General features: G+C 43.4%; 3 protein-coding genes, 1 long non-coding RNA gene and 11 other non-coding genes across 15 annotated transcripts; 6 read left to right on the forward strand and 9 right to left on the reverse strand.

The window, feature by feature from the left end:
* The first annotated feature begins 6,087 nt into the window (after window positions 1–6,087).
* Window positions 6,088–7,035, forward strand: LOC110200746 (olfactory receptor 4D9-like). The gene has a single exon (XM_020976160.1). It carries the CDS (start codon window positions 6,088–6,090, stop codon window positions 7,033–7,035), a length of 948 nt encoding a protein of 315 aa, XP_020831819.1.
* Window positions 7,036–12,079: 5,044 nt separating this feature from the next.
* TRNAV-UAC (transfer RNA valine (anticodon UAC)) lies at window positions 12,080–12,152 on the reverse strand. The gene has a single exon. It is a non-coding gene; the product is annotated as a tRNA-Val (tRNA).
* A 498-nt stretch (window positions 12,153–12,650) lies between these two features.
* Window positions 12,651–12,738, forward strand: TRNAR-UCU (transfer RNA arginine (anticodon UCU)). Its single transcript is given in 2 exon segments — window positions 12,651–12,687; window positions 12,703–12,738. It is a non-coding gene; the product is annotated as a tRNA-Arg (tRNA).
* Window positions 12,739–14,203: 1,465 nt separating this feature from the next.
* On the forward strand, window positions 14,204–14,286 carry TRNAL-UAA (transfer RNA leucine (anticodon UAA)). The gene has a single exon. It is a non-coding gene; the product is annotated as a tRNA-Leu (tRNA).
* Window positions 14,287–15,066: 780 nt separating this feature from the next.
* On the reverse strand, window positions 15,067–15,139 carry TRNAV-UAC (transfer RNA valine (anticodon UAC)). Its single transcript has one exon. It is a non-coding gene; the product is annotated as a tRNA-Val (tRNA).
* A 368-nt stretch (window positions 15,140–15,507) lies between these two features.
* On the reverse strand, window positions 15,508–15,580 carry TRNAF-GAA (transfer RNA phenylalanine (anticodon GAA)). Its single transcript has one exon. It is a non-coding gene; the product is annotated as a tRNA-Phe (tRNA).
* Window positions 15,581–19,619: 4,039 nt separating this feature from the next.
* Window positions 19,620–19,692, reverse strand: TRNAK-UUU (transfer RNA lysine (anticodon UUU)). The gene has a single exon. It is a non-coding gene; the product is annotated as a tRNA-Lys (tRNA).
* A 2,406-nt stretch (window positions 19,693–22,098) lies between these two features.
* Window positions 22,099–22,170, reverse strand: TRNAK-UUU (transfer RNA lysine (anticodon UUU)). Its single transcript has one exon. It is a non-coding gene; the product is annotated as a tRNA-Lys (tRNA).
* A 2,660-nt stretch (window positions 22,171–24,830) lies between these two features.
* Window positions 24,831–24,919, forward strand: TRNAR-UCU (transfer RNA arginine (anticodon UCU)). Its single transcript is given in 2 exon segments — window positions 24,831–24,867; window positions 24,884–24,919. It is a non-coding gene; the product is annotated as a tRNA-Arg (tRNA).
* Window positions 24,920–26,124: 1,205 nt separating this feature from the next.
* TRNAF-GAA (transfer RNA phenylalanine (anticodon GAA)) lies at window positions 26,125–26,197 on the reverse strand. Its single transcript has one exon. It is a non-coding gene; the product is annotated as a tRNA-Phe (tRNA).
* Window positions 26,198–26,690: 493 nt separating this feature from the next.
* Window positions 26,691–26,763, forward strand: TRNAK-UUU (transfer RNA lysine (anticodon UUU)). Its single transcript has one exon. It is a non-coding gene; the product is annotated as a tRNA-Lys (tRNA).
* Window positions 26,764–26,957: 194 nt separating this feature from the next.
* TRNAK-UUU (transfer RNA lysine (anticodon UUU)) lies at window positions 26,958–27,030 on the reverse strand. The gene has a single exon. It is a non-coding gene; the product is annotated as a tRNA-Lys (tRNA).
* An 11,940-nt stretch (window positions 27,031–38,970) lies between these two features.
* OSBP (oxysterol binding protein) lies at window positions 38,971–71,454 on the reverse strand. The gene is made up of 14 exons (XM_020976064.2): window positions 69,969–71,454; window positions 64,503–64,711; window positions 62,832–63,082; window positions 58,589–58,787; window positions 58,212–58,314; window positions 57,825–57,879; window positions 57,476–57,607; window positions 55,146–55,391; window positions 53,661–53,781; window positions 47,960–48,063; window positions 46,718–46,813; window positions 42,435–42,616; window positions 41,425–41,645; window positions 38,971–41,338 (listed from the first exon to the last, which is right to left on the reverse strand). Exons 1-14 carry the CDS (start codon window positions 70,595–70,597, stop codon window positions 41,196–41,198), a joined length of 2,691 nt encoding a protein of 896 aa, XP_020831723.1. The 5' UTR covers window positions 70,598–71,454; the 3' UTR covers window positions 38,971–41,195.
* Window positions 71,455–90,183: 18,729 nt separating this feature from the next.
* PATL1 (PAT1 homolog 1, processing body mRNA decay factor) lies at window positions 90,184–130,151 on the reverse strand. Its single transcript, XM_020976085.2, has 19 exons — window positions 130,045–130,151; window positions 126,199–126,310; window positions 117,273–117,487; window positions 116,867–116,941; window positions 116,280–116,474; window positions 115,277–115,378; window positions 114,703–114,792; window positions 114,173–114,387; window positions 113,654–113,743; window positions 105,903–106,086; window positions 101,608–101,731; window positions 101,164–101,261; window positions 100,585–100,644; window positions 99,884–100,032; window positions 98,822–98,981; window positions 96,488–96,643; window positions 92,779–92,870; window positions 92,452–92,601; window positions 90,184–91,958 (listed from the first exon to the last, which is right to left on the reverse strand). Exons 1-19 carry the CDS (start codon window positions 130,057–130,059, stop codon window positions 91,937–91,939), a joined length of 2,304 nt encoding a protein of 767 aa, XP_020831744.1. The 5' UTR covers window positions 130,060–130,151; the 3' UTR covers window positions 90,184–91,936.
* Window positions 130,152–130,312: 161 nt separating this feature from the next.
* LOC144455395 (uncharacterized) lies at window positions 130,313–132,611 on the forward strand. Its single transcript, XR_013484135.1, has 2 exons — window positions 130,313–130,397; window positions 132,284–132,611. It is a non-coding gene; the product is annotated as an uncharacterized LOC144455395 (long non-coding RNA).
* Window positions 132,612–143,132: the final 10,521 nt, after the last annotated feature.

Here is a 143,132-nt window from a genome sequence, read left to right on the forward strand (position 1 = left end):
AGGAAAAATCAAACCTTCACTGAAATCCAAGCAACTTGACTAATCACAAAATAAATCCCACCATTGACTATTGAGCAGAATTTCTTGGCACTAATTTACCTATTTCTAAAAAGTCATTAAAAAGTGTCCCTCGTTCAGTCCCCTGTGTGTTAAGCCCTAAGAGCCTGCCTATCAGGCCTACGCCCCATCCCAGCTCTGCCCAATGACCCACTAGGGATGCTCCCTACATCCTCTAATTGCTTAGTGGCCTTACTTACATCATGGGACTGTGCTCTGTGGAAGTCCTCTTGCCTTGGCTCAGAAGAACTGAACAGCAGAAGGGTTAGCAGCTTCCTACCAATCTGGGAAGAGTGTCAGCGTGGCAGCCAACTGTGAGTAGTTTCCAGGGCTGGGATCCCTGAAAATTGTTATCTGAATGACTAAAAGACTTGTTGAAAGAATCTGAAATACACGTATAGTTATATATGTGTAACCGCACACACACACACACACACACACACACACACACACACACACACACACACCACAAACATTGTTTTTGTTGTTCAGTCATTCCCAACTTTTCATGACCCTGTACGGGACTTTCTTGGAAAAGATACTGGAGTAGTTTGCCATTTCCTTCTCCAGTTCATTTTACTAGATCAGGAAACTGAGGCAAACAAGATTAAGTGACTTACCCAGCGTCATACTAGTGAGTGTCTGAGACCAAATTTGAACTAGTCTTCCTGATTCCTAGGTGGCACAATACCTAGAATGCCAGGTCTGGAGTCAGAAAGACTCGCCCTCATCACTTAACCCTGTTTGCCTCAGTTTCCTCATCTGTAAAATGAGCTAGAGAAGGAAATGGCAAATCTCTCCAGTATCTTTGCCAAGAGAACGCCAAATGGGGTCACAAAGAGTCAGACATGACTGAAACAACTGAACACAGCTTCCTGACACTAAGCCATCCAGCTGCCTCATATGAACACATTCAAACATAAAGACACACACATGCTTCAGTAATTCAAGTATCTCTAAATGCATTGGTGTGATTATTCCCTCCATGGAAATGACAACCCCTCTGTGAGCTGGCAAATAGTCTGTGAAAGTTGCTACAGCCATAAGATGAATTGCCTACAGCCAGGAAGGTAACCAACTTAGCTAGGCTGGTTCTATGGGAGATTGGGGGTGGGGGGAAGACACAATCTGTCAACAAGACCTCACTAGAAGTCCTTCTACTTGGAAGGATGGGCCAGGAACTGTATATTGTGGGGACATAATATGAATGGAATGGAATCCAGGAACTTAACTAGAGAATATTAGCACACGCACAGAATAGGCCCTGATCTTTCCATCTATTAACCCTGATCCAGACAGCTAAAAGCTCGAGTATATACTAATGTGTCTGTATTGTATAAAACAAAGTTGTGCAGCTGGTCATGGGGGAGTAAAGCCTCCTCCACATTCTTCCAGAGAGGGCTTCATTCTTCTGTTTTTGTGAGTCTGACCCCCAACATATAGTCTGGAAATGAGGCACAGGGAAAGGACCCGTGAATCAAGCACCGAGGTTTCTGGGTTCTGCTCTTGGTTTAGTCAATAAGAAGCTATTTAACCCTTGAGTAAATGGGTGCCTTTTCTTCACGCCGGCTGAGAGAAAGTCCCTCAATACCTATCATCTCAGTGTCCTCATTTGTAAAGATGAGTGCATCAATACTCATTATAGTCTCCTTTACTGGGTTGTTGTGAAGGTGAAATCAATATGGAAACTTGGAAATGTCAGACAGATGTGAAAAGTAGAAGAGGAGAATGAGAAGGATGAAAGAAGGGAAAGAAAAAGATAATGGAAGATGAAGAAGAAAGTGTCGGCAAGAATACCAATTATGATGACAGAGGTGAAGAGGAGGGAGGGAGGAAAGGGGAGGAACAAGGAAGAAGAGGAAGGAGATAGAAGAAAGAACAAGAGGGAGTGAGAAAATGGAGAGAGGAAGAGCAAAATAAGGAAAAGGAAGGAGAAAACAAGAAAAGAAAGGAAAGAGTGGGGAGGAGAAGACAGAGGAAATGAGAACAAGAATAGCCAGCTACAATGGAGGATTGGATTAGCCTGGGAAAAGAAAGGCTGAGTGATTTGTCCAACGTCAAGAACAAAGCCACAAATAGAACTGTCTCCACCCCTAGCCTGGATGTAATGAGCCAAGAGCACACTAGAGATCTTACAAAGGTGCTGTCAGACCCAATCCCAGGATAGGTTTGACACAAAGGAAAGCTCGCTCCGAGTAGTGGAATGGTCTCCTAAATGTCTGGGTTTGGGAAAGGGAGCTAACGCTCTCTAAATACCAAGGACAGCGGCCCTTAGCGCTCTGCAGACCTCTGGTGGTCCTCAAAGGCGCTAGCTGTTGCAGAGAAACAAAGACAAAAGGAAGAGGAGAGATATTTTGCTCCTTGTAACTGGACACATGCAGGAAAACTCAGCAGAATGTCCATGATTCTGCTACTAACAGCTTGAGGAAAAAGTCTCCTAATCTCTGAATGCTAGCTATGAAAGGGAGGTCACTGAATACCCCACATTTTGTGCTCTAGGCACTCAGTAAATCCCTATTGAATTGAATTAAATTGAATCCCTGTGCTTGAGGGTACAAGCCAGGGGAAGAACAGGTTGGAGAAAGAAAGCCTGGGGAGCAAGAGGAGAAAGCCTTTCAGAGCTCCCATAGCAATCCTTGCTTTTACTCCTTTGTTCTCAGTCCCAATGCCACTTTCACCCAAAGCCCTCATCCCACAGCCTCACTCCAACCTTCTCTAAGTCTCTTCAAATGAAAATACAAAATGGTATCAGTCAGAAACTGAGACTAGAGAAGATTACGGGCACTATCCTCAAGGAGAATGTGCCGTGTCTGTATGTGAGTGTGTGTCTGTGTGTGTGTGTGTGTGTGCATGTGTGTGTGTGTGTGCACGTGACTGTGTGTTTGTGTGGTTTCTTTGGGGATGGGGAATGGGGTGGGGTAATAGGCTAAATTCCTTGGGTAACCCAGAGTGAGTCCCAAAATTATTCTAATTGGCATTCTTTCTAAAACCCACCTGTCTAAGTGCAGCCCACTGAACAGAACTGATTCTTGTGATGGACAGTCAGGGCAACATAACACTTCTGGGGCATGGTCATCAACATCTGCCTTTACCATACAAGACAGGAAATGAAGGATAGAATGGGAAAGAGTTTGGACCAGAAGTGTTCTCATCCCAGGAGATCCTGCTCAGTTCTATTTTTAACTAATTGGTTAATCCATCATGGAGCATTTGTTAAGCTCCTACTGTATGTCATGTGTTGGGGACACAAAGTCCAAATTGAGCCAGTCCATGTCCCCAAGAAATTTGCAAACTAAATCTAAAACCAACTGCTGGCTGTCACTTCTGGAAAAAATACAAAATCCTTTTTTTGGCAAGTAACGCCCTTCACAGTCTCGTGTACTCTGCAGGGCAGCAAGCTGGTCCACTGGATAGAGTGCCTGCCCTGGAGCCTGGAGGACCTGAGTTCAAATTCTGCCTCAGATACTTACTAGCTGTGTTGCCCTGGTTAAGTCACTTAACGCTGTTTGCCTCAGTTTTCTCACCTGCCAAATGAGCTGGAGAAGGAAATGGCAAATCACTCCAGTGTCTTTGCCAAGAAAACCCCAAATGGGGTTACACAGAGTCAGACATGGCTGAAACAACTCAACACATGTGCTAGGAAAACTGGCCAGTGGGCTGCTGTTCCCCCATACACAACATTTCAACCCCACCTCCGTGCCTTCATACAGTCTGCCATGCTTGGAAAAGTTTCTCTCCTCACCTCCAGCTCTGATAATCCCCAGCTTCCTTCCAGGCTCAGCTCAAGAGCCGTGGGGCATTCATTAACTCCCCTCGATTATTAGTGTCCCTCAAAAAATTAGTTTGGATTTACTTTATTTGTATATGTATATAGATATAATTTTTTATTATTTATATTATTTGTCATTTTCCACTATTGTATATTGTTTATATATTCTATATTTAAAATTTCCATTTATATACATTATATATATTCTATATTTAAAATTTCTAATTAAAGTTAAAAATTCTATTTTTCAATTCAGCTTGTTCACTGGCATTCATGTTTTCCCCCAAGAGGATGTCACTTACTTCAGAACATCTTTGTATCCCTAGTGCCTAATACGAAGTCAGACATAATGCCTGGCACACTGTAGGAGCTTAATAATATGATTGTTCAATGAAGGAATGAATACCCCCAAATAATTTTGATTAATAAAACTTCACGGTTCAATTAAACTATTGCCTGCTTTCCGAATGTAAACTGCACTCAACTTCCTCTGTCCTTTGTCCCAAGTTGTTCTACATGATTAGAATAAACTACTTCCACCTCTTCAGCTGTGGAATCTTCTTCCTTTAAAGTCTTTGACAGATGAATGAAGGGTGGATTGGAGTAGGGAGAGACTTGAAAAAGGCAGACTCTCTAGAAGGTTATTGCAACAGTCTGGAACTGAGGTGATGATGCCACACAAGGGTGGTGGCAATGGCAGAGAAGAAAAGGAGATATATATATATATATATATATATATATATATATATATATACATACATACATACATACATACATAAACATAGACATATACAAGAGATGTTGCAAAGCTAAAATCAATAGGATTTAGCAGAAGAATCATTTTATGGTATGAGAAAGTAAGGTATTGAGGATGACCCTCACCTTGAGAACCTCAGTGCCTGGTACATTGGTAAAACCCTCAACAGTAATAAGGAAATTGAGAAGAGGGGAAGGTTTGGGGGAAAAGAATGAGTTCATTTTAGGGCATTTTGAATTCAAAATGTTTATGGGATACCTAATTTGACCTACCCAGTAGGCAGTTGGAGATGTAAGATTAAAGGTTAGGATAGATGTTAGGGTTCGGTAAATAAATCTGACAATTATTTGCAGAAGGATGATCACTGAATCCAGGGTAGCTGATGAAATCACCAAGACACATACTCTAGAGAAAGAAGAAAGAAGGGCCCAAGACAGAGCCTTAAGGGACACCCGTCATTAGTGGGCAATACCCAGATGAAGACCCAAGAAAGGAGAATGAGAAGCAGCAGCTAGGGAGGAGGAGAATCAGGAGAGAACAGCACCACAAAAACCTAAGAAAAGACAGTAACAAGAAGAAGAGAGTGATTGACTGGAGCAAAGGCTGCAGAGAAGTTATGAAGAAAGGCCATCCGATTTGGCGATGAAGAGATCACCGGTAACTTTGAAAAGAGCAGCTTCAGTTGAATGAGGTTGAAAACGAGACAGTAGAGAGTTAAGAAGCAAACATGAGGAAAACAAGTAGAGGAGCCTATTGCAGATTGCCTTCTCAGTGAGTTTAGCCAAAAACAAGGAGAGGCATAGGATAACATAGTAAGGATGGCTGGAGCAAGTGAGGATTTTCTGAGAATGAGGGAGACATGTATGTCACAACTGGACTGGGAAATCTCATCCTGTTTTTAGGCACTAGAGAAGTAGACAGTAGATGGAGAGATTGAAGATAAGTGAGAGTGGGGATGATGGAGAGGACAATTTGGTGGAAGTCATGGTGCAATGGGTTACTTGAGCATGTACAAGAGTCTGCCTTGTCAAGGAGAAGATCCACTTCATTATATGAAATAGGGATTAAGGAGGCATCTGAATGATGTGAGATGAGGAAGAGGGAAGAGAACTCTTGGTGAATGGCATCATGTTTAAAAGTGAAAGATGAGGCAAGATTTTCACCTGAGAGAGTGGAGGGAGGAAAACTGTGGGAGGTTTGAGGAGATATACAAAGGTTTGGAAAAACTGATGTGGTTGGGAGGACAGTGAATCAATTAGGGAGGTTTATATAGGATCGTTTTGCCTCCATGAGAGTCCAATTAGATTATGTCATATAAATTTATAGTAGGCCCCGCCAGCATTGTTTTGCGATTTCCTCAAGCTTCACTCAGCAGCACATGAATAGGAGTGAGAGCAGCAGCTGGTGGGTGTAATTGAAGGAGAGAGATATCTGAGTAAGTGTATATTGTTTATTATTTAATTCTTTCTTCCCAAGGTGGCCAAGGAAGAGGAAACATGAGCTAATGGAACTAGGAAATCACACCAGGGTGAAGGAATTTGTTTTTATGGGGCTCACCCAGTCTCCAAGGCTGAGCATCATCTTATTTCTTTTATTATTTCTGGTGTATGTAACAACTCTGCTGGGAAATCTTCTTATCATGCTCACTGTGACCTGTGAGTCTCACCTCCACACACCTATGTACTTCCTGCTCCGAAATCTATCCATTGTGGACATTTGCTTCTCCTCCATCACTTCTCCAAAGGTTTTGCTAGATCTTTTAGCTGAAAGAAAGACTATTTCTTTCAATGGTTGCATGACACAGATGTTCTTCTTCCACCTCCTTGGTGGGGTTGATGTTTTTTCTCTCTCCGTGATGGCTTTTGATCGTTACTTGGCCATCTCAAAGCCCCTTCACTATGTGACCCTCATGAGTAAAGGAAGGTGCTTTGGGCTCCTGGTAGCCTCCTGGGTGGGGGGCTTCATACACTCCATAGTACAGATCTCTCTGTTGCTCCCACTCCCTTTCTCCGGGCCCAATATCATTGATAGTTTTTATTGTGATGTCCCCCAAGTCCTCAAACTTGCCAGCACTGATACCTTTGTGCTAGAGATCCTTATGATCTCCAACAATGGTCTAGTTGCCACATTTTGGTTCTTTCTACTCATTGTGTCCTACACAGGCATCATGGTGATGTTGAGGTCTCATACAGGAGAGGGCAGGAGGAAAGCCATCTCCACCTGCTCCTCCCACATCACTGTGGTCACCTTGCATTTTGTACCCTGTATCTATGTATATGCTAGGCCCTTCACTGCCCTTCCCTCTGACCGGGTCATCTCTGTCACCTTTACTGTCATTTCCCCTCTCTTAAATCCCCTGATTTACACCTTGAGAAACCAAGAGATGAAGTCAGCCATGAAGAGATTACAGAGACGACTTGCACCTTCTGCAAAGGAATTGTCTCTATGCTAACAGGGAACTGAGAAAGGTTAACTTGAACTTTATGCCCATTATTTGCAGGGGGCAAGATAGCATGAGAAGTATATTCTTGCAGATATCTGTGTTCTGTAGAATAGTGATGGGAGTTGCCTAAGTGACCAGTGAAGGCAATGGGTTTGGGTTATTCCAAGAATGAAGAAAGCAAGGCACATAACAAAATGCACAGACACACTAGACCCTCCTCCATTCAAAGAATATCTATATTAAAGACTACATATAAAAATGGAAAAGACAATGGCCTGGGAACCAGGAGACCTGAACCCACCACAGACTCACCATGTGACCGAAGGTAAATGATGCAACCTCTCTCCATGTTACGCCTGTGGGAAATGGACAAAATGTTCTCTAAGGTACCTTCCACATCTAACATTCTGTGTTCTCAAGTCCCTTCAGCTTCTAGTTTTTTACATTAATACAACTGCTTACATTTATGTAACGGGGAGTTAAGCAGAAGAGCCCCTGATTTATTTGACAATCACCCTGAAGACAGCCAATCAGAGAAGGGAACAATCAGAGGACTTCCTTGTGTCTTCTCCATAGAGGTGGAGGAGGAATTATTGACTTCCCTAGAAGGTGTCTCTTTCAACCAAAGACTACACTCTACAGTCTTATTGAGTTGATCACTTGGATAGAGGGCTCTCTGCATCAATCCATCATTATAATATAGCACTATAAAGTTTACCAAGCATTTAAACACTGTCTCATTTGACAACAATCCTATGAGGTAAGCACTACAGTTATTATCACTCTCTTTTAAAATTGAGAAAACTTACTCTCAGAGAAGTTGAACAACTTCCTAAGTATGGGATAATAGAAATTTCAAAGTTGGATAGGACCCTAAAGCTCATCTAATACAACCAATACTCAAACCAGAATCCCCTCAACAGTATACCTATATATCCAGCCTTTGCCTGAAGACTTCCAAGAGGAAGAAGCATCAGCCCCCTAAGCGGATCAGTCCTCTATCAGACATCTCTAATTCAGAATTCTTAACTATTTTTTGTGTCCTGGACCTCTTTGGCAGGCTGATGAAACCTTTAGACCCCTGTTTACAAAGGCATTAAATAAAAAAAACATAGGATTACAAAGGAAACCAATTATATTGAAATACAATTATCAAGACATCAAATAAATTGAGATCCAAATTTACCTCCTCTCCCCCAATCTTTTTCAGATGAATTGATATCTAGCTTTCTCCCTCACCTTAACTTGTGAAGTTATTTTCACCCTATCTTTTCTTGTGTTCTGAATGGTCAATATCTTTTCGGATAGTGTCTGTCAGCCAGTATCTGGGCCTGGAGTCAGGAAGACCTGAGTTCAAATCCAACCTCAGACACTTACTAGCTATGTGAATCTGAGCAAGTCACTCAACCCCCATTTGCATGTTTCTTCATCTGTAAAATGGGGGTAATAATAGCACCTACTTCCCAAGATTGTTGTATAGATTAAATGAGATGATAATTAGCAAGCATTTAGCATAGTGTCTACTGGCACATAGGAAGCACTATCTAAATGTTAGCTGCTGCTGCTGCTGCTACTACTACTACTATTACTACTACAACCACCACCACTACCACTGCTACTACTACTACTACTACATCTGAACTGTCCCTCCTAGCCTTGTGTCATCTGCAAATGGGATAAGTCAAAACAGAAGGAGTTACATTAGGTCTCTAAAATCTCCTGTAATGTGGCAGCTAGGTGGCACAGTGGATAGAGTACCAGCCCTGGAGTCAGGACAACCTGAGCTCAAGTCTGATCTCAGACACTTGAAGTCTCACTAGACACTTAGTATACCCTAGGCAAGTCACTTAACCCCCATTGCCTCACCAAAAAGCAAAAAGTAGTAAAATAAAAAGAAATCTCCTCTACTTCTATTTTAAGTCATCATTAGCCCGCTTCGGTTTGAAAGGGACACTTCAGATTAAATTTTAAAGTACTGTGAGTCTTTTGTTTTTCTTCAGAGAACCAGATGCTAAATATTTACCGGCACATCCCACTGCTTTTAATGTTCTATGATATTATAAAGGATGGAGCACTGGACTTGGAGTCAGGAAGACCCGGATTCAAATCCTCTCTCAGACACTTATTAGCTGTGTGACCCTGAGCAAGTCACTCAACCTCGATTGGCCTCTGAGCCTTTGTCAAGCAAAAGGTTAGACAAGGTTGCATCCAGTTCCAAGTTAAGGCTCCTATGATCCTATCCTATATTCTAAGGTTCCTTTCAGCTGTTACATTCTACAGTTCTCTTTGCTAAGATCCTTTCTGGTTCTAACATTCTATGTTCTAAAATTCCTCTAAGATCTAGAACTCTGGTCCATGTCCTCTTCCAATTCTAACATTCCACAGTCTAAGACTTGCCTATCCTCAGCCAGGACCATAGGATGACAGATGCAGAGATGGAAGGGAACCCTAGAAACCATCCAGTCCAACCCCCTCATTTTATAAATGAGGAGACTGAAGCCTAGAGAGGTTAAAGTTGACTTGGCCAAATCAGAATTTGAACCCAGGACCTCTGTCTGACTCCAACTTTAAGGCTCCAGCTGCATGAGCACCAGCTGGCCCTTTCCAGTTCTACCATTCTTGTTCTAACATGACATGAGTGTCCTTCAGTTCTTTAGCACAGACAAGTTACTCAAATGCATAGCAAAAACAGTAACTACAAGCATTTCCCCCAACACCAGGGACATACACTTTCACAAACACACCCAGCATCCAGAAAAGGAAAAGATTGGACACTGACTCAAAGTACAACTGACTGAGTAGGTCATTCGATGTCTTTGCTGGGTTCTCAACAACTTGGCTGATACTGGACTGGCCCTAATACTGGACAATTCTAAGTGGGCTCTGTCTTTTAGCCCTGGACAACCTCAGGCTTTTGTTGGCCTCACTACAGCACACTCTCTCCCTTAGACTATAGAGTGGAAATGAGGCCCCGGTTCCCAGGTCTGGCTTTGATGACTAACAGGCTCAGTTCTCTCTAGATCCATAAGAAAGGTCAATAACTTTCACCAGCATTGTCTAGTGTTGTCAGAACATTAGAAGGAAGATGAGGGTTCAAAAGGATGGGGAACCTTCAGCTTTGAGGCTACATGTGGCTCTCTAGGTCCTTGAGTGTGGCCCTTTGACTGAATCCAAACTTCACAGAACAAATACCCAAAGGGGATTCTTTTGCAGGTTCCTCACCCTTGCGAGTGTTTCCTCAAATATTACTAGCAATGTGACTCTGTTAACAATTTCCTTGTCTTCTTTTGACCTCAATTTCCTCACCTGTAAAATGGGAATAACCCTTGCACAATCTATCTCACAGAAGAGTCTTGTAAACTTCAAAATGCTAGGGGAAGCTGCATTGTTAACTAAGTTCTAGCATAGCCCCATTCTCCTGTACTTGTGGATAGGAGAAGAATGCCTTAAGGGGCATGCAGTGGAGTCTTTTCCTGGGTCTGATGTTTCTGGAACAGACGGGTGGATAGAAGATTCCTTGACCAGACTGACACCCCCCCCCCAAAATCAGTAGCCAACAAACCCAGCCTTATTGCACTGGTTCTAACTGTTTGGACTCACTTCTTCCTAGGAACTGAAGTTGCTGTGAAGGTAAGAGAAAAGGAAAGACTGAAAAAAGAGATGGGCAGCTGGAAGGGAATCTTCGGCAAATGGCCATATCTCTTGGTGGTGTCTTGCTGAAGTCTCACTGGCGGTGGTAGCATCGGCTGATCGTGGCAGCATCAGTGGTGGAGGCATCTCTGGTGGCTGTGGCCTGGTAGTAGGAGCAGAAGGTGTGTAGTATTTTAAAGTCTCCCAAACTGCTTCCTTCCTGCCCTCCAAGAGCACTGCTCGGCAGGTAATACGTGTATGATTAGTCCCATCTGATAGATTCCAAGAGACGGAGAGTGTCTTTTCCAAGATGACAGAGCACAGCTGGCGGAGGGGGAATGTTGTCCTCCCTCTGGCCTGGAGTCCTTCTGTTCCTTTAAGGCTCAGACCAAGCACCAAATTCTTCTTGAATGCCTTTCCCTGAACCCTTTGTGCCTTTCTTCCTAAACCCCTTCATTTGGCTTACTTGGTCTATATTAACTTTAGATTTATGATGTGTGTGCATACGTATATGTATGTACATTTACCTATGCATGCACGTATGTATGTATATGTGCTGTAGTGTGTATTGTATATATAAATGTAACATGTATTTGTGTAAGTATATATACATACATATGCTTATTGTTGCCCCCTCCCCACAGTAGAATACAGGCTCTTTACAAATACGTATCACTTATTATTCTTCGTCATTCTGTCCCCTAACCTAGCTTTGTGCCTGACACAAAGCGGCGCTCACTTACTGACTGCGTGATCCCTCAAAACCTCCAAATATAGCTTCACCCTGGCACACGCTTAGACCCAGACCTCTTCGTTTTATTAGCCACCAGAGCACCCCTGCCGCCCCTGCACCCGCCCGGCTCTCCTTCTGGGTCCTCCGAATACTTTAGCGTTCGTGACTCCAAGGCGAAGGTGATGACAAAGTTCTATCTCTACAAGGCTCGGATGCCCAGACAACGTCCTCCGAGCTTGGGGATTAAGGGAACTCGGGCTGCATACCCAACTCCCCCAAGGTGGGACACCTCCAGCAATGGCCTTGCTTGAAGGGAGAGTTTTCTGTCCAAAGATAATAGGACTTAGAACTGGAAGAGAAACTCCTTTGGGAGCATCCGTTAGCCCTGCCCCTCTCCTTCCAAACACAGACCCATTTTGCAGATGAAGAAAGTGAAAAGGATGGGTTCATCTTGGGCCATCGCTGAATGTGGAGCTGAGATAGACCTTAGCGATCACAGGTCAATTCTCCCTACCTTTCCAGTTTGAGGTATCGGATCGTTTAAAGGGTGTGGAGCCCGAAAGATGCTCCTCCTGTGTCTGTGTGTCTGTAAAGGAAATTGAATAGGACAGGATTCGGATTTTGCTTGTTTCCAGGAGATGAGAATTTTTCTGGGATCGCCAGCTAAAAGTTAAAAGCTTCTCTTTCGCATGGTTCCACTGGGGCTCGAACCCAGGACCTTCTGCGTGTAAAGCAGACGTGATAACCGCTACACTATGGAACCTTCGAGTTACCGCTCATTAAGAATCTTTGGAGGAAAATTTCTTTCCCTTACCTGGTCCCCTCCTCCCTCCTCAATTTTTTTTCTTCTTTTTACTTTCCCCGAACTGAGAGATAAATGTTGTTCTAAGCACAAGGGAAAGTCTCACTGGACCTCATCAATCTGTACCCACAAATCCCGCTTGTCCTATCGGGAGCTAGGCGCTAACCCTATCTGTGAGGGGTCGTGGGCTAATGGATCGGACAAGCACTGCCTCGCCAGATTCCCCAGCCCCAAACACCAAACCACGCCCTACGAGTATGCGCGCACTCGGTGGGGTGCAAGTGTCCCAACTGTGCTTTCCACGAGGAACGAGGGGGATGAAGAAATGATCCCCAAAGCCTCTACCAACTGTAAACTCCAGTATCCCTTCCTATGCTCTAGAAAGTATACCCTTCCCCAGGAGGCACGCTGCCTTTTGCGTATAGATGTGACGATGAAGGCAGACCTCTTTGGACGAATGGCTCTGTGGCGCAATGGATAGCGCATTGGACTTCTAGTTAGAGCTAAAGGAATTCAAAGGTTGTGGGTTCGAGTCCCACCAGAGTCGTGTTTTTAGAAATGAAAATCAAGGAGAACTAGCATCCTGGAACTCATTTCCTACCATTCCCAAGAAAATGTGGAGAAGTCCGCTGCCAGGTTCCGTACTCCCATAACCTACCCGAGAGCTGGGGCAGTGTGACTTTGCAGGCTCTGCTTCCGTAGCTCCTGGTACCAAAAGGGAGGAAAAGAGAGAGGTGTTTTGTGGAATGGTTGTGAGCTCCTGGAGAGCAGTGTCTATTCATTGTGGCCTCAGTGCCTGGCTCTTGGAAGGTGCTTAACAAATACCTGTGAACTGGTGCGTTTCTTCCACTAGACATTCCATCTCAGTCTAACACAGTGATATGTCATTTTGGTCTTCTTCGAGAACGAAGGACAATCAACCAACAAACCATCTCGGTCACGTACATAAGCACCTGTGGAGCACTTACCACGTACCAGGCTCGGTGCTAAGCTCTGAGGATACAAAGAAAGGCAAAAATGAACAATCCCTTCCTCTCAAGGGGTTTGCATTCTAATGGCAGCGGCAGCAGGTAAACGAGAACGCCCGAACAGGACATAGCCAGGATGAATTGGAGATACTCTCAGAGGAAAGGCACGACCTTATCAAGGGGGATGAGAACGGGCGTCTTACAGAAGGTGGGACTTCAGATGAGACTTGAAAGGAAGCCAGAGAAGCTAGAAAGAGGAGACCAGGAGAGAGAGCAAGCATTCAAATGAGAGCATGAGGGCCAGCCAAGGGAAGTGTCCGCAGTTGAGAGGGGGAAGGGTTTGTTCCAGCGACAGCGCGGAGATCAGTGTCCCTGCATCTGCGCGCGGGAGGCAGAGGAGGTGTAAGAAGACCGAAGGGATGCGGGGAAGGAGGGACAGTCTGGAAAGGGGTTCCAGACCACTTCCTTCCCCTCCTTCCCCCATTACCTACTTATTTACGTTGTATAGATATCTTGTATACTCATTCGTATACTTGCAGGATCCCTGGATAGACTGTAGACTCTTTGAAGACAGGAATACTTGCATTTCTGGATGCCCAGAGCTTTGTGGAGAATTCCCGGCACATTTAAGCAAGCTACTAGTAAATGCTTATTCAACACAGGCTCCGGGTCCAGGATCCCTGGATAGACTGTAAACTCTTTGAAGACAGGAATACTTGCATTTCTGGATGCCCAGAGCTTTGTGGAGAATTCCCGGCACATTTAAGCAAGCTGCTAGTAAATGCTTATTCAACACAGGCTCCGGGTCCCAAAGATCACCTAGCTTTTGCGTCTTGTGTCAGTACCTCCTGGGCCTGAAGGACGAGACAAAGAACGTTTTAGGTGGCCAAAGAGTAACCCAAGGTCTCCTTGCCTCTCCTCTTTAAAGTTGGGTTTTCTTCCCCAATTCGGCACGGGCCACCAAGATGGTCACCAGGAGAGCAATTGAGAGGCTCGGGGAGATAAGACCTCCTCTCAGGAGGGGGTAAAGCCGTTTAGTCGTCGACCAGAATGGCCGAGTGGTTAAGGCGTTGGACTTAAGATCCAATGGACAAGTGTCCGCGTGGGTTCGAACCCCACTTCTGGTAGGAAGATTTGATTTTTGCCTCTAACCCTAAATACATTCTCTAGTCACTGTCCACGTAAGGTGGGAGGCGCGAAATAAAACCTGGAAAATCCACTTCCCATATGAATACAGACTCAACCCACCTCTTATCTCCGGGAGTTGAGAAAAACCCGGAAGGGAACTTTGAACGACGCAGCCCTGCTAAGCCGGGTGATTACTTTTTCTGCACCAAGAAAAATCTAGGTCATTTAATAGTAATAAAAGTGATCATTGGGATAAATAGCAATGGTTGTATCTATTTTCCATAATCTTTTCATTGATGACTCCTTTGTGCAAGGCCTACTTGCATTATCTCAACTGATCCAATGCTTAACACAGTGCCTGGCATTTAGTAGGCGTTTAACAAATATTCATCTTCACGAGAAGCCACAATAGGACCAGATCGGGATATGCGGAGCTGTCCGAACTCCGTGCTCTATTTCGTGTTTAGTACCCTAAAACCTCAGACGTGGAAGGAGCCTCAGAGCTCATGAAGTCCACTCTTCCACGTGGCTAGATGACACGTCTACAAACATCTCCAATGAAATCGTCTAGCCTATGCTTGCACACCTCCAGCAATGGGGAATTCAGTGTCGTTACCTCCGTGAAGGAGCAAAATGGGAGCAAGAGCTCTCGTAAGAAAGTTAATGCTCCTTTAAAACAAGCGCGCACGGTCATACGCATACACAAATACACAGACAGACACACACACCTCGGATCCTAGAAAAAGCAACCGATTGTGCACAGACGAACGTCAGCTTCCTAGTTCCACTGGGGTTCGAACCCCAGACCTTCTGCGTGTAAAGCAGACGTGATAACCACTGCACCATAGAGCCCAGGCGTTATGTGGCGTTTCGTCTCGGGTCCTTAAGAGGGCATGCAGATTAGTTCCATATTTTTTATTGTTTTATTAAATTAATTAAGTGTAGCCTGAGTAAGCGGCAGCCGGACCTGAGGAACACAGGGCCGGTCCGAAGTGCGCAAGCCCTGCGTCCACGTCCGGTTTCGGAGCCCTCCATATGCACCGGACCCTTCTCTGAATCTTTCAGCGCTCCATGCTGAACCAGAGAGCGGTCTGTGAGGATCCCTGAAAGCGGATGTGAGGGAAGGGGGATAGAACTGTATCTTTATTGACACAGACCTCTTCAATTGAGATCGAGCATTTCCCTCGATTAAGAGTGGGGAAAGAAAAAAAAAAGCCTAATGCCGAAACCCGGGATCGAACCAGGGACCTTTAGATCTTCAGTCTAACGCTCTCCCAACTGAGCTATTTCGGCAACCACACGCTCAATGTCAAACTGTGTTGGCCGCCAAGTCTGAGCTGACTTTTTTGGTGCTTTCTGAATGTTTCTATTTCGTAATCAAAAGTCAGAAAAAGATACATTAAATCATCACGTTAGAACAGGAAAATATTTCAGAGAGACCACAGACCAAACCGAGGGGCGTCCAGTAGTGACGTGTCTAAGGATGCATTGAGGCACAAGGAATCCTAAATGAATGTTGGATGGATGGATGGATGGATGAACAGATGGATGAACAGACTGACGGCCAGACGGATAGATGAGGGGTTGAAATAATTAGTTCATCTATTACTTGGTTTAACTTGTTGCTTTAAATAGATTTATGATCCTATAAAAAAAAAGTGATGGCTTGAGAGGAAAAAAAAAATCATTACAGGCTGACACCCATTAAAGATACAAGTCAGTGCCTAAGACATTGGTCACAGTCATCCTTTTTTTTTTTTGTCATCCAAAGGATTTTCGTCGTTTCAAACTGCTTTGCCCCCAAGGTACAACGTCATCCTATTTTTCCAACCTAATTTCCTGTCACTTTTTTCCACTTACTAATACACTCCAGACAAACTAAACCACTCACTGTCAGAAACCTCCGCCCCCAACCTCCACAACACACACACACACACACACATACTTCTTGCATGCCTTTGATTCCAATATCATACCCCCAGACACGCATTGAATGACTTCTAATACTTTTTTACACTAGAACTGAAATCAGTTATATACTTTACATTGCTTAGATTTTCCCTTCTCTCTGTCCCCATCTCCCTCCAAGAGGGATTTTTTTAAAGAAAAAAATGAAAAGGGCAAAAAGGAAAAGGTTTTGTCAAAATTGAGGTGTGTGTGTAAAAATCTAGCATCATATGCCATGTTCCACATCCCTGAACTTCTCATGCCACCCCCCAAGCCCCATCCCCATGAAGGATCTGGGGTGAAGTGTCTTCTCATAGCTCTTCTTTGGGGCCGTTTCCTCTTTGTACATTTTCAACATTTCTTTTCTACTGCTTAAAATGTATGCCAATGATCATAGCGCTAGCTCTTTGTTTGGCTCTTTTTTCTTTTTCACTCTGAAGGGTTCGTATTAGTTTAACCTCTAGCTTGACCTTCAAGGACTCCCGTAGTTCATTGCCACCCTGGTTTTTTTTTTATTAGTTTTTGTTGCTATCTTTTGTTTTTATATTGCCTGGATTTCCACCCCCACCCCCATTCCTCTCCACACACTCCCAGAGAACCAAAACTCTTCAATGAAAACTTCTCTATTACTGTTAAGATAGCCACCATGCTCCCAATCAACCAGGCTTTCCGACTAGGTGTCATGCTTGACTTCTCACTCTCACTCAACCTCCCATAGCCAATCTGTTGTCAAGTCCTTTATTCTACCTTTGCAACATCTCAGATGTAGATGCCCTTTTCTACTCTAACACTGGCATGGTCTCCCTTTCTCAACTCCCACTCCACTCCAGTACATCCTCTACTGAGTTGTCAACGACCTTCCTAAAGCAGATCCCCCTACTCAATACATTTCTATGGCTCCCCATATGGCTTTTAAAGCCCTTCATAACTTGGCCCCTCCTACTTTCTAGTTCTTTTTACCTTATTCTCCTTCACAGAGTCTACAATCCCACGATGCCAGCCTTCTCCATCTCCCCCACTCCATTCTTATTTACTGGCTTATCTCTCATGTCTGCAATGCCCTTGGCTTCCTTCTCACTCTACCTTTTCCAAGAAGCCTTTCCCACTAATCCCCCACCTCCTCTCTCAATTTCCACAAAGCTAATGCCTATTCTTGGAGATTATCTGTAATTTATCAAGCTTTTGTTTTGTTTTGTTTTTTAGGCACATAGTTATTTGCCGGTCATCTCCTGCCTTAGAATGTGAGCTTCTTGAGGGCAGGAACTGTTTTTTCCTTTCTTTGTATCTCAGGCACTTGACACAGTGGCTGTCATGCAGTAAGAGTTTACAAAATGTTGACTTTCTCTTGGAACTAAAAAAGTGGGGGGGGGGGAGTTGTTTGTTTGTGGGAGAGGGAATGCAGTCCTGCACAGTTGGCAATTGCCCTATTGGAGGGTGAGATCACCCTGGGAGGGGGGGAGCTTAGGACAAAGGGATCTGGGGGTAGTATCCTAAGCTAGGGTACCCTTCTGTGGTATCTGCCTTCATCAGGCCTACAAAGGAACCTAAAAAGCAACGAATGATGAGTGAAAACAGTAGTTGCCTAGGAAGTCACCTCCCCATCCCTCAAGTTTGTGTCAGATGCCAAATCTCCATTTGCCCAGTGGTCTTTAAGATCTGATTTTAAACCTACCTGTTCTCAAGATTGGAGGTTCCAAATTTTTGCTTCATTCAAACAAGTCTTCAAGAGAGTTCAGCTGAGTACAACCTTCTGTGAATTTCAATTGTCCATTTGCATTCTGGTGGATAGCTTCATTAACTCAGACTGAAACTTGGGTGGCTCAGATAGACCCACCAATCTCCCCACCCCTTGGACGCCTGCTCCTTTCCTGATTCCCGTGGGTTGGTAGTGCTCTCCAGTCCTTAAAATTACTCTGCGTTATGTTTCATGTAATTAAGCGCATGCGCATATAATTATTTCTGTATGATCTTGCATCCTCACCCTCTAGAAGAGATTCTTAACTTTTCTTTGTGCCACGAATCCCTTGGGCAGCAGAACCTAAGGAGCCCTTCTCAGAATCATGTTTTAAAATAAATCTTTGATCTTTTTGTAGTGGCAAAGAATTGGAAATTGAGAGGGGAATGGCTGAATAAGTTGTAGTATATGAATGCAATGGAGTCCTACTGTGCTATAATAAATGATGAACAGGCTGACTTCAGAAAAACCTGGAAAGACTTGCACGGTCTGATGCTGAGTGAAGTGAGCAGAACCAAGAGAACATTGTACATAATAACAGCCATGTTGTGCGATGACTAATATTGATAAACTCAACCCTTCCCAGCAATGCAAGGAGCTAAGATATCTCCAAAGGCCTCGTGATGGAAAATGCTATCCACATCCAAAGAAAGAACTATGGAATTTGAAAGCAGATCGAAGCATACCATATTGGCTATTTTTTTTTCTCTTCTGTTGAGTTTTGTTTCCTCTTTCCAGTGGTTCCTCCTATTGGTTCTAATTCTTACAACATCACTAATGTGAAAACATGTTCAATAGGAATGTATATGTATAGCCTATATCAGAAGGGGGAGAAAAATTTTAAACTCAAAAGCATATGGAAGTGATTGTTGATAAATCAAAACAAATTAATAAAAAATAAAATAAAAATAAATCCTTGAAAGAAATGCTACATTTTAGTTAGAAGTTAAGGAAAATAAAGAAGCATTTTTCCATTCAAATTCACGGACCCCTTTAAATTTATCCGTGAATTCAGGGATTCCTGCCCTAGAATAAAAGGTTCTTGGGGCAGATTGTGTTCTTTTCACCTATATCTACTCTGGGCTGTGTTCCAGCTCGCTGCCCCGGCTTGGCACATACTAAGAGCTTACTTCATGCATGGGCCCTGCCTGCCTATTCTCTCCTCGGCCGTTCGTTCTACCTCCAGGGGATACCCGGCGCCGGGATAGTAAGTCAAGAGTCGGGTACAAGCTCTGATTCTCCTATCCTCTATATGACTGGAAAATCATTCCCCTTCTCCGTGCCTCAGTTTCGTCACCTGTAGAATAAAGAGATTGGGATGATAACGATAACAACTAATATTTATGTTGCGCTTTAAAGTTTGCAATGTTCTGAAAATATTCTCTTATTTGAGTTGTTTCAACAAGCTTTTCCTAACGTTCCTTCCACATCTCAAAAGCTCTGATGACCAAAACAGAGCTCAGAGACTCTGTTCTGCCCTTTCCCGGATCTTTGAGCTCCAGAGCTTCAGGTCGGGAAACAGTTTTCCCCTCTACCTTTCCCAGGAAATACCACGGTAACAAATCCCGCTCCACTGATCAGTCCTCCCTGGAGATAGGGGACACTATTCTTAAAGTTTTAGTGTTTTTCTTCCATAAAACGTGAGTTGCTCGCCCGAACAGGGACTTGAACCCTGGACCCTCAGATTAAAAGTCTGATGCTCTACCGACTGAGCTATCCGGGCTCTCGAGTCAAAAAGCGAGCTTGGGTAAGTGAACATCTTAATTTGCTTTTTCCATGGTTCATCTTGTGGGTTTTTTCCTTTATCCCACCTCTTTTTTACGTTCTAAAACTTTATCCCGTCTGCATATTTGAGGGCTGAAGGAGAAAAGTCTCTCTCCACCCCACCCACCGCCCCCACCTCGTCTTGCGAGAGGCCAAAACACTCTTTGCAGAGCTGGGATCTTCGGGCCACCTCGGGACATCAACACTCGCTAAGTCTCCTGTACCAGGTTTGAGACCGCAGAAAGAAAGGAAGGGAAGCCTGGAGGGGTAGAAAGCCACGGACTTGGAGAAGTGAGACCCTCTGGGGCCGATGGGAAGAACTTTGCTCTTTCCGCCCTTTTGCTGAAAGGTTAGGTTAGTCACGGAGATTTGTCCCTACTTGCCCTTCCTAGTGTTTAAGAATAGAAGAGGAACGGGAAACACAGCACGCCAATCTCTCCCCAAGCCGCCCACCATCCCCCAGGGTGGGGTGGCTTTGCAGCCTGCATTTGGGAACCTGTTCCTTAAAACGCTAGTTCCTGTTTGTTTATGCCAATTTGTGCTACAGGTAAGCCAGGACCACTTGTCCAACCGCGTTTAAGGGGAGAGGAGAGCAATCGAGCCGATTTTCGGTCGCTGTTTGTTTCTCCTACACATGTATAAACACTGTTCTGGGGTATATGTATATGTATACACACACACACACACACACACACACACACACACACACACATATATATATATAGAGGTGTGTATATAATGTATATATGTGTGTATAAACTGTACCTCCAATAAAGAGACAGCACGCTAATTAAGACATTGAAAGAAAGTTCCTTTATAAAGCATAAATACGTTTGGCCAAAAAGCCATGGAGAGCCATCTCAGCTTTATTAATTTTAGTGAGATCTCCCCAGCCATGTCTCATCTTCAGTATGCTCTTCCTATAGCATGGAAGGAGCAATTAAAAAAAATGTTTTTTAATAATTTTTTTTAAAAGAAACAAAAAAAAAGTCTTAATGAAGCAGGAGATGATTCTGCCCCTTCACTTCTCTCCATCTCCCTCCCTAACAGGGGATGGAGGCCAGAGCTCAGAGAGAGCCTGCTATTTTTTCAGACGAATCCTACTCTAGATCCACAGATACATTCTGGCTGAAGAAAAGTCAAAGCAGTCTAGGGAGTAGGCTACGCGGCCAAGGGCACCAAGGAGGCCTGAGCTGCTGGGGTTCGTTGTGTGCAGAAGTCTGCTAGACGATGGGAAACATCAGCAAGCATTTATTATTATGTACCTATTTGAGGCCAGGCACTGTGGGATACAGAAGCAAAAGTGAGACAGACACCCTCAAGGAGCTTATATCCTTTACCTGTCCTCATGGAGCTCACAGTCAACTAGGAGATAAGGAGAAGAAACAAAAACAAAGAAGGCTGTAATCGCCCTGTATTACCAGCTAAATGTTGTTAGGGAAATGCAGAACACCATGATATGTGAGGTCTGAAGGAGGTGGTCCTATTCCAAAACGGGAATCTGAGAAGGATTCCTAGGGATGATTCTATTTCACAGAAGCAGAGCAGAACATTCTAACCCTCTAAAACTTGACCCCACAGTCTTTAAATCCTTTTCATTTTACTTGAAATCTAGGGAACACTCTGAGGTCATCAGCTCATTCCTAAGAAAGTGTCAAAGATGATAGAAGATGGAAAAAGTCATTGTTGGAAAGGCTATGGGAAGACAAGTGTACCCATATTCTGTGGATGGCGCTATACAGCCGTCTGATTGTTCTTCAGAGCAGATTTAAAGGATGGGAGAAAACAGTTAATGTCCTTTGACCCGCTGGTCTCTACTATATATATAAAATCAATTAATTAACAGATATTGTAATCAAATGCTATGTGCGAAACACTGCTCTAGCACCTGGAGACTATACAAAGATACAAAAGAAATAGTTGCTGCCTTCAAGGAGCTTATGTACTCCTCAGAATGTCAACAGGAAAAAGAAAGATCTCATACAGAGCAAAATATTTTATAGTAAAAAAAAAAGTGGGGAAAAGCAGATGCTCACAGATGCGGAAATGACTGAGCAAAATGAGATAAATAAATGTTATAGAATATGATTGCACTTTAAGAAATGATGACTGAGGAATTTAGAAAACAAAGGATGACCTGTATTAATCGATTAAGAGCAAAGATCTCAGAACCAAAAAAAACAATATTCATAACGACAGTAATGAACTAAATCTTACCTTCTTTTTAGGCTTCCATTTGCTGTAGGGGAAATCTTACCTGCCACTTTAATCAAATCCTGACAAAAATGAAGTGAAATTGGACTGTGTCGTAGGCGCAACTTCATAAATCCTCTCTAATAATCTGGGCTAAAAACGCAGGCAACATCGCCCAAACAGGGACTTGAACCTGGACCCTCAGATTAAAAGTCTGATGCTCTACCGACTGAGCTATCCGGGCCCCTTAAAATCGTGTTTTTCGTTCGAAAGCTGAAAAGGGCAAAAGGAACTGACATACTATGAATGTGTAATCATAGAAATACGCATGAATGGAAGAGAATGGCCCCTGGGGGTGGGTTGGGGCGGAGGTCGAGGAGAATGGCTCATAAAGAATCAGCCTGAAGGCTAAATCCACGCCGCAACATGTAAGGATGTGTGAGAACAGAGCGGACCCGGGGATGATCAAACATGATGTTCTGAGCTCACTTCTTCCTGGCGGCCTCAAGATAGAGAGAGACGCCTCCTTGAGACCCTTTCCAACACCTTCCCGTCCTCTCCCTATACATCGCTGTGACATCGGACAGCTCAGGCAAGGGTCCCAGAAGCTGCGGACCCAGCCAAGATCTGGCCAGGGGCACTTGGCCGCTAGAGGCTGCAAGAGCTTCCCTCTAACCAGAGCAAAGACAAAGCGCTTTTCGTGGAACTGAAATGGCTCAGTTGGGAGAGCGTTAGACCTAGCTTTAGAAAAATCATCTTGCCAGCTGAGTGGTGGATGAACTGTGGTGGGAAGAGATTTGAGTCTGGGAGAGAAGTTAAAATTGGTTCATCAATGCTTTCTGATTCATTCATTCATCAGGGTTCTAGAGGTGTGGTGGAAATAGAATGAATAAGATTTTGTAACTGTTCAGATGTAAGATGGGAAATGTTGTCACAGGGAGCCCCAAGGCTGTGAGCTAGGGAGACAAAATGAATAATGGTGACAAAAAATAGAGGAGGCAGAAAGAGGGGCAGAACTTAGCCTTTTAGGACTGATGCCATTTACTAAAGGACTGGGTTTGTTGAAAGAGTTTTCTTCTCCACTTCCATAGCAGTAGGTTCTATTCTGGGAATGAACCATTCAGTGAGGGGAAAGGGATTCATGGAAAGTAAAGTTAGACAGGCAGTGGAAGGCCTTGAATGTCAGGCCGTGGAGAATGACTTTATCCATTAAGCCATGAGGAGCCACTGATCGTTTTCTAGCAGCCTGTGTGTATATATATAGGATGGCTCTGAGAAGAGACAGACAGACAACAGCACCAGTTAGGAAGTCACTTCAGGGGCTGAATCAGAGTGATAGCAATGAAAAAGAGAGACTTTTCAGCCTGGCATTTGGGGGGAGGGGGGAACAACTTTCAAATTCTTCATCCAGGCTGAGAGGTCCACTGGATTCCAAGCAAATAGCACACTGCCCTTCTAGTCTGGGAGTGCATGCCTTTGGGCAGGACCCACTCACCAAGGCCTAAAGGAAGGACACAATTTAGAAGGACATATCTGGACACAAGCCTGGACATCTAATCTCTGGTCTTGTCCCCGTGACAGCCATAATTGTGCCTCAGTTTACCCAACCATGTAGTACTTCTGGTATCTGCTTTGTGGAGAGGTAACTTCGTTGGAGACACTCTCTACTCCCACTTCCTTAATTTGCAGCCTCTAGAGGGGGCTAACTTTCTAAAATGTTCACTGAAGTAAGTAGTGGTAGGGAAGCCAAGCTTACTGAGCATGTGTGCAGCCTTTCCAGGTCTGGTGGGGCTGTTCTGAGGGCCTTAGAGCCATATACTAGGACTGGGTCATTGGACATTTGTCTCAGGATTCCAACTACCATGAGCAACATGCCATTCATTCATATTTATGTGATTACGTATTCATAGTATGTCAATTCCTTTTGCCCTTTTCACCTTTTGAACAAAAAGCTAGACTCCTAAGTAACACGGATAGCTCGGTCGGCAGAGTATCAAATCTTTAATCTGACAGTCCAGGGTTCAAGTCCCTGTTCTGGTGGTCCCTTGCGCTTTTAGAGCACATCCTTAGCGAGGATTTATGAAGTTTCTGCTGCCTTCCAAGTCAGTGCTACCTGGGAGGATTACAAACATAAGTGAAACAGATCCCACTCTAAATATAGGTGTCTACGATAAAGGCCAATATCATTTTATTTTTTCGCAGGAAAGGCATGAGTATCTGCCGGTGCGCATGAGTCTCAACGGATTCCTGAGGTTGTCGATTCGAGTTAATTCTATTCAAAAGGCATTTATTAAGCACTCACTGTATGCTAGGGACTATCATAGAAGCTGATAATACGAAGACAGAGAGGAAAACAGTCCTTGTGTTTCCCGAGCACTAATAATTAGGAAGATGTGGAGTGGCTTTGTGTAGGACGTAGGACGTGAGCTGAGCCTTGGATGGAGCTAGAGTCTATGAAATTGGGGGAAGAGGAGGGCCGGGAAGGAAAGAGAGTGCATTTCAGGACCAGGTAACAAACAGCCTATGCAAAGTCCCAGAGACAGGAGATAGAGAGTAGTAAGCAAGTTGGGCTCGGAACACAGACTGCCTGAGGGAGAAGAAAAGGTAATCAGTCTAGAATGGATAGCTTGAAGCCTGTTTATGAGTATAGAAGAATTTATATTTGAGCCTAGAGGTAATAGGGAGCCATTAAAACTACTTGAGCAGGAATCAAGTATGAATTTAAGAAATTTCCTACTTCTAGACAGATAATGCCATCCATAGCTTTGGAGTCCTGCCAGCCTCGTACTTTAGAGAACCGTGTGGAGCAGTGAACAGTGTATTGGACTTCAGGACTATTAAAACGATACTTTACTTAACTACTCCTCGTTTATCTACTCCTTTAAAAAGAGACAGTTTCTATGTGGCTCTGTGGCGCAATGGATAGCGCATTGGACTTCTAGCTGCGTGGGAGAGGCATTCAAAGGTTGTGGGTTCGAGTCCCACCAGAGTCGCGTTTTCGTTTACTGTTGGGTATCTTTGTCTGATTTGTTTTTAGAGTAGTAACTGAAAAGATTGAGCACAGTTCCTGGGCTTTGGGTTTCACTTTCTGCTATGTCCGATTAAGTGATCCTGTAAAACTCATAGTGGGGGGGGAGAGAGGGAGGGGTTGCCTTTTTGTCTTGCTGTCCTCAGTGCCTGGCAGAGAGGAGGTACTTAAACAAAACCTATTGAGTTGAATGGCATGGATAGGACATTGGGCAAAGGGGATTTTCAGAGAACATCACCATTGGAAATGGATCCAGTACGGACCCTGAGCCATCTTTCTTAACTGGAGACGATCCAATTATCGCATCTTTAACGGAAGACCCCCTGCGACCCTGGTAACTTCAGTAGTTCATTTTAATAACATCCCCCCACCCCCAAACTCCCTCACTCCAGATGCAGTATGAATGCCCTTACTCTCTCGCCTAACCGAGGACTAACCCGGAAGGTCCCATCTATACCACCTCCTCTCCCCAACTGCTGCTATGACCCCACCCACCCCAGGGTTGAGGGAGCCTAGATAACTATACTCCCAGAAAATCGAGCCAAATCTCTACTGTGAGGGACCTTTCCGTTGAGTTTCCTTCTTTTCTGGGGATAGGGTGGGGTGTCATGAGGGGTGCAGCTAGGGTTGCTACTAGATGTACATTAGGAGAGAGGAGGAAGAAGGAAGGAAGGAAGGAAGGAAGGAAGGAAGGAAGGAAGGAAGGAAGGAAGGAAGGAAGGAAGGAAGGAAGGAAGGAAGGAAGGAAGGAAGGAAGGAAGGAAGGGAAGGAGGGAGGGAAGGAGGGAAGGAGGGAGGGAAGGAGGGAGGAAAGGAAGGAAGGAAGGAAGGGAGAGAGATGGATTAGAAGGACGTACTGAGGTGGCAAGAGGGAAGAAATGAGAGAAAAGGGATAAAATAAGGGACAGAAGGAAAGCAGATCTTCACCCCCAGTTCCGTCCTCCTTGAGGCCGCATAGAGGCGAAATAGCGGTATACTGGGAACCAGTGGGAGGAAGAGTGGTTGAGGGGGTGCCTCATCAGCTTTTGCAACCGCATCCCTGACAGGGCAGAGCCGCCCACCCTTCCCCCGATCCCATTCTGTTTCCTCGCCTCCCGGGCTCCAGTATTCCCGAAAGCCAAGTACTCAGGATAAAACCCGAGGGGGTCTGAAAGCACAATTTAAAACTTATGCCGAAACCCGGGATCGAACCAGGGACCTTTAGATCTTCAGTCTAACGCTCTCCCAACTGAGCTATTTCGGCTGCGCGAAAAGCGGTTCCTCTTTGCTCTGGCTAGAGAAAAGTTCTTGCAGCCTCTAGCGGCCAAGTGCCCCTGGCCAGAGCTTGCCTGGGTCCGCAGCTTCTAGGACCCTTGCCTGAGCTGTCCGATGTCACAGTGATGGGTGGGGCGGGGGCGGGGGCGGGAAGGTATTGGAAAGAGTCCCAAGGAGGAGTCTCTCTCCGTCCTGCGGCCACTAGGAATAAGTGAGGGAGAAACATCACGTCCCATTATCTCCGGCCCTGCTGTATCCTCACAAAATAGTGTGGATTAAGCCTTCAAGCCTATTCTTTAAGAGCTATTCTCCCCGACCTCCGCGCCCAGCCACCACCTGGGGCCATTCTCTGTCACATTAATAAAGTTCTCGCTTACGGTAACTTCCATTCATTTCCTTCACATTTGGCGCCAAATATAGTCATAGTATGTCAATTCCTTTTGCCCTTTTCACCTTTGGAACGAAAAATAAGAGCTCAAGGAGCCCGGGTAGCTCAGTCGGCAGAGAATCAGACTTTTAATCTGAGGGTCCAGGGTTCAAGTCCTTGTTCGGGCGCTTGTGCCTGCGTTTTTAGCCTGCTATTACGAACATAGAAGTGAAACTCTCCAAATGAGTCGCGCCAGAGCCCAATTCCATTTCATTTTTTGCAGGAAATGCCATAAAACCTCACACATTTTTTAGGTAGTCGGTTCGACTTAATTAATTAAATAGGTTTTCACTACGTGCATGTATGCAATCTAAAAGCTTTTCGCCCGAACGGGGACTTGAACCCTGGACCCTCAGATTAAAAGTCTGATGCTCTACCGACTGAGCTATCCGGGCTCTTGAGTAGTGTTTTTCGCAGGAGTCTGTGTAGTTTACTCTTAACTACTCTAACTTCTGTGAGATTTTTGGGAAAGTTTTGTCGTATGCCAGAAAGACCGCGAAAGTTAATCCAAAAACCTGGATTGAAACCATCGCTCGGTCTCTTCTTTTTTCTGGAAATTGTGCGACGCTTCATTTTCTGTTTCCTCAACAGTAAAATGAAAAAGGGACTGAAGGTCACAGAAAGAAATAGGTCTCATAGCCACCAAGCTATTCATAAAAGCGCCTTCTGCTAGAGAAAGTAACCAGAAACATTGTGGGTATGCATTGATTGGATTATGGAAGCTGTTAAGAAATATTCTTGCAGATATAGAAAAAGAAATTCCATTTACAGTTACTGTATACATTACGAAATATTTAGGAGCCTATCTACAGAAACAAACCCAGAAACTATACGAACACAATTACAAAACACTTTTCACACAAATTAAGTCATATCTAAATAATTGGAAAAACATCAGTGCTCATGGGTAGGCCGAGCTAATACAATAAAAATGACAATTCTCCCTAAATTAATTTACTTATTCAGTGCCATACCAATCAAACTACCAAAAAATTATTTTATAGAGCTAGAAAAAATATAACAAGATTCATCTGGAAAAACAAAAGGTCCAGAATATCAAGGGAATTAATGAAAAGAAAAGAAATGCAGGGGAAGGTGGCTTAGCCATACCAGACTTTAAATTGTATTATGAAGCAGCAATCATCAAAACTACTTGGTACTGGCTAAGAAATAGAGTGGTGGATGAGTGGAATAGGTTAGTTTTGCAAAACATAGTAGTCAATGACTATAGTAATCTACTGTTTGATAAGCCCAAAGACCCCAGCTTCTGGGATAAAAAACTCACTATTTGATAGAAACAGTTGGGAAAACTGGAAAACAGTATGGCAGAAATTAGGCATAGACCAACATCTTACATCATATACCAAAATAAAGTCAAAATGGGTACACAATTTAGATATAAAGGCTGATACTATAAGCAAACTGGAAGAGCAAGGAATAGTTTCCCTCTCAGATTTATGGAGAACAGAAGAATTTATGGCCAAACAAGAAATAGAGAACAATATGAAATGCAAAATGGATAATTTTGATTACCTTAAATTGAAAAGATTTTGCACAAATAAAGCCAATGCAATCAAGATTATGAGAGAAGCAGAAAACTGGGAAAGAATTTTTACAACCAGTATCTCTGATAAGGGCCTCACTTCTAAAATATATAGAGAACTGAGTCAAATTTATAAGAACACAAGTCATTCCCCAATTGATAAATGGTCAAAGGGTATGAACGGGTAGTTTTCAGATGAAGAAATTAAAGCTATCTATAGTCATGTGAAACAATGCTCTAAATCGCTATTGATTAGAGAAATGCAAATCAAAACAACTCTGAGGTACCACATCACACCTATCAAACTGGCTAACATGACAAATCAGGAAAGTGATAAATGTGGGAGAAGATGTGGGAAAATTGGAACATTAATGCATTCTTGGTGAAGTTGTGAACTGATCCAATTTGGAGGGTAATTAGGAACTATGCCCAAAGGGCTATAAACTTTGACCCAGCAATAGTACTTCTAGGGCTCTATCCCAAAGAGATCATAAAAATAGAGAAAGGACCCACATACACAAAAAGATTTATAGCAGCTCTATTTCTGGTGGCAAAGAATTGGAAATTGAGGGGATGCCCATCAAGTGGGGAATGACTGAACAAATTGTGCTATGTGAATGTAACGGAATACTATTGTGCTATAAGAAATGATGAGCAGGTAGACTTCAGAAAAACCTAGAAAAATTTTTATGAACTGATGCCGAGTGAAGTGAGTAGAACCAGAAGAACATTGTACACATAACAGCCACATTGTTCAATGACTAACTTTGATAGAGTCATCTCAGCAATGCAAGGATCTAGGACAACTCCAAAAGTCTCATGATGGAAAATGCTATGCAGGTGCAGCGAAAGAACTATAGAACTGGAATGTCGAGGTCTGAGAGGCTGTGACCCCTCAAAGACTAGAGTATACAATGGGGTCATCTGGAATGAATTCACAGATTCAAGCATTCTTTAAGTCAAGATGGCAAAAAGTTTATTGCTATGCTTTTCAGCGGGCAAGGATTCTTAAGGAACCTGTGATCTTAAAGGGGTACGGTTAAAGTTTATATAGGATAAAACATAATAAAACGTGTCAAATATGCTAACTAGGTGATTCAGGGTGGGATTAGGGAGTGGTTAAGGAGTGGTAGGTTCTTAAAAGAACATGCACTTCTTGTACCTACTTCACAGGCATTTTACCCAGAGTTCACTAGGAAAAGCCCACAAGGGGGGCCACATGGAGGTGTGATAAGTTAACTAGAGTTCAGGGGTAACTGAGAGTTGTCCAGTCTGCCACCAGGCAATGTCTTGTTTGACAAGATAGATGTAGGGAGTATACATATGTGTTAGGTCTAGAATACAGATAATGAAGAGTCCAGGATTTAGATAATGAGGTAGGGTGGTAGTATAGATAGTCTAGTGAGTAAGAATATCTTGATGATCCAGTGCAAAGCCAGTTCAAACTAATAATTCCTTCAGGTGCTGTTTGTAACTGTAAGATAATGGTCTTACTGGGGCCCACTCATGAGCACAGTGTCCTTGGGCTGAGGAGAAACTGTCAGAGACAGTGTTTCTGAGACTAGGGAGAAATTGGGGTCCAAGCACAAGCACCCAAGCGCCCCATCAGGAATGCAGATGGAAGCACAGTATTTGCTTTTTTTCCCCCCTCTTCTGTTTGCTGTGTTTCTTTTTTCTTGTGGTCCCTCCTATTGGTTCCAATTCTTCTTTACAACATGACTAATGTGAAAATGTTTAATAGGAATGTACATGTAGAGTCTATATCAGATTGCATGCCATCTTGGGGAGGGAGGCAGGGAGAGAAGTGGGGAGAGACAGGGGAAAATTTAAAACTCAAAAGCTTATACTGAATGGTGAAAACTAAAAATAAATTAATTTGAAAAAAAAAGAAATATTCTTGTACCCTAAGAAACGATGAATTGGAGGAAACCAGAAAAATGGAGATCTTTCCTGATTCTTGCTTATGCCTCCCCCATTGTCTTCTGTTAGTTTCATATACACTCTATATCTGTACTTGTTTATATGTCTTAAGTGTTGTTTCCCAGATAGAATATAAAATCCTTAGGGACATGAGCTGTTGCATTTCTGTCTGTTTCCTCCTAGATTAGTACAATGCCTGATAAACAGTAGGTGCTTAATAAAAGCTTAATGTAATTATTGTGATCAATCTGCCTAGAAAAGAAATAAAAATATGCTTCTCCCTCTTTTCCTTGGGAGCAGCTATGTGGCACCATAGTGCACAACGATCTGGGCTTGGAGTCCGGAAGACCTGAGTCCATATCTGGCCTCAGACCTTACTAGCTGTGGGACCCTGGGTAAGTCATTTAACCCTGTTTGCCTCAGTTTCCTCATCCGTAAAATGAGCTGCAGAATGACAAACCACTCCATTATCTTTGCCAAGAAAACCCCAAATGGGGTCACAAAGAGTTGGACGTGACTGAACAACTTTTCCTTGGAAAGATGGTGGATGCAAGATGTTGCATGTGCTTTTGGACATGGTTTGGTTTTTGTTTTTGCTCCATTTTGCTTATCCATTTTTCTTTGTTACAGGTGGGCTGGTGGGATGAGGTGGGATAAGGGAACACATCAGGAAGTGACTGTTATATTAAAGTTATCCTTTCCTTTGAAGGTATCCATCAAATTCCCAATAACCTCATCATCCTACCAGATTGCATCAGCCTTGGTATTCACACACCTAAATTCTTCAACTATCTGCCCCTTGGCTTGGAGGGAGGGGCATACTTCTTTTTAAGGAGGGCATCCAGGCCAGCTCTCTCTACATTTCCTCCTCCTCGGGGACTTGGCCACTTTCCTCAGTTTCTCTTTGTGTGTAGTCTTCCTCCATTAGATTAGAATATCCTTGAGGGCAGATACTGTCTTTCATATTCATATTTGTATCCCCAGTACTTGGCCCTGTGCCTAGGGCACAGTAGATACCTGGTAGCTGTGTCACTTCAGCCATGTGCTCTCATTTGGGATTTTCCTTGGCTAAGACACTGGAGTGGTTTGCCATTTCCTTTTCCAGCTCATTTTACACAGGAGGGTGAAGTGAACTGCCCAGGATCACAGAGCTAATTAAGTGTCTGAGGCCACATTTGAACTCAGGTCCTACCTGACTCTAGGACTGAACCACCTAAGTGCTCCAGTAGGGTTTAATAAATGTTTATTGAATGGCAATAAAACAATAATAATAACAAATAATAAAAAGAGAAGATTGGGCTATATGACTTCTTTCTAAAATTTAGTGAAACCTTTTCTTTTTACATTGCCTTCATTTCCCAATATCTCTCTCTAACCACCAAATATAACCAATCCTTAAAGAATGAAAAAGCAGTAAAATAACAAGAAGAGTTTTGCAAAACACCTTAAATGAGTCTGATATTATATACAGTGCTCAACATCAGCAGTCTCCCCTCTGCAAAGAAGAGAAGGAGGTACATTTTCATACCTCTTTCAAAGCCAAAGTCAGGGCAGCTAGGTGGCACAGTGGATAGAGCACCAGCCCTGGAGTCAGGAAGACCCGAGGTCAAATCCAACCTCAGGTACATAACACTTACTAGCTGTGTGACCCTGGGCAAGTCACTTAACCCCATGGCCTAGCCCCCCCCCAAAAAAAAGAGCCAAAGTCATTATAATTTCACAAGGTTCAAATTTTTGTTTTTCCATTTATGTTGCTGTAATCATTGCTTCTGAACACTTTGTATCCATTCATATTTTCCTAAAAGTAAGAGTATCCTGGCCAAAGTTCCTTATATATCTTGGAAATTAGACCTTGTTATCAGAGAAACTTGCTGAAGAGATTCCCCCCACCTCAGTTACCCATTTCCTTTCTAATTTTAAGTATATTAGTTATGTTTGTGCAAAAACCTTAATTTTAGATAAACAGATTTGTCCATTTTTGTCTTCTTTGATCCTCTCTCTCATTGTTTGGTCATGAACTCTTCCCCTTTCTATAGATCTGTGTGGAGGGATCTGAGGGAGAACATAACTGACTCTATCTTGTTCTGTATCAGCTATTTTGCTGCTTGTGATCCCCCAAGAACTTGCAAAACCAGTTGCAGTAGCTGGTGTCCCTTAGTGGCGTGTTCCTCCTCTTACGGGTACAAAATGACTCAGTTCCTAAAGGTGGAGGATTCCAGAGTCCCTAGGAAGATCCTCTTCCCTTGTCTGGCCTGATCTAAGTGCTCATTGATTTAGTCAAACTCCTTCTACTATGAAGATACCTCCCTTTTTCTGTCTTCCATTAACAAGTATACTATTTTTTCTTTGTATGGCCACCAGCCATATTATTTAACCTTCTATTTATTTACATTATTTATTATTATATATTCATATTGAATGAATAACTGTTTTTCTTCTTCTTTGCTCCACATATTGTAAACATACTGTTGACGAATTGTGAATGACACATTCCCCATCAACTGCTAGCAGGGCCTGCCACATTCTTAGAGTACTAAAACCTATTTCTAATTCATTCTGGTTGATTAGTGTTAGCTAGTTAAATTGATAGAAAATTCATGTGACCTCTAAAAGGTAATTTCTTTCTTGCCCATCTAATTTGCTTATGATATCTTTTTGTCTATGTCGTGCATCCATTTGGAGTTTATCTTGGTATTCAGTTTGAGATGTTGAGACCACCGATATTCCAAGACTTTACTTTCTATAGCATCACTAGATGAATTTCGCTGTCGTTCAGTCATGTCCAGTTCTTCATGACCCTATTTGGAGTTTTCTTGAAAAAGATATTGGAATGGTCTGCCATTTTCTTCTCCAGCTCATTTTACAGATAAGGAAATTGAGGCATATAGGGTTAAGTGACTCACCCAAGGTCACACAACTTGTATCTGAGAGTGGATTTGAATTTAGGAATATGAGTCTTCTTGATTCCAAGCCCAGTTCTCCATCTACTGTGCCACCCACCGGCCCTACTGGTTGAATATTAATATTAAAAAGCTGGGTCCTTGTTTTGGGAAGAAGATTGGGCTTTTTAAAAAGCAGAACAAAATTTACTAGCGGCCATCCTGCCTGCTTTCCTCCTTCTGTCTGACTCTTAGCTCAGTTCATTTTCTATGGACAGTATCTGTTCAAGATCTTCATGCTAGAGGGCTGGTCATCATAGTCTAGAAAACCAACATTTTCTACCCACTCAGTTTTTCAAGTGTAGATGATTAGTGCAAACTCTTTTGAGTAAATTCTGAACCACATTTAGGAGACTGCAACATCTTTGGGGCTTCATACAATCAGCCCATTGGCACCTGCACACAGAAGCATCTGGAAAACTTCACCATTTCTAGGGTATCCCTTTCAATTCTAATGCTGGAATTCTGTAAACATGGTTCACAAACATTTGAGTACTATAGAAAGACAAATTATTAATTGATATAAGGCGGTATCTATGAGTTTTTAAACTTGTGACTTTTCCAATTATTAGAGTTCAAATTATTTTGAGGGCTAAATGATCATTTGTACCTCTTTTAAGAACTGCCCCTTCATATTCTTTGATCTCATATCTACAGAGGAATCTTCACACATATTGAATGTCACATTTACATCAAGTATAAAGAAGAAAAAGTTCCTCTGGGGATGTTCTGCTAATCCTTAAAATTATGACTCAGTCAGTAGTCTGACATGTCCACCTTCGGGACAGGGACCAGCAATGGATACTGGTTTCCCAGACTTTGCAGCCCATATATGGGACACAGCCCCTTCTAAGAAATGAGGAATAAGGGAAGGAAAAGGAATAAGCATTTATACAACATCTATTATATTGGCAACCAGGTCATACAGTACATAGAGTGTTGGGCCTGGAGTCAGGATAGACCCAAGTTCAAGGCTGGCCCTAGACAATTACTAGCTGTGTGGCTGTGGACAAGTCATTTAACCTCAGTTTCCCCATCTGCAAAATGGGGATGATAATAAAAGTGCCTAAATCCCAGGGTTAACGTAAGCATCAAATGAGGTATTCGTAGGAGCTTAATCATGCTTATTCCCTCCCCTAAGAAGAGAACACAGGTTTGCCTATTTATCTAGTGCCTGACACATAGTAGGCACTTAATAATAAATAACTGCTATGTGCTGACAGGCATTGTGCTAAGAGCTTTTATCAATGTTATCTCGACAATATCTTTCTCCAGCCCGTCCTTCTCTCATGAGAACTATATGCCCAATATTCTACCTGACAGCCCTTGACCCAAACTGTGACTGCAAGATTGTGGAGCTTGCACCGCTCAAGTTCCAGCAAATGCAAAGCCTGCAGCTGTGCCTCCTGCAAGAAAAGCTGCTGTTCCTACTGCCCAGTACCAACTGTGCCTAGGGCTGTGTCTACAAAGCCCCCAGAGGGTTGCAGCTGTTGCCACGGATGCTCCTAGGTCTGTGATGTCTCCCTGTGCCTGTAAATAGAGGAATGCGTACATATCTGGCTTTTACATACCACGCACATATTTCCTACTCTTTTTCCCTCTGAAATGTGTGAATGGATACCAAATCTTTAAAAATGCGTTATCTCATCTCTAATCCTAATTCTAAGGACCAGGAAGAGTAGAAACTGGGATCGTTCCCTGGGGGCAGCCTCAATCTCAGGCTCCTAGCAGGAAGCTGACTGAAGGCAGAAAAGTGAAGAAATAACCACCTCCTCCATCTATCAGGGTTGGAAAACTGGAAAGATGGTGTCAAACCTTCGGTTATAGTCCATGTCAGCATACCAGCTCTTCTTCCAGGTCAAGGCAAAGTGCTATAAGAAATGAAGCAGGAGAGAGATCTTTCGCCTGAGGGGGTCCAGGAATGCTTCCTGGAAGAGATACCTGAATTGGACCTCATGGGACTTCAACAGATTTAGAAAGAGGAGGGGTAGATGCCTCCACTGCAGGTATGGGGTGGAGATACCGTGACCAAAGGCATGAAGAAGGTATCAAGTAGGATGGGAGGCAGGGAGAGAAAAACAGGCGGCAGTGAGTGATCTAGCTTGGCCAGAGACAAGGTGAAGAGCAACAGCATGAGAGCTGAACAGATCAGTTGGAGTCAGACTGTAAAGACCTTTGAATCCTGGGATTAAGAGTTTGCATTTTATTCACTGGCAATGGGAAGGGCACTTCAAGTTTTCTTAGTAGAGTAATGACATTATTGTTATCTTTTATGATTTGAACTGCAACGTAGAGAGGAAATAGACTAGATCCAGAAAGCTTTTACAATGAAAGAGAAGAGGGCTTAAATTGGGGTGGAGACGAGGGACAAGACACAAAAGATGTTTCAGAAGTCTCTATAAGCAGATTTGGGCACTGAAAGGATGTGAGGGGAGTGGGGGGAAGAGTTAAAAATGATCATAAGGTGATGAACTTGGGAGACTGGTGAAGCTAGGGGAAGAGGCAGATTTAGGAGGAATATAAGTTTTGTGAATTTAATAAATGTTAACCTCAAAAATGACTGCACAATGATCTGATTAGCTTAATTGCCAAGGAGGGCATAAAACAGGAAGACACACCAGTCTTAGAAGAAATCATGTGTAAGGTTCAGAGAGAAGAGGATTTAGAGTTGTTTTGTTTGGGTCAAGGGCAGAACTAGTAGAAACACAGGACTAGTAGTAACAGGTGTAAGTTAGAGAGAGACAAATTTCCTTTTAGAGCGGTCCAACAACAAAAAGGGCCATTTCAGGGGGTAGTTGGCTCCCCTTCAGAAGTCTTCAAGCAAAAGCTGGCTATTTATTGGGTATACTGCTCTGGGAATTTTTTTTTTTTCTGTTGAACTAGATGACCACCCAGAGCCCAATGGAAATTCTGTGAACCTATGATTCTCTGAAGGAAAATAGCTCTTCCAGATGCTAGTATGCAGATGATACTGTGTCAACTACATTAAATCCAAGTCCCTCAATGAGATCTGTGATTATTGCAGAGATTCAGCCTAACAACCTATGCAAAAAAAAACCCCTAAATGTATGAAAAAGCCCTATTGCTGTTGCATGACCAGCCCATTGAATTATGCATTTATGCATACATGTCAGTGCATTTATTTATGCATATGATTTATATGACAAAGGCCCTAAGGATGGACTATGAACTGGGCCCAGATTTGAATAGGAGGAAGAATTTTGAGATTGCATTTGGAAAATTACATAATGCTTTTGATGACAAGCTGCTCCCCAGTACAAAGACCTATTTATCCGAGAGAGAGAGAGAGAGAGAGAGAGAGAGAGAGAGAGAGAGAGAGAGTGAGAGAGAGAGAGTGAGAGAGAGAGAGTGTTATCTTTTGTTTTTACTTCACCATCATTTTTCAATCTGTCCCACTCCCTGCCCCATCTTAGAATCATCCTTTATAACAGAACTCTATTAGGGGTGCAGGGTTGTGGGCAGAATTCAACAAAACTAAGTAGTACAATGAAAAGATCTGACATTATGTGTAATGCTCCACACCCTCAGTCTCCCATTGCCAAGAAACGTGGAGAGTGGCTTTCTAATATATCTCGTCTTTGGGGTGAAGCTCGGTCATTATAATTTTGCAACATTATTTCAATTATTTGGTTGCTGTGGGCCTTTCCTTTTACTTTGTTGTGGTCATTACGTAATTGCTGTGGTCTGCTTACTTCTCTTTGCATCCATTCACGTCTTCCCGTGCTTTTCTGTGTTCATCGACCATTGTTTCTTATAGCAGAATAATAATATATTGTATTTATTTACCACACTGTACTTAGACACTCTCCAATCAATGGGCATCGACTTTGTTTGAAGAGACCTATCTTTCCCATGGAAGCACTCCCCTGGTGATGCTATATGGTCACAAATCCTGGAATGCCACAGAAGTTGCCACTGACTTGAAGAGCAGTGGAGGCAGAAAAGCTTGCCTCCAAAGATAGCCTGTGTGCCCAAAGTGGTATGATGGAGATCGTCAAGGACACATGACCAAAAAAGGATGTGAACCAGTCAGGGGCTAAAAGCAGAGTATTAACAGGCAGAAAATTTGAATTCTCCCTTGGTACCCAAGAAATAAAAAAAAGGCCTTAAGGCCTCCACACATTGGATGGATCCTATGTGGAGGATTTATGGAAGAACAGACACAAAACCTGCAGAGAATAAGAATTACCTGTTAGACGTAACAATTTGGGAGCCATTTGCTTGGAGGCAGTAATTGAAACCATGAATGGAAGAGATCACCAAAGGGAGAAGTACAGAGAAGGCCCACAGTAAGAACTTGTGGGAACACCATTTTTTTTTATTGTTCATCCTTCATTCTCAAAGAGGACCAATGACATCATGAGGGTAATGTCCTGACTTGCTAGTGAATTAAGTCTGAGGGAGAGCTGTGCAAAGTAATCATCCTCATTCTCTCCTCCAGTCATGGGAGCCCAGTGGCAAGACAAGAGCTAAGATGACTGATGATGGTCCTGGATGCAGTGGATGACACCGGTCTTTTAAAATTCAGGTCTTTCCCAGGTCTGTTTGTCTGAGGTAAAGCCCCTTCGATGACCAAGGTCTAAGTAAGAATTCTGGAAACACCCACATTTCAGGGGCAACAATACAGAGATCCACTTAGAGGACAAGTCTTAAAGGTAGACAACTGCACGAGTGCGTGTAGCTCATGGAAACAAAGGAGGACTGAATGGTCACCAAGCCACTAAGGAGTCAAGGATAAAGGCAGAAAGGCTAACAGATTAAGCAATGGGGCAATGGATGAATTGTTTTCAAATGAGTAATGAGGACACAAGTCTGACGGCAAACAAGGCTCTGTCCCATTTTCTCAAATATCCTAAAGTTATCCTAAAGATAATCATCTCAACCTGCTTCCCACATATTTCCACATTCTCTGTGCAACTTGATATTTTTAGAAATCTACATTAAGAATTAGTTTGGAATAACTCAACAAAATCTGAGCTAGGAAGGTTCTCAAAAATCATCTACTCCACATATTTCTAGTTTCAATGTGTCAAGATCTATCAAGCAGATTCCTTGTAACAACCTTGTAAGGCAGGGAATGTGTGTGTTATAGTCCCCATTTGGCAGATGGGGAAATTAAGTTTCACAGAGGTTGCGACTTCCCCAGGGTCACAGAGCTACTCGGTGTTAAGACTAGCAGGGACTCAAACCAGTCCTATTTGAAGTCCCATGATTTTCCCACATCATCAGACTACCTTAACCTCGATTCCTGGGAAAACAACAAAAGCAGTGGTAATATGAGGCTCTCTTCATCTAAAAATTAGGGTTCTTTCCCTCCTTCCATCATGACTTCAGTTTAGACCAAGCAGAACTCCACGACCATAAGAAATGAAAAGTTCTCAAGAGAACTTAAAAGAAAAGCACTGGTCCCAGAACTCTTGAATTTGTTTTGCCCAAATTTCGTATGTATCATCTCCTGGCCTCAGACAATAATGATGATCACAATGAGACTGGCAGCTAAGAGCCAGGCAAGGGCGTGCCAAAGGAGGCATCAGGCTCAGGCTGGCCTGCTTCGAAGCCTCTAGCACCATCAGACAGACGGAGCTAAGGAGAAGCCAGTCAGCGTTACTGGACACATGTCCTCTGACTGGCGTTCTCTATAGACTTCACAGGCAATTCAGCTGTCTTCCCTGAACTGCCAAGTGGGACTTAAAGGAACAGGCGCCGTCCATACTTTTACTATAGAAAACAAACATCTCAGGTTGCTGCTGCTCCTGCCCTTCTTCGTTCTCCACCATTTCAAACAGCTTCTGTGCATTTCTCACATAGTCATTCTGTGGATCCCATATTCCCAAGAATTAAAGAATGAGGTCCAGGTCTTCCCTCATCTCTCCTATTTATATATGAATGGAAGAGAAACAGACAGACAATGGGACTTTTTAAAAATTATTTAATTTAGTTGTTTTCTTGGAAAAAAGCAATAATGCAAAAAACCCAAAAATATAATTATAGTTTTGTTTTGTTTTCAATCTGCCTTTATTCCACCTCTAGGACTTGAAGCCTCTCCCACTGGCAGGAATCGGATTCTGATTCGGTACCAAACCTAGAAATAGAACGTAGGCAGTAAGGGAAGAGAAGGTAGGCCACGGGGCTGATGGAGCTGAGGACTGCCCACTCTGAAGCCTTTTGCCTAATTCACTTACTTGATCCATCGCCTATATATTAGCCTTTCCCTGTTCTGGGAATGGGGCATGTTGGAGGAAGTCCCCCAATCATCCTTGTGTCATGCCCGTCAAAGCTGGGAAGGAAGCACGGGAAATCCTTGAGCCGGCATGAATTCCATTTCAATGGAGTGGTGGTTTCCTCTGGAACGACCCAGACCTACACCACACACCGTTCTCCCCAGCCCTCCCCAGCCAATACCCCCGCTGGCTGAGGCTCATTTGTTAAGGAACAAAATCAAAAACACCAACAAAAGCATACAAGGAAGGCACCTCAGTGTGACCCTCAACCAGAGGTGGGTGGTGTTGGGTGGGGGAGGGATGAGAAAGGCTGTGGAAGGTTTTCTGGGGGAGACTAAGGACACAAAATAAACCAGCAGGGAAGGAAGGCAAGAGAAAACAGTGGCAGATCTCTCACACCCCCATGGAGCAATTTGGGGAGCGACTAGAAGTCGCTCTTGGGGCCTCACAGCTGCAGAACTCCCAAGCAAGGGAAGGAGGGGTGAAGGATTTCAATTTTGAGAGCAGGGCAATAAGGGTATTTACCAGTGTTCAGAGATTATGGATACCTCATGAGATGAGCCATGAGAACCTTCCTCTGTTCCCTAACAGCCCACACATGATCCTGACCAGCTTTGAAATCTTCCTGCCTCATCTGAGGTGTAAAAATAGAACATGAAATCTACATCAATATATGCTCAATGCAAAGAGTCCCAGAGTGGGGTGGATTAAAAAAAAAAGATTCTTAATGAAAGGGAGGAAAATCAAAACAGAAAAATTAGATTTTTCTCTACATATATATAATATACACATATTCAACAAATTATTCAAGAGGTGGCTCCAGTCCATGGGGCTTGAGACAGATGGTGGAAAGACTTATTCCAGAGATCATTTACTCCCTGTCTCTCTCATTCCAAAATATGTCAGAAAAGAGGCAGAGTTCTGCTCCACACCGGAACACAGACCCCGTGGCGACCTAGCGCCAGGAGAGAAAGCTGAAGCACAGAAGGCAATTGGGGTAGGGGTGAGGAGTGATACAGAGAGCCGAATGGCTGGAAGTCTTGCTCTGGCCCTTCTTATCTTCTCAGGAAAAGTTCTCAGCTGCAGAAGTCCAAGCAGCCCCCAAAGTTACAAGTACTATCATCCTTGAGGATCAGCCCCCTCCTACCGATGGCTGAAGTGGCAGCCAGCTGCTATGTAGCCCAAAAGACGGAGAGCAGTCAAGGGGAGTTCTACGTGGATGAAGACAAACTCCCAACAATAAAAGGAGCTTTGGTGGCTGCCCCCATCCTACATAGAAGTAAACTCTTCCACTAGGTAATTTCATCTGACAGCAGTCAGCTCCTGGGTATGCACGGCATGCCCCCTGGCCCTCTAAAACTTAGCCTGCCTTGGAGAACTCTTATTAAAAAGAGGCACCAGAGCCCCAAGTACAGTCATTACAGATGTCGCCCACAGAGATTCTCACTTGCATTTTTTAAAAAAGAAGCTTCTAATATCAGAGCTTGCTCTTGGCAGCACCAAGATACCTCTAATCCGCGCCCTCACCTCACATGTCTCTTGGCTGAGTGAGATACTGTTGCTAGGATGGGACTAGAGGTGGCATAATCTTAAATGGGGTAAGAGGGAGGAGGAAGAGTCTAAGACAGAGACACCTGCAGGTACGAATAATGCTAACCCCCAGCTCCCCAACCTCTCCCTTACAAACACAGGGCTCTAGTATGTCAATGCCGGGTTCAATCAGGTAAGGCATCGAAGCCAATCAATCACCACCCCCAGGGCTTCTGCTCCTGGTGATTGCTTTGGAACAAATGATTGGTGAAGAAAGACGACCTTGAGGAAAGCACTAGGTAAGGAAGTCAGAGCGGCTGGCTTTCTCTCCCAACCTTCGTCCTCCTCTGATCCCTCTGCTCCTCCTCCCTCTTGTTCCTGTAGTTTCAGAAAATGTCTGGGCATGAGCTCCAGTCCTGTTTTTCTTTACTTTCCCAGTATCCTCCTCTATAAATATGGGTTAACTCCTTGGTAACAGGGTCCTTTTTCCTCTCAAACCACAGGGCCTTGTAAGGGTCATATGGAGTGCCTACAAAGAGAGAGAACGAGAAGGAATCAGTGGGGCACTGAGCCGCGCTATCTCCGCTGCAGAGATGCAGTGGCAGCTCTTCTCACCGTCCTCAGTGGCTTTCGCAGCCTCGGCTTCCCTCCTCTTTCTGGAAAGACGCTGCTTCTCCTCCAGACGCTGCTTCTCCGCGTTGGCCTCATCCCAGCGTCCATTCTCCATCAGTCTCTGGTCGGGCCTCAGGCGGCTGTCCGTGGGGGCCGTGCCACTCTCCCATGCATTGAGAGTTAGGGCAAGTTCAGAGAAGTAGTACATGTTCTCTGCATTCTTCCTAGAGTGAAAGACCAGGGGACATCAGAGGCAAGACTCCATCAGAGAGAGGTAAGGGCACTGCAGAAAGGCCAAGCGAGCAAGGTGAAAGATTCCAGGACTGAGTCATGCCCTTCCAAAGATGAGAATACAAGTGTCGCCTGGCCTAGTCTCTCTGAGTCATACCGGACTCTTCAAGGCTTCTGTGGGAAGCTCTGCTGAGGCACCCAAACTTCCAGGAGTCTATCATGAGATGACTTTCTCCACAGCCCTTCTCTATAATTCCAACCCCAAAATAACACTCAATGTTTACAGGACTTAAGACTGGTGGCACATTTGTCCTGAACTGTCTCCAGTTTTCCTGGTTAGAGCCACTGTCTTAAAATTTGACCAGCTGTGCTCATAACCTCACCCTAGACTACCGAGGCAATTCTGGCTCTCAAGTCTTCTCTGCCCGGGGGCAATCATGGACCAGGTGTTAGGTGACTCCCTCCTAGAGATGGCTTTGAAAATTCTGTCCCCACACCATCACACAGTGCTTTTCCCCTCCCCAAACCAGCACAGCCTCTGAACTGATTTCAGAAAGCATCAACCTTATATGAGTAGTAAAGGTAGCCAAGAGATTATGAGGAGATTTTGTTTTCTTTTAGACAAATTCAAATAAAATGAAAACTTTTTTTGTAATCTCCCATTTGACTTGCTCAGCCCCTTTCCTTTGACAATGAAGGGGGAAAGTAGGCCAGAAAGCTGTGCCTATTCCTCTCAGCTCAGTGCCTCATCGGCCAGGATAGCACTTAGGTAGCATACTCACGGCAGTGGGTTCCTCTTCCAGAGCATGACCCTGCTTTCCTCCAATTCGTGGCTTCTTTGCCGACTGTCACCCCCATTATCCCCATTACTGGGGAGAACTTTGAAATAATCCATTTTCTCATCCCAGGTTCCCAGAAGGGCAAAGTGTACTTTTCCTGATGGGTCCGTGACTTCCCCTGTAACCTACCAGGATGCAAAATAGGGGCACAGAGTAGTCACTTTTGGGTTCAATTACTGATTTTTTTCTAAATTCATATGGAAGAACAGCCACAGGACCATTATAATAAATTGCACAGACCCATCCAAGTTATTCTATAACACAGAATATGACTAGAAATCACTGGGCCACAACCACCTCAGTTACAATCAAATTAAATGTGGCTTGGCAAATTTTTTATCATACAAAGATCTTTCACTATAATGGTATTTAATTCAACAAACATCAAATTAAGCACCTACCATATACTGCAAAGATTTTTCTCCCCATGTGACTATTCCTCTGAGTTTACAGCTACCCTGATTTTGTTTGTGCGAAAGCTTTTCAATTTCACAGAGTAAAAATTACCTTTAACTTTCTGTGACCACTGCATTTGACTCTTAACCATAATTGAAAAAAGTAACTGATCTGCTTCTCTTATTTATTTTTATGCTATGACTTTTGGGCTCAAGTCCATAAGCTCATTTTGAGCTTATTCAGTAGAAGATGTTAGTATAGCCTAATTTCTACCCAACTGTTTTCCGGTTTTCTCAGCTCTTGTTCAAAAGGGAGGTTCTTTGCCAAGTGATTTACGTTTTCAGGTTGATCCAACCCTGTTATTGAGTTCAACTATATCTGATTCCTCCCCATCTAGTCTGTTCCACAGATTATCTACTTTTTCATTTTTCCACCAGTACCAAACAGTTTTGATGATTATTGCTTTATAGTACTAAAACGTGGAAAAGTCACTGCTCTTTCATTCCAATTCTCCCCTCCTCTCCTACCATTTCTCTTTAAATTCTAGACCAGGGAATTCTCCCCTTTTTTGTGCTTTGTTTGGACCCCTTAGGCATCTTGGGAAGCTTATGGACCTGCTCTCAGAATCATGCTGTTATGCATAAAATAATATATATAGGATTACAAAGGAAACCAATTATACTGGAAAACAGTTATTAAAACAAATTTAAGTTCATACATCCTAGGTTAAGAATTCCTTGCTTTTGATCCTCCAAATGAAATTTTGTATCACTTAATGTAGCTCAGATCTACCATATGTGAAATATTCTGGCTAGCTGCCAAGGATATAAAGATAAATAGAGCCCAGACCTCACAAAGACTTCACCCCAGATCTCACAAACTTGCACTGTTGGGGATTGGACTGTCAATATGATCTATGCATGGGATAGGTCAGTGCAGCATGACAGACTGAGAAGGGGGGGAATCACTTCAGTGGGGAGGGGGGGAAGGGCAGATCGTGTGCAAGGGAGTTAGAGCAGGTATCACGGAAGAAGAACAAACATTTCATCAGTATATATGGCACAGCGGACTGAGGAAAAGGGGAGAATTCTGTTTCAGTTCAGCCCTGAGGGCAGGTGTGCAGAAAAGCACCAACCACGAGCGAAGGCAACACACAAGCCAAGCCAAGGAGCACTGATTAAGCACAGGGCCCGGAGGTAAGTGCGAAAGCTAACCAAAACACACACGCACAAAGTCCCTTCCCTCCAGCTTACATCCGAATAAGACAAGCAAGCAGAAAGTCCTGCTTTGCTGGAGTGCAGACAGCGGAAAGCGGAGCACCACAAAACACATTTGGAGACGCATGCTGAAATTTCAGCCAGACTGTGCGGGAATGAAAACAGAAGGTTAAGGAGTCTGCATTTTCTTCCACAGTCAGTGGGAAGCAACAGAAACGTTTTCAACAAAGAGCACCAACACTGGGCCTGCACATTAGGAAGATTAATCTGACAGCTGTGCAGAGGATGGATTGGAGACAGGTAACACTGGAGACCAAGTCATTCCAAACATTTGGGGGGAGTCAGGAAGGGCAGAGAGCAGATGTCTGAAAGAGGTATTTAAGAAGTGAAATGACAGAACTCAAGTGACTGGATGTGAGGCGGGAGAGAAAAGAGCCAAAGAGGACCAAGGTTCTGACTCTGGATGACTGGGAAGAACATGCCCTCTAAAGAAACAGGTAACCTGGGCTGGAGGGCTCAAGGGGACCTCCTGGTGGAGTTATTCAGCAGACATTTAGAAACAGGGAGACATTAAATCAGAGCAAGAAAGAAGAAATTACCTGTCAGACTGATGGATACAGAAAGAGCTCATGACCAGACGAGGACAGAGAGATCATAGGAGGTGAAACAAACAACTGTGACTACATGAAATTTTAAAACTTTTGCACAAATGAATCCCATGCAACTGAGAAGGGAAGAAGTTAATTGAGAAAAATCTTTGCAACAAGTTTCTCTGATAGAGGTCTCAATATACAAGGAACTGATTTTAGATATTTCCTTTTTTTTAAAGGCAATTGGGGTTAAGTGACTAGCCCAGGGTCATACGGCTAGTAAGTGTTAAGTGTTTGGTCTGAGGCTGGCTTTGAACTCACGTCCTCTTGACTTCAGGGACAGTGCTTTATCCACTGCACCACCCAGCTGCCCCTGGAACTGATTTTAATTTAGTCAATTAGTCACTTAGTAAGCATTTATTAAGCACCTGCTATGGGCCAGGCACTGTGCTAAGTGCTAGGGTAAGAATAAAAGCCATCCTCCAACTGATAAGTGGTGAAAGGATATGAATAGGCAGTTTAGAGAGAAGAAATCCAAGCTAATAAAAGTCATACAAAAATGCTCTAAATCACTAACAACTAGAGAAACGGAAATTAAAACAACTCGGAAGTGCCTACCACTTTACAAACCCATCAGACTGACAAAGCTGACAAAACAGGAAAACAACAAACGTTGCAGATATGGGAAAATCGGTACACCCATGCACCATTAATGGAGCTGTGAAGTGGTCCAGCCATTCTAGAAAGCAATTTGGAATTCTTTCCAAAAAGCTATTCAACTGTGCATACTCTTTTACCCAGCAATACTACTACCCTAAAGAGATCAAAGAAAGAGGGAAAAGTCCCATATGCACAAAAATATTTAGAGCAGTTCTTTCTGTGTTGGCAAGAATCAAAAATTAAAGGGGTATCCATCAACTGGGAATGGCTGAATAAATTATGGTATATGAAGACATGACCTCAGAGAAAACTAGAAAGACTTGTATGAACTGATATAGAGTGAAGTGAGTAAAACCAGGACAATTTATACTATAACAACACCATTGTAAATATAAGCAATTACGAAGAACTCAAGAATTCCAGTGGACACAATCATGATTCCAGAGGTCCAGTGATTAAGAAATCTACCCAACTGCAGATACTGGTAATGGACTATTATGTAGAATGAGATGCACGCTATCAGACATAGTCTATTTCAGAATTTGTTTTGCCTGTCACAAAGATTTTGTTTTTCTTTTTTTTCTTTTGCCCTTCATGTGGGGCTGTGGAGGGTAAAAATGAGAAAAAAAATGCTTGATAAATGAAAATAAAATTTAATTGAAAAAGAAAAAATGGGGAACAGTAGTTCAGGAGAGGAAATCAGGGCCCAAGATGTTGTTAGGGCCAGCCAGATATACACATACGGAGGTCATTATCTATACAGACATGCTGCCTGAGACCAGAGGACTGGACAAGCTTTCTAAGAGACCGAGAATTCAGAAATATAAGAGTCAGTCAACTAGTACTTGGTAAGTGCCTACTACGTGCCAGGCATTGCGTTAAGTGCTGGGGATACAAATATCGGGAGGAAAAAGTCCCTGCCCACCATACAGAAAAGGAAGCTGAAAGGGGAAGGAGATGAGAAGGCACCCAGGAGAGCACCCAAGTAGGTAACGGAGTGACGGCTGGCCTGGGAGCACTCTTCAAATGGAAGCTTTGGGAGTTCTCTGCTCTGTCCTCTAGCCCTCCAATCTGAGGGCCAAAGGCAAATCCCAAAAGAAACAAGGATCAGTAACGTCAAGTCCTACAAATAAAAACTGAGAAGAAGCTATTGGCTTTGTCAAATTAAGAGGCCAACGGTGACCTTGAAAAGAACAGTTTCAGTACAGAAAGAACACCTGGTTGGGGAGAAAGACATGGAAGGGTAAATGATCAATTCAGAAGCTTCCAGAAGAGACAGGAAGACAAGAGATCAAAGGCACAGCTGAAAAGGCTATCCACACACAGGAGCTCATGGAATACTTCAGATTCTCACTTCTCTTACCTTCCGGGCCACATCTCGGGAAAAGTAGCTGTAAGGAACAAACTTGAGATTGCACTTGTCTCCTGTCTTGTGATTCACAATGTCGATCTCGCCAGACTATGAAGGGGGAGAAATAAGGGTTGGTTTTACTGAGATTCAGGTACTTGGGACACATGTCAAATATCAAATTTGATTACCACTCATTCTTCAACCTGCACATTCCATAACGAATCAGCTACCGTTTCCCACTTAAGTCACTTTAGAGATAAGACCTTTATACAGCAGGGATATATGGGAAACACACATCCTATAATGGCTAGCCATAGCTTACAGGTGACATAATGTAGCCTGTAGCAAAATTTCCAGATTAAAGTGGTAACTGAGGTTTCTAAGCTTGTTTTCCCAACAACGACACTTCATAGCCTCCCCTGCCACACATACTCCCCATTCTCCTTCCCCTCCAGCCCTGTCCTGCTAGATTCTTTACTGATCCCAGCAGACATCTTATTCATTTACCACCTTCATAGACTGTGCTCACTCAGACCCTATCAACTCACCCAAATCCTACCCATTTCAGGCCAAGCTTGAGGAAACTGCTCTTTCTTCCAAGAAGCCTTCCCTAACCATTCCAACCCACAATAAAGTCTCTCTCTTTTGGACTTTCCACATGGCCCCGAATCACATATTGCCTCATAGCATTTCTTGTACAGATAGCTTACATTTTCATTTAACTTTCATGCCTATGTAGCTTGTCTCAGCCAAACTATACACTTACCAAGAAGAAGACTCATGTTTCATATACCTTTGCACTCCTGGTCTGTGTCTAGCACACTGTATACTTTCAATAAATATTTGCTTAATGAATGAATTTTATAACAGAGTTCTAATGTAGTCTTCAGCATGCACATACTAGGGTTAGACCTGAAAGGACTTTAAAGATCATGCTAGTCTGAACCTCTTGTTTTTACAGAGAAGTAAACAAGAGACTGAGAAGGGTCAAGTGATTTGTCCAAGGTCACACAGCTAGTTAGTGATGGAATCAAAATTCAAACCCAGGGTTTCTCCCTCCTAATTCTGAGGTGTGTTCCATTTATTACCCATGTCAGTAGTAAGCAATGCTTTTTATTTATTTTGCCAGTTATGAGAGGTTAACTAATAGAAACCGTGTAGGCCAATTCCATTTACCTTTCATATTTCTCTGCAAAGCTGCACCTAAGTAGAAGGCCTCTAAACATTAGAGACCCTGTGGGCACCTTAGCTTACCTGATCTATCCACAATTTGCCCACAATAATGTTGTGCACTGTTGTGGTGACTTTTTTCCAAGTGTAGTGATGACCAGTGGCATGGAAGATACAATGGATGCTACCTGGAGGGAGGCGGAGGCACAGATTACTATCCAAATATTAGACAATTGGCATGATACTGTCATACATAGGTAATCTGATCATTTTCCAGCCTTCGACAAGTTAATTTGTGCTTATTTGTTCTTTAAGAGAGTGCTATTGTCTTGTGGGCACCTATGATGAATTTTGTCTAGCAACCATGCAAATAGGAGCTCCATGAGAAATGCATAGTAGATACTGGTTAACTGAATGAAATGCAATCTGCTGAAATATCTTTTGATAATCTATATATCTTGACCGAAAGCTATTCGCAAGAGCAAAAATAGAAATTAAAGAAAGGATCCTAACTTTTTTAAAACAACCTTGCCTCTAGATAGACATTTCTGCTCTTGAATGTCAAAGGTACCAAAAAGGGTCAGATGAAATCTAACAGATCAAGAAGTCAGTGTATAACAACAGAAAGAGCAGAAGACTGCTAGACAACAGATTTCTAATTCTAGCCCTGCCACAATTAGTGGTGTTATGACCACGAACACATCATGTCATCCCTTTATCACCATCTCCTCCTTCTCCTCCTCTTCTGGACTTCATAACGCGTAGCTTTTCTAGCCAAGAGGGACCTTTGAGATACTCTGATCCACCTTTCACCAAATAACACACAGAACCCCAGAGGGAAAAGGGATTGCTCTGGTCACACAACCAGTTAATGGAAGGCACAGATCTAAAACCAAAGTTGTCTGACTTCCTTAGAAATTTATTTTGGAATGTTACAAAAAGTTGGGAGCTGGACAGAGCCATGAACAGTGAAGACTTCGGACTTAGACTTGCTGGCTTTGGCACACTACTGCCATCTGGCGGCAACGTAGCTAAATTACAGGGGCAGCTCTAGGGTGGTGGTGTTTATTGTTCAGTCATTTTCAGTTGTGTCTGACTCTTCCTGACCCCATTTGGGGTTTTCTTTGCCAAGATACTGGAGAGGTTTGCCATTTCCTTCTCCATCTCATTTTACAGATGAGGAACTAAGGCAAACAGGGTTAAGTGACTTGCCCAAAGATCACACAGCTAATAAGTATCTGAGGCCAGATTTGAACTCAAGAAGATGAGCCTTCCTGCCTCCAGGCCTGGTACTCTATCCACTGTGCCAATTAGCTGCCCCAGTCCTAAAGTACAAGGTCTCAAAACTAAATTCATAGTTTGATAGATTTAAGAGTTGAAGGGGACCTTTGGTATCCTCTACTTCAACCCCCTCATTTTATTGACATTCATTTTTTAAAAATTTTGAGTTCCAAATTTCTCTCCCACCCTGCCTACCCCTCCACCACCCAGTAAGGGATGGCAAGAAGGCAAGGGATATAAAATCAATTCTACGTGTGAGATCATGCAAAACATTTCCATATCACTGTTTCAAAAAAAAAAAGCAAGAAAAATAAGGCAAAAAATGTTTCAATCTGCACTTATAGTTCATTTCTCACTATGGAGGTAGATACCATTTTTAATCATGGGTCCTTTGGAATTGTCTTCAGTGACTGTCTTGATCAGAGTAGCTAAGTCTTTCCCATCATTATAGTATTTGTTATGATGTACAATATTTTCCTGGTTCTGCTCACTTTACTTTGCATCAGTTCGTATTAAGTCTTCCCTAGTGTTTCCAAAACCACCCCCCTCGTCAGTTCTTACAGAGCAACAGTATTCCATCACAATCATATACTACTTGTTCAGCCATTCTCCAACTGATGGGCATACTTCCAATTTCCAATTCTTTGCAACCACTAAAAGAGCTTCTATAGATATTTTTGCACAAACAGGTTCTTTTCTTTTTTTTGATCCTTTGGGGTACAGACCTAGTAGTGGTATTGCTGGGTCAAATGGTACACACACATTCATAGCCCTTTGGGCACAGTTCCAAATTGTTGGATGAGAATGGTTGAATGAGCTTACAACCCCACATTACTGTCCCTATTTTTCCACATCACTTCCAGAATTTATCATTTTCTTGTTCTGTCACATTCGCCAATCTGATAGTTGTAAGGGTACCTCGAAGTTGCTTTAATTTGCATTTCGCTAATCAATAGTGATTTATAGCACTTTTTCATGTGACCATAGATAGCTTTGATTTCTTTATTGGAGAACTGCCTGTTCACATCCCTTGACTACTTATCAGTTGGGAATAGCTCTTCTTTTTATAATTTGACTCAGTTCTCTATATATTTGGGAAATGAGATCTTTATCAGAGAAACTTGCTATAAATCCTCTCCCCCTCCCCCATTTCCTATTTTCCTTCTAATTTCGACTACATTGGTTTTGTTTGTGCAATAACTTTTTAATTTCATGTAATCAAAATTATTCATTTTACTTCCCATGATCTTCACTATCTCTTGTTTGGTCCCAAATTCTTCCTTATCCATAGGTCTAAAAGGTAAAATTGTCAATGCTCCCTGATTTGCTTATTTTATTTCATCCTTTATTTCTAAATCATTTACCCATGTTAGCCTTACTTTGGCATACCAACCCTTCATTTTAAACATGAGGAAAATGAGGCCTAGAGATGGTGAGTGGTTTGCCCAAGGCCACATGGATATTAAATTATGAAGTGATAGAGCTGGGATCTGAATGCAGGTTCTCTGACTCCAATTTGGGGAAGTGAAAACTTTATCACAACAATTGTCCTCTTGAAATGTCACAGTCGATAAGTATTTATTAAGCACCTACTATGTGCCAGGCACTGTGCTAAATTGTGGGGACACAAAGAAAGGTAAAAGACAGTCCCCATTTTCAACAAACTCACAATCTAATAGACATGGGAAAGAGAATCCTCATTTGAATCCAGATTCTCATTAGAAAATAAAATAAAATTTAGTTTAAAAAACAAAACAAAACAAAACGAAAGATATACATCTTGATCTCCAGGTTCGTGCATCTCAACTCCCAAATACCTTCATTCTACCCTAGCTACATGTAAAGAGCTGTTTTCATCAGTTTCCATGAGATTAATGATCATTTCTATTCAAATTATTCCCAAATCAATACATCCGGCCCTCAACTCACTCCTGATCTAGAGACCCATACCAACAACTCCCTGCTGGGCATTTCCACTTGGAGATTCCATATTCAACTCAAGTTCAACATGTCCAAAACCAGCCCTCCTTATCACCCTCTCTAAAACTGCCCCTTCTCCAAACATCCCTCTTCCTCCCAAAGGCACCAACCAGCTTTCTAGTCACCCAGAAACACAACCTCAGAATATTTTGGTACCTTCCTTCTCCTCTACCCCTGACATCCAGTCATTTGCCAGGCATCATAAATTCAACATCCATAACACCTTTTGTATCCATCTCATTATCTCCAACTTCACTGCCATCATTCCAGTTCAGACACTTACCATCTCTTGCATGGACTATTGTGAAAACCTCCTAATGAGTCTTCCTTTGTCCTACACACAGCTGCCAAAACGAGCTTCCTAAAGCACAGATCTAGACTCCCCTCCTCAAAAATCTTCACTGGTTTCCTACTGCTCCTCAGGTAAAATGTAAACTCCTCACCCTGGCCTGTAAAGCCCTTCACAATCTGGCACCTGCCTATCTTGTGGAGTTTAATTCATAGCCTCACTTCCACACACTCCATGGCCCACCAAACATGCTTGCTTCTGGTCCTGCAAACTCACCCCTCAAGTTCTGTGCCAGTGCCCAAGCTAATCTGTCCCCCCTATTTGGGATGCTGTTCCCTCCTGAACCATAGGGCCTCGGAGAATCCTGGCCTTAGCTAGTCCCAGATTCAAGAGACCTTTTCTGGGCAACCATGTTAGTACTCTTTCTCTACTCCCTCTTACCTTCCATTTTTCATCTATTTACATGTAATACCCTGAAGTAGAATGTAAACTCCTTGGGGGCAGGAGCAATTGTTTTTCTTTTCTTTCTATTCTTGGTACCTAGCACAAGTATCTTGCATACAGCAAGCACATAATACATTTTTGGTTAATTTTAATGAAATGGTAACCTTGGAAATCTACTATTAAGTCTATGGAAAAGGAAATTTGGAGACAACAACAGCCAACCCTGCCACCATCCTCCAAGTGAAAGAATCCCAGAAGCAGACAGCAACTCTCTGAGATGGAGGAACAGGGGCTGTGGTGAGGCAGTTGCTTTCAAGTGGGCCAGGGCCTATGCCTTCTTTTCACGGTCCCTAGTAGAGAAGGGGAAGGGGTGAGGAGGAGATGTGGCTGGGTGACTAGAAAGCTGGTTGGTGCCCTTGGGAGGAAGAGGGATGTTTGGAGAAGGGGCAGTTTTAGAGAGGGTGATAAGGAGGGCTGGTTTTGGACATGTTGAACTTGAGTTGAATATGGAATCTCCAAGTAGAAATGCCCACCTTGAAGAAAAGAGAGATAAAAATATGGAGGAAGAAACGAATGGGAAAAAACTTCCCTTTATGAATAGAATTGTTGTGCTGTTAGGATCTTAGAGCCTGGGCTCTAATTAATTCTTCCAGGAACCTGGCTACATGCTACTTTATTAATTTCATAAAACTGAGCGAGCAGAGACAGCATATGCTTCCAAAAGTCCTTCTGTGGAACTCTCATGAGTAGAACAGTACTCTTAAAAATTCAGGAAGTAGTAGTGTGTAAAAAAACCCAATCATGTAGAACAACAGGGTTTTAAAAAACCTTTTTTCCATTTTCCTGAAGCATACTACAACAAGAAGAATCGCTGAAGAGACCGAAAGAAAGGAACTAAGCCTGCCTATGTATTGCAAACAACGAGCAAACTCATCTCATCTCAGAAAACAAACAGATGCCAAAGGCCAATTGTTAAGGATCCTGCTCAAGCTCATTTGGCCCTGAATCCAGAAGGTACCTATCCCTGGTTAAGCATTCAGGAAAGACCCCTATGTGGAGGCCCCCAGTAGGGAGTCATCAACTTAAAGAAGGGGTTAGGAACTCTATCAGCTTAAAGAGAAATTTTTTGCTGCTCTTTACTTTTAGGTTCAGAGCAAAGAATAGAAGGTTAGCTACCAATAAGCATTTCTAAGAAAACCCTCCATAATTTGGAAGATGCTGAGCAAAACTGAAGAGACTTAACACATTACCAAAAGAAGAAATAAAATGCATGAATTTTGGAAAATAAAAATGACCATAATATAAAAGTACTGACTGTCCTAATAATAAAAGTTGTTGTCTTTACCTAAGAAGTGGTTATATTTGGGGCAGATAAAGAATTGGCTCTCCCGGGGCAGCTAGGTGGTTCAGTGGATAGAACACCAGCCTTTGGAATCAGGAGGACCTGAGTTCAAATCTGGCCTCAGACACTTGACACTTACTAGCTGCGTGACCCTGGGCAAGTCAGTTAACCCCACTGCCTAGCAAAATTTAAATAAAATATAACATAAAATAGATTAATAATATTAAACAAAATACAAATAAATAAAATATAAAAATATTTTTATATTTATATATAAGTAAGTAACATAATAAAAACTGACTTGAGGCTTGGAGTTTAAGGTTTCTAATCTAACTTGTAACAAGCATTCTAGAGTCATTCTAGAAGCAATTATAGAGCACTTTACGATCTACAAAGTGTTTTCCATATGCTCTCTCATTTGACATGCCCCCAGAAGCAGTGTGCCTTACCAAGGGGCATGATGGACAGATATTTGCCACGGAACTTGCTGGTAATTTTGATTTCCTGTCGTAATGTCCAGCCATTTTTGGATTCAGCATGGTGTGCAGCAGCAGGAGGATGGTGGCTCACCTTGAAGAAAAGAGAGATAAAAATATGGAGGAAGAAATGAATGGGAAAAAACTTCCCCTTATGAATAGAATTGTTGTGCTGTTAGGATCTTAGAGAACATCTAATCCAACTATCATTTTACAGATGAAGGTGACACTGTGCACAGAGAGGGCAAGTACTTTGTCCAAGTTTGCACAGCTAGTTGGTAGCAGTCAAGGTAGAACCTGGGTCTCCTAATTTCTGGTCCAAGGTTCTTTGAATGAATGAAGCATTTATTAAGTTCCTTCAGTGTGCCAAGTCTGGGGATACAAACAGAAAAAATAAGACGGTCCCTGCTCTCTAGGAGCTCTGGTTCTACCAGGGGAAACAGCACACAGGGAAAGTTTCAACTGCCAGTCAGATGGAAAGGGCCCATGGTCCTTAGCATGCAGCAGCAAAGATGATAAGGACTCTTCTTTAAGGTCGGTTCTACTGATCCAATCCTATCAGTTTCTGATGTTAAACCATTTGACAGAGCCAAAGATCTTGGCGACAAGAATATCCTTTTCTGGGTCATCAGCAGTTGTGACTGCAGAACCAGCAAGAACAGCTTCCAGCCTGACAGCTGAAGGCACTGGGCTGGCAGCACTGCCACTACCGAAGCTCTGGGGCACAGGGTCCAAGGGCACATGCCACTGTCCATTCTCTCTCTCTCTCAGGGTGTTCTGCCGCCTCAGCTACGTTGCCCTACTTGCCCTGAGGTCACAGCCAGCTGGCAGTTAGCAGAGCTGGACACAGGCCTGTCCATGGGGGGTGAGGAGGGGGCTGCCACCCCCAGGGTTCCTGCACCCATCTGCTGTAGCTGGTGGCTTTCTAGCAGTAGTTGCTTGTACTGATGAAGAAGGTGGCCTCTTCTCAACAGGGATTTCTACCTTCAATGTTGCCTGCTGGAGGGATAAGAGGGAGACTGGACTGGAAGCAAGTCCAGTGGGCTGAAGGGTACTGACTCTTGGTTTCATGGTCTGGGAGGTTTAGATGGCAGACAAGGCAGCGGTGGCCATTTGAATTGACCAGCAATGCTGTTCCCTGTCTCCCTCAGGGGACCTTGCTGCCCCAGCTAGGAGGGTCTGCCTGGCCTGCCCAGGGACACTCTATCAGGTTGCCAAAAGGCAATACTCAAAACTATTCTGGATGCTTATAAGCCCAGGAGAGCAAATAGACCCACGAGACAGTCAATGATCACATCTTAAAGGGAAGAATAAAATACCAGGATACAACGGGTATTTCTGAAAGTCTGGGACACAAGAAGGCAAGCCATTCCACTACCCATGAAGGTTTTCTCCTCCACGTAAAGAGGCTTCCATAAGGGCCCCAACATCCTGCACCATCTCTGGAAGGGCCCTTACCTGTTCACAGAGGGAGCGATAACCATTCTCCTCAAGTCGGTCCAGCTCAAAGGTCTCCCCCAGGAGTGGGTTGAATGGCTTGCTAGTACGGAAGACAGTAGTGGAGTAGGAGGACACGGTGAAAGCCGCCACATAACACAGCTGTTCAAGGGAGTTCTCACATTTTGCAGCTCGGTCTAACAGTTCATGATACTCTAAATCTTCAGTGAGGCGCTGGAGCATGGACAGAGGCTCATTAAAGTTCACCTGACAGGAAAAGAAGAAAAATGCCAAATGTGTTCAACACATTCACAACAGCCTATTCCTAAGGCAATAAAATACATCTACTGGGAAGTTACTCCTTCCTAAACTAGGAAATGGAGATACCAAGAGGTGCAGAGCTTTGGTCAAAGTGACAGAGCACATTAGTGGAGGAGCACAGGCCTTTCAGCTGGAGCTTCATTTCCAAGATCAGCCTCCCAAATCAATGCCTCCCCTCTCCTGGGGAGGGAACCAGAACTCACAGCAGGTGGGTAGTGAAGAATACTTTGACATGAACACACCTGCAGAGCTTGGGAAGAAGGTGGCTTTTTTCAAGCACCTAAATGTAAAGGAGACTTAGTTTTAGCTACAGGAAGTTCCCAACTTACAAAGGGACCTCTGAAATTGTTTCTGCAGCTTTAAAATAGCTGGCTATTTTTTCATAGAAACAATATTAGAAATGGTGCTTAGGTTTCCAGGATGGCCCACTGAAGTCTATTTAGCTCATGTGACTAAGCTATATAGTACCAGCCTAAGCTCCGAGTGCTAGAAATAAGTGATGACATGGTACACAAAGTACAAGGAAGAAGATGGTTTCTGGCCAAGGCCAGCTCTGGGCAAAACTTCAAAGTGGGATTTCCCTTGGATACCCTCCCATTTTTTTTTCTGCACTTGCTCTCTCTACAGATGGCCCTCTTTCCCAGCCTCCAGCCCTTGGGCTGTACCCTACCACTCTCCTTCAGGGAGTCAAAGCTCCCACCTACTCCATGCCCCCAGTCCCCTTCTCCTTCCTCTGTTCCCTCCCCAATTCAGATTCCCTCACTGGAGATGATCTCAACCAGAAAGGTATAAATAAATTAATGCTAAAGTATGACTCACTGATGGCCCAATAACCCTTTTAGAATATTTGAACTTCTCAAGGTAAATGATGAACCCCAAACTCTAATTCATTGAATTCTATAAGCATTAGCAAAGCCCAGAATTTCAGGCACTGTGGATAGGGAATGGCATTTTTTTGTAGGTGGCCACTAAGCAGGTCAGTTCTGCCTGGACTCTTCTGCAGTCACAGCTTCTTCCTGTCTCCTGTCGCAGAATCCAGTCTCTAAACCTCCAAGTTTTCTCCTCTGCTTTCATGGCTATGGCACCAGAGGTTCTGGGAGTAAGGGGGGAGGAGCAAAACCAACTATTCCTAAGGAGAAATCATTTCAAAATCAAAAAAATTCCTCCATTTTCAAGGAAGGATTGTCCTTATTTTAGGTGATGTCACAATCTGCCCCGTTGACACTCTCTGCTGTATCATGCTTATCTGCAGAATATTGTACTTTCCCTTTTTTCCTCCCCCAAGGTAGAATGTAAGCCCTGAGGGAAAGAACCATGAGTTTCATCTCTGTATCCTCTGCATCTCACACAGTACTTGGCAGAAAGTATTCATTGAGTTGAATCGAACTGAATTACAACCAAAACAACAGTAGTCAACTTCTGATACCTCACCTTTCCGGGAGAGAATGAAAGAAGAATTCAAGTGGAGTCAAAGGCCCTGGGCTCTCACCCTCGCTCTGCTCCTTCCTACCCCATCTGTGCCAGCCAGAGGCTCACGTGGAGGAGAGAGAGGAGGTGAGAAGGTGATGTCCAGCAGCCCCTCAAGCTCTGACTCCACGATGCTGCCCGTGCAAAGGGAGCCACGCCGGGGCTGCCCGTAAGTCCAGCCTTCGTACTAGTAGACAGGAACCCCTCAGAGCTGCACCTGGCTGACAGTCACAACTACTCATATTTCTATAGCCCTGTCAACTTTACAAAGTGCTTTCTTTACACCATCCTGGTCATGTAGGTAGCACAAACATTCCTATTCCACTTTCTAGAGGAAGGAACTGAGGCTTGGAGAAATCAAGAGACTTAGCCAAGGTCACAGAGCTAGTACATGCTGCAGCTGGGATTGGCAGAGAGGTCTCTCCCAATCTCAAGTCTGAAGTCTTTCCACTGGGCCATCCGCCTGTTTAACCAGATACTGACTGACATGGGTCAAATCCCTCCCTACAAAGGCCTGTGCAAATTGCCATGATTCCAGTCTACCCACCCAATCAGAGCCTCACCGGCATTGGGATCTTGGAGAGTTCCTTTCCAATACAGTTCTTCATTATACTCCATAAATTGAGGCTGTAGTTTGGCTTATAGGGAATTCGTGTTCTTTTTTCCTTCTTTGTCTCTTCCTGCGGATGTTTATACTGAGGGCAAGATAAGATTGAGGCAATTACCCCCAAGAAACAAACAAACAAAAAGCAACCTTCTTCCCTAGCCTGGGGGGAAAAAAAAGGGGAAGTCTGTGTTCCTTCTAGCTCTTTTCAAGTGAATTGCAATGAGGAGCTCCCCTTGAAGAGCCCCACCAACAATCTTGTCCCTTCCCAAGATCTGCTAACAGCCCTTCTCACAGTGGAGAACTACCTGTTCATCCAGGCTGATGTCGCTGCTGGCCCCACTGATATTGCTGCCAGTCCGCCTAAATGAGTGGAAAAAGCACGAGAATCAGGCCAAGATTAAAACTGTCAAGTTCTCATTCTAGGCATCAGCTGTCAAAAGGAAAATGGCTGCTGGACTGCAGAGATGGGTCTGAACAAATAAGTAATAGAAATGATAGCCCTGGGCAGAGAACGGGCAGCAGCAATGCGCTTCTGTGCACAAAGCTGGCAGACAGCCCACCACTTACTGAAGGACCCGGCCCAGATCCTGGTAGCAAACATCAAGAAAAACCTCACTGCCACTGAAGCCTCTGACCTCCTGGAGGTCACATGCTCTGGAGCCCGTAGGGGTGGAGAGCCAAAATGAACTTACTTGTGGCCCAAGCTCTCAGGCATGGTGATGATCTCAGGAGCATCAAAGAATTCATTGTCATCGTCTTCGTCACTCATATCTCCTTTGCCAGAACAGATCTGATCTGCAAGGGGAAGGCCAGGCTGACACTCTTTATCTTCATTTTCCCAATATCCCGAGCATTCTTAAATGCCAACTATACACACCAAGCAGGGACAGAGAAAAATAAGGCAAAGGTAGAGGCCAGCCTGCTGGAGATCACTTCAATTCTATGTGGAGTAGAGAAACAAAGGGAATGGGGCAGCGGCACTGGACCCAAAGGGTTAGATGCTCCGTGTCCTGGTAGCAACAGATAGCCTCCAAGTGATACAAGAGGCCACCAGAGCCCTACTGCTTACCTTTCACAGAACCGGCACTGCCAGGGACACTTGCTGGCAGCACCGTGGCACCTCGGAAAGCCCTTTCCAGGTGGTTATGCTGTTTGGCCAGCTGTTCCAAGGTCTCCTCCAGGCGGATACGCTGGTCTCTTTCATACTGCAGAGACTTCTGCCACTTCTTGCTATGCGTCTGGGCCAACATCAGGAAATCCCTGCAAGCCTGGATGGCAACAGAAGGGACGCAGGTCATTGATCTGATCCCCTAAGAGCCCCACTGAGTAAATGACTCCCATGCCGAGAAACTTTACCCTGGCCAGTCATGGTGAGTGACTATTCCCTAGGATCAATGACAGCCACTTTCCCATTACAACTGAGGTCAAATCCAGGAGAAAAAAACGTTTCTGCAGGAGATTCTATTTGTTAATGCTCTTGTGGTCACAAAGACCGAAGAAATGCCAAGTGAGGAGCAAGCCTGGCCATGGGACTTCTGACATCACAAATGATGACATCTATCCCTGCAGATGGGACCTTGTGGCAAAACGGAGAAATGAAAAGATGACAAGAGTAATTCACCGAGAGAGCTGAAGGGCTAAGGCTGAAGAAGCCTGCCCCAAGCAGGGGAGAATATCTAATCAAATTCAATGAAACTGGGCAAATGGGCCCAGAGCAGATGATGCTTTGGGGCTTGCTTTAAGGAGATACTTCATTAGTTCTAGACTTGAGGGTGACCTAGATGGAGAGCTCAGTGTAAAATTCTTCATTCTCTAGCCTTCTCACTTAATACAGGGGTGAGAATCAAGTCTGAAAGTACAACTGAGAGAAAAAGAAAAGTGTGATGCTTCAAATTTCAGGATCATGAAAGGCCATCTCTTGAGATCAGGTCACCTTCACCTTGGTTAGACCAATCTGGAAGAAGAAAATGAGAGCTGAAAGGGACGTCGGAAATCAGTTAATCCAGGTCCGTTATTTTACAAAGAAACAAAATGCAAAGATTCAGAAACCTAGAAAACAGTTCTAAAGATGCAGCAAACCTATTCCTCCTCGTGATGATGTTTCTCGGTTCAATATATTTTCCCAGTTTCATTGCTACAGATATGGACATCTTAATATATAGACTAATTTATCATTAAGTAGGAAATTAAGGGCATACAGACAAGAAGCCCAATGCATTTTACAGAGCACTAAAATGAGAAGAGGTTGAGGGCAGACCAGGGAGAGAGAATAACAAGCAAAGCAGACTAGCAATGGCTACGTTCTCCCTTTCAGGCTCAACTTGGATGCCTCCACCCTCAGGAAGTCTTCCCCAACAACTTCCCTCACCCTCAACTCAAAGGAAATTTCCTCAAAATTTCCCTCCAGCCTTTTTCTGGACCTCTCCACTGACCAAACCAATCCCCACCTTGTATGATACTGGTCTGTGTCCATGTCTTGGCCCCCCTTCCCTACAATGGAACACAGAGCAAGACTGGACAGTTGTTCATCTCTGCGGTCCTAAGGCTTGGCGCAACACTTTGCTACACTGCTACTGAATGGGATGTACAAGCGCCTAACTAGGAGAGCTTAAAAATATGAATAATCATCCCCACAGAATCCAATATACAAACGGGAATGTTATTGAGAGAAAATATGAAAATTAAAGGAGGATGCTGAGCAAATTTTAAAATAAGGGAGTGCTTTCATTTCATTTAGATTTTGAATAACGTCTATGTATAGAGTAGATTTTCTCCCCTTTTACAATAATCTAACATGTAAACAACATTTTGGGGTTCATAAAGCATTTTATATATACTATTCACATGATTATGCGATGAATTAAGCTCCTACTGTACATGCAACACTGTGTTATAAATTGGGGGAGATAGAACATTCAACAACACTAAGTCCACACTCTGATGGCACTGACACACATGTCTACTGTCAGTATGGCCTAAGAGAGCGAATGCTGGCCCTGCAGCCAAGAGAAGACCTGAATTAAAATACCACCTCTGACACTAACAATGACAGGTGGCATCATTCCCATTTTATAGACGAGGAAACAGAAGCTCAGAGCTTTGGGGACTTGCCCATGATCACACAACCAATAAACATGAGAGGCAGGAAGCAACCCTCCCTCCTGTCTGACACCAAGCCTGGCACTAGGGGTGCTACCCCCCCACTGCCATGTCACTGGCACTGCTTTCTTATCATTCCTTTTAGGAAAAGCTCCAAGTGAGCTTACCTCCCATTGACCTAATCACCTACCTTTTTTATATGGGGAGACTTTGCCACAAAAGAACTAAAGGAGTCAGAGGATACCTTTCAAAAGACAGGCTGTTTTGGGGAAAGACAATGGGCCTGGGAGTCAGAAAGACTGGTTCGATAGTGGAGCCTTGCAGAAATCACCAAGGTCACCCATCTTTCTACGTTCCTTTCTCCTGAGCAGATGGCTCAAACAAATTGTTTTCTTGCTACTTTCTGAGGTTTAGAGAATTCCTACCTCGAGTTGAACAGTTATCAAACTCCTACTGTATGCACAGAAGAGTGCTAGGGACTGGGGGAAATACCAAGTCTCTGGCCTCATGGTATTTATAGTCTTGTAATCCAGAATGACAGCAGAGGGGCAGCAAAGAGAAAGGAGTTCTGGGTTTAGAGCTCCGATTCCAAATGCTGCCTCTGACACTGAGTGACCGTGGACTAAATCACTGAGCTTCTCTGAGCCCCAGTTTTCTCATCTACCTCACAGGGCTGTCATGAGGATCAGATGAACTCATGTCTGGAAAGCCCTTGTGCCCACTCTTACTATATTTATACAGTATAAAAGTATAACCAAAATGTTATGGGAGAAGGAGAAAGCCATTACTGACTAGAGATATCAAAAAAGGTTTCCTGGAGGAGGTGGCTAAGAATTGGTCTTTTAACAAGAAATTCACCAGGCCAGAAGCAAGTGGGGCGGAGGCATTCTAGCTATAAGGCTATCTAGAGTATCTGTTGGACATTTTAGAAAAAATAATATGAAAACATAAGTTACCAGCACTGTCTATTTAGTCATAAAGGGAATAACTGAAACCATTTACAGTTGCCCTACTAATAAGAAAAATTCAGGTATTTAGAAGCTAAGTTGAATAAAACTAGTTTCAAGCACATTCTTAAGAACACTCCCAAAACTGGACACAGAGACCCCATGAAATAAATGGACACACAGAATTTAGAAATGGAAGGGAACCTTGCAGTCTTTTCATCCAACTCTCCCCTTTTACAGATGAAGAAACCAAGACCTGGAGAAGGGAAGTAACTTGTGCAGTCATAGAGGTAGTAAGGAGCAGAGTGAGGATTCAGACCCAGGTCCTCTAACTGCAAATCTAGTAGTTTTTCACTATATCTCACCACATCTTCATTTCATTTAATAGGAAAAAACTCCCCAAATATTTTTCTCAAGAATGTTCCTCCTCGGGGCAGCTAGGTGGCGCAGTGGATAGAGCAACGGCCCTGGATTCAGGAGGACCTGAGTTCAAATCCGGCCACAGACACATAACACTTACTAGCTGTGTGACCCTGGGCAAGTCACTTAACCCCATTGCCTAGCCAAAACAAACAAACAAAAAAGAATGTTCCTCCTCTCCATAATCCTTCGAACACTTAAGGGAGACCGGAACAAGATATCTTCTCAGGCTGGTCGCCCTGTTTTATCTCCACGCTCATGCTGCACTTACCACGCCGTGTCTGGAGGTCCGAAAGGGATCACAGAGCTGTTCTGTTTTTGCCTAGCATTTGTCATCTAACAAAGCAGAGGAAGCATTTTCCCAACATTCCTGATCCTCCCAACAAGATCCACCTGTGACAGAAAACACTCCAACACTGCCCTCTCCCCACCTACAGAAGGGTCCCCAAAGTAGAAAAGATTTTCTTTGTAATTCTGAATTAGCTCTGAAAGCAAGTGGTGACGCCAGACAGCATCCTCAAGCCTCCTAAGGTTTCCTCTCACACTATATCTGCCAAACCAGTTCACCCCACTCTGGGCCAATATACACAAGCAAGGCAAGACCCAGGCTTTACTTGAGGGCCCCAGAGAGCCCTTCTGTCTACCTGAGCAGGACACAAAGGGTCATTTCATCTGGGCACCCTGTTCCCCTTTCAGCAACAAGCCTAGTAATTCTAGTTTCAGGAGCAGTGAAGCGAAGCCTGATGTTCTATGCCAGAGAGGCTCCAATTTCAGCGTATATACAGGAGTGTATATTCTAGTCAGGAAAAGGACCAAGGGGCCACACAGCATAAGGTTTTCACTTACATTAATCATGGCATTCGATGTGATCCTGAAGAGCGTGGCACGTTCATTGACCTGCTTGATCTTTTCGTTACTCTCAGCAGGCAATTTCAGGGATTCTAGCTCACTGAGGGATCGCTGGAGAGCCGTGCCGTGCTTGGCGATCAGGTCGTTGCAGGTGCTCAAATCCTCCACTTTGCTGGAGAGGGTCCGGAGGGTATTCTGCAGCTCTGTCTTATCAGTTTGAGAGACTGACTCTTCATCTCCTGATTCGTCTGTGGGAGAAACAAAACAGAAGAAGTGATTCCGAGCTGGGGTATGTTTTCCAGGGAACCAGCCAGGAGTACACCAACTCTGGACACAGCTAAACCTGGTGCTTATCACGTCCGGAGCTCTTACCAACTTGGAGGCCCTAGTGAGACTAGATGAGTCCCTGATTACAGGACAGGGTTGAGGAAGGGAAAGCTCAATGGCTCCTGGGCTCAGGAGTGGGTTATTAGAGCCTTTTACCTCTAGTTTGCCGGTTCCAATCCAGCCCAAGCTGACTGTTACTGAAAATCCACTACCATCTGTTGGCTGTTCGGTGGGCCCTGTATGAAATGAGTTGAGAATCTCAGTCTAATTCCTTGTGGACAAGAGTCCACATCACAAAATCCAGAAGTGGAACTAAATTACCACTCGCAAAGGCAGGCTCAGGGTCAGATATTTCAAAGGATATTCACCTGAGGTCTGGGAAACTGCATAAGGCAGTACTATGCTGACTAATTCTCTAGTATATAGGACTAGATAACGAAGTTTACTTCTAAAAGTCACTAGCCCTATTGATTATTAGCCCTAGGTGTATAACAGCTGACTTAAGTTAGCATTAAAAAGTGACGAAATCCCTCCCCAATGAGGGAGAAAGGCCCAAGTTCAAATGGAATCTTAAACATGAATTTACAACAATGTGTTGTCTTTGCTATGTGAACCCTAAAAATGGCACGGCAGTGAGGAGAAAACAGTCCTATAAACGACCACCCTAACTCAGCCTACAAGCAACCATTCAATACAGCTTGTCTAAAATCACTAATGTCCAAGTGGGGTACTTTGCCAATTTCCCTGGAGGACTGTTTAGATGGAAAATCCAGAGCATACAAATGCAATGCACCTTACAGAAACCAAGGTAGCAATGGGGCTTTCAGGCGTGGAAGTCTGCAACTACTGTTTTAAGGAAACTGCCCAGATCTGTATTATGTCCAATAATTTCAAGACTCAAATGGAGAGTCAAGTCAGAGATGCCATCAAGCCTGGGCTATGAGACTTAGGATGCAATGAATAATTAACAAATTCAGAAATCAAATCCTACAACACTGAAGTGAGAAGTGAAAATGCTACTGGATCCAGACTGTGGGTTTGTGGTAACCCAAAGATTAAGCCATTAGTCAAAGGTGTTTCTTGAACCTGTAAAGTCATATTAAAGCATCAGGTAGGCAGTATGCGTGAAAAAGAGAAAGGTTCTCGATAGAATACATCTATAAGAATATTGCTATGGGGTGATAGAAACTTGGGGGAACTGTACCTAAAAGACACAAGGGAACAGCAGGTCAACTTTAAGGTCCAATCAGCAGAGCACGATGGGGCCAAAGATGGTTCCTGTTAAACACTAACAAAGAAGTTCACCGTGTGCATCTCTCCTCCCTTTCTGCCCCCACTTACCTGACTCTGCCAGCATCTTCACAGCCTTTGCCTTAGCAAGTTCCAAGGCTGTCACCCAGCGCTGGCGCTCTACTTCTGAGCTGGCCTTCAGGTGGTAGGTCTGAGCCCCACCATTAGAGATGATGAAGTTGCAGGAGTCCTCTACGGTGATATTGGCAGTGGCCAGGTTGATGGTTCCTCGGCAGGTGTGACGCATTTCTGCCTTTGATCTACACCAATGAAACGAAAGAAAAGCCAGGTAGAATGCAGGGCTGAAAATTTATCCCTCAACACATTCCATTCCCTTTCAATACCCTAAGACATTTGAAAAGACAGCAGACCTACACATCTGCAAATTCTAGTTAGTGCTTTTTTGTTTGACTGTAAAATGCAAGGCAGCCTACGTGGGGTTGTCTTCCAAGCCTGTAAATGAGCACACTCTGCTCTTCCATACCTCTTGCTGTCAGTAGAATTACTTTTTATTGAAGTTATAATGGCTAAGTAACTTTAGTTCCTTTTCGCACTGTCCTGCAAGGCTAAGTTTAAAATGGAGCACCTTCACAAGGTGTTTTAGGAAACATTTGCTACTTATAATATGCTAGGCTTAGGAATCCACTCCCCTAGCCCATCTCTGCAACAGTTTCAATAAGGTAAGGATGAGAAAAGAAAAATTCTCACCCTGGGTTCTAATACTAGGCTCAATTCAATGATTGTTTTAGAAGGGTGTGGAAGCCTCTCAGACCTTTTGGAAATGAAGCTCAGCAAATGCAGTGTGGGGTTGCTTCTTAGCCTCAAGTAAACTTTATTTTTGGTGGTGGTAAGAAAAGAACAACCAGTCATGGTCTTCCTGGTATAGGTTCCTTCCTAAGACCCACTGACTCTCTTGATGAGAAGCCCCACAGGTCACACTATTCCTTCCTAGCTAGGTGAGATTCAGCAGACCTGCTTCTGATCATTGGTGTAAAAGTTCCCCTGAGCTCCCTGACTGGCAGGTCTATTAATAGCACTAACTTCTGGAGCTTTAAGGCACTGCTCAGCAACACAACAACCAGCAAGAGAGTGTTCACTAAATAACGAGCCTCGGTTAAATCTGTATGTTTGCAAGAGAAGCAGAAATGTGCAAGGCTCTGGAGCCCTCCCAATGCCAACTTCCCCATTCTACAGATATCCATTGATCAGGCCCTACCAATGAAAAGCAGCCTGGTTGCTAAGACTGTGCTCTGCTCTGGAGCCCTCCCAATGCCAACTTCCCCATTCTACAGATATCCATTGATCAGGCCCTACCAATGAAAAGCAGCCTGGTTGCTAAGACTGTGCTCTGTCCAACCCAGGAACACAAAGAGATCAAAATCCCTTGCAACCCCCAACTAAGTGCCCAAGCACACCTGAGCTGTCCTGAATTCCTACATACCAAAAAAGGGCACAGGGTGCACCCCTTTGCCAAGAAGGTTCTGAGGTGCTGAAAAAAGTTAGCTTACTCTGCTCAGGAGAATCCAGGTTTTTCTGACCACTCACTGCCTCCCCCTCCCACCTCCAACTATGAAAAAAAGTGAGGCTTCTCAACACACCATGCATTTCCCTTCCCTTCCCTCTACCTGATACACGAGTAACATGAACCCATGCCGCAAGCTATTTGCACTACCCCCCCCCAACCAGGCTTCAGTTACTCTATGAATAATACAGGCCAAATTCCACGCACACACAGCTGACACACAGGCTCACCCTTCCAAGGGCACCACCTGGCCCCTTCATCACATTCCTTCTTGTTGGCAATTTCCACAAGCTACTTCATGGTAATCTCTTGTACCCAGTGTGATAACCCTAAACTAACCACTTAGTATTTAGAGGACTGTGGTTTTCAAGAGCCAACCGTGAGGCCTGCTTCCATTCACTAATTCACTGGTGGGTTCAAGTGCCTGCTCCTAAATGCCTAGTGAGTAAGGAGAGACATGATGCCCATGAGATTGGGGAGTTCTTAAGGGCATATGGTATTAAGTGGTATTTCCTAACCTGAAAGCCTTTCACTTAAAAAAATATAGTTAAGATGATGGAACCCTGGGCAGAGGATTTATACCTGAGGGTCTAGAAGACTGGGCAGGTGCTTCATTTCTAAGACCTAGAATGCTGTATATAAAGACCCATTATAGTGGCTGGTGACGCAGGGGCACAAGACACAAGGGCTGAGAACCAGACTTGTAAGAACAAGGAAGGACAACACTTTAATAAGTATGGGTATAGAGAAAGTACAACTAGCCTCAAAGGGATTGCTTTAGAAGGGGCGGATGTAATTAAAAGGCAGCTTAGACACTGGCTTTAGGATTTACAAAGCACTTTCCTTACTGCTACCCTAGGAGGGAGGCAGTACAAATTTTATCATCGCCATTTTAGAGATGAGGAAACTAAAAGCTGAGGGGTTAAATGACTTGTCAAATGACCCACAGCCGATGGCTAATGGAGCTGGGATTTGAAGTCAGGTCTGTTGATTCCAAGCCCATTGGCCTCGGACCTCCACCACACTGCACAATCTGTAGGTATATATAAAGGGAAAGTAGGCATTGTGGGCATGAAAATCATAAGCCTGGCTAGAAAGCAATATTGTGATGCTGCCCCATATGTGTCTCTTGGTGCTAACTTCAGAGACTGTTGCCTGGTTGGCATGTAAGCAGAATTCTCCAGGGGACAAGGTAAATCTGTAGTATCAGTTTTCAAATGTTTTGGTCTCAGGATACCTTACTTACACTTTTGTTTAAGTGGATATCTACTCATGGTTACAGTATTAGAAATGAAAACATTTGAGTAATATTCTATTCATAGTTTTCATCTCCTGGATCCCCTGAAAGAGACTCAGAGATCCTCAATGGTCCCCACACCATTTGAGAACCACTGATCTACATCTGTATCTCAATGTGTCTTGGGTTACATTTTATCTGCTGTCAGAGTCTGCTTAGAGAATCGACGGACTTCTCTGGGACTGTGACAATAAGGCTAGTGGGATGTCCAAGACCCTAACGGACTGAATGGATTTGGCAGGAATCTGGGTCAGGAAAAAAAAATCACCACAAAAGTCAAAGCTTCCTTGTTTACATGCCATTTTTTGGAGAGAAAGGAACCGGATGAGGTGAGGCAAAATTTAAGTAAGTCTAAATTCTGCCCTCCAATCAGGCTGATATAAGAGAGAATGCAGGAAAATCTGACTGCTAGCCAGGGACTAGAAAGAAGGAGCAGAAATGCAGAGTCGGCCAGCCAGTGCTACACTTCCAACACTATAGTGTGAGCCATGAGTTTCCTGAATCCTGAAGTTGATAGTGTTTTGGAAAAGGCCCTAATTCAATTCAACAAACATTTGTTAAGCATCTCATGTGAGCCATCCTACACTAAAGAACACCTAATACCCAAGATCTGTTAATGTAATTATTACAGGCCAATAACCCATTGTCTTCTACTCAATACTTCTGTCCAATTAAACTAGCACCCAAACCTGGCCTTGGGCGGAGCTAGCTAGATTATCTGGACCCCTGCTTTTTACTAGGTTGCACTGAATATAACCAACATCAGAAAGGGGGACGTTGGGGGGAGTACTGTTAGGGATTAACTAGCCAGATTACGCATCTATATGGCAAGTACATATTTTCTGGTCTGGGGTTTGTCTGTTTGTTTTTTAGGGTAATCAGGGCCATGACTTGCTCAGGGTCACACAGCTAGTATCTGAAGTCACATTTGAACTCAGGTCCTCCTGACTCCAGGGCCAGTGCTACCTAGCTGCCCCTGGATGTGTATTGTTGGTGACCTTAATTTGTTGTGCAGGACTGCAGTGTTAGGTTTGGATTTTTAGGACTGTGGAAAAGACAAGAGTACTCTGTAAGAGAACCATCATTACTACTGGAGTACCCCCACTTAACCCTAGAACTACATAATAGAACCGATCATAAGAGAGCTTAGAGCATAAGCATTAAGAGAGCTTAGAAGACTATTGAGAACGTTGTAGAGAAGACTCCTGCTTCAAGTACTGGTTAAACTGCATGCATCTGAGGTCCCCTTGGACCCAAAGATTCTATAACTCTGACAGTTGAAGAAAAGAGTAGAGGTGAACAGGGCCCACCTTCTTGGGCTAATCATAAACCCCAAAGGAGGGGAGGTAAAATTCAAGCAAATCTTAGGAAGACAAGGAAGTCGAGGGGCAGTACTGAGGGCAGTAAGAACGTCATTTCTGATAGGAAAGGTGTTTTGTTTAAGGTGAGGTAGAGGACACATTAAAGGCTAACACAACTGAAATGAAAAGGCTGGAAAAACTAAAGTCTGAACCCTGAAGTGGGAAGGGAAGATATATGTCTACAGCCCTTTCTAGCTCTGATACTCTGCTGTTTTCTAAAGTTGTGGAGAATGTCTGAGTTTCCATAGGGTAATATTTATTGAGTTGATAAAGCTGGACTGGGTTTTAAAGAAAGAACTATGTGTTGATTATTCCTGGAAGGTCATGTGTATTTATCTGTGTGTCTGGAGCTATACAGGCAGTATGTAGTGTAAAGTGGACTGGCCTAAACGAAGTTGGGCTTTATAGAATAACAACTGCTGAATCAAACATAAGGTGAACCTGTATGTCTTCTGGGCAAGACGGATCTCCAAATGTGTATGTGTGGTGATAACTTGTTCGTGTCGATCACTCTTGTGCTTTATTTATACCCTATCCAGGGGTGTACTGGGGGTGGGACACACGATACGGGCAATAACATCTGCCTGAAGGGACCCACCTCCAGGGCAGATTTCTGTGTTCTGCAGATAAGCTGGTGCCTGTGATTACTCGTGTGATTGCCTTATTGGATGTGAGGGTATTGGAAAGAGAACACACGTCCGAGCAGAAAGTTTGGGGAATTAACATTTGCTGAGTTGACCTGAATTGAGGGCATGCTTGTGTGTTTGGCAGCTCAGCCGGTGACCGTGCTGACTGGTGCTGCTTGGCTGTCTTTTTCTGTGTCTGGCTAGGTATGAGCACTGCATCGGGTAAGGAGGGCACGGGCCAAACCCCGACCGGAAGAGTTTGTTTGGGTTTCTATAGGGCACGAGTTGAGACCAACACAGGGCACTCCCGTGTGTTCTGCTGATAAGCACCGGTGCCTCTGCCTGGGTTGATTAGTCCCGTGTGACTCCGGAGTGCGTGCGTGTGAGAGAGAGACAGAGAGAGAGAGAGAGACAGAGAGAGAGAGAGAGAGACAGACAGAGAGAGAGAGAGAGAGAGAGAGAGACAGAGACAGAGACAGTGTGTGTTGTGTGTGTGTGTCCGTGTCAAAGTCAATACAGCGGTTATAAGGACTGGGGACAGGCGCCAGGGATGCGTATCTCACCTCGGCCACCTATTTACTGCCTGCATGACCTTGGTTGGGCCAGGGCCTCAGTTTCCCTCCCCCTCCTTGTAAAGCGGGGGCGGGGTAAAGGAGAGGGGTTGGGCCCGAGGCGGGGGCCCTGAACGCCGCGCTGAGGCACGGGACTAACCTGTAGTAGCTGAGGAGCCCGTTGCTCAGTACGAACCAGCGCCGTTGGTAGCCCTTGATGTAATTGGTCCACTTGAAGAGCCAGCCCTCCCGGGCCGAACCGGAGCCCGAGCCCCCGGCCCCGCCGCCCGAGCCCCCCGTGGGCGGAGCCGGGGCGGGGCCGGCCGCCGACCCTCCCCCAGCCGTGGCCGCGGGACCCGGCCCTGGCCCGGAGCCTCCTCCCGAGGCGGCCGCCGCGGGGCCCGGAGCTACTCCGGGCCCGGGCCCAGAGTCGCCGCGTCCTCCTCCTCCAGCTGCTGCCGGCCCCGAACCTCCGCCGCCCGGCGCAGCACCCATCGCCGGGCCGGGCCCCACCACTCCCCGCAGCTCTGTCGCCGCCATCGCCCCCAGACACCGGCCCCGGCGGCCCCGCAGCAGGCAGCGGCAGCGGCAGCGACAGCGACAGCACCCGGACTCTCTCACACACACACACACACACACACACACACACACACAGAGCGAGCGCAGCAGCGGCCGCCGCGCAACGTCCACGCCCCGCCCGTCCAGCGGCCGGGAGGCGGGACCTGCCGCCGCGTCGGAGGTCTCCCATTGGTGTCTGCAGCCGCCATTCGGCCAGTGGCTCCTCGCCATTGGCGCTCCTCCCAGGCTGGTCAGCTAGCCCCACCCCAAAGTACACGTGGGTGGGACACTTCCGCCAGAGATTCCGCGGATTGGGTGGCAGGGAGGCCAATCACATCCGGACCCTGGTTCATTGGTCCTGGGGGTTGGAAGTCGTCAACACTCACATAGGAAGAGGGAACCGGCCCAACCCTCTGCGTAGTTGATTGGCCCGGGCTTCCGCCACTGGTTTTAGTTTATGTCTCCGTCACCGCCACGTCACCCCGTTCCCTCACTCCTTCCTCATACCCTCTTCCGCCCTCACCGATTGGTTGTTGGGCACCTGCTGCTCTGGCTTACTCTAACATTTGCTGAGCCAATCGAGGTCCTAGGGAGTAGGAGCTTTTCGGCCTCCTCACTTTCTACTGGTGGATGCCGGTGCCACTTACTAAGCGGCGAAGAGGCGTTTCGGAGGCCAAGCGCTGATGGGAACCCTTGCAGAGGGGGAGGAGGCAGGACCTCGGAACCCAGGTAGATTACTGGCTCCGGGGTCCTGACACATTAGGCCTGTTGATGCTGACCAATGGCGACTCTGGGTTCCAGAGCAGCCAATCCAAGCTGGGAATAGGGCTGTGGGCGTGGTCTCCTTCGGACCGGGTGGGGGCGAAGCATAGATGAGAGAAGAGGACGAGCCTGGGTTAGCGCAGGCGCAGTGCAGGCGGGGCCTTCTCTCGCTGGCTACGTCTCCTTAACCCAGGAGGTGTCCGTGCCTCCTCCGGGCTGCAGAATCCTCTGATACAGGCTGGGGCTTCTCAACACCTGGTTTTCGGGAGTCGACGCAAGCTTACAGGGCCCATGGCGGTGCAGCTATGGGCAAAGGTTCCGTCCTGCTCGCTCCCACCTCCCTGAGCTCCTGCGCGCCCCGCCCCAACCCCTCCCCCCTCCTCCATTTCGCCTCCCCCTCTCCTTCGGTCTCCGAAGCCCGGCCTTCTCTCCTCCTCCTTGACGCCCCCGCCCCGGATCCGTTCTGTTTAACTGGGCGGTGGATTACGAGGCGGAGCCTGCTCTTTGTGATTGTCCTTTCTTCCTCGGTTCCACCAAAGATTGTGGTGAAAGGGACGGTTTCGGAGACACTGGAGAAGTCTTGTATGAACTGACCCATAGCGGAGTTCAGAACCGGGAGGACAATTGAAACAGTGACAGCAAGTGCGCTGTGTGTAGACACAAGCAACTTGGAAAGTCTTCGGAGCCCTGGTGGATGCGGAGACCACGATCGGGTCTGCCGTCCCCTCCCGACCCGGAGGTGGGGGCTTGGGGCAAAGAGGAAACTTGGCTGGACGTGGACAATGCAGAAATGTGTTTTGCTTGTTTTTCCATTGATGGGAAGGAGATGAGAGGGAGAGAAAATAGATATGTGTTCACTGGTGGAAATTTAAAAATAAAAGCAAAGGCTTTCACTGTAAGCACTAAAGGCAGGCTGTTGGGTTATATTCTGGAGTAGTAGAAGGGCCTTGACCTGGGTGCAGGACCATAACTAGGGCAGGGTGACTGGTGCTTTGCCCTCGGTTGCCAATTTGGCATCCTTCTGCCCCCCTCCAGCTGGCCCCAGGAATCTTGTCCCTTTACAAGGGCCTAAGTTGTGTAATGAGGGGACTTCCCCCTTCTACCTCCTTGCTCTGCCCATTCTCACCTCTCTACTTCTAGGGGTTTTCTGGTGGAGCTGTATGTACATACCTAACCTCCTTTGGGACTCCCCAGTCCTCCCAACTGAATTTCCCTGATTGTAAGTTAGAGTGTGATTTGTTATCAGAAGACCTGTTTGCCATGTCCTGCTCTTCATGTGCAGACTGTATGTAACCAAGTCAATTAACCTTGCCCAAACTTGAGTTTGCCCATCTAACAAATGAGGATAAAAGTGTTGATACTTCCTGCCTCATCATAATGTAAGTCCTTTATAAACTTTAAAGCCTTATGGAAATGTGAGTTATTGTGATTAGAAAGATGAAATCAGACAGAGTAACTACCACCTTCAAAGGTGTTACCATCTTGTAAATTCTGATGGGGTACATGTGCTTTGGAACACCACACTGTCCATAATTATGGGTCAGACTTACACAACTCCATTGGGAAGCCAGGAATGAAACCCAGCTCAGTGCCTTCTGTGTCTCCCTATGCTGCCCAGATTCCTCAGACACTTACTAGTGTGCACCTTAGGCAGCTCTCTTAATCACTGTCTGCCTCAGTTTCCTCATCACTAAAATGAGGATAGTGATAATACCTAACTCACAAGGTTGTTGTGAGGATCAAGCATACCTTAAAATGCTATACAAATGCTAGCTGTTATTATTATCGTTATTATTACTATTCTTTCATAAAATCTCTCCCATTCATCTCCTGCTCTCCACTTACACAACTACCACCCAGGTTCTGGCCCGCATCACCTCATACCTAGACTATTGCACTGGCCTTCTAATTGGTCTCCCTTCCTCAAGTGTCTCTTCATTCCAGTCCATCCTCTAGCCATAGTGACCTTCCCAAACTGTAGGTCTGATCCCTTCCTCTCTGCTCAATGAATGCCAGTGGTTCCCTGTTACTTCCAGGATCAAATATCAAGTCTGTTTGGCTTCCAAAGTCCCTCACAACCTGGCCTCTTTCCACCCTTCCTGTTGTCTTACACTTGCTCTACTCCCTGTACTCTGCATTCTTTAAACACCACATTCCATTTCTGGCATCTGGGCATTTTCCCTGTCTGTCTTCCATACTCTTACCTCCTGAGGGCCTTCTCCAATCATCCTGACTGATGTTTGGCCACTAGACCCAGATGGTTCTGGAGGAGAAAGTGGGGCTGGTGACTCTGCACAGCCCTCCCTCACTTACATCCAGTTTACTTGCATGTCCTGGCATCACCTCCCTGATGTCATGGTCCTCTTGGAGAATGAAGAAAAATAACAACCACCATAGGAAGGTCAAAGGCTTTGTTTGCTTAGCACCGTCTCTGGCACAGAGCAGGTGCTCAATAAATGTTTATTGACTCAGCGTCCACCTCTCAGTGTCCCAGACAACTACACTTCTTATACTCCACTGCTAAACCTCTCCTCTTTCTGACTTCACTAATTCTGGCACTGTCCTTCACCAGCCTCCTGTGTGATAAACCTGAGGATTGTCTTTGATTTTTCCTGATCTCTTATTTTATATCTGGCTGATTGTCTATCCTATCACTTCTATTTCTCTGTTCCTGTCTGTTCTTACTACTGCTCTTGAAAAGGACCCCATCGCGTGCACACACACACACACACACACACCTCCCACCCTACTGCAATAGAATCTACTGCAATAGATTCTGAAAGGTCTTCCTGCTTCCTAGAAAAAGCCCTTCTTCTGGCCATCTTTCATTGTGTTGCCAGAATAATCTTCCATTATGTGGTCATGTCATTCATTCCTCTGCTCAAAAATCTGCTGTTTCCCTATTGTCTCCAGAATAAACCAACTCTTTTCTCTTCTCTCTATAACCTAGAGCCACACATGCTTTGTCTTTCTAACTGTATCCTGCCCTCAGCCCCCTCTGTGCTCCAGCCAAACTGGTCTGACAGACACACACTGTGCCTTCAGACTTTGGCTCACACTCTTCTATGTGCCTTTAATACTCTCTCTTCACCTGTTGAATTCTGACCAGTCTTTTAAAGTCCACCTCAGATATGGTGTCATATCTTACAAGTGTCTCCCAGACATACATCCATGCAAAAAGATCCTTCAAGATTCCTTAGAAGACATCAAAACAGAAATAACCCTGCTGGTTGGCCCTCTTATCATGACTGGTAGGAGAGGCACAGCATGATGTGTATGCACGTCAAAGGCTTTCACTACTGTGATGGCAAAGATCCGGTACGGAGTCCAAGTTGAAGACGTACGTGCTCTGTGCGTGGTGAGGTTATCCGGCTGCTCTTGGTGATGCATGATATCGTGCTGTGATATGTACCCTATAATACTGCGGAGTTTCCTCAAATAGACTAATTAGTATACATTTATTAAGCACCTTCTATGTGCCAGGCACTGTGCTAAGTGCTCGGGTTACAAAAAGAGGTGAAAGACAGTCCCTGATCTCAAGGACCTCACAATCTAATAGGGGAGACAATATTCAAACAATTATATACAAACAAGCTAGCTAAAGAATAAATAGCAAATAACAGAAGGAGGTAGCTAGGTGGCACAGTGGATAGAGCACCAGCCCTGGAGTCAAGAGGACCTGAGTTCGAGTCCGGCCTCAGACATGTAACACACACTAGCTGTGTGACTCTGAAGAGGTCACTTAACTCCAATTGCCTCACATTAAAAAAAAAAAAAGAAAAAAGGAAATAAGAGGGAAAGGTACTAGAATTAATTAAGAGGGATTGGGAAGGACTTCCTGCAAAAGATAGAATTTTAGTTGAGACTTAAGCCAGGGAAATCGGGGGAAGTTGAGAAGGGATAGTTTTTCAGGCATGGGGGAAGGGGGGGCTAGCCAGAGAAAATGTCTAGATCCAAGAAATGGAGTGTCTTATTTGTAGATTAGCCAGTAAGCTGATGTCTCTGGATCAGAGTACATGGTGAGCACTAAAGTATAAGAAGACTGGAGAGATAGGAGGGGTCTAGATTATGAAGGGTTTTGAATGCCAAATAGTATTTTGCATTTTTTATGTTGGTAGTGATTGGGAACCATAAATTACTCAAAATAATTTTGTCCACTACTAAACTTATACATCAAAGAGGCCACTGATAAGAAGAAAGTCCTTATATGTGTAAAAATATTTATGGCAATGATTTCTGTGAAAGTAAAGAATGTGGAACAAAGTAGATGTCCATTGAATGGGGAATGGCTAAACGAGTCATGGCACATGAATGTAAAGGAATTTCACTGAGCTATAAGACATGACCAATATGATGAAGACAGAAAACATGGAAAATCGATGCAGAGTAAATTCAATAGAGCCAAGAAAACAGTATACCCTATGAAGACAAGCATGCCAACAGAAAAAACAACCACACAAGAAAAATCGAGCGAATGCTGCCAAATTACAGAGAACAAACACGGCTCAAAAGAAGAGCCATAAGACACCCCAACTCACTCCTTTGCTGAGGTGGGAGGGCCACGAGGGTGTTATACTTGACATGTTTTCAGACTTTTTTGATGTGTGTTCAGTGTTGCTGTTTTTCTCTTGTTTTCTTTAAAAATATTTGTTTTAAATGTACATGTGTATGTATGTATATACACATACCCATGTATTATGGTTCTCTGGGAGGGGGTAGAGGGGAGATACTGGGGAAAATTTTGGTGATATAAAAAAACAGAAAGACATCAATAAAATTTATTTCTTAGAAAAGAAAGGACGTGACTCTGGTGTCCTTGTGTGTAACATAGAGTAAAATGGACTAGAACAGAGGTGTGGAACATGCAACCCACAACAATCCTGAGGACCTTCCAAACCAGATTAAAATGTAATTTGGAAATATTTAACAGATGAACAAAAATACAGTAAAACTTAGATAATAGAACATTTTAAAACTAAGTCAGTACATGGCCTGCAGGGATTCCTGTTTGGATTACTGACCCTGTTTCTGTTTGCCTCTGTTGACAACAGCATTCCAGAAGACATCACAGTTAGAATATATACTCCCTGAAGGCAGGGACTAGTTTATTTTTGTCTCTGTGTCTGCAACCCCTAGCAAAGGGACTGGCATATTATAGGTGCTGAATAAATGCCTTTTCGTTGGCTGATTGATTAGGAGGATTTGAGACTGAAGGTGTCCAACAAATAGTCATGAATGGGTCCATGCTAATTCAGAAAGTGCCCCAGGTCTTTGGCCCTGTGCTTATCAACATTTTTATCAGCTGACTTACATAAAAGCAGAAATTCCATGCTTATTAAATTTATGGATACAAATGTGGGACGTGAATTCAATTCAACAAACATTCATTATGCATCTACTCTGTGTTTGGGGCATAAAGAAAAAAGAAACCAATGCATTCCCCTTCCTTAACTAGCTTACATTTCACTGACAGGAAGCTGGGAATAACTAACACATTAGATAACAGACTCTTATCCAAAAAGATCTCTATAGGCTAGAATAATGGGCTGAACCCAATCAAATGAAATTAGGTAGGTATAACAGGAGACTGTTGTGTCCATGAGGACCCAGTTCTGGGAACATACAAATTGGTGAGCCTGTATCTGGAAGTGCCTGAAGACATAGGTCAGAGGGACATTGCTCTCTTCTTCAAAGTATGCATAAATTGGCCAAATCAGTCTCTTCCCCTGTGGGAAAGCAGGCATTGCTGCAGGCCTCCAGAGAAGGGAAAGTCTCAGGTTCTCCCCAGCCAGGCTGCTGCCACGTGGCCTGTGAATGCATGGCTCTGCTGTTGCTTCCTTCGCTGTTGTATCTGGTCTTTCCTGTTCTCAGGTAAAGGATTATCGGAGACAGAATGACCTAAGGAGATACTAATGGACCCCAGAGGTCCAGTGGTAGGAGTGCATGGTGGAGACTGTTGTACCTGCCACAGTGAATCCAGGTGAGGCACCAAGGAAGTCCTGAGAAGCAACCTTCAAGGTGCAGCCCAGCAGCTGAGACACCATGCCCTGCAATAAGGGACAGATTCGGGAACTTGGTGGGATCGAGGCTTGGTATCAACCTTTAAGTTTGAGCATTGTCTTGGGGATACCAAGGGGCTATACTTGCCCTCAGGCAGGGGAAATGTTGGTAACTTCTGTGCTTGCTACATCTTCTCAGTAAATATTCCTTTGTAAAACTTAAACAATGTTACCTAGTTGTCAGTGATACAAAGGAAACACCAGTTGGTTAGAAGACATTTTGATGCTAATACTGGACTAATCAGGGACAGAAGGGTGATGACAAATGGCACTGGCAATTGATATCGTGGGGAAATACACCAGAATGGGGTCTCAAGCTGATTGCATTATAATGATAACACAGCCTCTCACAGGTACTCCTAGCACACCAAGGGGAAGACGTACCTGCCCAATGTGGACGCAACTTGCTCTCCAGATGTGTGCTGGGAGAGTAAGCCCAGAGCCGTTGTCTGTGAACTACATGGGCATAAATATATAAAGTCTTGCATTTGGGTTAAAATAAATCAGCTGCAACATGATAGGAGGGAAGTTATAGCTAAATTAGAAGTATCAGATAGGTGGGAGCCATTGCAGCTCACAACACTCCCTTATTTTAAAAGTGGGAAATATTTAACCAAATGAATAAAAATACAATAAAACACAGATAATGTTAATATGTGATTATCTCAGTCAATATGTTGCCAGCTTAGTGGCCACCATTTTTATTTGAGTTTGATACCACAGACCTAGACCAAAGTTCTCATTATAGGGAGGAATTGAACAATGAAGTACCCCAATCAACTTGATGAGCCTGTCTTTAGGATAAATGTAAACATGGCCATTAGCCTCTTGTTAGCAATGGAGAAGGGACCTGTGATTTTATTGGCATAGGGAGTTCCCAGTAAGGAACTTTCTCTACCAAAGCAGGTCTCTTTCAACTTCAGTCTTAGAGACTTGCCTGAAGCACCAAGAAAGTAAATTAACTTGACCAGGTTCACTACAGCTGGTATGTGGCAAGGGCAGCATTGGAACCCAGAGATACCTGTGTCCAATGTTAGCTCTTTAACCTCTCTAAGAGGGCTTTGAGGTACCTCGTTCAGACTAAAGGATAACCCCTAATTATGTCTCCAAGACTGAGGCTACCCTAAGACAAATTGGCTACCTGGGAACTGTTCTTTGGCACCTCTTAGTGTTAGGTTTCAACGACTGGGGCGGCTCCATAATGATTTGGTTGGTTCTGATCTTGTTGCAGGAGCCATGCTTCTGTGCTGCTCTACAAGAAAGCCAGCAGAAGCCCCTTTTTGCCTTTTTCCATTTCAGAGACCAAAGGAGACCTGGGTTTGGGGGTCGTGGAAGAATCTGTGGGTGTATGAATTCTCCTGTCCAGGAACCCTTAATGGCTGCATTGAGGCAGAACTTGCCCATTGTTTTCTCATCCTTTCTGTTCAAGTGAGAAGTCTGTAAGAGTGGATTTTCCCAGACCAAGGTATGGCAGCAGTTGGCAAAACATACCAGAGAAACATATAGAAGCTACATGGGCTAATACACATAGCCTGAGAGGAGAGTTTGAGGACAATGTTATGCTTGAACCCTTGCCTACCACTATACTTAGAGGAGGGCAATTTCATATGCAACACGATCCTGGAATCTACAGTCATCTTCTAGCAAAGAACAAAGATTTCTTGGGCAGTACCAGATATGGCCTGACAGGTGAAATCAAGTGAAGTCAACGAGCATTTATTAAGCAGCTACTAAGGGCTAGGTACTCTAAGTGCTGGGGGGGAGGCAAAGAAAGGCAAAAACAGGTGAAAATGAGAGAGCGATTGTGGAGTCCTCAGGAGGGGAGCATCTTTTCTTTTATGAGTCTCATGGCCTACACAGAACTGGAGCAACAGAAAGCATTAGAGTTGATGATGAAAGCAGAATGCTCACATTTGTCTATTGTAGATTAGCTGAATCAGAAGCAGCCTCCCATATTTCCTGGTATTTGTCGAGAGGAACAAGATTGCCCAAGGAAGCAAGGGGGTAGCCTGACAATTGGGGTTCTAGGGCATGATGCAGTTAGCATAATGCCATCCATAAGCAGAAGCATTTGGAAGACCTCACTGTCTGTGGCAGGAAGCCACATCTCTTGACGTACATATCCAATGAGTCATTTTATTTTATTTGACTGAATTTTGTGGTTACAAGAGATGGTAGGGGGAGGAGTAGGGAAAATGGGAAGTGCAAGACATTTTTAAAAATCTTCAATTACATTTCAAAAAGAAAAGAACGTGACCACCTTTAAGCAATCCTTCTTCTATCTGGAATTTTGTACAGGACATCATCAATGATGGGCATCCTATGGTTGGTAGACTTGGGTTCAAATCCCTCATCAGACTTGTACTGACTGTGTAATCATGAGCAAATCACTTAAAAATGTCAGAGCCTCAGTTTTGTCATCTGTAAAATGGGAATAATAATACGTGTTCTATCTACTCATGTCGCTATGAAGAAAGTGCTTTGTAAGTCTTAAAAGTGCCTCAGAAATAGGAGTTACCATTGATTTTTACTTTTTATGCTTTCCTTGATAAGAGGGTCATCAAGCAAAGTTAACTCCAGGTTTACTTTTAGCAAAGACTCTTGTTGAGCTTAGTCCGCTACTGGTGTGTGAGTCTTTAGTGCCTTAGCACAACACCTTGCGCACAATAGGTACTTTTCATAATAATTAATAATAATAGTAGCTAGCACTTTTATAGTGTCTTAAGGTTTGCAAAGTGTTTTACAAATATTATTTCATTTGAGTCTCACAGCAGCCTTAGGAAGCAGGTGCTATTATTTCCCTCATTTTACAGATGAGGAAACTGAGGCAGACAGAGGTTAAATGACTGCTATGGGTCATAAAGCTAGTGTCTGGGATGGATTTGAACTTTCCAGATCTAGCATGCTAATAAACTTAAACATTTACTTCATTGAATTGTGGTGATGAAAATTGAATTGTTTTGAGCTTGAACTTGGAGGATAAATGTGGTTTGGGAGTGTAGAGAGGGGACAATATTCCAGGTGGGGGGGAGGGTAATGTAAGTGAAGACAAAGAAGCGGAAAGAAACATGGTGTATTCAGGAAACTGGTTTTGGCTACAGCAGAGATCTGAGTATGAAGCCTAGCCTGGTAGAAAGAGTGCTGGGCTTAAGATTCAAAAGATTTGGCAGTTGTAAAGCCTCAGCAATAGTTATTTGCTATTGCTGCCTATATTCCAGGCAGAGAGACAGCATGATATAAGATATATGCCAGCCTCAGAGAAAGAAAGACTTAGGTTCAAGACCTACTTCTGATACATATCGGCTGTGGATCACTTAACCTCTCCAATATTCAGTTTCCTCACCTGTAAAATGGGTATAATAACAGCACCTCCCTCACAGGATTCTCAAATGAGCTAACACATGTGCTTTGCAAACCTTAAAGTGCTATATAAATACCAGCTGGTGTTAGTATTATTGTCAGATTGGCATCAGAGTTGAAGTCCGGCTTTCTTCACTTCCTACCTGTGTGACATTGGGTGAGCCGCTTGACTTCTCTCAGCCAGTTTCCACACCTATAAACTGAGGATAACCACACCTCCTCTGCTTACCTTGTGGAGGTTTTGCAATTCAATGATGTTTCTATAGCAGGGCTGCTCAGGGCATCCTCTGCTCAATCTGTCCCTAAGCAGCTCAGTGAGATGACAGAGCACGAACTGTTATGTGAAGGAGATTTTGAGAGGTGTAGATAAGGAGGGAGTAGTCATTTGCTGTTGAGTTATTGGTCTTCAGTGACTGGAGCTGCCTCTAAAATAGTTGGTTACTGAGGGGTAGCTAGGTGGTGCAGTGGATAGAGACTGGTCCTGGAGTCAGGAGGACCTGAATTCAAATTCAGCCTCAGACACTTAATATCTATGTGACTGTGGGCAAGTCACAACCCTGAGTGCTTCCCCCTCCCCACCCCCGCCAAAAGGTAATTGGTGACTGAGAGTCAGGGAGCACAGATCCTGATCAGGAATAGCCCCTCCTTTGCAAGAGTAAATTGTGAGATGCCTTATTCCTTCCTCCTCTCCCAGTCACTCCTTTCTTTTCCTGAGTTTTGTCTTTCTTAGACTTTTAGACTGGAGTGTAGCAAAGGGCTAGGGGGAGGGAACCCCTCATTCCCTCTTGCTGCTGCGCCCCCATGACAACTTATAACTTATATGAGAAACATGAGATGAGTGGCCTGGGTTTGCCTCAGTGAGCCTGAAAGAGAGAATTTATGATTTTCCATTTCCATTCTGCCTTTCTGTTTCCCCCTTTTTTTGGGGGGGCAGACAGATCACAGATTAATGATCCTGAAAATGGGTGTTTCCAATCTTGTAGAAATTACTTGCTCAATACCATAAGCTCAAGAGTCATGCATAGGCCCCACACAGGGAGATTTCCTTAATAACATCCTTCTCAGAGAAAGAAGAATACTGCTCTGGCAGGGAAGGAGATCAAAAGATCAGAGATTTAGAACTTGGAAGGCCTAGAAAGACAAGATAATTTCCCTAGGGTCTCTCAAGTACTAAGTACCAGAGGAAAAACACCATCTCTGTACCACAGTCCCTTTCCTCACCAGCACTGCTGTGAATTGCTCTGATGATGCAAGTTTAAAGTGGACAGAGTATTTGTTCAGTGCTGGCTCTCCAACCCTATCCCATGTCTTTACTTTCTAGGTGGAGTCTAATGAGTGTAACAGATTAAATGTTTCATGTTACCTACATTTGTTCATGTGTGCCTGTGAATCCTTTGTGTCTTACACATCTGTGATGGGCGAAGCCCCAGTTTGATATCTGTATTGTATATTTGTAGGAGGGGATCCTGTTGCCCACATACCTAAACTTTATTCAGAAGATTTCCTCAGAGCTTGGTGGAAGGGAAGGGGAAGGGGAGAGGGGTGAGGGGGGGAAGCATGAACCAAAGAGAGAACTTGGACCTCTTGGTTCTGGGCCCCCCAGATTGAGCCTAGTCCTTGTAAACCTAGAGATTCGGGGACCATGGGCATAAATGCTTTTATTCATCTATCCATCTATCTGTCTGTCTATCTATCTGTCTATCTGTCTATCCATTCATTCACTTATCTTTAGAGATATTAAAGTTCTTATAAAGTATATAGTATTATAAAGTATTTTAAAGTACAAAGTTTTACGATGCTTAAAAAGTATCATATATATATATGAAATTACTTTGTAAACTGTGACACGTCTTCCAACATATTGTTGTGTTGAGGAGTAGTGGGAAATGATAATATGCTAGGGAGGACCAAATTATGAAAGATCTTGAAAACCAGTCAGTTTAAGTAAAACATGGCAGAGAGTAGAGAACCAGTAAAGATTGTTGAGCAGAGGTGACATGAGAGTTTTTAAGGGAGATGATAATACTTTGTTATTCAATTGTGTCCCACTCTTCACATCCCCATTTGGCATTTTCTTGGCAAAGATACTGGTAGGGTTTGCCATTTCCTTCTGTAGTGCATCCCTATTTTATAGATGGGGAACTGAGGCAAATAGGGGTTAAGTAACTTGACCAGGGTCACAAAACTAATAAGCATCTTCCTGACTCCAGGCTCAGTATTCTGTCCACTGCACCACCTAGTTGCTTCACTAGGAAGGGAGGGAAATGTTACTTTATCCTCTCACTCTGAGGAAGACCAAGGTTAAAGCAGCTTGCCCAGGATCATACAGCTAGTAGGGGTCTGAGGTCAAATTTGAACTCAGGTTTTCTTGATTCTAGGTGTAGCTCTATCCACTCTTCCCTGGTGCCCCTTAGCTACCTCAGGGTAAGACTGATGATGATATTTAGGGTATAGGAATAACAATGGCTGGCATTTATAAAGAACTTTTAAAAGTGTTTGCAAAGCGCATTAGAAATGAAGTCAGGAAAGCTACCCTGGATGCTGTTACAGTAATTCAGGCAGAGAGGGCCTTGACTAGGGTGGTAACAGTGGGAATAGAGAGATGGGACATTTAATAGGAAAATCAGACAAGCATTGGTGCCCTGTGCCATTGATTGAATATGGAGATAAAAGAGAGGGAGGCATCAAAGGTGACTCCCAGTCTGTGTGACAGGAAGAAGTAGTGCCAGGGACAAAAACATCAATTAACAGGCAATTGATGCAATTGGCTTAGTTGAACTTTCTGAAGAGAAGTGATAAGCGACACCTGTAATCCTTCCAAGGCCCTCACTTGCCTTTTCCCTGGTTTTCTGGCCAGGTCTTACCATGGTGAACGTCCTTTAACCTTGCTCTTTTGTTCCAGTTTATGCGATAGGCTGAAACACTAAGGTGGAATGGGAGGATACAGAAAAGGTGAGACCTGCCTTCAGAACAGGCTTTTTAACAGAGTTCCAAGTGAAGTAAATCCATGTTCCTTCAGTTACTAAAATGCATTAGTAAAATGTAAGATCCTGGAGGGCAGGGGTCATGCCTTCTCTGTGTTTTGATGGTTATTATGGAAAATTAGAGCTCTAAGGGACCCCAGAAAACATCTAGCTCCATGAGGACAGGGACCATTTCATGTTTGTCTTTGTACCCACAATGCCTGGCACACAGGGACAGGATAATGCCAAGATTATGAACTGGAGACACTGGAAAGATAGTGGTACCTTTGACCAAAATAGGGAAATTTGGAAGAGAAAAGGAATTAGGGGGAAGATAGTTCAGTTTTAGACATTTGAATTTAGGAGGTCTCTGGGATGCTCTTCTAATGAGGAAAAATTATATGTAACAGGGAAACTAGGGGGAGCATTTTTTCTTGGCCATAAAACCTGGAGATGGTCAGGAAGTAAAGTGGAGGCATGGATAAGGGCAAGATAAGGAGAAAGCTCATCAGTCAAAGTCCAGGGTGGCACTAGGGGTGAATTCCATGGTTCCAGAAGAGAGGAAGTAAAGCTAATAGCCTGAGTGGAGACTGCATGGCATGGAGATGACTGGATTCAACTGAATTCCTCCTTCGGCCAGGGTTCATGTGGTTCAGAGTTCAAATTGATAGTCCAAACAAGATCCACTGAAAAAGTTTCAAGATACTTCAAAGAACAAGCTTGGGGATGATACCAAGGTCAGAGATAGGTGAAAGGTACTAGAAAACTGGAGAAGAGCAAATGTTTTTGCAATGATCAAAACAAAAGGAAAGAACATTTTCCAAACTATAGGCTAGTGATTTGATTTCAATTCCGGGGAAAAGTCTAGCAGGGATCCTTAAAGAAAATGGGCGGCAAACACCTAGAAAGAAAAGAGGTGACTTGCAAAGAGCTAGCAGAGGCTTCTTGAAGGACAGGCAGTCCAGATTAACCTTAATTAATCTTCTGATCAGGATTATTAAACTAGTAGATGAGGGGAGTGCCTTAGGCATAGACTACCTAGGTTGTAGCAAAGTTTTGGATTAAATATCATATATTGTTCTCATGGGGAAGACAAAGAGATAGGGATTAGGCGATAACACTATCAGATGGATTCAGAACTGGTTGGCTGGCTGGACTCAAAGAGTAGACGTTAATGAATGGTTTGGAGTCAGTACAGCAGGAAGGTACCTGGGAGGCTCCCAGGGAGCTGTTCTTGGCCCTGTGCCATTTAACATTTTTATCAATGATATGGATAAAAGTGCACATGGTATGCTCGTCACATATGCCTCTCCTACTTAACCAATTCCCAGTCTCCTATTGCCTCTAGGACAAAATACGAATTCCTGTGTTTAGCTTTGAAATCTTACACAATCTGGCCTGAGCTTATCACTTTTGACTCATTGGCCATTATACCCCCTGCGGCACTCACTCCGGACACTCCATCTCTTATCTCCATTCCTTTTGGGCTGGCTATCTCCCATGCCTGGAATGTACTCTCTCTTCTCACAGAATTCCTCTTTTCCTTCAAGACAGATCAGGCAACTATCTTCTGTATGAAGCCTTTCCTAATCCCCTCAAAGACTTTCCTCTCAAACTACCATGTATGTATTTACATTTATTCATTTTATATCATTGCTGTATATATTTTTATATGTCCTTGCTGTCTCCATTGGAATTTAATCTCATTAAGATTAAGGCTTGTTTCATTGTGCTTTTTATCCCCAATACCTGGGACCTGGTAGGTGCCTAATAACTATCTGTTGATTGATTTTAGAGCAAATCTTTCTCACAACTTTTGCAAAGTGGCCTGGGTAGAGACTGCACGGCAGTCTAACTGCACCTTAGTTGGTGCAGTAGATAGAGTGCTGGGACTGGAGTCAGGAAGACCTGAGTTCAAATTCAGCCTCAGACACCATGTGACCCTGGGCAAGTCACTTAACCACTGTCTGCTTCAGTTTCCTGAACTGTAAAATGGAAAAAATACTCACGCCTACCTCCCACAGTTGTTGTGAGGGTCAAATGAGCTAATATGTGTAAAAAGCAGTTCGCCCTCTGTCTGGCACATAGCAGCTGCTTAGTCAATGCTTATTTCCTTCCTTCCTTCCTTTCTCCCACAACTGTCAGGAGTCAACTATCTCTTCGTCAGTGGGACCAGGGGTGCTTTGACTTTGAGGGAATCACATTTCCACTGAGCTTTCTCCATCAGAGACATTGTGATGGGGCAGCTAGGCGTAACAATGGATGGAGCACTGGACCCGGGGTCAGAAGGAATAGAGCTCAGATCTGGCTCCAGACATTTACTGGCTGTGTTGATGCTGGGCAAGTTTGCCTCAGTTTCTCCATCTGTCAAATGGAAATTACAATAGCACTTACCTCCCAGGGTTGTTGTGAGGATCAAAGGAGATAATAATTATAAAGCACTTAGCACAGCGCCTGGCACTTAGTAAGTGCTGTATATATGTTGGCTCTTATTATTATTATTACTTACTGCCAGGCATTTTCTTTTCTTTTCTTTTTTCTTTTTGCTTTTTGGTGAGGTAATGGGGGTTAAGTGACTTGCCCAGGGTCACACAGCTGGTACGTGTTAAGTGTTGCCAGTCATTTTCAAGATAATTTAATGCGCAGATGAAAATGTCCTGTCTAAAAACACACGACATTTCTGAAAGGATCCATAGTTCATTGACTTACAGTAATCGTGTTAGGGCGAGGGAACTGGCAAGACTCTTTTCTTCTTGCTTCCCTGCCCAACCGAGTTGTCACTACTGACTCCAGCGCAGCGACACATTCAGCTAAGTATATCTTTGTGTCCAAAGCTGAAAACATCTTGGCCTTCTTAGTGCTTGACAGGATGATTTGGGTGGTAGCCAGTTGGCTGAGGCTTGAGCCTGCTAGGATGAAACACGTGTTTCTGGGGAAGGATATTGTTTAGGGGGGTTCTTCAGGAAGGCTTATTTCAATCACTCAATCAATAGACGTTTAATTAAATGCTTACTATATTCCAAATACTGTTTTAGTCACTGGGGAACCAATACAAACCTGTGCCAGTCTCTGACTGCAAGAAGCTTATTACATCCTATTCGGGAGGATACAACATCTTCATAGCTAAGTAAATACAGATTGTGTACAAAATAAAAACACAGTGATTTGGGAGGGTGAGTTATCAGCAACTGGGGGAATCGGGAATGACATCCTGAAGAAGCTATCTCTTGAGGAAGCTAGGGATTCCAAGAGACAGGTGAGAAGGAAGAAAGTTCCAGAGATGAGGGACAATCTGTGCAAAGGCATGGGGGATATAAAATATCATCTATGAAAAAGTTTGGTTGGAGTGTAGAAAGCCTGAGGGGGAGGGGAGGGCACGTGTAGTTAACCTGATTTTAAATGCTAAGCAAAGGGGTTTGTATTTTATCCTCAATGCAATAGGGAGCCATTGAAGCTTTTTGGGCGGAAGAGTGATACAATTAGAGAACTTTGGGAATGTCAATTTGGCAGCTGTGTGGAGGAAGAAGCAGAAAGGTCAGAGACTGGAAGCTGGGAGATCTATTTGGCAGCTAGTACAAAAGTCTAGGAGAGAGGTGATGAAGGCCTTGACAAGAGTGGTTGTGGTGTGAGTAGAAAGAAGGGGACAGATGCAAAAGATGTTGAGTAAGTAGAATAGATGAGATTTGGCATATGACTAGATATGGGGGTGAGGGCGAGGGAAGAATCAGAAAGATTCTGATCATCTCAGAACAGAAAGCTACAAATAAGAATCAATGTTCTTCATAATCTACCTATTTTGGGGCTTCTAAGTGGTGTAAAGTAACAGATTTTGCTGGTTGGGATAGGTAGAAGGTGCTAAGAGGTGAATTCAAGTGTAATGAAAGGAAAAATTTCCTAGCCTTTAGTACTATGTGTGACGGTGAAATGGTAGGGAATGGGAGTGGAGGGACATAGAAGGGATTTCTGGGCAGGTCAAGGTTGAGCTAGATGACTTGCCTCTAAAGTCCTTTCTAAGGTCTGTGATCTTATATATAGAACTGCTTTTTACATATCTATATAATTACATGTGAGTGGGCTTATAGCTGAATGAATGGATTAACTGATGCTGTGTAGACATGAGATTGCCATGCTTTGCGGGCAGCACTACCACAAGTGCCCCTCTGACTCAGGTTTGGGCACCTCTAAGTATTAACTAAATAAATACTTACTCTCTCTGCCGGAGCACAAAGATCACAAGTTAATTTCACCCAGTCTCTAATTCTAGTAACCAGCCACATTACTAACTGGAATATTATGAGCAGTTTAGATTGATATAATTTAAAAACATGGAAATAGGGGCAGCTAGGTGGCACAGTGGATAGAGCTCTGGCATTGGAGTCAGGAGGACCCGAGTTCAAATCCAGCCTCAGACACTTGATACTTACTAGCTGTGTGACGCTGGGCAAATCACTTAACCCCATTTGCCTCACCAAAAAGAGCAAAAAATAAACAAACAAACAAATAAATGAATGAATGAATAAATAAATAAATAAAAAGAAACAGAAATGATTCAGAAAACAACAGATGAAAAAGATGAAAAGTTAGGACCTATGAGGAAAAGTGGAAATGGGATTTATCTAGAGAGTAACTGATTTCATGACTGAACAGAAGCATGACCCAAGATAAAAGGGTCCTCCAAATAGCCTTGGGCAGGACTCCATGCATGTGCTTTGGATCTAAGAGTCAGCCCCCCTATTTAAGAGCCTGGTTAAATGTTCAGTTTCAATGGAAAACTGGCTTCGGTTTTCTCAGACTCAGACTACATCCTTATTAGGATTACTGAGGTTACTACCAAAGGTTTCAAAGGGAGAATTGAGCATCCATTTAGCCAGGTTACTTTCTGGGCCATGAGCCCTGGTTGACAGTGTCTCTCCTGCTTTACCCATCCTCACGTCCCTGCATATGGGAAGTGACATCCAGAGGGGGATTCAGAGCAGTGGTAGTTAAAAAGGATCAAGAAACCTCTAAGTGTTGTCCAAATGGAGTGCTGCTGTTTGAAGTTTCAGACTTTTGAGATGTTGGCCCCGTCAATCACTAAGCCTTAGCCAGACACTAAAGGGAGAATGTGAAGACTGCTGCCGTTCTTTATCCCTCTGTATGCATGGATATTCAGTTCCTAAAGTTTCATACATATAATTGACACTTAATGTTTGCTGAAGTTAGGGGCTTGGGAAGGGTCTAGTCATAGAGCCAGACTCAAGGGTTAGAAAGACCTGCAGATTTCTCTTCATTTTATACATAAGGAAACTGAGGCCTAAAGAAATAAAGTGAGGGCAGCTAGGTGATGCAGCGGATAAAGCTCTGGCCTTGGAGTCAGGAGGACCTGAGTTCAAATCCAGCCTCAGAGACTTGACACTAGCTGTGTGACCCTGGGCAAGTCACTTAATTTTGACTGCCTCACTGAAAAGAAAAAAGAAATAAAGTGATTGGTTCAGGTTCATACAGGGAGGAAGTAAAGGTTGGATTTGAATTTGGGTCTTGGGGATCTAAACTTAGTGCTCTTTACACTGTACCATACGAGCGACTTGTTTATGGTCGTACAGGTTGTTAGCAATGAGGCCAGAATTGAAACTCAGGTCTTTTCGTACTACATATAAAGTCGGTCATAATCAGAGGTAGGATATGCGTCAGAAAACGGTAAACGGGCTAACAGTGTATGCTATTAGCCTTAATGGAGGCCGAGCAGCTTTCCCCAGTCTCTTTTGGGGAGCTGCTATAAGAGAATTGAAGTAAAAGGTTTGGGCACATTTATCCAAAACAAGAGCTGCTAAACCCTCCAATGTGTAATACAGACTTACTTTTTCTAAAGAACTTTTAAAAAGGAATTATTAATATCCTCCGGGACACAAAAAAGGACAGATAAAATTGACTTGAAGTTCTGTTCAGAGCCAGGATTCTATTTTGCACAAAGGCATTATAAGATATCCAGAATATTTTAAAGAAATAATCCATATTAAAAAAATATAAATAATCCATATTTGGGGAGGAAAGGGGTGGGAATCTGGACCTGTGTTTTGTGTAAGGGAACTCCTTTCCACCACTGTTGTTGGCAACCACTCTGTAATTTGGAGTCTTAGAAAGGCCGCTGAAAGTTTACATGACCTGTCCGGGGTCACACAAGTTGGCACATGCTAATGTGGGACATGGACTCAGGTCTTCTTGACTCTGGGGCTGGTGAGGCCAGCCCTTGTAGTCATTACACATCTCTCAAAGTTATCTACACAACTTATTTGTTTTTCTCCCTTCACATTGAACAAAAAGGGGAAAGATACTAGGTAGCTAGGTGGGAAAGTAGATGAGTGCTAGGCCTCCAGTCAGGAAGATCTGAATTCAAATGCAGCCTCAGACGCTAGCTATGTGACCTTGGGCAAGCCATTTAATCTCTGTTTGCTTCAGTTTCCCCAACCATAACACGGAGGTAATAATGTATATTTCCCAAGGCTGTTATGAAGGTCAAATGAGGTATTTATAAGGCACTTAGCACAGTGCCTGGCACGTAGCAGGCACTATATAAATGCTGTTATCATTACTAGATATTTCCATTGACTACCCGTTTAAAGGTGGTGGCTAGAGTCACTAAATGTGACAGACACCTTAGAAATACACATTTAGAAACAAAGAAACTCATGGATAATTCTCAAGTATACAATTTGTTTTTATTTACAATACCCTATAAAAATGTAAATTTAGAAACTTTTATTTTCATTAATCAGAACCAAACAAAAAAAGTAAAAGCACAGGAAGGAAAAAAGAATGAAATATCCACTTTATCGGCTTGGGGCGTGGGAGGGAGGGAGGGGGGAGGAAGAAGGCGCACAGGTAGAAATATTCAGTAAGTGATGGTTGGGAGAAAAACTGATGTTAGTGGGAGAAGGAATGGTTGGGAAAGAAACTGGAGCTGGATAAGGGGAAGAGATGGTGAACCAAGAGAGGCTGGTTATAACGGAGGATTTCACTGGTTGTATAAGATATAGATGTGCAAAATGTTCATCTTCTTAAATAAAAGAACCTCTCCTCTCCACCACATTCTAAAAGGTGCGAACAGCAGGAAACAGTATAGGATGATCATGAAAATTCATCAGATTAAATTGTCCTGGGAGCTGTACCTGCTGGGGATAAAACCCAGGCCCCCTGGTTAATTTTGTTAAGGAAATAGGGGCAATACAAGGGGCTGTTCCGGCTGGGTTTCAAACCCAGGCCCCACAGTTATCTGGGAAATGGGACTTGAGTGAAACGGAGCAGGGACAGCAGCTCTACTTATAGGTGGGAGGTGGGGGATGGGGAGAGAAAGGAGGACCATGTCAAACTCAGAATCCATGGTTACCGTTGGAGGCCTCTACCCATTAAGGACCAAATGAAAAAGGGTTAGAAAAGAGCCACAAGAGAGCTTTCTAAAACATTCCTGGGAAGACAGGGTAAGTAAGCGTGCAAAGATGTGCAGTTAAGTTCCTACACTGCTAATGCAGACTATGGGAGAGAATCAGTTACCCTGTGCAGTCTCTCAAGGAAGGGGACAGAAAGCATGAACTCATCTCTTCTGGTTTCAGTGAGGAGGGAAAGAGCTAAGCACGTGCTGTTTCCACAGCGAGGAGATGAAAACCGAAGCAGAAGGAGCAATGACGAGACGAATAAGGATTTCTGAGCAGAGCTGGGCGCCTAATGAGATAGGGCATTGCTCAGTGATTTATCTTGGGGTTGCATACCCATATTTGTATACGCTAGCACAAAGGGCAATCGGCAAGTTAGATTTGGGGCTGCAGCAGACAGACACATTCCCCACATTCCAGCTGGCACGGGCTGTTAGTTAGACAGAGCTGGTTGACAGCCCAGTGAAAGGGGTTCTTTCCAAGCCATCACATCACTCCTCGGGAACTCTGGAGACAACACAACTATCAGGATTTCTATCTAATGTTCCCTCCTAGAGTCTTGTTAATACGGGGCAAAGAACTGGAGAGCATCAAACAGGGCAGGGGGAGGAACATGTTTGGTGGGCTATAATTTACTTGCAGCATGAATGATGGGAAAACATCAGACGAAAGAGATGACATCTGTGACTCTGTAGCCACAACAACAACAGCAACAACAAAACCCAGTGAAATGACAAAGAACTAGGGGCAGGGCAGGGCAGGGCAGGGCATGCAGAATTGTGACCTAGCAGTGAGGAGCAGGAACCAGCAGAAGTCATAGCCAGCCAAGTTTCCCGAGCGGAGAGGAGGAGGCAGGAGATTGGGGCTGTCTCCAAATACCAGTTATCGATGAGAAACAATCCCACGAGGCTTTGCTTTGGGGAAGGAGCCACCTTCCCTCCCCCACTGAAAACACTCCATTGGTGATGGCAGCAGTGCAGATAGCGGCCCCGTGGAGACACAGGTGCCTCCAGAGCTCTTCTACCGGATCCCCTGAACCAACCTCAAGAAAAAGAGAGAATGTCAGGAAAATAAACCCAGACGGAAGTCATCGGTTACACAGAGCAAGGATACTTGTGCAAGGGGAGGGGAACAACCATTTATGAAATGCCAGGCACTGTGCTAAGGGCTTAAATTATTTCATTTGATCCTCACCACAACCCTGTGAAGTAGGTGTTATCTTCATTTTACAGTTGAACAAACTGAGGCGACACAGGTTAAGTGACTTGCACAAGGTCACATAGCTAGGAGGTGTCTTGGGCTGTATTTGAACTCAGGTCTTCCTGACTGCAGGCCCAGTGCTTTCTCCATGGTGCTAGCTGCACAACAATTCTCGTCACGCCAAATGCCCCACACCCCCAGAATCCCTTTTCTCTCTGTCTTCATCTTTAATTCAACATCACTCTCTGTTGGGACACCAATTTTTTCAGTCTCTTCCTTCCTCCTTAATTCATCCCCTTCTCCTGTATACAAGACTTGGGGCCAGCATAACTTACTGCAATTTTGTCTCAAGCAGGTTCAGTTTCTGTCGGTCAACATATCGAGAAAAGAGGGATGCTAGGTTTGCAGGTGTAGAGACAGGCTTAGCCAGGGTCGCTTGGGGAATCCGCAGGAGTTCTCTCGTGGCCATGAACATCAACTCTGTCCTGAGAGAGAAAAGCCACAAAACCCATGTGAGAAAGATCAAGGAAGCCCTTGGTCAGGATTTATCAAGTGCCTACAGAGGGCCAGATCCTGGGCACTAGCACTACCACACCACTGAAGTGACACAGCCCTTTCCCCGTGGGGCCCGTCTGGAAGGAGACAACGCTGGCCTGACTCACCACTGGGTGTCCTGCATTAACTCTGTAGACGGCTCTGAACTCTGCAGCTCTTCTCCTCGGCTCAGGACCAGATACAGCAATGATAGGCCAAACTGCACAGAGAAAGAAGGCATCGATCTGTCAGCTGGGCAAGGCAAGCAAGCAAACCTACCGTGTGCCAGGCATTGTACAATGTGCTAGGGATACAAGGAGAGAGAAGGAAACAACCCCTACCCAGAGGGAGCTGACAGTCTGCCAGGGGAGAAAACCAAGGCCAGGCCCAAGTCTATAAACACAAAGAGACTGAATACACTCTAATACAAAGTAGCTGGGGTGGGTGGGCACGAGCAGCTGAGGAGCTCAGCCAAGGTTCCATGAAAAAGGTGGTGCCTGAGCCATGTCTTTTCGAGAGATTTTGTGAGGCCGAGATGAGGAGGGCTGGGGGGACAGCCTGTGCCAAGATACAGAGGTGCGACCTTCTGTTTGACTGGATCACAAAATACCAGAGGGGGAGTGATCTACAGCAAAGACTGAGGCCAGACTGTGAAGGGCTTTAAAAGCTAAATGGAGGGATTTCTGTTTTATCCTGGAGGCAATCGGGTCACTAGAACTTATTTAGAAGGGTGGTGAGCTTTTGAGCTTTACAAATATCAACTTCAGAGCAATGTTGAGGATGTACCGCAGTGGGGAGAGCCTTGAGCAGGGAGACAAATTAGGAAGTCACTGCAATAATCCAGATGAGACAAGAGAGAGCCTAAACAAAGGTGGCAGCTGTGTGAGGTGAGAGAAGAGCTTGGGAGCCATGTAGAGGTAGAAATGGAGATTTGGCAACTGATTAGAGAGAGTGGGGGAGTCAACACTAACACTGGCTAGGAACCTGGGAGACCAGCAGCACGACAGTGCCTTCAGCAGAAACAGGAAATGTGGCAGGAAGGTAACTGGTTGGTGGTTTGGGGCACATCGAGCTTGGGATGTCTCCAGGATATCCAGTTTGAAATGTCCAATAGCAAAATGGCAGCGCGATGAAGCAGAGCGGGAGGGAAGGGAGGAGACAGGGACAGCATAGAGAGCTCTAAGAGTGATCCTAAGTAAACCCATGTGAACTGGCAAGGTCCCTGAGGGAGCACAGGGAGAGAAAAGAGCAGGGGGCGCCTATGAGTGACAGAGACAGTCAGGAGGGGATGGGCTTGGAGGACAAAGAAGCCAGACAGGAAAGGAGGAGAACCAGGACAGAGAAGTGTCACAATAGCCCAGAGAGAAGAGAGTGGCTTAAGAGTGTTTAAGGCAGAAAGGACGAGGAACCATATCTGAATCACAAATGAGGAATCCTATTTGGCAGTTAAGACATACTGGTTGCTTTAGAGAGAGGAGTTTCAGTCAGGTGATGAGGTCAGAAGTCAGAGTGTCAAACATTGAGGAGGAGAGGAAGCAGAGGACCAGAGACAATCTCTCCTAAGTGTTTGGCTGAAGAGGTCAAAGGTACAGATATAGCACTGTAGCTTAAAGGGATGGTCATTGATGTCTGACTCGTCATGACCCTGTGAACCATACTGTCCATGGCGTTTTCTTGGCAAGGACACTGGCATTGTTTGCCATGTCCTTCTCCAATGGATCAAGGCCAATACAGATTAAATGACTTGCCCAGGGTTACACAGCTAGGAAGTATCTGAGGCTGCATTTGAACTCAGGTCTTCCTGACTCCAGGTCCAGAACTCTATCCACTAAGCCACCGAGCTGCTACTTGGACATCAGGGGAAGGATCCAGTAGATAGGGAGAGACTGAGGACTGAAGAGGACAGGACGACTGAAAATGGGACTTGAGTGTTAGATACTGGGGGACAGTGTCGAGGGGTTTTGAAAAGAAGAGAAGGAGAAGAAGGGACTCCCACTGAATGGCTTCAGTTTTCTTAGTGAAATAGGAGGCAAGATCCTTAGCTGAGAGAGACTGGGGAACGGGAAGTTTGGAAAAGTTTCTCTGGTGAATAAGATAGTGAATCGACTAGAGAAGAAGAAGTGGGTTGCCTTACTTCAGACAGGGCCTAGTTGAAGTTGGATAACATGAATTTAATCTACCTAGTCAGCAGGCTGTGTGACTTCCAGCTCCACTGAGCAGCATGTAAATAGGAATGAAAGAGCTGGATGGTGGGAATGATGTAGGGCTGTCCATTACAGGTAGACTCCAGGTAGTCACATACTAACCTGCCCCTTCACTATTTCTACACTAAAAGATGAAAATCCAAGAGTAAATAGGAGTCAATACATAAAGAACCTCCTTACTTCAGGTTGGCATGACTAGCACCCTTCTGGGGACAGAAGAGATTTGCCTAACTGCGCAAATGAGCTTACTGTTTCCTCTTCATTGCGACATAAATGAATTCAGGTTGGGAAGGAGTCTTGAGAAATAAATGAAATCTACTTTCTAATACCCCAGGATTTGGTAACTAGGTCTTGGTTTGTACTTCTCTTCAATTTTGTGATCTGTAGTGGCTACAATTATACCTCTCTTAGTGTTCATGTGTATTTTTATAGAGTTTACTTTTTAAAAGTCTATCCTCACATACAAGCTACCTCCATTACCTTGATAATTTAGCTGCTTTACTGGGCCTTCCTTGCTTTTTCTCTCCTCTCATTAATAAGCCTCAACTTTTTTTCTCCTTGCTTTGTCTATACCACAGTTTGTCTTTTTGTGGCTTCCCTTCCGTTATCTGATGGGTATAAGTTATTAGAAAGCAGATTTCAGTTCAGTGCAAGGAAGAGCTTCTCAACAGTTAAAGCCATCCTGTATGATTTCTGTCTTTGGAGATGTCCACACTGGCCAGCTGACACCTCATCGGGGATGTTGTAGAGGATAATAGGTGCATTTTATGTGGAGGCTGTGTCCATTTATTTCTCAAGACTCCTTCCCAACTTGAATTTGTCTCCATCACAATGAAGAGGAAACAGTAAGCTCATTCACATGGTATGTACAGTTAGGCAAATCTCTTCTGCCCCCAGAAGGATGCTAGGCATGCCAACCTGAAGTAGGGAGGTTCTTTATGTATTAACTCTTATTTATTCTTGGATTTTCATCTTTTAGTGTAGAAGGACTCAGGTTAACTTACAGATAATTAAGTCATAACAGGAAGCTAGGGATGTTTTGGAATATACATCTCTATCCTTTTGAATATGATACCAGACAGGGGAACTATGCCTTCCCACAAAATTCCCTTTGGCGGTACTGTCAAAGCTAGAACACCGGGTTGGCTGGATTTTTTTTGTCAGAACCAGAATTAGACCTTTTTCATATTTAAACAGGGTGTCCCAAAAGTCTTTAAGTTTTAATAGCTTAAAACTGCACTTAAAACTTTTGGGATTTGCTATTTGCTATTTTCTATGTCCTTCCAAAGTAACTAAGGGAACAGATGGTATATATTAAACCTACCTAAACTAATTCAGAACCAAAGTTTGTTGCCTTTAAAATATCCTTATCACTCAGCATTAGAAAAGAATGTGAATTAACAGACACACAGTTTATTTAATTGCTCGGACAATTCTAATTGTCAGGGAGGAATAGGATGAGTAGGATTAGACACTACTATTTTCACTCAGTCTATCCAAAAGTCTGGATTTTTAACTGCAACTGTAACATACATGAAGCATGCAACACCCGTTCCCAAGGTCCTTAGGCCAAGCCCTCAGAGCTCAGGTTGAGAATGCAGGGTAGTACATAGTTCAGGGGCACAAGGAGCACCTTGTTCTGGAGCACAGCAGTGAGGTGTGGGTTGGCGGGTGCTGGTGCAGCTGCACTTTGAGGTAGGTTCATTAGCTGTTGCAGAAGGCTGGTGACAGTCATTGATGGAAGATGATAAAGGAGAAGGGAGAAGGGACTCAATAAGCAAGGTAAAACCTAAGGAAGAAAGACAAAAGCTTCAGACATTAGCACTGCATATTTCCTCCAGCCAAAGTAGGGAAGAGAAGGGAATTATGTTGTATAGTACCCGCAATGAAACAAGATTTAATAAAGGAGGAGAAATCACAGCGAGAGAATTCCAAATCATCTGGGGCTAAAATTGATGTTATCCTCAAAATGGGCGCTAAAGCACCCCAACTTCTCCAAGTCCATTTTATTAGCAATTTCATACCACCTAAAAGGTATAAAATATCTTTATGAATATGCAATAAATAAGATTATCTTGAACTTACAGATCATTTAAAATGTTTAATATTTTATCAGAAACTTAACATTAAACACATTGATATAAACTGCTTAGTAATTAATACTTAAAAGTGCAACACGTTTTCTAGTACCTCACTTTATGTTCCCATATTCTTTCCCCATTACTTCTCATTCACTTTCTATCATATTTTTCACTTTTCATTATTTCATAAAGGTCTTTCTAGATTTCTCTGCACTCCTTCTCTTAGTTACATCAGAGGATTCCATTACATTAATGTAACATAATTTGTTTAATCCTTCCCCTACTGCTGGAACATTTAGGCTGCTTGCAGTTTTTTCCCTTGCAATGACATATAATGCTGCTATGAAAATCTTTGGACAGCTATTTTTGTCAGGGGAATTCTTTTTGTAACTTTCACTGTGTACTTCCAGATTGCCAGATTCCAGAGTACTTTTCACTTTATCTCATTCATCCTCTTAATCACTCTGTGGGGTAAGTGGTATTACGGAGAAACTGATACGAAGAGCGAGAAAGTGACCTGCCTATCTTCATAAAGTGAATTCACTGCTAAGCCAAAACAAGAATCCAACCCTTTGATCACTGCTGAGACAAGGGGTTCTTAGCCTTTTGGGGGTCCTGAACTCCCCCTCCCTTAGGTAGCAGGCTGAAGTCAACTGGACCCCTTTTCAGAATAACATACAATTATAATTATCTACCCTGTTTTCAAAGGTATGTATCTAGTGAATGAGATGGCAACAACTATGAGTTTATTAATTTACCTTCTCCAAATTCTCCCTCTATAATTCAGAACCATTTCTTTCTACTTGGTCCTTCAAGGAAATAACTAGACAGTACCTTTCTCATAACAATTTTATATATTTTAAGAGAGTAAAGCCATTCCTTCAGTGTTTTCACCATCCCAAGAGAGTTCAAATATAATCTCTCCTCTTACACATATTCTCCATTCCTTGAAATCATTTTTTTAATACTTTTCTCTGGCTCCTTTTCATTTCTTCCCTCAATGTATTAATTTAACATATTAGTTGATCTCTAGAACCCTTAGTTAACTATAAAGTAAGATTTGAGCAAAGTGATCACTAGGGCCCTTTCCAGATCGAGCATCCTGTGGTATTCTACTCTTGCTCCTAACATCTTTCCAAGTAGCAGCTCCCTACTACTAAGACTGAAATAGTCTGCCATTAACTTCAGAGTTCCTTTCTGCTATTTAGGTGCTCATCCCATATTTTCTCCATCTTGTATTTAGGAAACTTACTTTTGTTTTAAAGACATCACTTTGTACTACTGAACTTCATCCAGTTCTGAATTTCCTGAAACCACTACCAATTTTGTATGAGATTTTTAGCAACCCTGCACAAGAATTCAAACATTACCTAGATCATTTAAAAAGTGTTTTACAAATATCAGCCTGGGCTTCAGGGACATTACTTGATTCATCTGCACTGATGCTGGGTCATAGCTATATATTTACATACATGCTTGTTTTCTCCCTAATTAGAATGTAAGCTTCTTGCAAGTGGGGTGTGTTAATCTCTGTATCTGTATCCCCAGCGCGTGACATTTAATAAATGCTTACTGAGAATAATCCACAGGAAGATATAAGCTACACTCTAAGCACATCATGAAGAAAATGCCAAATGGGACATAAGCAACTTTGTAAATCCACAGCAATATTCCAGCTGCTTCCTTTTGTGTATATGACCTGTTCCTCTACCTCCTGAGCAATTAAAAACCTAGGGCTGGAACATACAAGTTTTCAGTTTTAATGACCAGAACACACTTTCTAGAGGAGTTCCCTTTCCTTAAAGAAAAGGAAAGTTAAAAATCTAGAACTGTTATGACTATGAAGTAGACGTCTACAGGTAAGGTGTCTCTCCTGGAGTATTTACCTCATCTTGGGCGTCCTTCTTGATCAGAAAGGGCAGGTTCCTGGCTGTTGCCAAGAGGATGTCAGCTGCTTGCTCTTTGGACAAGAAAGGGAGAATACGGGCAACCATTCTCTTCCCTTTACGGATACACATGATTTGCATAAAGTGGTCATCACTTGGCCTGTAAAGAGAGAAAGAATTTCCAATTAAATCAAAATCTACTCGATTACTGGCACTTTGTCTCTGGCCTGCTGTTTCATCCTTCCCAAGTTAGATACTGGCTCAGTAAAATCCTGTTAACAACAGGGAGCTCCTAATTTATTCCATTTAGAAAATTGCCAACTGAATATCCCACATAAGGTTACTTTGCTGTGATTCTTTTACCATCACCATGGTCAAAACCAACCCTTATCCTCAAAGAAAGGGTGAAAGATAATTTTCCAAGCATGAAATGCTTTTGGCCAACATGCTGAACCATTTCATTTTTTTTTCTTTTTGTCAAAACATCCAAGGGCAAACTTTATGTCCCGATTCCTTCCAGTGTATATTTGTATGAACACCTTTCCAGGAAAAATCCCCACTGAAAAAACAGGGAGCCGGCTCACTTCATATACAGCTGGACTATTCAGGTCCAATACTACTTAAAGGTACATCGAAGAGTCTACGCCACTAGGCAATTCCTGAACCTGAAGGGAAAGGTAGAAAAACAATTGATTTTTCCTGAGTTATCAGACTGGCCAAGGATGTCTTAGCACTCCTGCTATGTTCGATGTCTCTTCCTCTTCATTTCTGCTTCTCTGCCATAAAAGTGCTTTGGTCAGTCCAATTCTGTGCTTTAGAATTTGTTTAGAGCCATTCTTTACAGGTATTTGGAGGGGTTTGGGGGAGAGCTCTCATCAGTCCAATTCTGGAAAAGGCTTACTGCAAAGGAGGAGCGGGGTTTGCCCACCACAGCTAAATGTACGCCATGATCTGGGAGAAAGAACTGTTCTAAAAGCACTCTATGTGGGGGCAGATGATGGATAATTCTGCAGGCAAAAAAGAAAGACCCTCCTCATCTTATGCTCTCCAGACAGCTCCTACCTTTCTTGCCCAGGCAATTTTCCCCTCAGGTTGTCGTACATGCCACATATCTTCTGCTTTCTCTCCTCCATCAGTGCCTGCCGCTCCTCTTCCAGGCTTAGAAGATAGCGCCTTTCATAATCCTCCACATCCAAGAGCAGACTGTATGTCTAAGTGGGACAATCAGAGGCCCCTGTGTTAGGGCAGCATGCCATCAGCCCTGCCCCCTCTCAACTACGAGAGATAGTAAGCAAAAACTAAGTAGTACTGAAATTAACCTAGCAGGTAGACTAAGATACTACAGAGCTCTCTTAAATCTGGAACTAACTTGGAACTTCCCTCAACACAGTGCTGTCCCATCTCCTCCCTACTTAGCTTTTCTCCAGATGGCTAAAAGCAGCAAAAATAGGTCTATACTTTGCCTACGTTTTAAAACGGAAACTCTGGAATTGTACTTAAAAACTTCAAACCACCATGCTTTCTAGAGAGGTCTGGCAAGCAACAAGTAAGAAGTGTTTGCTAACTGACTGAAGCGCAGACAATAGGCCATTTATTAAACCTTTCTTGTAATTCCAACACGTGAAAACTTTCCGACATTAGGCAGGTATATGTGTGTGTGTGTGTGTGTATAAACATGTACTGAAGAACTATATGTACGTGTGTAGAAGAGTCTGGCAATTTTCTACCAGTGGCTGAATGTAGGTATAACTATTAGGACTTACTTTCTCAATTGTAACGAGAGTCTTTCTTCTCTTGTCCCGAACTTGTTTCTCTTTGGTCTCCTGAGAAAAGACAGATGCCTCAGTGCTATGTCGCTTATCACAGCCATCCCAAAGCACATACTGAATATCTACCTACAGGCAGTGTGGAAAAAGGGTTGTGTAAACTAAGCTGAACAAGAAGCTTTTGTCTGCTGACAGTGAAGAAGCTACTGTAGACAATATCACAGAAAAGAGATACAGACAACTGAACCAGGAGTGTACAACAAAGGACATAAAACTTACTTATTAACATTCTATGTAGGTGAGAGGAACTGCATCCATATGTAATACATATACAATATATGTGTGTATGTATATACGTAAACACACACACACACAGAAATCAAGACACAGAGACATAGAAGAAACAAGAAAGAGACAAAAGCAAAGAAATAATGATGTACTTTCAAGAACCAGACAGATGTCAGACAAGTAACAACTCTTTTCTCCACCCCACTGCTCGAAGGCACTAAGCAGGACATGAAGAGGAAAAGGGGATAATCCAGAGTCCTGTAAGCAGACAGTTCTGCTAACACCTACATCATCTTCACTCCGGGATGTTACCACAGCATCAATCATTTTCCGGGGATTATTCACACTAGAGACAGTAAGCTTTCCCAAAGAGCCCTCAAATTGCACTGCAAAAACAAAATAAAAACAAAACAACCACAACAATGTTGGCAGACAGCTTTTCAAGGACATGCTATTCTCTCATCAAACTATGAGAAAAAAAATAATTCTTTATGTCCAAACTCCGAGTAGTAGATTTCCCAATAATCTCTTATGCAAACTTGAACACACAGTGGAATAATAACTGAAAATACTTCCCTCTTTATTTTAAGGGATCATGGGAAATGTGCTTGCTGCATTAAGGTTGGGCTACCATGTCGCCTTCGGGATTACTCCTGCCTCATTTGCCCTGCACTCCCTCCAACACTCTCAGCCTCTGACACGAGACACGAACGGGACGAGGCCCTCACTCACCTGGCTTGTAGGCGTGCTCTAGCTTTGCCACTTGGGGGGTGATCAGCTTGGTACGTTCTTTCTTGGGGCCATCTCCATGCACATCCTCAGCTGCTGAGAGTTTCTCCAGTTTCTCAAAGTAGTTCTAGAGAACAGAAAGGATTGTAAATTATCTTTAATACCAAAAGATACAGAATTTAAGCAATCAATCAACTGACACAGTACATTAAAAAAAATCTATAAAGCAAAGAAAATATACAATGAAAAATTTATATCAAAGTAAAATCATAATAACAATTTTTGCATCATTTGACACATGCCTTGTCGTCCTAACATTAATGATTCAGAATAACAGGGTAATAGAGTGTTTGACTTACTGATATTCCAGGTTTTGTTTAAACTCTAAGAAAATCTACTTTGTGATTAATCTAATCCATCAACAAACACAAGCAAGCAGCACTATGTACCGGACACTAAGGACTTGGGATACAAAGACAAAAATAAACCAGTGATCTCCAGAGCGTCTGCTCTGCTGGGGTGATGACACATACAAATATAAAATGAAACACGTACACAAAATAAACATAAGGGAGTGGGGGGAGATCAGAAAAGGCTTCATGCAGAATATGGCTCTGGAGGTGAATGACATTCCAAGGGATGGGCAGTGAAGAGCACAGAGATGGTGTGGAAGAAGCAGCAAGGCCAGTGTGACTGAACCACAGAGGGCAGGAAGAGGAATCACAGACGCTGAGCTAGAAAGGTAAGTGAAGCCATGTTGTGAAAGGCAGTAAAACCAACTGGGTGAGTTTATGTTTGAACTTAGAGGCCCCTGCACTCTACTGAGAAGTTGCTGTTTAGTTGTTTTTCAGTCTTGTCCAAATCATTGTGACCCCACTGGAGATCTTCTTGGCATCGATACTGGACTGCTTTGCCATTTCGTTCTCTAGCTCCTTGTACAGAAGAGGAAACTAAGGCAAACAGGGGGAAGTGACTTGCCTAGGCTCACACAGCTGGTAAGTGCCTGAGGCCAGATTTGAAATCAGGAAGATCAGTCTTCCCTTTCCAGGCCCAGTGCTCTAACCACCGTGCCACCTAGCTGCCCTTACTGAGAAGCACTATCTCAAATCTGTCCTTTAGGAAAGTAACTTTGGTAGCTGTATGCAAGATAGATTAGAGTGGTGAGAGCCTGGAAGCAGTGAGCCCCATCAGGAGGCTACTTCAACAGTCCAGATGAGAGAGAATAAGGAAGGCTTCCAGCAGGGTGGTGCTCGTGTGAGTAGAAAGAAGGCGACAGATGTGAGTTATGTTGGGAGGCAGAAATGACAAGAGCCAGCAACTGCCTAGATATGTGGGTTGAAGGAGAGTAAGGAGTCACAACAAGTTTCAAACCTGGCTACACACAACTGGACCATGATGCCCTTGATAGAAATAGGAAAAAGGGTGGGTTTGGGGGAGAAGATAATGAGAGTAAGGTTTGTTCTGATGAGTTTGACTTAAAAAGGTAGAAGAGACACAGCATAAAAGCTTGAGGAGACTAAAGAGTCTGGTGAGGATATTTTTAAATATAAGGAAGACTCAGGCATATTTGTGGGCAGTACAGAAGGAATCAGAAGATAAAGAAATTCAGATTAGAGAGAAGAATCTTATCGAGGTAATCTGCTAGAGAATGCAGGAGGGGAGAGGATCAAGGCACCTGGGGTTAGCCTTGGTGAGGAGGGCCACCTCTTCAGAGAGTGGAGGAAAGGAGGGGAAGAGAGGAGATGTCTAAACTCTAGAGAGCAGAGAAGGAGCCCAGGGCAAATGGTCTTTATTTCCTCAGCAAAGTGTAAGGTGAAGTCTTCAGCTAAGAAGGTAAGGCAAGGTGGTGGTGTAGAAGGCTTGAGGAGAGAAGCTCTGAATAGATTCTGTGCTGAGTGGAAGAGAGAATAAATTAGGGACGGAGTAAAAGCATTCACTTGCTGTGGTGAAGACCCTTTGAGAAGACCCTTTGAGATTATGTAACATAAGTCTGTACTGGACCTAGTCAGATCGGTTGAGTGATGTCCCCCAACAGAAGGCTAGAGTAATCTAGGGCTGGAGTTTGACATGGCTGTGAACACTGATAGGACAAGAAGAAATGGATTTGAGATTAGAGGGCAGTACAGAGCTGAAATGGTCAACTACAAGGTAGAAACTGAGAAGGGGAAAAAGACTGAAATCAGAACAGAGGCAATGGACTAGGCCACTAACGGATGGAGGGATCTGGAAGTTCTCATGAGGGTGATGAATAGGGTTAGGAGGGGCAGGGCACAGGGAAAGATGTAATGATGAGATGGTATGACCTCCTAAACATTTCTCTAGAGGTTTTGATGGTAGAAGTGGAATATCTGTGAGTGATGGTGGAGGCTGCGAGGGATCCCCCGCGTAGCTGAGGTGGAACGAAGGTCATGGCACTTAAGAAGCCTGAGGAATCTGGAGCTGAAGCTATTTGAGGGAACATCAGGACATGCTCTCTATCTCTGGGAAGCAGGCACTGAATAGCTTGACAAAGGATTCTGAGTGACATGGGGACGAGAGAGTGAACCATAAAGGAGGAAAGACTGATGACTAATGTGGCAAAGTGAGAGTCTAAAAGTGGCCATGGGGAGCATGAAGTATTCCAACTCTCCTTCCAGAACCAGCGTGCTAGGGCGAAATAAAAGAAGTACAGCTAGTGCCGAAGACAATGGTCTGGGATGCAGTGTTGTCTAGGGGCTACCAAGTCTCTGTAAAGAGAACACAGGAGGAGCGCAAGAGAAAAAGAGTTAAATGAAGAACAGTCCATTAAACAAGGATGGAGAGAATTCTAGAAGGCTTAAGAGAGGGATGAGAAGAACAAAGGGGGATGGGACACAGCAGAGGCAGGACTGAGGTAGACAGGGATTAGAAAATGTGACATGGGGAACTGAGGCACTTACTGTCGAACAAAAGTCTCAGTCTCCAAATAAGAGGAGTCATCCAAAGTAAGGCTGACAGCATTCTTCTCTGGCAGAACCAGAATGATGAGCAGAGGTAATACACAAGGAACTTGATTTATTAAACTGAAAGGGACTACTGAAAATAACTGAAACGTGCACAAAAAATATTTCATTGCATCACAGGGACTGGGTATGCATCAGCATTCAGTTTAAACAAGCAGAGCCAATCAGAGATTTCAAAAGAAAATTTCACAGATTTTTGTTTTTGGAAGGGGGCATAAAATAAAAATATTGTCAAAGAAATGTAAATTTGGAAAGAGAGGTGGGTCAGCAGTGTAGAAAGAGTGGAAGATAACAGACTGACAGCCTAAATGCTCTTATGGTACCAACAGTAAGTTAAAATATCTAGAAAGTCTTCAGAAATGCAAATCAAAACAATGCCGAGGTACCACATCACACTTATCAGATTGGCCAACGTGACAAAACAGGAAAATGATAAATGTTGGAGAACATGTGGGAAAATTGGAACACTAATGCATTGTTGGTGGAGTTGTGAAATGATCCAACCATTCTGGAGAGCAATTTGGAACTATGCCCAAAGGGCTATCAAAATGTGCATACCCTTTGACCCAGCAACCACTTCTAGGGCTATATCCCAAAGAGATCATACAAATGGGAAAAGGACCCACAGGTACAAAAATATTGATAGCAGCTCTTTTTGTGGTGGCAAAAAATCAGAAATTGAGAGGATGCCCATCATTTGGGGAATGGCTGAGCAAGTTGTGGTATGTGAATGTAATGGAATACTATTGTGCTATAAGAAATGATGAACAGGCCAACTTCAGAAAAACCTGGAAAGACCTGTATGGTCTGATGCTGAGTGAAGTGAGCAGAACCAATAGAACGTTGTATACGATAACAGCCACGCTGTGCGATGACTAATACTGATTAACTTAACCCTTTTCAGCAATACAAGGATCTAAGACATCTCCAGAGACCTTATGATGGAAAACGCTATCCACATCCAAAGAAAGAACTATGGAAGCTGAACTGCTATCTTTTTTTTCTATTCTGTTGAGTTTTGTTTTCTCTTTCTGATGGTTCCTCCTATTGGTTTTAATTTTTACTCACAACATCACTAACGTGAAAATTAAAAAAAAAAAGAAGAAAGTCTTCAGAGCATGGAGTGGGTCCACTACAGATTGTCTGTGGTACATGAGCAAGCTCGCAGATGAGAAGGCAAATATAGACTTCAATATCTGCATGACTGAAAGGAGTCCTGCATCAGTGAAATCACAAATCCATTCAAGTACTTAACTAGTTAAAATAACCAGTTAGGGATTCAAAGAGATGTACAAAGAATTGGCAAACAGCATGTACCTGGTAATAAAAGTCATCCAGGTAGGGATCAGTGCTTTGTAACTGCATCATCTGGATCTTCGAAACCCAATCCTTTTCCCGCTGTAACATAAGGTTTGCATATGGGTCCTTTTGTAGCTGTTCCTGATGGTTGCTCCGGTGACCTCCTCGATCCCCAGGTGCACCATTTATACTTCGATGTTGACTAAGGAAAAGAAAAAAAACATGCTTAATTCACTCAAAGACTTGGGTTTGGCGGGTACTTTGTTTTGTTTTGATGCTATTAATAGGCCATTAACAGTCAGCTTGGTGGAGTAATTTCCTCCAGCTCCATTATGCATCATATAAGAAGGAATGAAGGCAGATGGCAAGAGTAATCCAGGGCTGGAGTTTGGCATGGTTATGAACACTGACAGCACGAGAGGGAATGGACTTGAGATCAGAGGATCACATAGAGCTGAAATGGTTAACTACAAGTAGAAACTAAGAAGGGGAAAAAGAAGTGAAGTTAAAACAGGGGCAAAAATGGAGTAAATCATAGCACCAGAGTAAACCGTACCAATTATAAAAATATTTTTTAGATGGGAATATGTAACTAAGTCATAATTCAGGGGAGATGACTGCACAATGTAAAGATGTAGTTAAAGGCGGACAATTCCCTGCATTCCTTTTAAAGAAAGAACATAAAATACTTGGAGAATTTTGGAACTTGAAGCGTCTTTGGAGATCATCTAATCCGGTTTCTTCATTTTACATAGTCATAAGAAAAAAATGAAGACTGGCTGATGGCCTAGCTTTCTGTTAAAGTGTGAAAGCTGAAAAAGAGTTAGCCACTGCAGGTCCAGGAATATAATATCTTAACTAAAGTGGTCAACAAAAGACAGTCCAGAATCTGGGGGGCAGAGGTTCACAAAGCTAGATTTGCTCTGAAAAGTCTGACCTAAACATCAATCCAGGTTCATAACTGGCCTGAAAAAAATTTATTGCTTGCTCCTTTGTGTATATAGGGTCTTGGCAATCTGTGGATACGATCTTGTCATCATTCCTTTTAAAGCCCTGTCATAACTGCACAAGGGCACAAGAAACATACAGAGTGACGGTTTAATGCTTAAAGAGCTACCAATTTAATCTTTTTTTTTTTAAGGCAATTGGGGTTAAGTGACTTGCCTAGGGTCACACAGCTAGTAAGTGTCAAGTGTTTGGTCTGATTTGAACACAGGTCCTTCTGACTTCAGGGCCAGTGCCCTATCTACTGTGCTACCTCGCTGCCCCTCAATTTAATTTTAAAATGAGAGATTTCTCCCTTCTGGGAAAAACTAATTAACTGTCGGTGGCATAGTGAACTGATCCAACCATTCTGGAAAACAACTGGAAATTAGACCCCAAGGGCTACAAAACTATGCATACTCTGACCCAGCAATACCACTACAGGTCTGTATCCCAAAGAAACCAAAGGAAAAGGAACCTATATGTATAAAAATATTTATACCAGCTCTTACTGTGGTGGCAAAGAACTGGAAACTGAAGAGATACTCCTCAATTGGGGAATGGCTGAACAAGTTGTGGCATATCATTGCAATGTAATACTATTATGCTACAAGAAATGATGAGGAGGGCGGTTTCAGAAAAACATGGCAAGACCTACGTGAGAAGAACCAAGAGCACACAGTGCACAGTAACCACAACATTGTAATGATGATCAACTGTGAAAAACTTGGCTGTTCTGATTAATACAATGATCCAAGACAATCCCAAAGGACTCATGATGACAAAATGCTAGCCACCTCCAGAGAGAGAACCAATAAACTCTCAGTGCAAATTGAAATATAATTATCTCTCTTTCTTTATTCTTCTTGCTTTTTTTGGAAATATGGCTAATATGGAAAGGTTTTGTAGGATTTCACATGTATAACTGTTATACTGCTTGCCTTCACGGGGGGGGGGAGGGTAGAGGGAGGGACAGAATTTGGAACTCAAAATTTAAAAAGAAAAAAGTTTAAATATTAACATTATACACATACAGACATATGCATACATGTATATACACACACATATACACAAACACATACATAAAATATTCTCCTCTCTGGTAGTAAGAATGAACCCCTAGAGAGAAGTCAAATCCAAGTTAAAGATATAATTGCATTATATTCTATGTAAAAAGGAGATGAATGCATATAGGTGATAAGGAAAAAAAAGGTCTGGAAACTGAATCCTGAGTAGCCCATCTGTCACTCACTATTGTGTGAGCTAGTAGAATGTAAGCTCCTGGAGAGGAGGGACTATTTACTTTTCATTTCTGCATTCTTGGCACCTACCATGATGCCTTGGTACACAGGCAACCCTTAAAAATTTGTGTTGAAATGATTAATGCTTCTTCACAACTCAAATCTCCACTATCCTCCTAATGAAATGGAGGTGACATCTTTTGGCTCCCCACTCCAGAACTTTGTGATAAATTGAGAAAAATTTTCAAAATTGAAGTTCTTTAAGCATATAAAGAAATGCTGTATCACTTACTGAACTGTACAGACAGCAAGAACTTTGACAAGTGATAACATCTGTCACTTGGCCAGAAGATTAACACCTAAATCTTTACAGTCAGTCAAGAATGCATATGGAATATTCATTGTTTAAGAGTATAGTATACCTTTGACCCAGCAATACCACTTCTAGGTCTGTAGCCCAAAGAGATCATACAAATGGGAAAAGGACCCACATGTACAAAAATATTCATAGCAGCTCTTTTTCTGGTGGCAAAGAACTGGACATTGAGAGGATGCCCATCAACTGCAGAATGGCTGAACAAGTTGCAGTATATGAATATAATGCAATACTATTGTGCTAGAAGAAATGATGAGCAGGCAGACTTATGAACTGATGCTTAGTGAAGTGAGCAGAACCAGAAGAACATTGTACAGAGTAACAGGCATATCATGTGATGACCAACTTTCACAGTCTTGGCTCTTCTCAGCAATGAAAGGATCTAAGACAACTCTAAGAGTCTTCTGATGGAAAAATGCTATCCATACCCAGAGAAAGAACTATGGAGTCTGAATGCAGATCGAAGCATACTATTTGATCTCTTTTATTCTTTTGTTGTTTTGTTTCTTCTTTCTCGTGGTTCTTCTCATTAGTTTTAATACTTCCTTACGACACGACTAATGTGAAAATGTTTAATATGAATGTATACGTAGAGCCTATATCAGACTGCACACCATGTTGGGGAGGGGGAAAAATAGGGAAGGAAAGAAAATGGAAAACTCAAAAGCTTATAGAAGTGAACGTTGAAAGCTAAAGATAAATTAAAAAAAGTTAAATTAAAAAAAAGTATAGCACAAAATAACACACACACACACACACTCTCTCTCTCTCTCTCTCTCACACTATAAAATCACAGCTATACTCATGTCAAAGCATTCCTGGAAAAAATGGGGCAAATGTAGCCAAGTAACTGTAGCAGAAGTTACTTTGAAGGACAGAAATATGGTTTGACAAAGGCATGAACAGAAATGCACCAAAGGCCAAGAACGTGTCTAGGAAAGTTATATGGGCATTAACACCGGCTCATCTGACGGACACAGTGAACACAAGAGAAATACGATATGACAGCAGAGAGCCTTGACGTTCATGGTCAGAAGTTCATCTGATAAATACCTACTGAGCACCTACTATGTGCCAGACGCTGAGACATAAAGACAAAAAAAAGAAAAGAAAAGAAAAGAGAAACCCTGTTCTCAAGGAGCAAATACTGGGAAGGGAGCATTATTTGTGGGCTGTGTGTGTATAAACACACACATCAAATTTCTGAAGAGAGAACACCAGCTTCCTGTAGAAGGCGGTACTCGAGCTGAGCTCCGAAGGAAGCTAGGAATTCTGTTATAAAGCAGAGATGAGGAGAGCGAGCATTCCAAACACAGGGACAGCCAATGCAAAGGCAGAGATGACAGAGAAGCACGAAGGCCAGCCTGACTAGAAAGCAGACTGCATGGAGGAAAATAAGGTGCCAGGAACCTGGAAAGGTAAGCTCGAGTCAGATTATGAGGGGTTTAAGGGCTAAACAGTGGAATCAGTGTAAGATCCTAGAGACAAAAGGATCCACTCACGTTTCTTGAGGAGGGAAGTAACAAGATCAGGTCTGTGTTTTAGGAATGTCCATTTGGTAGCTATGTGGAGAATGGACTAGAGAAGGGAGAGAACTGAAGCAGGGAGACCAATTAGTAGGCTACTATAATAGTACAAATGAGGGGTGATGAGAGTCTGAAGTAGGGTGATGATTACATGAATGGAGAAAAGGGAAATTAGGTGAAATATACAGTAAAGATAGAATAAATTACACTTTGCAACTGCTTGGATTTGAGGGACAGCAAAGAATTGAGTATAATCCAAGGTTACTGAATCTGTAAGGTTTTGAACCTAGGTAACCAAAGAATGGTTGTACTCTCAATAGAAATAAGAAAATCATAAAGATAGGTGAGTTTATTTTGGAAAAAATGAGTTCTGTTTTATACATGTTCAGTATGAGATGCCTACAGAACATACAGGTGATATAGAAGGGCAATTCAAAGGGCCCAGAAGAGAACATTGGGGTATAGCAGGAAAATATGGAGGGCCTGTGGTAGAGCCATCTGAGCTCTACTGACTTGATCAGCCAGTCAGACACACTGTATATTGACCTCAACAGCACGATGTCATTTTGGTCTTCTTCAATTACAAAAATGAACAACATGGGGGTGAGATAAGGATGATGATTCTTCAAAGGAGACTAAGAAATAGCCAGAGGTAGGAAAACCAGGAGATACCAGTGTCACGAAAATAGAGAAGAGATGTCTAGGAAGGAGGGAGTGGTCTATAATGTCAAAGGCAATGGAGAAGTCAAGAAGGTTAAGCACTGAGAAAAGGCCATTGGTTTTGGCAATTAGGTCACTGGTAACCTTGGAGAAGGTAATTTCATTGAAGTGATGTGATCAGAAGCCAGAATGTAAGGTGTTGAGAAGTAATAGCAAGTAGTAAAATAGAAGCAACAGAAGCTTCTTCTTTTCTAGGAGTTTGGCTGTGAAAATGATTCAACTGAAAACATTATGATGAACCACATTAGCAATGTGTTCAAATAAATATACAAGGATAATAATTCTTGGTGCTATTTGTAGTTTGGATGAGAAGAATAAGCAGTCGTGGAAGTCCTGAGATAGAAAGACACAGAGAGAGAGAGAGAGAGAGATCAATGGAGAGACTGATCAAGAGACTGACAAACAGGTAGAACACCATACTTCAATTCATGCCCCAAATCTATTCAGAACCAGAGGGCAAAGTGAAAACTGAATCCACTGATCATCTCCTGAAAAAACAAACAAACAAACACTCCAAGAGAAAATGTTCTAGAAATACCATGGTCAAAATCCATAGTTTCCACATAAAAATAAAAATAATGTAATGATTCAGAAAGAAACAGCTCAAATACCAAGGACTCACAGTCAAGATCACAGAAGACCTGGTAGCTTCTACTTAATCTATGAGGCAAAAGAGATAACCTTACAACCAAAGATAAGTCAAATTGCAAAGCTGAGTATAATCCTACAGGTGAAAAAATGACTTTTAATGAAATAGAAGATTTTCCAGAATTTCAAATGAAAAGACCAAAGCTGAGTAGGAACTATGAAATACAAATACAAGAGTCCAGAGAACCCTACAAAGGGAAATTTATTTGAGCAACTGAAAGGGGCTATATGTTGATGCAAAGCTAACATTCTAACGGGGGAGAATAAATAAGTGTCTCATAGGAACCTTAATGTCTTTAAAGGGTACTGAGGAAGTTAAATACAGAAAGAAAAACAGAAGACCTAGGAGAGTGGGGGGTGGCAGAAACTGTTTCTGTTCTGAAGGTTTTAAGAGAGGAAAATAGAAGAGTATTATTATAAAGGAGGAAGAAAGGGATAAAATTTGGTTTTTCTCACAGTTGAGGTAAATCTCATTCTTATCTCAAACAGACACAAGAGGGTTAAACACAGAGTTTGTTATAGAAATTTATTAAACTCAACAAGGAAACAAGTGCAGATGGGGAGGAGAGGGAAGAGGGAGGAAGATACTAGGAATGGAACAGCCACAAACAAAATTTCCTGATTCTTAAAGGGATATTAAAAGGGGGGGAAAGAAAGAAAAGAAAAGGATATAAATGGGTGCCATCAGTTGTGGAATGGATGAACTAATCATGGTACATGAATGTAATGGAGTATACTGTGGCATAAGAAATGGTGAGAAATGATTTCAGAAAATCTTTAGTAGTATGAACTGATGTAGTGAAGTGAGCAGAACCAAGAGAACAATTTATACAAGGGTAACATCGTAAAGAAAAACAGCTTAGAAAGGCTTAAGTACTCCAATCATATTTTGGGGAGGACCTGTAAGTGGACCTCATTGAGACGTGATGGACTTAAGGTGCAGAAAGGTGCCTGGCCTTGCATATGGCTACAGTGTGGATTCCTATTGCCTGGTCAGTTTTCTTCTTTCTCTTGCTTTTTTTAATTGGTGGGGAGTTTAAAAAAAGAGAAAGAGAGAGAGAGAGAGAGAGAGAGAGAGAGGGAGGGAGAGAGAGAGAGAGACAAAGCGAGCGAGCTGTTGAAACATTTTCACAAGTACACAGAAGAAAGCATGGAGAAGCAGGACAGTTTCAAAAGTAATCATATGGAACTAGAACAAATGGAGATTCGTTGTTTCCCATACAATTCTCTTTGTGCTCTGCTGTTGCGTGGAAATACTAGCAAGAAGAAAACTCACAGCTAAAGCAAGGTGGCAAAAATTGAGCAGACACGCAAGAAGGAAAGCCAGGTGAGCAAGGTCCCAGAAAGAAGATCGGAAACAGAGCTAAGCAGGCAGTGAACAGTGCAAAAGTCAGAGGATCTATACACCTGTTTTTAAAGACTGTCAGGAAAATGAAGAATATTTTAGTGTGATAGTAATACGAAAATTAGAGAAGAGGCTTATACTACTTATCAATAATTTTAAAAATTTAAATTTACATAGAATATTTCTTCCAAGTAACTCAAGAAATTTCACAAATTCATTCACTCATTGCTTACCACTCTTATAAAGTAAGAAGACAAGGGACAATAACTTCCATGTCTGTGTTTTGAGATTTTCAGAGCAATCTTCTCATAAAAGCCCCATAAGGCAGGCAGTATAAGTAATACCAGACTCTTGCTCACACAGCTAAAATGTGCTGCAACCAGCATTTGAATCCAGGTCTTCAGAATCTAAGACCACCACTCTGCCCACTACACCAAAGTGTTGAATAGCTATACATTCACAATCAAATATCTGGGCACTGTAAAACTGTCCAGGTGAAATATCAGAATTTCTCCTTCCTTTTTCCCCCACTGCTTTTATTCCCCCTCTTTTCTTTGCACATATAGAAAAGGGAATAACACATTTTCAGGAAACCTGAGTTGTAACCTTGCCCCAGATACTTATTACTTGTGTGACCCTGACTAAGTCACTTAACCTCAGTTTGCCTCAGTTTACTCATCTGTAAAATGGGGATAATAATAACACCTACCTCACAGAGTTGTTGTAAGGATCAAATGAGTTTACACATGTAAAGGGCTATGCAAACCTTACACTGCTATATCATGCTATTTTTTTTAATTATTGTTGATATGTCATTATTTGATCAGCTAATCCATGAAGGCATTCCCTAAATGTCAAAACAATCAGAGTAAAGTACAAATAATCTCTTCTATTAACACCATTCAAACTCCAGAGCACTTGGTACTCACTTTCTATTCTGTTGCTGTCTCTGATGTAAGAGTCGACGATGCTGTGGGTGAAGGTGAGTTGTGTCTGGTCTGAACATCTGGGACTGAGGTCTGTGGAAAAACAAAAATAACTTCCAAGAGCCATCCGACTGATAGGCAGTGCTCTTGTGTCAGGAGAAAACTTCCGCTGCCTGCTCTTGTCTTAGCTGACAGGTGGCAGTTAACTAATTCAAGTTTATAAGTGGACAGCATTTTAGGGCACTAAGTTACAAAAGTGTTCATTGACTTCAGGAGACCAGGCTGTGAACTGATATCAAAGCACCTGAGAAGCAAGACCCTGAAAGTACTCATCTCCTAAAGGCAGTCCTGACATTTAAGCGAAGGGCTAGCAAGGGCACATACCTTTTTTGCTGAATTTCTCATTCTAGAAACAGGGACATAAACACATGCTATACTACCGTACTTTGTCAACACAGAAGAAATCCAGTGAGCATCAGATGAGCTATACTCAAACAAAATGAAATGTTTTATTTTAGTTACCTTAGGTTTTGCAGGTGAGGTCCTGGGCAGGAGGGATGCTGCTGTGCTGGGGGTGGCGTAGCTGGTGGAGGTGCGCCAAAGAAGGCACGGAAGCCAGGAGCTGGGGGAATCATTTGCCCAACCCGTCCCTGAAGCAACTTGGGATTCATAGTAGCGAGGGGACTGCTTACAAATCCAGAGAGACGAGCAAACTGGCTGGGAGACATCCGTCCAGGCTGCGGGTACAGAAAGGGACAATGCCTTCAGTTCAGCTACAAAGGACCTTGTGCCAAGGGATCAGCATGCTTTTATCCACCAGAGAATATCTTCTCCAGCCATAGCTTTGCTGGTGGGAAAAAATAAAATACTAAATAATTTTTAAAAATAGCTTTACTGGGAAAAGCAAAGCAGAAAATATGTTAAGGAGTGACAGAGTACTAAGAAAACCCAAATGCTACATCCTTAGGCAAGAAAGCGAGAGGCCCAATCTGGCAACAGAGAGAGAGAGAGAGAGAGAGAGAGAGAAAGCGCAACCCAACCACTCCTTTTACCTGTGCTCCTCCTAGAAGCTGTGCCCTCTGAATGGGGCTGAGAACAGGCGTGACACTGGGAGGGAATGGGTGGCCCAGAAGGGAAGAGTTCTGGAAAAGAAAGTGAAAAACTGAAGCTTATTTGACACAAAAAAATCAATCACTAAAATATATACACTCAGTAGGAACACAAAACATACTTGGGTCACATGTAAAAATCATATTAATTTAACAACTTAAGATACTCAAGCTATCCCCTAGGAGGAACAAAATGGAGAAAGAATGGTACTTCAAGGTATAGAAAGTGAAAACTCTGGTTATTTAACATGAAGAAGTAAATGGCAAAGAAGGCTTAAAAAGCCAAAGGTAAGGTGATCAAATTGACAGAGTCTGGATTTGTAAAGAAGAGAAAGTTGAGGAAAGAGAAATAAGCAGCATGAATCATACTAGGCCTTAGGAGCTTTTGAGAATCAGATTAAGAAACTGAAGTAGAGAGGTTGTAGAAAATACATGTCCAGGTTCAGGATATAGGCCGTAGAGAATGGTTTAGGATGTAAACACACGCACAACCACAGGAATTAGGAAAGTGTAATACCGCAACACCGCACAGCTGGTTTGGAGATATCCTCTCGCCATAGGGAGCAGGATATCGCTGTTGCATTGGGGCACGAACATGAACAGGCTTCGGACAAAGAATCTGTCAGAACAAAAAGAAACCACATAGAATTGGCTTTCAATACAAGTCGGTTTCTCTTTCACCTACTCTAAGTGTCCCTCCCCTCAGATTTTGGTGTAGAAGTAAAAAGGAAATCGATGGCCCTGCTTTTAAACAGGTTCAAGCATGGACCTCCTGATCTTTTCTCTCTCTCACAAACAACAATGTGCCCATTTTAGCTGAGGGAGATTTAGCTAATTCTCCAGTATCCCCACCCCTTCCATGCTGAGGGAGGTACTAGCAAATTCTAGGACTTGCAAATTCTCACTCCCATGATGGCACATTTTGGTAAACAGTTAGGGATAGGGAATGGATAAGAAAGCTGGAGGATTAACTAAGCTCCATTCTGGAGACTTTGTGATATTCTGATATGGCCTCCATGCTCAGCAGCTTCATGACACCCTGTGACTTTCTACTGTTTCAGACAGAAGTGATCCTGGCTGGGCCATACCAGTACCTCCCTCCCCCCATACCTTCCAAATGGGCCTTCCTTTTCAGCTGCTGGTTTCAGGTGGAGGAAAGTCTATGGAACAGGACTGCACAGGCTCTAGGGAAAGCAGGGACATCTTAAGGGTACAAAGGGATGTGGACAGCACTGTGTGTTCCCATTCCCCCCAGCCTTTAATTATCTGGCAGTGTTTTGGATGGTCACCAAAACATTTTTAAAAATACCACCAAGTGGTAATCTATCTGTTTTCAATTATTAGACAGCAGCAGCAATGAATGAGAGGGGCATCTTTCTCTTCTTTACTCTAAATTGGCTATTTTCCTTTCTAATTCAGTGCCTACCAAAATCTTCCCCCCTCCTCCCAGAACAAATCCACTAAATGATTTTGCCCAGATTCCCAATATCCTGGGCTGAGTGCCTGTGAATGAGACATACCTGCTGGTTAAAGCTGGGTACAGCCATCTGCTTAGGTGGGGTGCCTATCGGGACTGCTCTGACAGGAGGGCTCCCAATGACGGGAGAAGTTGAACGCCTTGGTAACGCCCGCTCAGAAAGGTCCCGCTCCTCTTCTGGGCCCTGTGGGGGTCTCTGAGGCAAGGCATATTCTAACACAGACACTGTGGGCATTTCCTGATTGAAAAACAGAGCCAACAGAACATACAAGTGATCTAGCAATTTCCAGAGATACTAAAACATTTTGAGATAATTATGACCTGAATCAGTTGCACAGTTATAGTGGTGAATGGTCAAACTGAATTTAAAGTGGTAAAAAAGAATACCCCAAATTGGGGAGACAAAGGTTATACTAGACTAGGCTTTTTCAGCCACTAATGTACCTCACATTTCAACATGCCTTAATAAATATTTGCTGAATCGAGTCTCAAGGACTCAACGTGCCAAGGATTGTGCAAGTCACTGGGGATACAAAGCTCCTCAAGGAACTTACATTCTGCTAAAATGATATATTTCACAATGGCAAACTGTTTGCGTACTCTGGATTACTAATGTAATTAACATACTACCTGAGCAAGAAGTGGTCCTCGTATGCGTCTCAGAACGGCAGAGCCATCCCAAATGCTAGAATTGAGACCTCCAGGCTGGTGGTGCAAAAAAGGAAAAGAGCTGAACAACTGTTGGAACTCTAGAACAATTTGAATTCCCTGGTTGCTTTATTTTATTCACCCGAATAAGCATAGAGAAAGTTCAACAATCTGAGAAAACTCATTTCACCACTGAGCCTTATATACAGGCAGGCCTACCGCTACTAGATGCCTTTTTTTATTTTTTATTCACTTTTAGAAGCAAGCTTATTATGAGCTGCAGCACAGTAAAAAGTTACAGAGCTTAAGACATTCAATTATATTGCCTGGGTAGAAATACCAAGAAGGGTCCACCTTCGAAGTTCTTGGAGCCTGGGGATCCACTCACCTGCACAACAGGCCTGGTCTGCAGTGCCCTCATAATAGCAGGGTCCTCCAGCTCACTGTCAATCACCATTTTACTGAGTCTTTCTGCTAGGTTCTCTTCATGGTCTCCCAGCAAGTCCATCTCATCAGTGCTCCCATTGCCTGTCTGTTCAGCTGCCACCACTGGCTTCTCTTCCAATTCGGCCAGGCGTTCATGCGCTTCCTGCCAATCATCATCTATAAGAAAACCACAAAGATGAAATATGGCTAACAAAAGCACTTATGTTACAAAGCAACTGAGGTTTATAGATTCCTAAATTCTTATTCTCGGACCTCTTCTTTTTTATATTCTCTCTTCTTCCTTCAGAATTACCTCTACTTCTAGTTTTCACCATCATCTCTAAGGGGAAGAGTCCCAAAGGCATGTCTCTAGTCCTGACCTCTCTCTTTGAGCTATACAACTGAAGTTATAACTAGCTTCTGGATGTCCCCACCAGGCTACTTCATTGACTCCCCTCAAACTCAACAAGTTTAAAGTGAAATTCACCTTTCTCCTAAAACCTGCTCCTTCCATCCCCCTTGATTTATCATTATCTTTCCAATCACTCAGGTCTAAAACATCAAAATCCTCATGGATTCTTCCCTCACCCTTGCTCTCTCTATGCCCCTAATTAACTGCAAAGTTTCACATTTAGAAATATTCTATTTCTAAAATCTCTCACAACCAGCCCTTTCTCTATTCTTAATGTCACCATCTTAGTTACAAGCTTCATTACTTTTCTTTTCTTTTCTTTTTTTGGTGAGGCCATCCGGGTTAAGTGATTTGCCCAGGGTCACACAGCTAGTAAGTGTCAAGTATTTGAGGCCAGATTTAACTCAGGTCCTCCTGACTCCAAGGTCGGAGCTCTATCTACTGCACCACCTAGTTGCCCCTTCATTACTTTTTATATTTGTTATGAGATATCCCCAGTTCCACAAGCTGACAATGCTGTATTTAATAGTTAATACCTTCTGGCTGTTTGAAAGGGGAGGAGGATAGTAGAAAAGCCTGCCCTTTTCCCACCTAGTTTCCACTAATATAAGAATGTACCTCAATCGGTCACAGCTGAGAGGGTGGCTTCCTAGCAGAGAGAGAGAGCACGACCCTCTCGAATCAGTAAAATATACCACGATAAGGGAGATGATTGACCTAACTTAATGGGCATCAGACTCCTCTCTAAACTGATTTCTGATGGCACAGCTTTCAACTTGCATGAGCTCTGCATCACCTCGAAGGAGGTGGTTCTAAAAAAGAACACAGAAATGTGTGATGTAGTATGACAAAAAACAGGGAAAGCTTCTCTTGGTTTTTGGCCCATCCTCTTCCCCCGTCATTCTCTTGCCTTGTATGGCTGCTCCAAAAGGAGCAGGAGCCTGGAAACTTTGCTTTCACTTTTCTTCCCCCTCCTCCCAGCAGCCAGCAGAACTTTGGGTCTCCTTCCCAGCCTTGCCTGTTGAACGTGGTCTATTTTATCTGAAGCTGAGCTATGTAGCAGAAGCCTGATTTGTCTCTTTTTCCTCTCCTTTGCTCCCCCCACCCCCAACTCTGGTCCATATGGACAGAGTCCAGAAGGTCTAGGAGAGGTAACTTAGTGTCATTCTCTTAATCAACATGTACTAAGTGCTTACTATGCTCCAGATACTGTGTTAAGTGCTTGGAACACAAAGACAAAAACAAAACAAACACTCAGCGCTCCCTTTATTGGAATAACTGTGTTTTCTGTGTTTAAGATTAGTGCTAAGAACTGTAAGTTTTATTATACAGAACTTATTATGGATAGACTTGCATGTTGTTGAGCTTACGCTTCAGAACAACCTATGGATCACTTGCTTGTTAGAATTTAAATTCTAATTTGAAATTCTAAATTGAAAGTAACAATTCTTTATATTTGAGTTCCCAGAACAGTACCTGGTACACAATAGGTGCTTAATAAATGCTTACTGATTGGTACTTTAATGTATACTACATTAACATGATCATTACTGAACAGATACAGTACATATCCTGATTATATCCATTATTCTTTTTTGGGAGCAAAATGTAGTTATTTTGTGGGTTCTGCCTTGCTGGTATACTAAGTCCAAGGTCTCAAATATTCCAGAAGTCCTGGAACCTTCGTATATTTAGGGCTAGAGGAGATAATAACTTGTGCAAATTGGGAGTTCATTACAGTTAATTACGGCTGATAGATTAATCCTTTTAAGCAAAAGCTCTGATCATGAACCTTCACTTCTCAAATACCTTTGAAGATTCCCTTTGCCAATGAAATAAAGCTCAATGTCTCACTTGAGGCTCACCATGACGTGGGTGATCACAATGAATCTTTCTATTCTTATTAGCCACTACTCCCAATTATACATTCTACCCACTAACCAAATTGCTGCTTCCTAATATGGAAGCCTACTCTGAAATTCTTTACTTGTGGCTTTTACTCATACTACTGTCTCTGCCTGGAATGCTCCCTAATCCTGTCTGCTTGTCCAGTTCTTAGCTATCTCTCTGATCCTCCCAGGCAGAAAAATGTCTTCATCTCTTCTACTACTTTGTATTTCTCATTAAACTCCCACATTTGACCTTAAAAATTAGTTATCTGTACATGTATTTTCTATTCTACTAACTCCATGAAGACAGAGATCCTGTCTCCTCCTTTTTTTTTATCTCCCTACCCCCACCCCACTCCCCACATAGGAATTTACTGACGATATTCAATAAATGGATGCTGAGTTGGTGTTCATGTTAACCCAAGTACACCTCTGTGAAGTAAGTAGAAAGAAGATGGTATTTTGGTTTTAAAAAGAGGGAAAAAAATCGGACAAAAGCCACTGCCCATTTCAAGAACAGATCAGTGCTCAGATAAAGCCTCAGTTCCCAATGTAATATCCTACCTACCACATCACTGGCATTTATGGAACTGATTTTAAGGCACCTTCAAAAACTGATCCTGAGATTTCCTTGTGTTTACACCACTCATGGGTCTTGCTCAAACATAAGCCTCCCCAGACATATTAAAGTAGCATTTCACTAGCACTGTTCCTGTCTGGAGTACTCATGTTCATGCACTTCCATCATCTCTCAACTCTGCCTCTTCCTTTTCATTCCTACAGACCCAATCAGCTCCTGCTTATCTCTTACTTGCATATGCTTTTTCCCTTCACAGGCTCTAGCATGACTTCTACTCTCAATCTGTGTCAGTTTTGCCAGACAACTTTTCTTGTTGCTACCACCATGCCATCCCAGAGTCTTTGGGCCTCACTCTCACGATTAGCAGAGCTCTGATCATCACCCATTTCAGCTTCCCTACACCACACTTCTTTCCTTCTTCCAAAGCTTCTTTACTATAACTATTCCATTCCTATGGCTATGAGAGACACGCTCGAAATCTCTACTTTCTCTCTGAAGCTAAAAGAAGTAGCATTTTCTTCCTAACTCCACTCTGTTTAATTCTTTATCCATTCACAACATACAGTAATGTTCCTCTTCAGTTGTACACATTACATATTTTGTGTTAAACTTGTGGATAAACTGCTTGTAGATTTTCTGGACAGGCTACGTATCAATGCTGTCTACCTTAGGCAATATATGGAAAGAGATCAAGAACGAATGTCTAACTCTCTCCATACTCGATCTTACGTAGCACCATACAGAACGACATTTAAGAGCTGGCCCTTCATTTAACAGATGAGGAATCTTAGAGCAACAAGTGTTAAGAAACTCACTGGAAAAAAAAAAAGCAGGGCCAAAACTACACCTCAGGTTCTAATTCATAATCTAGGACTCTTTTCACTCAATCACGTATAGATAAATGTAAACTCTTCATATCTGAACTAACTAAACACCACCACCAACAGGGGGGCAGCTAGGTGGCGCAGTGGATACAGCACTGGCCCTGGATTCAGGAGGACCTGAGTTCAAAATCTGCCCTCAGACACATATTACTTACTAGCTGTGTGACCCTGGGCAAGTCACTTAACCCCACTGCCTAGCAAAAAAACAAATCAAAACAAAAAAGAATGGTGAGGCATGACTATTTATAAAGCAGTTCACCTGAAGAAGATCTGGGCCTTTTAGACCGCAAGCTCGACACAAGTCAGCAGGAAGTTACACTCAGGGAGAAACAGCGGCCAGGATGGTAAAGGTAAGGCTTCTGTTGCCCTACAAGCTGGCCAGGCCACGTCTGGGGTGAGATGTTCAATTCTGCTTGTCGCATTTTAGAAAGGACAATGATGAGCTACTAGAGGGTAAAGGGGCTTGAGATCATGCCAAACAGACTGTAGAAGATGGATTTGTTTAGCCAGGGCAAGACAAGGCTTAGGGGAGTCAAATATTTACAGGGTTATCAGGTGAAAAGGGGATTGTTTTCATTCTACTTTGCCCCAGAGAAGCTTTCAAGAGGAAAATTCAGGCTTGCCTTAAAGCCTGTGCTTGCCCTCCCTGGACACCATCCAGCACAGGCTAGACCACCACTTGCTGAGTAGGTGGAGAGCTCCTGCTCAGGCATAGTCTGGACTACAGTCTGGGAGGTTCCTTCCAACTCTGAATTTCTGTAATATAGCAGGACTCTAGCTTGTTTGACTTGTTTTTCTTTTTTGCCTTTTCTTGAAGTACTAAGGCCCAATGTAAAATTAACTATTGCAAATAAACAAAATAATTGCTTATATTCATCACCCTTGTGGTAAACCAATGCACCCTGGAATGTGATAAATAATTTCCCATACCTTGTAACTATGAGAAAACTACATTTGACAACATTCCTATTATCCACCAGGTACTAGGAAGCATTGTAGCTTTAGAAACATTAATTAGGAAACAAAGGACCTTCCCTGACCCTGAAATAGCGGTTCATTCCGGTACCAAAGATGGCAGATCTGGAAAAGACATACCAAATACGTTTACAGAACCACACAGATTAGCAGGTACTTTCCCAGTCATACTGAATTCCCTTGCTCAACAATTCCCTGTTTATTGGAATAAATGGCCCAATGACAATTTTCATACCATCTTTCTTTTCACAGAAAAAAAAAATCTGAGAAAGTCACCTACAAATTCCAAAAGTTTTCATGGCATTAACAAACTGTGTTTTTGCTATAAGAAAAGACAACATTTATAACACCGATGGTTGGGTAAACAATGAGTTTTTTCAGGCCATGCTTTCTTCAGTATAAGGAGTATCACTGCACATCTTCTTACTAGCCACTTCCCCTACTAAGATCCGACTTCTTCTATCTGGGTATCAGATGAAGAAAGCAAGCAGAAAGAGCAACCTTTTAAAACTGTTAGTTTATGACTCCAGAGGACTGATGATGAAGCATGCTGCCCCCTCTTGGTAAGAGAGGTAGACTGTGAATACAAACTGAAATATGTTTCTGGGCATGGGCATTGCAGGAATTTGTTCTGCTTGACAATGTGTATTTGTTACAAGGCTTTCTTTTTTTTTCTCCTTCCCCCAATCAGGGGGTGTGGTTGGGTGAGAGATAAAAATAATTTTTCTAAACTGAAAAAAATAAAAGAATAAAATCACTGGTTTGTTAACTTCTCTGCTCAAGAAGTTCCATTTTTAAAATCAGACATTTAATCCTGAATCAAAGAGGCATGTCTGCATAGTCTACCATAATCTTACCATTCTCATTTTGTTTCAATAAATGTGTAAGGTCACTTGGAAACCCAGTGGGAAGCATTTTGAGCTCCAGTGCACTCACTGTGTGGCAACACTTTATTCTCTATACTTTTCACATGACCTAAAGAATGCAGTTAATCAGACATGAATAAGTTTGACCTCAATCCATGTAGGTCACAAGTGGCATTGCAAGTCAAGAAGAAATGTGCATACCCTTTGATCGAGCAACAGCACTTCTAGGGCTATATCCCAAAGAGAACAAACAAATGGGAAAAGGACCCACACGTACAAAAATATTCATAGCAGCTCTTTTTGTGGTGGCAAAAAATCGGAAATTGAGAGGATGCCCATCAATTGGGGAATGGCTGAGCAAGTTGTGGTATATGAATGTAATGGAATACTATTGTGCTATAAGAAATGATGAACAGGCTGACTTCAGAAAAACCTGGGAAGACTTATATGGTCTGATGCTGAGTGAAGTGAGCAGAACCAAGAGGTCTTTGTACACAATAACAGCCACGTTTTGCAATGACCAAGATTGTTAAACTGAACTCTTCTCAGCATTATGAGGATCTAAGACATCTCCAGAGGCCTCGGGATGGAAATGCTGTCCACATCCAAAGAAAGAACTATGGAAGTCGAATCACTATCACTTAATTTTACCTTCTGTTGAGTTTTGTTTCATCTTTCTGATGGTTCCTCCTATTGGTTTTAATTTTTACTTACAACTTCACTAATGTGAAAATATGTTTAATGGGTATGTAAATGTAAAGCCCGTATCAGATTGTGCGCTGTCTTGGGGAGGGTCGGGGGGAGGAAGGGGGAGAAAAATTTTCAACTCAAAAGCATATGGAAGTGACTGTTGATAAATCAAAATAAATTAATAAAATTTAAAAAAATGAAAAAAAAGAAGAAAACAAGAGGTGTGATGGGGGAGAAGAAAGGGGAAGGAGAAGGATGAAGGAAGAGGAAGGAGAAAAAGAAGGAGGAGTCGGCAGCGGCGCTTATACCCTTAGCCACTTAAATCATGACCTGTTTCCTTTCAATCAAAAAATACTGACATCAAGACCAGACTCTCAGATTCTTAGCTGCTTTTGGATTTAGACAATCCCACCAGCCACAATGGTGATAAAATCCAGGTGGCCTTGAGGCCAACCCTGAAAGACCAATGAGCATTAATGGATAAGAGCAGGAGAGATGATCAAGGAGTAATGGAGACTTAGCTTGGGGACAATCACAGTCCCTAAGGAAGACAGACTATTACTTTTTTTTTTTTTATTTTTTAATTTTAGGCAATTGGGATTAAGTGACTTGCCTAGGGTCACACAGCTAGTAAGTGTCAAATATTTGGTCTGAGGCCGGATTTGAACTGAGGTCCTCCTGACTTCAGGGCCGGTGCTCTATCCATTGTGCCACCTAGCTGCCCCCGACAGACTATTACTTTAGAAAGTAAAGAAATACCCAAATTCAATGAACTCAGAGATGACAGGCAAGCAGCAACTTCTCTGAGTTTGTTTGGTACACAAGCTTTGCCTCGTTAAAACTTTACTTGTCCAAGTTTACTACTCCAAGATAACACAAAAAACTTAACTTATACAGAACAGAATCACATTATTTTCTTAAGGAAGTCTGATACTTGGTAACAACTAACCCATAGTTATTAACATTGCTAGGCTTATTAAATCAAAAAGCTGAGTCTCTGAACATATAAAAGTTACATAAAACAGGCTAAAGGAGCTCATTAACATAATTGTAAGTACTGATATTTACATGGTGCTGCTCCTTATTGAAGAGAGGTAGGATGGGTGTGTGTGTGTGTGTGTGTGTGTGTGTGTGTGTGTGTGTGTGTGTGTAAAATCTGCCAACAGATTTTTAACTCTAGTTTCTTATCACAAGATTTTCTCAAAGGAAAATCACCGTCTTGGAAAATCCTGTTTGGAAGTTTGTCGACTGAAAAATTCTTCTTAGTCATGCTTCCTCTCTAGGCTAACAAATAACCTTGCAGAAAATTATTTTAACTCTCTTTACTTTCTGCATTCTGTTGTTCTTCGTGGTTTTCCAAGGGTTACAGCAATGTGTATGTGGAGGTTTGGGGAAGGGGAGAGGGGTTAAATACCATATACCCAAACATCCTTACAAAGTAATATCATTCCTGTTTTTAGAGGGAACACAATCTAAGTAAATAACTTTGCCCAGAGCAATACTGAAAGTTACTCAGAGAGCAAAGATCATTCTTTCCATGGTTGCAGGTTTAAGACTGAGCCATAATAATGCAACAGCCACGAACCAACTCAAAGTTTACTTTAACACTGAAGAACTCTGGGAAAAGGGGAAAACAGAATACACTCCTTACAGATAAGATGGTTCTAGATGGTAGCACTTAATATTTTGCGCTATGTTGTTACATTAGCTGTTGATGAATGCTATTGTCATAAAGATAAGACAAAATTACAGACAGCTCTCTGCCCTATGACTCTATCCTACAAGCTTTTCATCCTAGTATCAGCAGTCTTCAACATTTTGGAGCATGATATCCTTTTAGCTTGCCTCCACAGTCAAGGGCACAATCCAGAAGGCCTTTGGGCCCTTTGTCTTAAGGTTCTGGCTGGTACCCAGAACAGTGCTCTGTTTCTGCTAGGGACAGTTCCTTAGTCCTCTACGGAATTTTACAGAACTCAATTCCCATCCTTATATTCTCTATCACTTTCCCCCTCTGTCTTCATCTCAGCCTGATATGTAATAAAACTTAGCTGTATTGAAAGCTGCAGAAAAATCTTTAAGCATCTTCTAAGGCCTTCCTTTCTCCCACTTGTCAGCCTCAGCCTCATCCACTACTATTCATTTTCCTCTCTTTCCTCATGTGTATATATTTGCTTCCTACTACACTTGGTCTGGATTACTCATGTGCACAAATGCCTCAACTCTAAATTCCTACACATATTTTCACATCCCAACTTTGTCACTATCGTTACACTTTCTCTACCTGTGTTATTAATGTCATCCTTCTTAACTGAAGGATGAATAAACACTGCTTCTCAACTCTATGAGGGGAAGCCCTAAGAACTCCATGGCCCATTGACTACCAAATTATTTCAAAATCCAGTTCAAAATTGGAATTAATTTTTCTACTTGCTGCAGGGTCTCTACTTCTTTCTGAAAGCCAGAAAAATCAAGGCTGTTTCATGGTAACATCAAGCTTTAGTGACAGAGACCCAAAACAGAGATGTCAAGTTGGTGACTTCTATCCGCCACAGGAGAGGTGCTGGAATGCTGAGAATGTGAAGTGATACTTACCAACTGCACCTGCTCCAAACGTGTCATCATTGAATTGATCAATATCTTCATCTTCTTCCCCCAGAGCCTGAAAAGCATCATCATCTTCATCCAGAGGACAATCTTCTAGGGACTAAAGAGGCAAGAAACAGGGTTAAGGCATTCAACAAGTCCACACACCCCTATTTCATTTTCAGCTCTGAAAAGACTGCTTTGAACTGTCTTCTCTATTGAAGAATGTAGTCCATTAACTTTCATGATGACTGTGGTCTCTCTTCTACACAACCTTATCTAATATGAGACATTGCTTTCAAAGGTGAATTTGCTTTCAGGGCAGTGTTCTCTTTCAGTAGCTATCCTATTTCTCCTTTTCTTCCCAGAGTTTCATTTCTCTTATGAGAAATCTTGGTTTTGTTGATACATTTTTTGATACTACTGACACTTTCCAATACCCCAAACCCAGTACACCAAGGTCCATACCTGCCAAGTATTTTTTCTGAAAACAGGTCAGCTAAATGACCTAATAGCTCGACTGCCACTGCCAATGTGTCACCTTTTGTTAGCAGAAAGGATGGCTATGTGCTTGAATAGTCTGGTACCAACACTGTCTGTGGCATTTAACTTCAGCTTTGTTGCCTTTATTTACATTTTTGTATATGCCTATATTTACATTGCGTACAATATTTTCTTGACTGCACCATTTCACATGATTCATCAGAAATCTAGTAAAGGGACTTCTTAAATCTCAACTGCTACAAGTCAGAACTGAAACTAATCCTTAACTTCCTTATCTCACTGTTTAAAGCAGAAAAAGGAATCGAAAGTTAATTATATTACATTTCTGGCTCGAAGTTTTAGGTATTTGCCTCTATAAACTCATTTCCATCATGCTCATCTACTTCTCAATCTATCACTCCTTTCTTTTAAATATTTCTCAACATTGTCTCACCCCTAACTTGACAAATAAAAAGAAAGCTTCTATAGCAAGTCTTCAGCCTCACAATTCATTCCATTTTCTAACAAAACACATCTTGATAAATCATCTCCATGGCCTTGCACAAACACAACTGCATGGCATATGAATTTTTTTCCTCTACTTAGCTGTTAGCTGTTAATTATTCCTTTCTGCTTTTTAAAAAATGACAACTGCCCACTTATTCCCACCTCTCATTTCCAGTCATCAAAAGTCCATCAAAAGTTAGTGAAGGGGTAGCTAGGTGGTACAGTGGATAGAGCTCTGGCCTTAGAGTCAGGACGACCTGAGTTCAAATCCGGTCTCAGACACATGACAATTACCAGCTGTGTGACCCTGGGCAAGTCACTTACCCCCGACTGCCTCACCAAAAAGCAACAACAACAACAACAACAAAGTCAGTGCCATTTGGCGAGCCCTCTGTTAAGGCTCCAAGGAGACTTTTCGCCAATTCTAGTGGGGTGAATGAACCAGAGGTTTAGTGCTATGCCCTGTGACTCAGTTCTCTGAGCTAGCTGGTGCACTGGACAGAGTCCTGGACTTGGAGTCACTGAGATTTGACTTCAAAATCTGTCTCACACTCTTACTAGCATTGTGATCCTGGACAAATCATTTAATCTCTGCCTGCCAGTTTCCTAATGTGTAAAATGGAACTGTAATAGCATCTACCTCCCAGGGTTGTCATGAGGATCAAATGAGATATTTGTAAAGTGCTTTGCAAAACTTAAAGCATTATATAAATGTGAAGTGTTGTTACTCTTATTAACAATTATTATTAGAATCATAGAACATAGAGGTGTTCAAGAAGCTGAGGTATGTAAGGGAAAGAGGCCCTATATTGCCCTATTTTAAAGATGAGGGAGGCAATGTGGTCAAGTGGAAAGAATGACAGTCTTGGAGTCTGAGGACCTGGGCCTGAATTCCAACTCTGCCATTTTACTAACGGTATGGTTTTTGTGGAAGTCAATTAACTTCTTTGGACCTCAGTTTCCTCATCTGTAAAAGAGAGAGGTTAGAATAGATAATCTGAAGTCCCTTCCAGCTCAAGATTTATGATCTTGTGAAATTCAGAGAAGTTAATCACTTTGCTTAAAGTCACCACTAGGAATCACAGGATTTTAGAATTGGACACTGAAGGAAACTGAGGCCTAGCAAGTATGTTACATTCACATGAATCTCTTAGAATTTCCATCTTCCTTCAAAGCTCATCTCAAGTTTCACTTCTTGCATATATTTCCTGATCCTCCCCTCCACCTCTTCCCACCACTATCAGAAATTACTTTGTGTGTGTATTTACATTTAAGGTCAAGGGCAGGGGATGTTTCATTTTTACTTTTGTATCTCTGGAGAACAGCACAGTGCCCAGCACACAGGCTCAGATCTAGTGCTGGAAGAGGCATCAAAGGCTATTTCAACCTTCTCATGTCACTGATGAGGAAACTGACACTCAGAGACAGGAAAAGACTTGCCCAATGTCACACAAAATACAGTCCTCTGTTTTCAGAGTCAATCCTCTTCCCACTAGCAGGAATTTAATAAAAGCTTGCTGAATGCATGAATGGTAACAGTAGAAGAATTCTGGGTATGGAATCAGGCTGCCTGAATTCAAATGCAGGTCTGCTACCACTTAGTACCCACGTCACCTAACCTCTTCCAGCCTGAGTTTCTTCCCCTATCAAATAAGGATGTTGTATTAGATGCTCATTAGAGCTCTTTCCAGTGCTTGATTCCACTTTTGGGCCCAAAGACACATAAGTAGCAATTAAGTAGCAAGGCTGAGATTCAAACCGGATTCTAACTTCAAGATCAGGGCTCTTCCACAATGCCAAAAAGGCAGGTGTGCGCTGCGTCTTTATTGGGAGATGAACCCCCGCCCCACACACAACCCCAACCAGAGTATCTCAAGTTCCTTTACCCCAGAGAAGTACTGGAGAAAGCTACCTGCTCTTAATTTCTGGCCAACTGTAGGTTTGGTCTAGATAGTTCCTGCTACAACCTAAGGGAGGGATTACGGTCCAAAGAACAAACTTTCTCCTCCCTCCTCTCTAACAACAGGAGCAACAACAGACACGCATCCCAAGCTTCAACCAGAAGACTGCCTCCGCATGAGGGGGACCTTGCAGACCAGCCCTGGACCGCGCTTCCCCTAACGTCATCCTCGGTGCCTTCCACCAGGAAGGAGCACAAGGCCCCCTGGCCTTTGGGAGCCAGGTCAAGGTTATGACAGCCCCAGACCACGGCATGTGAGCAGCCCCGCCTGCAGCCAAGGCCTCGGGGCAGGCGCTGTCCCCCGCCCCCCTCCTCCTGAGGCCCAGCACCTGCTTCCCTGGGCTCCTCCGAGATATGGGGACCTGGGAGGCAGCCGGCCTTGATCTCAGCCCCACCCCAAGGCTCCAGAGGCCACGGAGAGAACCCCGCAAAGTTAGAGGGAAGCCCCAAGACCCCAGAGGGAGCCCTCCGTCCAGGCTGCAGAGAATCCCCCAAAGTTACAGTGTAGCCGCTTAAGACCCTAGAGGAGTCTCTTAAGACTACAGAGAGACTCCCCCAAAGTTATAGAGGGAGCCCTCCAAAGGGCCTGGGGAAGCACCCCAGAGCCGCAAAGGGACTCCCTTAAAGTTACAGAGGAAGTTCCTCGTGGTCCCAGGGGAGGCCCTTTAGGGCTCCAGAGAAACCCCCCTCCAAGTCCCCAGGGCAGCCTCCCCGACCCCCCCCTCCCTAGTCTCCTCAGGCTGGGCAGCGGCTCGCAGGCCGGGGCGTCGGTCCTTAGGTGTAACGGGAGTAACGGGCCCGGCCCCTCCCGCCCCCCCAAGTCTTCCCGGGGCGGGGGTCCCCCCCTTCTCTCTGTCCCACTCCCCCCTCTTCCCGGGGGGCCACTTCCGGTGGCCCGCGCTCACCTCGTAGCGAAACATCGTCGGGGGAGGGGGAAGGGAGAAGGGGGGAGGGAGGAGGCGGAGCGGGAGGGGGATGGGGGAGGGAGGCGTGGGGAGGGGGGGAGACGCGTCCGACGCCCCGGGCTCCTCGGCGCGCGCCCGCCACTCCTCCGCCGGCTCGCGACCCCTAGCCGTCGCCGTACGCCGCTAGCGTGCCAGCGTGCGAAAGGGCGTGCGCAGGCGCGCTGGCCCGTACCGCGGGGACTCGGAGGGCTGGGGGAGGGGGGAGAAAGGGCCCTTCCCTGCTCGTGCGGCTGCGCGGAGCCGGATCTGGCGCTCCGTAGGCCTCTGTGGTCAGCGGCAAATATGTCCCAGAGGTCAGTTCTGCCCCTGCGCGGGGCTGCTCCCCACTCCCCACCGCCACCCCCTGCCTCGCCCGGGGCTGTGTTCCCGGGTGCTAGCTCCGGCTCGGCGTCTGGGGTGTGGCGGGCACTCGTATCACGAGGCATCTGGCGGGGGGCGGGGGGGGGGAGTCCTTGTGATTGTCACCAGATAGCAGCCCGCGGGGGCGACTTGGAGCCCGGCGCTCCAGCCTCCTTGACCTTGAGGATCCTCTGGCGGCCCCTCTCCCGGCCCGCAGACGCCCACCCTCTGGTCCTCCTCTACGCGGCTCGGCCGGCCCACCTTGGAGTCTATCCATAGACAAACGCTAATTGAGCGCGGCAGGTGTGCCCCGCCCTGCGCTCGGGGCTGGGGACCGGCCCGGAGGCAAAAGCGAAACTACCCCCCTGCCCTGGAGGGCCGAGCTCACTAGTGCTCCAGGCGAAACGTCGGGGCGCTGGTGAATGGAAAGTTTACACAAAGGTCCATTGAAAGAGGCGGGCGGAATCTAGCCGTCCCGCAGACTGCGCACCTCCAGGCTTTCCTGCAACGAACCGCGGCGCGGGCTGCGGTGGGGGGGTGGGGGTGGGGTGGGGAACAGATCGTGGGCTAATAGTCCGGGACTTCAAAGAGATCCAGGATTGCGGGGGGCGGCTGCTCCCAACGCCCCAGTGCGGGGAGGAGAGAAGCCCGGCGGTGCCCAGTTCATTAAACACCTGGGGTGCCACAAATACTTTTCCCTTCTTGGGGTCCCCAGCGATTAGCTCAGTGCCTAACACATAGTAGGATCTTAATAAATGCTTCCTCCCTCACTTATTTCCTTTGAACTCTCTCTTTCTTTTTCTTTCTCTTTCTTTTTCTTTCCTTTTCTGTCTTTCCCTCTTTCCTTCCTCCCAACCTCCGTCCCTTTCTTCCCTTCTAACCTCCCTTTCCTCTTTCCTTCTCTCCCTCTTTCCTTCTTTCCTTCTCTTCTGTTTTCACTTTAGTAGCAGGGTGAGGCACAAACACGGATAGATTTCTCAGTGTTACATGATAAGTGCATCAGAAAGTCATAAGGCAACTGCTTTTCTAGTGCTAATAACGATTGCTAGTATTTAGTGCTTTAAAGTTTGCCAGGGATGTGCTTCAAGTCACACAGCAGCGTCAGTGACACAGCCAGGACGAGTATCCAGCCCTCCTGACTCTCAAGTCAGACCTCCTTCTACTATATTGTGCTTTCTCTCAATAATTATGTGCATATACATGTATAGAACGTACATGTATGCATGTGTCACTTGCTGGCCTTGATCACTCAGTTTATTTGTAAAAGGAGGTTGTACTACTAGATCTCCAAGGTCCCTTCCAGCTCTAAATCCAGTGGTTCCTTTGGCATGAAGGTTACCTTCTTGCTCTACAGACCGTCCCAAGACGGTCTATCTTTTAATAGCTTAAAATGCAGTAAGACTTCTGGGATGCTCTCTCTATAGCTCTAGGTGCAGCTAGGTAGCACAGTGGATAGAATGCCTAGCCTGGAGTCAGGAAGACCCAGATTCAAACCCAGCCTCCAACACTTAATAGCTGTTGTGATCCTGAACAAGAAGGCAATGGCCAACCACTCCAGTATCTTTGCCAAGAAAATCCCAAATGGAATCACAAAGAGTTAGACACAATTGAACAGTATGTAGTTCTATATAGATCTGCAAACTATAGATCCATATATCCGTTTTCATATATATGAACACTCATGTAATGTATACCTATACATATAATAATTATATACAACATATACAAATGCATGCACATATATATATATATATATATATATATATATATATATATATATATATACACATATATATGCATAGAAATCTGCTTGTATGCTTCATTTTGTGTACTTCTATAGTGTCCATTCGGGCTAAATGCAACATTCCCCTCCCGCACCTCCTCACACATGGAATCACAGAATTTAAGTTGGATGCTTCCACAGGAGCAAGCTAGTCCAACCTGGAAGGATCACAGGATCAAAGATTTCAAGCTACAACAGACCTGAGAGGCCACTGAGTCCACCTCACTCTCAGGTGAGGAAACTGAAACACAGAGCGAGCAAACAACTCTCCTAAGATCACACAGCCACTAAGTGTCTGAGGCAGGACCTGAACCCAGGTCCTTCCAGTTCCAAGTTGTACACCCCATCCATTAAACCATGCTGCCTCTTAGAAGGTCCTCTCTACTATGTGTGAAAGCCTTTATTTGAAGATATCTGATGAGGGGAAACTTAACACATCCCAAGGAGGTAACCCGTTCTGCTTGGGGGCAACTGTTCCTCTTAGGACATTTTTCCTGACATCTGGTCTCAGTTGGCCTATTTGCAGCTTCCATTAGTCCTTGCTCCTGGTTCTTTCCTCTAGGCCCAAAGTGATCAAGTCTAATTGCTCTTCATGTGGTTCTGCCCCCAATTCACAATTCTGAACAGTTCCAAATCTAATTCTAGGATTGTCTGGCCTAGGTCCCTTGATCTTCTCAGTAAGAAGAACATGACACATTCTATCTAATGCTTTGTTAAAATCTAACAACTCTACCCACAGTTTTCCCCGGCATCTGATGCTAAGTGGCCCTATCCAAAAAAAAAAAAATAGAAAAGGAAATAAGTTAAGTCATCTTGATGAAGCCATGCTGGTACTTTGTAATAATTGCTTCCCTTTCTGGATGTTTACTACCTCCCTTATGGCATCTAACTCCAACCTGGACTCACCTCTACCCTTGTCATTCAATTCCATTCAACAAATGTGTTGCAAATACTATAGGCAGTTACTGTGCTAGGGTTACAAAAACAAAAATGAAACAGTTCCTTACATTTTTTTCAGGAGAGACAACGTATGTAATACATAAGCTACATAAAGTAAATACAAGATAAATTTTTTTTCAGGGGATAAACAAGTAGCTAAGAGGGATCAAGAAACACTTCATGCAGGAGGTGGTATTTGAACTGAGTTTACATCGGGGGTGGGGAACCTTCTTGGGCCTCAAGGTCACTTGTGGCCCTCAAGGTCCTCAATCGAGGCCAGCACTTGAGGCACCAATTCATCATATGCAGGTATGTGTGTGTGTGTGTGTGTGTGTGTGTGTGTGTGTGTAGTTTGTACATAGTTGTTTGCATGTTACGTCCCCCATTAAAATGAGAGCTCCTTGAGATCAGGGACTGTTGTTGCCATTTTTAGTAGCTTCTGAGTTTAGAACAGTTCTTGGTACATAACAAGTGCATAATCAATGCTTGTTGACTAGTTGAAGGAAATTAAGGGTTCTAAGAAGCAGAAGGGAGGTAAAAGGAATCCAGGTAAGAGGTACCGGTTATGCAAAAGCTTGGAGGTTGGAGATGAAATAAAGATAGTGGGTTCTCCATTATTGAGTCTGTATAAGGCAGAGGCTGAATGGCCATGTTATGTCAGTGTTGTAGAAGTGATTTCTTGGGCAGCTAGGTGGCACAGTAGATAGAGCGCTGGCTCTGGAGTCAGGAGGACCTGAGTTCAAATTCGGCCTCAGACACTTCATACAAACTGTGTGACCCTGGGCAAGTCACTTAACCCCAACTGCCTGGCCAAAAAACAAAACAAAAACCAAAAAAGTAGGTTAAAGCCTCCTCCTTGTCAGTCAGCAGTGAGATCCTTGTGAGTGGCTTCTGCACTTCTAGCCTGGGTGAATAGGAAGACTAATCTCAAAAAAAAGGGGGGCCAGCTAGATGGATAGAGCACTGGCCCTGGATTCAGGAGGACCTGAGTTCAAATCTGGCCTCAGACATATAACACTTACTAGCTCTGTGACCGACCCTGGGCAAGTCACTTAACCCCATTGCCTAACCAAAAAAAAAAAAAAGGTGGTTTCTGTTCAAGGACCAGTGAGACAAGATGTCTTTAAGGACCTTTTCATTTCTAAGATTCTGTGTGAGTTCTGTTTCAGCTACTGACATCTTTGGGAATCTGGGTAAACCATCTAATCTCTCTAGGCCTTTTTCCTTATCTGTAAAATGAGGGGACTAGGCAAGTAGGTGCTCCAATAGGTAAGGCATTAGACTTAGACTCAAGAGGACCTGAGTTCAAATCTGGTCTCAGATACTTTCTATCTGTATGACCCTGGACAAGTCACTTGACCGCTGTCTGACAGTTTCCTCAACTGTAAAAAAGGAAAACAATAGCAGTTGCCTCCAAGGGTTATTGTGAGGATCAAATCAGATAATACTTGCAAAGTACTTTGCGAAACCTAATGTGCTATATAAATGTCAGATATTATTATTATTAACAAAATGATTTCTTGAGTCCCATATCACATGATCACACAGGAACGGGACCAGAAGCAGTCTGTGGGCTCCATTAAGTCTCCAAACCATGTCAAGAGACCTAGAAGAAGGCACATAACCTTCTCTAAACTTCTTGGAGGAGCTGACCGATTGTTAAATTTTTAGTGTGAGCATTTTCACCACAGAAATGGGCAAACTATAAATCAGGGCCTGACTTATTGTTTTTGCTGATTATCACTCTAGATTTAAGGAAATAATGGATACAGTGTTAATACGGATTAAACTTAAAAATGTGTCCTATGCACTTTGTAGTTGCTGGAGAGCTGGTTGCCATTTATCAGTGTAGCCCTGAGTACAGCTCTAGAAGATTTGGGGGAGAAACCAGAGAAAAGCTGCACTGAGGGAGAAGACCTTGACGAATTTATGAGTGGAAGGTAGTGCATACATCAGTGAGATCACAAATCTGTTGAAGGTTGGAAGTAGTGAAATAAAGATTAGAAAACCTACTCTAATCATGGGTGTCCTAAAGAGTTTGTTTCACCCCTGGGTTCCAGAGAGTCTGCGGACAGACAAGCCATCAGAGAGCCAGGCTAGAATTGAGCTTTTCTAGCGTTCTTCACCTCCACACCCAACTTCAGATGCCCCATTCAACTCAGAGACACAAAATGGACAATCTCATCATCAGAGGGAACCTCGGTAGCCAGCCCAGTCCAGCCCCCTACCTTGACATGCATGCCTTCTAAACACCCCCAAGTCATGTGCCTCCAACTTGTGCTGAAAACTTTAGTGAGGGGAACCCATGGCCGGTCTACTTTGTAAAAACAATAGAGCTTAGGGCCTCCTTAGAGAGCTTAGATCATAGATAGTAAGAATAATTAATTAAAATAGGAAGCTACCAAATGGTGGGATGCAGTAAGCTTCTCCTTTACTCCACCATGCTCTCCTCTTCCCTCTCCTACCAAGTGCCCAGCTGAGGGCTCTCCTCAAACTTGATGGATTCCTGGTTCTAGCTTTGCTTTTGACTGCAGGACATCATTGTTGCTGTTGCTGCTGAGTTGCCTCTCTGCCACTTCCATTCATCCTTCTTAGTTAAAGTAACAAGAGAACCCATGTTTCCCAAAGGCCTTTGGACTTTGGTTTTCCCATGGGCTGCCAAGGAACTGGAGTGCCCTCATTACCCACCCACATGGTTTGTGGCAGGATCATCTTAACCACCTCTGAGCTCCAGTATTCCCTGATTGATTACCTAGCAATGAGAACTAGGGGCCTCCAGGGAGGTGATGTGGATTGTGCTTTGAGTAAAACCCATTGAATCATATTTTTGTCATTTAAAAACCTCTGCTGAAACCTGGGGTCAAACCTGGGCAAAACATATCTCTGGGGAGGACTCCAACCCACCATCTTGGAATTCTACAGAGCTAATAAGAAGCCAGCGTCCTATCCACTGAATCACTTAGCTCCTTTTCTGTTGGCAGAGCCAGGCCATCAGAATCCAGGAATTCTGCATCAATAGGGACTTGACATTAGAACTGCTCAACCACTGAGGACATAAAACCCTTATGGTAGTAGCTTCTGTTTCTCTAGGCACAGTTGGAGGTAAACAAGGGCAACCTTTGGGAAAATTATGAAGGAAGCAAGGGGTCTCAGCTCCTCTCTGAGTCTCTTTCCTCGCTTCTTATCTCAGGACTCTCAAACTTTTTCACCTCCTCTTATCTATTAATGGATGTAAGTCATTTACATTTTAATGTGAATGAGTTCTAATTCATATTTTTGCTATTTTAAGCCTAGGTGAAAAATGAAAGGGCTGATATTTACCCTCAGCACTCTCTAGAACAGTGGTGTCAAAATCAAATAGAAACAGGGGCCACTAACCCCTATGTAATGATCCCTGGTTGTGTATTGACTTAATTTTGATATGTAATGTTATCTATGTTTTATTATATTTTAGTTATTTTGTCAAATATTTCCCAATTCCATTTTAGTCCAGTTTGGCTTCACTGAGGAGTGTTACTGGCCAGGTTTGATACTTCTATTCTAGAAGTTAGCATTTCCTGGTTGTTTTACTATAATATAAGTAGAATGAGCAGTATTTTTGGAGCCTGAATTGAAATAAATCCAATAGGCAAATTTATTAAGCACCTATTGTGTGCCAGGCAATATGGGAGTGTCAGGAATACAAAGATAAAATCATAATTGTTTGTACACTTCAAGAACTTACATTCTATGTAAGCTTACTATGTTTGACCCATGGTATATGTTTCACACATGCTTTTCATTTGTTCTCCTGAGGGGAGAGACAACTCATACCCAGAAAAATATAAAATAACTGCAAAGTAAATACTAAGTAATTTTTCTATGAGGCGGAGAACGCTCACATCTGGGGGGATCAGGATAGGTCTCTCAGAGAAGTTGAGCTGGGCCTTAAAGGGAACTAGAGATTCCAACAGGTGGAAGTGAGGAGGAAGGGCATTTCAAGCATGAGCAGAGTTTGGGCAATAGAGGAAGAGCCAGGCGTTCAGTTTGGCTGGGGGAGTAATGTGGAATTAGTCTAAAAGGCAAGTTTGGAGCTTGATTTCAAAGGGCTATAAATGCTAAATAGAGGAGTTTGCATTTTAGCTTAGTAATAGGGAGCCAATTAAAACTCAGGAGAAGGAGAGTAACCTGCTCAGACTTGCAGTCTAGGAATATCAGTTTAGCATCTGTGTTTAGGAGGGATAAGAAATTCCATAAGGTTCTTATAAGGTAGTGATTGAAGATTTGTTGTTTGTCCTTTATCCTGTAAGAGGACCGATGACTTTAGGAGGATGATGTCTTGACTTGCAAGTGAATTGGATTTAAGTGAGGCAAAACTGTGCAAAGTCAATGGCCTTGCTTTCTCCTCCAGTCATCAGAGTCCAGTGGCAGGACATATGTCAGGACAGCTGATGATGGCCCAGGATGCAGTGGGAGAACTTGGCCTTTTTAAGCTAAGATCTTTCCCAGGTCTCAGTTTGTCTGAGGCAACCGGTGACTAAAGGAGCAAAAGGAAGAAAGGAAGGCAGGAATAAACTTTTATTAAGGGAGATAACTTCTTAAGACTGGAGTTAAGAACAGATATTAGGGCTGGATTTCTAGAATTGGGTGTCGTCTACATAAAGATAGTAATTGCCCCCAGTGTAATGGATGAAACCATTAAAGGAGAGAGTTTGGTTTTTTTTAATATAAATTTATTTATTTTTAGTTTTCAACATTTACTTCCACAAGATTTTGAGTTCCAAATTTTCACCCCATCTCGCCCCTCCCCAACCCCAAGATGGCATGCATTCTGAATACCCTTCCCTAGTCTGCCCTCTCTTCTATCTCTCCCCCCTTCTCTTATCTACTTCCCCTTCTATTTTCCTGTAGGGCAGGATAGATTTCTGTACCCCATTTCCTGTATTTCTTATTTCCCAGTAGCATGTGAAAACATTTTTTAAAACATTTTTTTAAAAACTTTGGGTTCCAAATTTTCTCCCTTCCTTCCTCTCTTACTACCCACCCTCACTGAAAAGGCAAGCAACCCAATATAGGTTATACATGTGCAGTTATGCAAAACGCTTCCATACTAGACATGTTGTGAAAAACTAACTCTATTTCCCTTAATCCTATCCTGCCCCCCATTTATTCTATTCTTTCTTTTGACCCTGTCCCTCCTCAGAAGTATTTGCTTCTGATTACCCCTTTCCCAATCTGCCCTCCTCTCTATCATCCCCTGCTCTCTTGTCCCCTTCTCCCCTATTTTCCTGTAGGGTAAGACAGATTTCCATACCCAATTGAATGTGTATGTTATTCCTCCTTAAGCCAAATCCTATGAGAATAAGATTCACTCATTCCCTCTCACCTTCCCCCGTTTCCCTTCCACTGTAAGAGCCTTTTCTTTGTGTTTTTTTTTGTGAGATAATTTACCCCATTCTACCTCTCCCTTTCTTCTTCTCCTGGTATGATCCTCTCTCATCTCTTAATTTTATTCTCCAGATATGACCCCTTAATCTTCAACTCACCCTGTGTCCTCTATCTATCTATCTATCTATCTATCTATCTATCTATCTATCTACATACATATCTTTTTTAATTTTTTCCAACTACCCTAATACTGAACAAGGTTCTCATGAGTTACAAAATCATCTTTCCATGCAGGAATGTAAACAGTTCAACTTAATAAGTCTCTTATGATTCTCTTTCCTGTTTACCTCTTCACTTTCCACTTGTGTCTTGTATTTGAAAGTCAAATTTTCTATTCAACTCTGGTCTTTTCAAGAATGCTTGAAAGTCTTCTATTTCATTGAATGACCATTTTTTCCCCTGAAGGATTATACTGAGTTTTGCTGGGTAGGTGATTCTTGGTTGTAATCCTATCTCCTTTGCCCCTGGAATATTATATTCCACCCCTGCTGTCCTTTAATGTAGAAGCTGCTAAATCTTGTGTTATCCTGATTGTGTTTCCACAGTACTTGAATTGTTTCTTTCTGGCAGCTTGTAATATTTTCTCCTTGAACTGGGAACTCTGGAATTTGGCTACAATATTCCTAGGAGTTTTCCTTTGGGGATCTCTTTCAGGAGGATCGTGGATTCTTTCAATTTCTATTTTGCCCTCTAGTTCTAAATATCAGGGCAGTTTTCCTTGATAATTTCTTGAAAGATGATGTCTAGGCTCTTTTTTTGATCATGGCTTTCAGATAGTCCCATAATTTTTAAATTCTCTCTCCTGGATCTATTTTCCAGGTCAGTTCTTTTTCCAATGAGATATTTCACATTGTTTTCTAATTTTTCATTCTTTTGGATTTGTTCTACTGTGTCTTGATTTCTCATAAAGTCACTAGCTTCCAATTGCTCTATTCTAATTTTTAAGGAAGTATTTTCTTCAGTAATCTTTTGGACTTCCTTTCACATTTGGCCAATTTAGCTTTTTAGGGCATTCTTCTCGTCATCGGCTTTTTGGACCTCTTTTGCCATTTGGGTTAGGCTATTTTTTAAGGTGTTATTTTCTTCAGTATTTTTTTTGGGTCTCCTTTAGCAAGCTGTTGACTAATTTTTCATGATTTTCTTGCATCACTCTCATTTCTCTTCCCAGTTTTTCCTCTACTTCTCTTACCTGCTTCTCAAAATCTCTCTTGAGCTCTTCCAAGGCCTGGGACTGGTTCATATTTTTCTTGGAGGCTTTGGATGTAGGAGCTTTGACTTTGTTGTCTTCTTCTGGTTGTATGTTTTGATCTTCTTTGTCACCAAAGTAAGATAATATAGTCTGACTCTTTTTGTGCTGCTTGCTCATGATCCCAGCCAATTACTTGAGTTTTAAACTCTTTGTTAAAGTAAGAGTCTGCTTTCAATGTGGAGAGTATGCTGTCCTGAGCTTCAGGGGTTTGTACAGCTGTTTTTAGAGATACTTGTAGGGACCTGTAAATTTTCAGTTCTTCCAAGGTGTTATGATCAAAGGCGAGGTGTTTATTTCTTTCCTGGGCTGTGCTCTGGTCTATTAGTGACCACAATCACTCCTTTCTGTCCTGTAACTGTGAGGAGGGTTTTCTCTTCACAGCTACTACAAGCTGTACCACACCAGTGCTCCTCCTCACCCCAGGACCACTGCCTAGAACTGTGACCCAGATTCAAGCACAGGCAAAGCAAGGGATTCCTGCCTCAGTACTGGCAAAGAGATCTCTGCAATCCACCTCTGATCTGCCACTTGATTCCCCCTCAGTGTGTGGGCCAGGAGCTCAGGAGGCAGCCCCTGCCCAGGGCCATGTTTGGGAAATAGAGCTGAGACCACCTTGCTTCTCTCTCAGCACCATAGAAACAGACTTTTCCCATTGACCTTCTTAGTTGTCTTTGGTGTTCATGGGTTGAGAAGTCTGAAAATTGCCACAGCTGCCTGTGATTCAGTCCTCTGAGGCCTGCTCCAGGTTTGCTGCAGCCTGTGCACCCCCACCACACTGGGCTCCTCTCTCCGCCCGGCACTACATACCTTTCCCATCAGCCATCCAGGTTGTCTTGGGCTGGAAATTTGCTTCACTCTGTCTTTTTGTGGGTTCTGCTGCTTTAGAATTTCTTTAGAGCCATTTTTTGTAGGTATTTGGAGGGGTTTGGGGGAGAGCTCAAGCAAGTCACTGCTTTCACTCTGCCACCTTGGCTCCCCCTCCTAAAGGAGGGAGTTTGAAGAGAGAAAAGGGTAAGTCTGGTGCATACCCACAGATAAAGAATGGGAGATAGATGATGATCCAGTAAAGGAGCCCAAGATGTTAGATAGGTAGGAAGAGAACAAGAGAAAACACTGTCACAGAATTCAGTGGAGGTGAGAATATCTAACAAGAGAAGGTAATATAGAGAGTCTGAAGCTGCAGAAAGGTCAGGAGGGTGAGTACTGATTGGATTTAGTGCTCATCGGATTTAGCAAGTAGGATATCCAAAATCACTACTCTGTGAAAGGGTAATTCATTAGAATGGTGGGGTCAGAAGCCAGTTTGAAAGACTGAGAAATAAGTAGAAAATGAACAAATGTATCTCAGCAGTGAAAGGGAGGAGAATTCTGGGTAGCAGGATGAGGAAGGTGGCTAGACCAAGTGCAAAATAATAGCTGTCGTTGTTACTGGATTGTTTCAGTTGTGTTCAACTCTTTGAGACCCCACTTGGGGTTTTCTTCGCAAAGATGCTGGAGTCGTGTGCCATTTCTTTCTCCAGCTCATTTTACAGATGAGGAGACTGAGGCAAGCAGGGTGAAGTGACTTGCCCAGGCTCACACAGGTAGTAAGTACCTCAGGCTAGATTTGAACTCTTGAAGATGAGTCTTCCTGATTCTAAGCCCCAGTGCTCTATCCACTGTGCCTGACACTTAAATAGCCCTTCAACGGAAAGTGCTTAAGGGGCAACCAGGTGGCACAGTGGATAGAACACCAGCCCTGGAGTCAGGAGGACCTAAGTTCAAATTGGGGTCTCAGACCAGACACTTGACACATACTAGCTGTGTGACCCTGGGCAAGTCACTTAACCCCAATTGCCTTACCCCCTGCCCCCCTTCAGAGAGAGAGAGAGAGAGAGAGAGAGAGAAAGTGTTTAATTTATGTATATACCATCACATTAGAACATCACAACAACCCTGAGAGGTAGGTAGGAAAGGCATTATCTCTATTAAAAATATGAGGAAAATGAAACTCAGAGAGGTTACATGAGTACAACTTCTAACTGAGGGTGCTTTCTGAAAGCACGCAGATAAGTCCACAGTAGGGGCTTCAATGCATAGTCTTCTTTGATCACTTTTCTGGTTGGTCACATCCTGCAAACCATCTTCTGTCTCACGTCCTGCTTGCTCCATGTGCCTCAAGCATTCTTTTCTACCTCATCAAAGAGATGGGGAAAAAGAGGGAAGAGAAAGAGGGGGAGAGAGAGAGAGAAAGACAGACAGACAGACAGACACACACACAGAGTGAGAGAGAGATTGAGAGAATGAATAAGTGATAAGACAAACTCCTAAAGGAGTTGAAAGGAGATGGGATCAAGAGCATAAGTAAAAGGGGTTACTTACTGCCAAGGAGAGAGGTCACCTATCTGACATTGGGTTAAAAAAAAAGTGTACAGGTGAAAGATTTTGAGGTCTTTGAAGTATTTAAGCAATTTTGATCTTAAATACCAGTTTAAGAATCTTCTTGATTAAATTATTCTATCCTGGGCTTCTATAAGCCCTTGGCAGACATTTGGCATTTTGGGTTAGAATCTTCAAGTCTCTTTGGCTATTGAGGAATATGGAAGAGTAACATCTCTTCTTAATGAAGGTTTTAAGGGGGAAATGAAGGGCTTGGATCCAGTCCTCCAACTCCCACTTCCACCCTGTGATGTTTCTTTCCAATCCGAAGGGTGTACTTTGGTGACCAACTCCCAGAGATAGGGAACTCCTAAACTGCAGTGGAAGCTATGATTTTAAGACAGAAGAAGAAGAAGAAGAAGAAGAAGAAGAAGAAGAAGAAGAAGAAGAAGAAGAAGAACCTCACAAAAGACAGATACTGTGATACAAACTTTCTAATGAAAAGTCAAAGTTTGCAAAACTGAGCTTGACATCTTTTCCCACCACTATTTTCTTCCCCTTCCCAAACCTGCCTCTCTTTCCACTTCCTCTCTAAGTGCTGATGATGCCATCATTGATACTCCTCCAGTTACCCATTCTAGAGACTCTGGACTTTCTTTTCAAGTTCCAGACTTAAACATTCTTTTTTTCTTTCAAGTTCCAGACTTGCAAAGGAACCTTCAATCATAACAGAAATTAGTTATACTAGTAAGTGGATAGTAAGGCCAGGGAGGTGTAAAATACGTAGGAAATAAAATAGGAGCTCTTTCCCTTCCCTCTCCCTCTTGCCCCAGAACTGATGAGTAACGACTTTTGGTGCTTTTATCTCTGAAATATTTCTCATTTGAGAGGTGGTGGAAAGAACCCTGGGTTTAGAGTCAGAAAGTCGAGGTT

The sequence above is a fragment of the Phascolarctos cinereus genome, unplaced genomic scaffold (assembly GCF_003287225.1).
Source record: "Phascolarctos cinereus isolate Bilbo 61053 unplaced genomic scaffold, phaCin_HiC Scaffold_9;HRSCAF=440, whole genome shotgun sequence".
NCBI lineage: Eukaryota > Metazoa > Chordata > Mammalia > Diprotodontia > Phascolarctidae > Phascolarctos > Phascolarctos cinereus.

Excerpts from the sequence above, each read along its gene's own strand:
- LOC110200746 (XM_020976160.1), top strand. The coding sequence starts at position 6,088 with ATGGAACTAGGAAATCACACCAGGGTGAAGGAATTTGTTTTTATGGGG.
- OSBP (XM_020976064.2), bottom strand. The coding sequence starts at position 70,597 with ATGGCGAGGAGCCACTGGCCGAATGGCGGCTGCAGACACCAATGGGAG. Across the intron at positions 48,064-53,660 it reads TCTGTCCATCATGCCCCTTG|GTAGCATCCATTGTATCTTC; the intron begins GTAAGGCACACT and ends GCCTCCCTCCAG. Across the intron at positions 41,339-41,424 it reads TGCGAAAGCCACTGAGGACG|GCACTCCATATGACCCTTAC; the intron begins GTGAGAAGAGCT and ends CTCTCTTTGTAG.
- PATL1 (XM_020976085.2), bottom strand. Across the intron at positions 106,087-113,653 it reads AGACAGCAACAGAATAGAAA|TCAACATCGAAGTATAAATG; the intron begins GTGAGTACCAAG and ends TCTTTTCCTTAG. Across the intron at positions 101,732-105,902 it reads TGGATGACTTTTATTACCAG|AACTACTTTGAGAAACTGGA; the intron begins GTACATGCTGTT and ends TCTGTTCTCTAG.